General features: G+C 38.8%; 10 protein-coding genes across 14 annotated transcripts; 7 read left to right on the top strand and 3 right to left on the bottom strand.

Annotated features, from left to right (window-relative positions):
• Nucleotides 1-10,395: 10,395 nt before the first annotated feature.
• Nucleotides 10,396-16,317, bottom strand: syn1 (synapsin I). 2 transcript variants are annotated; one of them, XM_072434022.1, is made up of 14 exons: nt 16,067-16,317; nt 15,456-15,869; nt 15,228-15,285; nt 14,835-14,926; nt 14,553-14,709; nt 13,850-13,939; nt 13,645-13,707; nt 13,411-13,553; nt 13,241-13,315; nt 13,059-13,161; nt 12,687-12,800; nt 12,526-12,586; nt 12,025-12,445; nt 10,396-11,445 (listed from the first exon to the last, which is right to left on the bottom strand). In XM_072434022.1, the coding sequence occupies exons 2-14, from the start codon at nt 15,773-15,775 to the stop codon at nt 11,307-11,309; spliced, it is 1,836 nt and encodes a 611-aa protein (XP_072290123.1). In that variant the 5' UTR covers nt 15,776-15,869; nt 16,067-16,317; the 3' UTR covers nt 10,396-11,306. The 2 variants fall into 2 exon arrangements, with proteins under 2 accessions (XP_072290123.1, XP_072290124.1); XM_072434023.1 differs by having other exon boundaries at nt 10,396-11,407; nt 16,067-16,316.
• A 4,490-nt stretch (nt 16,318-20,807) lies between these two features.
• Nucleotides 20,808-23,798, top strand: vgll4l (vestigial like 4 like). 2 transcript variants are annotated; one of them, XM_072433653.1, is made up of 5 exons: nt 20,808-20,968; nt 22,326-22,449; nt 22,533-22,776; nt 23,128-23,209; nt 23,341-23,798. In XM_072433653.1, exons 1-5 carry the CDS (start codon nt 20,902-20,904, stop codon nt 23,628-23,630), a joined length of 807 nt encoding a protein of 268 aa, XP_072289754.1. In that variant the 5' UTR covers nt 20,808-20,901; the 3' UTR covers nt 23,631-23,798. The 2 variants fall into 2 exon arrangements, with proteins under 2 accessions (XP_072289754.1, XP_072289753.1); XM_072433652.1 differs by having other exon boundaries at nt 23,338-23,798.
• Nucleotides 23,799-26,965: 3,167 nt separating this feature from the next.
• slc20a1a (solute carrier family 20 member 1a) lies at nt 26,966-34,599 on the top strand. Its single transcript, XM_072434021.1, has 11 exons — nt 26,966-27,059; nt 27,663-28,247; nt 28,315-28,455; nt 28,543-28,628; nt 28,708-28,804; nt 29,310-29,429; nt 29,909-30,100; nt 32,511-32,982; nt 33,496-33,681; nt 33,851-33,935; nt 34,142-34,599. Exons 2-11 carry the CDS (start codon nt 27,902-27,904, stop codon nt 34,295-34,297), a joined length of 1,881 nt encoding a protein of 626 aa, XP_072290122.1. The 5' UTR covers nt 26,966-27,059; nt 27,663-27,901; the 3' UTR covers nt 34,298-34,599.
• A 605-nt stretch (nt 34,600-35,204) lies between these two features.
• On the top strand, nt 35,205-72,456 carry dtx1 (deltex 1, E3 ubiquitin ligase). 2 transcript variants are annotated; one of them, XM_072434020.1, is made up of 11 exons: nt 35,205-35,487; nt 35,580-35,643; nt 35,931-36,440; nt 58,184-58,931; nt 66,116-66,177; nt 66,625-66,756; nt 68,890-68,951; nt 69,087-69,245; nt 69,953-70,114; nt 71,047-71,136; nt 71,339-72,456. In XM_072434020.1, the coding sequence occupies exons 3-11, from the start codon at nt 36,194-36,196 to the stop codon at nt 71,561-71,563; spliced, it is 1,887 nt and encodes a 628-aa protein (XP_072290121.1). In that variant the 5' UTR covers nt 35,205-35,487; nt 35,580-35,643; nt 35,931-36,193; the 3' UTR covers nt 71,564-72,456. The 2 variants fall into 2 exon arrangements, with proteins under 2 accessions (XP_072290121.1, XP_072290120.1); XM_072434019.1 differs by having other exon boundaries at nt 66,595-66,756.
• A 4,358-nt stretch (nt 72,457-76,814) lies between these two features.
• Nucleotides 76,815-94,219, bottom strand: LOC140346624 (rasGAP-activating-like protein 1). Its single transcript, XM_072432776.1, has 22 exons — nt 94,120-94,219; nt 93,715-94,042; nt 93,470-93,526; nt 91,815-91,928; nt 91,462-91,523; nt 90,465-90,594; nt 89,762-89,843; nt 89,481-89,621; nt 89,290-89,381; nt 88,699-88,816; nt 88,428-88,581; nt 85,430-85,494; nt 85,236-85,348; nt 84,274-84,466; nt 83,447-83,584; nt 82,183-82,327; nt 81,409-81,581; nt 80,182-80,319; nt 79,508-79,643; nt 78,719-78,839; nt 78,495-78,562; nt 76,815-78,203 (listed from the first exon to the last, which is right to left on the bottom strand). Exons 2-22 carry the CDS (start codon nt 93,777-93,779, stop codon nt 78,058-78,060), a joined length of 2,451 nt encoding a protein of 816 aa, XP_072288877.1. The 5' UTR covers nt 93,780-94,042; nt 94,120-94,219; the 3' UTR covers nt 76,815-78,057.
• A 265-nt stretch (nt 94,220-94,484) lies between these two features.
• On the top strand, nt 94,485-95,606 carry dgcr6 (DiGeorge syndrome critical region gene 6). Its single transcript, XM_072433027.1, has 5 exons — nt 94,485-94,706; nt 94,769-94,929; nt 95,015-95,115; nt 95,183-95,323; nt 95,494-95,606. Exons 1-5 carry the CDS (start codon nt 94,600-94,602, stop codon nt 95,560-95,562), a joined length of 579 nt encoding a protein of 192 aa, XP_072289128.1. The 5' UTR covers nt 94,485-94,599; the 3' UTR covers nt 95,563-95,606.
• A 2,126-nt stretch (nt 95,607-97,732) lies between these two features.
• On the top strand, nt 97,733-104,479 carry slc7a4 (solute carrier family 7 member 4). The gene is made up of 5 exons (XM_072432851.1): nt 97,733-97,871; nt 98,727-99,786; nt 100,306-101,006; nt 102,232-102,340; nt 104,226-104,479. The coding sequence occupies exons 2-5, from the start codon at nt 98,802-98,804 to the stop codon at nt 104,435-104,437; spliced, it is 2,007 nt and encodes a 668-aa protein (XP_072288952.1). The 5' UTR covers nt 97,733-97,871; nt 98,727-98,801; the 3' UTR covers nt 104,438-104,479.
• Nucleotides 104,480-107,295: 2,816 nt separating this feature from the next.
• On the bottom strand, nt 107,296-111,751 carry ccdc157 (coiled-coil domain containing 157). Of its 2 annotated transcripts, XM_072432487.1 has the most exons (10): nt 111,471-111,751; nt 111,259-111,400; nt 109,727-110,381; nt 109,574-109,651; nt 109,319-109,491; nt 109,056-109,232; nt 108,057-108,225; nt 107,826-107,959; nt 107,673-107,746; nt 107,296-107,550 (listed from the first exon to the last, which is right to left on the bottom strand). In XM_072432487.1, the coding sequence occupies exons 1-10, from the start codon at nt 111,716-111,718 to the stop codon at nt 107,337-107,339; spliced, it is 2,064 nt and encodes a 687-aa protein (XP_072288588.1). In that variant the 5' UTR covers nt 111,719-111,751; the 3' UTR covers nt 107,296-107,336. The 2 variants fall into 2 exon arrangements, 1 of the variants encoding a protein (XP_072288588.1); XR_011924319.1 differs by lacking the exons at nt 107,296-107,550; nt 107,673-107,746; nt 107,826-107,959; ... (3 more) ...; nt 109,574-109,651; nt 111,259-111,400 and having other exon boundaries at nt 110,306-110,381; nt 111,471-111,549.
• Nucleotides 111,752-111,845: 94 nt separating this feature from the next.
• sf3a1 (splicing factor 3a, subunit 1) lies at nt 111,846-117,732 on the top strand. Its single transcript, XM_072432486.1, has 16 exons — nt 111,846-111,907; nt 112,012-112,084; nt 112,253-112,362; nt 112,454-112,643; nt 112,727-112,978; nt 113,052-113,126; nt 113,298-113,448; nt 113,526-113,722; nt 114,206-114,323; nt 114,414-114,721; nt 116,302-116,529; nt 116,614-116,821; nt 116,986-117,134; nt 117,228-117,329; nt 117,417-117,488; nt 117,557-117,732. Exons 2-16 carry the CDS (start codon nt 112,040-112,042, stop codon nt 117,656-117,658), a joined length of 2,307 nt encoding a protein of 768 aa, XP_072288587.1. The 5' UTR covers nt 111,846-111,907; nt 112,012-112,039; the 3' UTR covers nt 117,659-117,732.
• Nucleotides 117,733-118,473: 741 nt separating this feature from the next.
• LOC140346657 (TBC1 domain family member 10A-like) lies at nt 118,474-128,885 on the top strand. Its single transcript, XM_072432822.1, has 9 exons — nt 118,474-119,141; nt 120,906-121,005; nt 122,207-122,314; nt 122,894-123,000; nt 123,092-123,206; nt 123,645-123,710; nt 124,005-124,194; nt 124,466-124,620; nt 126,172-128,885. Exons 1-9 carry the CDS (start codon nt 118,960-118,962, stop codon nt 126,859-126,861), a joined length of 1,713 nt encoding a protein of 570 aa, XP_072288923.1. The 5' UTR covers nt 118,474-118,959; the 3' UTR covers nt 126,862-128,885.
• The last annotated feature ends 5,947 nt before the right edge of the window (nt 128,886-134,832 follow it).

Genomic DNA, 134,832 nt, shown 5'->3' with positions numbered 1-134,832 from the left:
ATCAACTTTATAATTGTTTCTCGTTGTGACTGCAGCATCTTCATGCCTCAGTTGTGTCACTTGGCCACAGTGACATCTTTGTGGGTTGTTTGAATTTATGATAGAGACAGCTGGCTGTGAGCCCCAGACCTGAACATGTGACTGCGGGAAAAGTGCTTAAAGCAGCACTCCGAGCACAGTTAGAAATAACCATTGTCTGAGTGTGCTGACTCAACTCGACCCCAAGATGAGACTTACCTCCATGACCAAGACCATTACGAAGCAGAAGAGACTCTCCACTGACTTAACTTCATTAAAACGATGATGAGTTTAGGGCTTGAACTTCCGTTTTGAAGAATTATTCTACAACATTTCTCACCAACAGCTCTTGCAGGAAAGCTTCCCTGTTCCCTTATGGCCTATAACGCAAACTGATTCAGAAATACCATAACACTGGATCTGACATGGCGCTGTATGTAGATGTAAGCGTGTGCATGTGTGACTCAGCCCTCTCTTTCAGCTTTGGCATCACTTCATGTCAGCTGTTGGGTTGGAGGCTGCACAAGTGTGTGTCAGCTGGCTGCTAGCAGGTGTCTCAAGCATCTCGCAGACCCTACCAAGGGAAGATCAATGGCTCTGTGTTGATTAAAGGCCTCTCTGACAGGGATCAATCAGTCTTACCACACCACAGAGATTACATCACTAATTTCTTCAACAGCCGAGCAGGGTTCCAGGTTGCTCAAATGTAGACTCCAGTGTCATAAGGATCAAACACTTACCGGTAAATGGTGGAATATTTCAGCTGTAAAAAGCTGCCTGTATTATTACTGCTTACACCAATTATCCATACATACATATACATATTGCCATACTCCTCATAAGGCCACTTGCTCTACTCTCAGAACCATTGTTGTGTCTATATTATTATAAAATCCCCACAGCAAACAAGAAAACAACATATTTTACTGTTTACATTATTTGAAGAAGAATATACATGGTCTGGTGTTACAAATGCAGTTACTGGCCATAAATCAAAGGAATACATTATATTTTATCACACAATTTAGGCTTTTATGAGAAGAATGGAAACCACTGATATTGTAGAGCAGCATGCATGCAATTTTTAAATCTCTACTTAGTGAGAACTAAATGCAGATCAAACAGAGCAACAAACATGTTTTTAATCCTATATCATGTTTTTTACAGCATGTAATGCAGAAATGTGAAACAAGTATTCTGAATACAGTACTCTGATTGGAACATCAAAATACATTTTAATGTAGATTTTTAGTATTGTATATGTAACTAAATACACAACAACAATATGTTAGTGTCTAGTAATTACCCAAGAGTCCAATATGAAGCAAAAGTCACATAATTGAAAAAGCACTGGACTTTAAATAAAATTCATACTTTTTTTTTTTAATTTCATAATCATTAAAAACAATAAAAAAGACAATGTTCCTTCACTAAAGCAATCTCCAATTAAGTTGATGAAGCTTCTCTCACCTCAGCCAACTTTCCTTTTGATTTATGTGATATACGTGTTTCTGTTGGAGCATGTTACATAAGGGAAGTGAAAAGGGCACACTGCCAGACCCAGGCACTGACAAACCCAAGATAGCCATTGTAACAGATTAGTTCAAAGCATCTCTTTGCCTCAACCATTTTGGATTGTAAAAGCATTCAACAAGAAAAACAAATTAACTACAGGCAGGCATAAAACCTCTCTAGAGAAAAGGCTGTGAACACAATTAAATTTGCACTTACCAGAAATGTAGTGGAGGGTTAGATAAGTTTTCCACACAAGATGTTTTTTACTCCTCGTGATTTTCAAACAATCTAGAAATGCAAAGGATTTTTGGGTGATTCAATGTCAATTCAAATTGAAGGGAGATTAGTCAACTCCTCGTTACTCTCTCCTCCAAAGGGGGAATTGGATTTTGAAAGGATTTAGCCAAACTTAAGGGAAGCATTTGGATAATCAACAAGACACTAAAGACTGCATTGCAGCACTTGTGATCCGCAGAAGGGTCAGACTACAGCAAACCTGCCCTTTAGAAGATACAATAATTCATACACCCCTGCAGTTATAAATGTTAAAGATTTTATGAAGCAGTGGTAACACTACACCCCAAAGAGCATTTCTGAACCTCAGGGACTAGACCACATTATGAAAAGCAACACATCTTGTTGATATTGGCAATTATAGGTCAGTGTAGGTTTAAGTTGTATTGCTCCTGTTTCAAAGTGAGATGTTTCTTTAAAGTTATCTTTTATTGTTAAATATAGATTCTTTCTCAACATTCTCAACTCTTCGTGTATTCGGTTATGTTCCGTTGTGTTACTATTGTATTTTGTAATTGTTTATAGTTGCTGTGGTAAATTCACCCAGTACTCCGTCTTGTTTACATTTGGGTCCATAGTTCCTACCACAAATCCTTCACAAAATATTTACATGCGATTTGCAGCGTTGAGTAGCAATTATGTAATTTCTGCCTAAGCCTGATTCTGCCTAATTAGCCATTTGTGATTATTTTGGCTGCACAACAAAAAGAACATTCCCATCCACTCCAAGAATCACGAATAAACAAATTCACAGGCAAGCTGAAACCATTTGGGAACTGTAACCACGGCAACGGATGGTGAGTAGAAGCAAAAAGAGAGAGAGCTGATGATTTCAAAGGAAACTGTGAAAATAAAAGCGATGCAAGGCGAACTCTGATGTGGTTAAAATATACGTCACAATTCGCAAGACAGCAAAAGGTACAAAATTGTTCGTCATGCCACAATAATTCCCAAAAGGACCGATTCAGCAGCACGCAACAGTAGTACATCATTTGAACTGTATTCAGCAGGATTGTGGAGGTGGAGGATGTCTTTTAGTGCCTCACAGTTATTCTCCGTTAAGTACAGACTGACAATTTACTGTCTTCTATATGGGGAGCACTCTGACAGCACAGCTATAAAAATAAAACATGATGATGCCTAAAAACCTCAGAAAACACAAGAGTTACAGTAGTTTAGCAATGCATTAGGATCACCTGCCTACAATACGTCAAAAATGTATAGATCACAGTTACATCTTCAGTTTGATATTTTCTTAAATAAAATAAAATAAATCCATATGAGCACAGACCTGATATTTAAGATCTGGGAAAGAAAAAGGCCAAACAGGTTTTTGGCGGAAAAGTTTTGTGTACTATAAAAGAATCGTTTGACTTGGAGAAATATGACTTTTCTTGGTACTTACAAATAATTATTGTAACTAGGAAATTAAACAAAGCAACACCAGTCTGCTGATTAAAAGTTTTATTAAAGCATGTAAATAAGAACTCTCCAAGAGACTCACCCCACAACTATATATGTGAATTCCACTAGGTTTATCAAAGATATATTGTGTTATAACAGATGAAGAATGGGAACATACAAACATATGCCAATAGAGAAGCACAAAATCTTACTTTTGGAAAAAAATCAGTTTGATAACAGTAGTTGTTGGAGAATAAGTGGCTGTCAGGTGGCTCCTCACTATCATGTGTATTAGGACTATATTATTAATAAATTCTGAGAGACTTTTTACTTTAAAACAATGTGTCTCGGACGTAAAACTCCAACAATGGAAGCGATAGATGGATACATATATCAAGGAGATGGATGATAGCGATGAAGCCGACTGTTAAAATATAAAATGGAAAGACTATTGCTTCCACTGAATTTGAAAATGGACAAATTTACTGGACGCTGGTACTAATGGGACGGATACAAAAGGGGATGTATGCCAGACTGACTTTATATAGACTACTCTTTTTCTTTTTCTCTCTATGCGTCCTGTTCTGTTTCTTTTTGTTTTGTAATGTTTTAAAGCAATAAAAATACAATAAATAATAAAGGCTCAAGATCAAAAACAACATACAAAAAATGTATTTCCTTAAATCTGGACTCTTCTCCAAACCACCCGCTTTCCCTATTAATTAAAATTCCCCAAGTTGAGTCAAATGATCGCCTGCTCCATTCTCTCTGATAGCAGATTCTATGAACATACAATACAAATCTCCAGTGTACCAGCTGTGATAAGAGTGTTATAAGTTGGTAAAATTATATGAAATAAGAGGCACACAAGATGGGACACACCAAAACAAGGTGCAGAGTATTCACAGCTGCACGCGGAAACACAAACTCCTCTGTCTTGAGTCTGAATCGGCGTGAGACATCCCATGGTGCAGCTTAATTAAAGCACTCTCTTCCCCCATCCTTCATCATCTGCCATTTTGGCTCAGAAATCACTCACTCAGGCATACACACTTTTTAAAGAGACACACATTCAGAGCTCGAGCTGGACCTGTTTCCCAGTGGTGAGTTGTTTTCTAGTGTACAGTAGTCACTCTGATATTGTTATGTAACCAGCCCCTTAACATGCAGAAGAAATGGGTTTTGAAACAGATGTTAGAGAGGAGATTTTATCAAATTAAACTGGGTGAAGACCATTTTATTATGACATATGTATTAAGGCATATATACATCAAAGCTTTGAGGGAATCATATCTCATTTACATAAATGCAATACAAAAACAATATGGACAAACATTTTAGCAAATATATTCAAAATACATGGGAGAGATGGTAATTGGTAAATAGATGGTAAATAGAATTTTGCAATATATGCACATCTCAATGGAGGGCCACAAAACACCTGTCTAAATGCCCACTATTCATAAGATAATAATACTTTGCTGGAGAAACTGGCTGCCAAGTAGCTCACCATTACCATGTGTTTTGGGACGGTCCTATTGCTCAGAGATATTGGACTGAGATCAATATCAAATCAAATCAAATCAATTTATTTTTGTAAGGCCCAAAATCAAAACAACAATTGCCTCTGAGGGCCACAGGGAGAAATGAATCAACAATGTCTGTGGTGGCGATGAAGTCAGACAATGTCTGTGGTGGCGAGGGACGATGTCCCAGGGTCCTCTGTCCTTAGACTCTCCTTCTCGGCCAGGAAAAACTACAAAAAAAACCTCTTTGGGAAAAAAGCGTAGAAACCTGGAGGAGTTCCAGTGAAGGAGAGATCCGACTCTCACAGACGGACAGACGGACACGAGGGAGACTGGAGCTGGACCCACTCTTCAGGCAGATGAGGGACCGTCTGAGTCGAGCTGGACCCACTCTTCAGGCAGATGAGGGACCGACTGAGGCGAACTGGACCCACTCTTCAGGCAGATGAGGGACCGACTGAGGCGAACTGGAGCCACTCTTCAGGCAGATGAGGGACCGACTGAGGCGAACTGGAGCCACTCTTCAGGCAGATGAGGGACCGACTGAGGCGAACTGGAGCCACTCTTCAGGCAGATGAGGGACCGACTGAGGCGAACTGGACCCACTCTTCAGGCAGATGAGGGACCGTCTGAGTCGAGCTGGAGCCACTCTTCAGGCAGATGAGGGACCGTCTGAGTCGAGCTGGACCCACTCTTCAGGCAGATGAGGGACCGTCGGAGTCGAGCTGGACCCACTCCTCAGGCAGATGAGGGACCGTCCACACAGGGCAGGGACCACTTCACCAGGAGAGGGACATCTGGGTCCACAGGTCCTCAGGAGTGAGAGAAAGAAAAAGAAGGCGGTGAACAGTTTGCAAGTGGAATTAGAAAATAAATATTGTTTGATAGCATAAGTAGTCAGAAGAAGAGGATGTGCTCAAGCTGTCATACTTCCCCCAGCATAGTTACTCCTAGGGCAGCGTAGCTAAAGCTGTGGGTTTATGTTTCTGTTCCTAACTAGTCTGACCATAAGCGATTTCGAAGAGGAACGTTTTAAACCTGGACTTAAATGAAGAGACTGTGTCAGCATATTTAACATGGGTCGGGAGCTGATTCCATAACACAGGAGCTTGGTAGCTAAACGCTCTACCTCCTACAGTACTTTTAGAGACTCTTGGCACCACCAGAAGGCCGGCATTCTGAGAGCGAAGAGCTCTGTTTGGATGATATGGTTCTATAGCATCTTTGAGGTAGGATGGGGCCATGTCATTTATGGCTTTGTAGGTCAGGAGTAGAATTTTGAATTTGATTCTAAACTCGACGGGGAGCCAGTGAAGAGACTTCAGCACTGGCGTAATGTGCTCTCTTCTTTTTGTTCCTGTTAGTAATCTTGCTGCTGCATTTTGAACCAGTTGAAAGCTTTTTATGGAGCTTTTAGGACACGCTGCAAGCAGGGAGTTACAGTAGTCTAATCTAGTCGTTACAAATGCATGGATAAGTTTTTCGGCATCAATTTTAGGCAGGATTCTTCTGATTTTGGCTATGTTGCGCAAATGGAAATAGGCTGTTTTACAAGCTTGATTTATATGAGCTTTAAATGAGAGCTCCTGGTCAAATAAGACTCCAAGATTTCTTACAGTAGAACTAGAGGCTACACTAACATTGTCCAGTGTGGCTATCTGCTCAGATAGACCGTCTCGTAGATGCTTAGGGCCAAGCACAATGACCTCGGTTTTTTCAGGGTTAAGAAGCAGGTAGTTAAGTGTCATCCAGGTTTTTATCTCCTTCACACAAGCACTAAGTCTGTCTACTTGATCGCTCTGATCAGGTTTCATTGATAAATACAGCTGAGTGTCATCTGCATAACAGTGGAAGTTAATGCCATGCTTTCTGATAATGTTGCCTAATGGCAGCATATAAAGAGTAAACAGAAGGATAGAATGGAGGATCATCTTTGACATTATACATCTGGAACAATTTTCTGGCGACAGGGAAAAGCCATTACAAAGAAATGGATGACACAAACTCAACCAACAATCAAGGACTGGACCGACATAATGATTGACATTGGAAAAATGGAGATGGAGAATTTAAAACTGCGCTGGACTGCGGTACATGTTCAGGACTATACAAAATGTATTCATACTTTCTCTCTGTATCGTTCCGTGGGTTCCATTTGTTTTGTTTCTGTGAAATTAAAAAAAGAAAAGAGAATATAAAATAAAAGATAAATGTCGATGTTTGGGTTGACAGTGAACCTTCTGTGCCACAATTCTGTAAGAATCAAAGCTGCCCTTCTATAAATGATGCCCCAGTCTTGAACAGTACAATGGAAAGCAGCAGTGAGTAGCTCTCATTGTCTGATGCTCTGAGGCTTGTATAATGAGAGACCAATCACTCTATTACATTTCAAACATTTTGTACATGACAGTTAAAACGTTTGTTTTGTCCACAGTGCATCACTGAGATATGCACATGCTTAAGCACCTTTATGTTTCTATAGGAGGCTTGAAAAAAAATAAAAAAAAACAAATCCACTATGACACATCATTTAGGTTCTATACAATCATAGAGCATATTGCTGCCAGATGCACCTGCTCGCTGTGTGGTTAAATGGGTCAGTTCCAGAAATATCCCTGCGAAGTGTAGACCTCCTCATCTTGTGTATTCCCATGGCTCTAACAACATCACTATTACTGGCTCTACATCCTTGAATCCTTTATTTCCAGCGTACAAAGTCATAAAAAATGTATTCCAATGCTTGCATAACATTTTGGCTGGGCTTTAGCACTACACAATGCTTTTCAGTTGAGTGGTTAAGCATGTTTCATACCATTGATTTTGGATAATGATGCAGGACATGACGCCGCCTCCTGCTGCTTTGTGTTATCATACCAGCCTACAGTAGGATCACAATATCAAGTGCTCCATTGTACAAACATTACAGGAGAGTAATATCCTTCCAGTGTGCCCCCTGGTGAGTGGAAGCCTAGGATTTGTTGGAAAAAGAAGGTGAAGGAGAAAATGAATGAGGTGTTGACACTGTAGCAGTGGAGGACACCTGGGGCTGCAACAAATCAAACTGACCTTTAGTGAAGAAGAGACTTCATACCATTGCCATCAATGGGGTTTTCAACAGAGGAGTTATGTGTAGCAACAAAATGAAGAAAAGAAGAGCTTATTGTTGATTTAATGGTTTTATATGAATAAACACATGAGCATACTACAATGTAGTGCTTGTATCATTATTCAGTACATCTGTTTAATTAAAACTTATATATTGAGATAGTGTTGGGACAGATTATCCTTACCAAAGATTTTTAAATATATTAATCTGTCCCACAATGGAGAATGTCAGTTTGAAATATTATATGATGATAAAATACACAATATTAAACCAGACAGTGCTTTAAGTTAAATCAACTCACATTTGTCTGTTTGGTGCAAGATCATCAGGGTCAATGCAATTAAGTCAATAAAATGTATTCCAACCATGCTAATTTCATTTTAACTTCACATTCACTTTCAATGGAATGTGTATTTTTTCTTCCACACATACCATATTTTGTTAACATTGACTGATGTCTCTGTTTTATAATATCACACTTAGACTCAGAGACTTGATTAAGAGACAGCACTCTTCTGTGAGGCAGCTGTGCATCCCATAGTGATACAGCGTTAAAAGCCTCCTTTTATCAATTCAAATTAGACCCTCATTGAAAAGACTGAACTATGATGAGTGTCACTGTAGGAGGCGAGCCCTTTCTATTGTTCAGTTGTATTTAGTAAAGGGATTATGCACACGATGGTACGAGGCTGTTTAATTAAAATGGATGTCTCAGAAGGCACTCACAATGCGGCCTTGTATCTCGCCCCCATAACGTTTGTTTGTCTTTAAATAGTGACTATAGAATAGATTAAGTACATGTATGGCTTCAACACAACAGAGATTTGCATGTGCTACAGTCAAAGTGTTCAATGTAAATTATATCAAAAATAGTTAATTCAAATATTTCATCTTAACTTTAAGCAAATTGTTCCAACTATGTAGGCAATAGAAGAATCTAGATGCAAAGCTATAAAATCAGTAAAAGATCAATAAAATGTGACCCTGATTCACCCTTAACTTAACAGTGTACACACACACCCTGCTGGTCAAAGGATATAATTACTCTCTGAAAAACCCCATGGAAATTCATTTGCAATGGTACATTTAGGTGCTTCATTGGAGTTTCTATTGACTCCAGTTGTTCAAAAATTGTGCATATGTGGAGGGTCCACTACCTGTCTGTCACCATGCACCATGTGTGGAGAAATGACCCTGCTCAAAGTAAGAATGTAATGTATACAGTATCTATTTGACTCTGTATACAGAGTCAGATATTTCACAAAATTATAAAAACGTTTCTAAGTCTTTATGTTGTGATGAATGATAGCCTGTCTATAGTAAGAGTATTAGGTGCATTATATCTCGGGAGGGCATCTGACAAGCAAACAATCTGCTGATAAATACATTTTCCATCACACACTACATTATAGACTTTATTAGACATGTGCATGTTTTGTACATTATAGTAGAGCTACATTGCATATAACATCAATAGGTCTTTAAATTACAGTCAGAAATCTACCATAACTTGATTTATGATTAACACAATCCTCAACTTTGCAATTCTTGCACACACTGTGTAGGTTCACAATAACTTTGTCCTTTAATCTTCGAACTGGCAAGCACTTGATTAAGCTCAACTAATTCCAATGTTGAAAATAGTTTATAAATGAAAAGGCATAGAATATATATTATATATATATATATATTATATATTCTATGCCTTTTCATTTATAAACTATTTTCAACATTGGATATATATACATCCATATATATATATATATATATATATATATATATATATATATATATATATATATATAATTTAAATCAGCTAAAACAATGCAAAAAAATATGATACAAAGTCAAGAACAATTGATTTAAATTCACAGTTTGCACATCATAGGCATCATGGACAACCATATTTACTGGTGTTTCTCTTAAATAACCTTGCAACATTAACAATACATTCAATTAAAACCATATAAAGTAAAAAAAAGAAACAATGCATGATTTACTAAACATCGCAGATAGCAGTAAGCGATGGTCTGTATAACTTTAAGGTACAATTATTAACACATTTTATTTAACCAGTTACACAACATTCACACTATTGAGCACTAGGGGTCACTGTGGCTACACAACCTGTACTGAGAAACACAGGCAGCATGAGAACTCTACTATAACCTAAAGGCTATTGGGTCTTCACTTTAAAAGCATGATATTGCGATCAACTCTCAAACAGAAAGCACTTCTGGAAGACATTTTTGGTGCTTGGAAAGAGAAGTAAATGTGTTCAGTGCAAAAAGTTATAAGGAATGTCAATGTCATATGCTAAAAGTACTACTGATGCATCCATAAAGCTGACTTCTCTTCTTCGTCTTATTATTACAGCATACCTATAGATGAGAGATTTATTACATTCCTTGGCTGTGTGCATTTTGTAATATGGTCTCTATGTATTGATAAAGCCTTTTTTAGAAGTGACACTACGGAAGTTGAATTTAGCTTGTTTCACAATATAAACAACACGCCTTTTGCTAAAAAAAAACAACCTTACAAGACATCAAGTGCATCCATTATGTAGACTTACTGTCTTTTGAATTATTACTACATTGCATTGAAGTTCAGAGACTTATTATCTGCTCATTGTAATGGTACCAAGATCAACCCTGCATATATGCCGCCTTTGTCACAATAACAGCAGCAGCATCGATTGATTTCAAGTATCAACTTCATTTACTGTGCAAAAATGTGTCTTTGTAATAATACAATTACAGACACAAAACCAGGCTGCATTATTAAGTACGTCTTACATCAACCATTGTACTGGAAGACCCTCACCTATACACAAGTATCATAATCTAGTTGACATCCCTGAGACAACTCCAACTGACTTCTTTGTCCGTGTAAGGCATGCTTTTGGAAGGATAAGGACCGTGTGATACAAAAAACAGCCAGAACAACACTCTAATAACACCTATTACTAAGCTACCACTGATTCAACTACATATAACAACACAGTTACAAGCAGCCATGTTGGAAAGTTTGGTAATTTGCCTCTGATCGACATGCAGTTACAACATCACTGCTCAAAAGCGGAAACATATCTAGCACTGGCTAACACTGAACAATTAAAAATGCACTGTGTACACACATTTGTAAAATGGGAAATTATAAAAAGTCACAATTATGTTACAGAACCAACAAACAATTGGGGGCAGTAGACAAGTCATGCATACATGGGTGTGTGTGTGTTTGTTTGTTTGTTTGTGTGGACCTTGTGGTGAGTAACTTTCTTAAAGTGATGCAAGGAATGTTAGATAAGTGCCCACATTTGCTGTGTATTTAATTTAAGTTGGGATAAAATTAAAATATGTTTTTAGGCAGTACGTTGAAAGCCGGACCAGGTTTTTGTTTGAATCTACCATTGTGTATTTTGAAGTTGGGCTCATGAAGCTTCAGTCTGAGAATAGACTGATGAAGGACTTGCGTGGATTGCGAATGGTCTCAGCCTTCTCTTCTTCCTGGTTAAGACTGACTGCTGGTGGCACTGGGGTTTCTGAAATGTTGAAGGTATAGGTAAGAGACTTGGACTTGCTACAGAAAGAGAACGAGAATAGAGAAGGAACAGGCATTAAAGTCATGCAACAAACCTATGAAATGGCAACTCTCCAAATGTATAAAAAGTATATTGTTAGTAACTTACTGAACCACAAGGACTTTTATATCATTTAGTTTAGCGTGGATTAGACGTGGATGCTTGATTTCTCAGCGTTCAAAGCCACTGTAAGAAAGCTGACTGGGGTTACATATGGCACGGATAATCTGTAGATATACTGTACATGCACAAGTCCATGAGACGTTCTTGTACAGTAAACATACAGAGAACATTAGATATCTGTTGTCTTTTAAAAGAAAAGTACATTAAAATGTGAAACGGGTCAGGAACATTAACAATTTATTATGTTTAACTCCTATGTGGTCCTACTTTTAAGTTTTTTTCTCTGGAAATTTGATCTGATGGAGTGAAATGCCTTAAAGCGTCGGTAATGGCTCATGTGTCGTGATGCATGGCTTATTTTAAGAGGCATGCTTGTCCCAATGCAGACAAAAGGAACGCCCTCCCAAGCTGTAGGGGTCACTTTGTGAGAAACTGATACCTTTGATGGTACTTACTTTATTTGTGTAGCGCTGCCTGTCGCAGGAATGTCCTGGTTTGGCTTCTGAGGTGGCTGAGGCTTTTGTTGTACCGGGGGGCGTCCTCCCTGACCTTGAGTGGCAGGTCGTGGCTGCTGGGTCGTGGCTGGTCCAGGACGGGCTGACTGCTGCTGCCCGGGGCCTTTTTGAGGCCTACCACCCTGTGACTGCTGCCTGGGGGGCTGTGCAGGCCTTTGAGCAGGACCTGGAGTAGGTTTCTGCGGCTGGGACACAGAGCCCTGTCTCTGAGCTCCCCCCTGACCTACAGGCCTCTGCTGGCCTGGGCTGGTTTTGGGAGGAGTGGGTTCAGTGGCAGCAGGTGGCTGAGCTGGAGGGTGAGCTGGCGGCTGGCCTTGAGGCGATGGGCGTTGCTGAGAGGGTGGGCTCTGCTGAGGGCCACCTGAAGAAGGATATTTCATTTTTGAGATTTTGATTTATGGAGTTGCAAACACAAACTCTAACATAAATAGATGAGATTACCCTGAGGTGATGGACGCTGTGGTTCTCTGGTCTGTGAGACTGGCTGGGGTGAAGTTGCTTTCTACAAATAAAGAGGTAGTGTGAGCTACAATATGATGATGCAGGTAGAGGAACGTTCCTTTTGTTTAGTACTTAATAAAAAACAGTTATGGACCACGCACTGTAGAGGAGCTTCGTGGGACACACTGATTCATCTTTGAAATCACAAGGTCTGTAATCTGAACCCGATCTTCATCCTGCTGATCCCCAATCAGTGGCATTGAACAGTCATCTACCTAAGAAGACAATATAGAATATAAAAGATTCTGCAATCACAACTGACACCGTGTTGCCAATGCTTCAACCTGCAATTGCATTACATTGCAATTGTAATGCTGACTAAATAATCAGCATTACAATTGGAATGAGTAAAAGAAACATCTGATATTAACAATTTTTTCTCATATCTGGGGACACAGCTACAGTTCATGACATTTTAAATCAAAATCTTACATAGTTCTTTAGGTACAATGGCCTGTGTACAATTTTGTCACCTCAATGATGTAGTCTTTTCCATCTTTCCCGTGTAGAGCTTCAACTGCACAAATATCCAAGCCTCCAAAAATATCTGCACACGAGTCAACCCACATTTTGTACCTGAAAAATTACATTTAAGAACACAATTAATAACACACATTGCTGGTGTACCACGTAAAATAACTCTGTAAGCACGTACTTGTCTGACATTGCCACCTGCTCCAGCATTGAAGAGCCAGTGTTGGTTTTCCAGTTTCCAGAAATGGATGTCCTCCTGCCCCAAAAATGCCATAAAGGTTTTAATAACTGGTCGGTTGAAAAAATTGACAATCTTACATAATAATTATTGTAGATGTAATTTTTACTGACATGTATGCCTTGTAATTGTCACCAATCTTTTGAATTCTGACATCATATTTTGCATCAATGAAGGGTTCAGATGTGGCATAGGTCTTGGTCAGTGCTACAATGCTGGCAATGTCTTGAAAATCGTATTGATTATCAACTTTGACCTGGTTAAAAAAAAAGTACAAACAAAAAAGAAACACCGTGACCTCTTAATGTGTGAAAATGACACGAATGCAGTAGGTTACATAAGTATACCTTTCCCATTCCTGAGTGAGCATGACCCATCTTCACCACAACAGGGAAATGTGGGGAAGAGATCTGTAACAAAGCATGCCATTTATCAATCAAGGTCTATATATCTTTATTTACAAAGCTGGTAAAAAACAAGCTAGGGAGAAACCACGACCTGGAGCCAACCTAATGTTAATTAACTTGACCGCAGCTGTTACATAGGACTCACCATTTCCTTGTGGTTGGGATAATAAACCTGCTCGATCAATGGAAACTCCTCTGGTCCCAACTGCTTATGTAGTTTTACCATCTGAGCAAACTGGGGGAAAAAAGACATTACGTACTGTAAAACCTTAGTAATAGTAAATATCACATGTTATAATATATATAAGTTATGACGAAAGTTGAAATATCTGTCATTATTTAGTATGCATGTCTGTGAGGGCGCTACGCATCTTCTACCAGATGACCTCACTGTAGCAGAGAGTAGGATAAATGTGTGATTGTGTGTGAAGGACATCACAGCCGTAAGCAATGAGCAAACTGCACAACTTTTCAATAGTGAAAACTCTTAACTGTGTTTATTCATCCAGAAAGCTGGCACAAAGAATAAACTGGCCTTTCCATTATACCGTATTTTCCGGACTATAATTTGCACCAAAGTATAAGTCGCAGAAGCCAAAAAATGCATAATAGAGAAGAAAAAAACATATATAAGTCGCACTGGAGTATGAAATGCGGTTGCAAGTGTGAAAATAACAAATAATATCACATATAAGTCGCTCCGGAGTATAAGTATAAGTATAAATATAAGTCACTGTGTCAAACTGTGAAAAAAGGTGCGACTTATAGTCCGGAAAATTTCCATTGCATATCGGTGTGGGTGCTATTCTTACATGTCACAATATTTTGAATGTAAAGCAGATACTTACAATCCACGGCTTGTCACAGAAATTATAAACAGAGTGTACGGAGTTGACACTTGGCAGCCCGGCGTATTGTAGGCCAATTACTATATTGCGATGATCCCCGTTTTTGTCCATGCTGAAGGCATGTTGTCGAATCAACACAAAATCTGGCTTAATAGTCCTGGGACAAGGGTGTAAGAAAATATTAACACATAGGAGGAACGCTTTGGGATCAAGTGCTAAAATGAACAGAAACTGGAACCACAGCAACACACAAGATCATCATGTACTTGTCTGGGTACCTACTTATTAACTGTATGTCCACCCCTAATGGCCTCTATGGTGACACTGTATAGACCCGCTGTATTCGCGACCAGGTTGATTTCAGAAAATTCTGCCTAAAAGACAATAAAATAGTCAATAAAGATCAATAATCTGAGGTGCCAAACAGGAGTGTCACTTTAAATTGAAAAAGTCTCTGGGGAGATGTTGGAAAAAGAATTTCAATAAAGACAAAGCAAAGAACCAAAGCAGTGATCAATGTAAAGCTGTAAAGCTAAAGCAATAGTTTGAGAGGAATAAAAAATAGCTTTAACTCCTTTTGTAATATAGTTTGGATGCATAACTAAACTGAAATAAACACACATAGCTAATTTTACATTTGTTGGAATACAAAATTACAAAGTGAGAAATACAAACCTGTTCTACTTTGATGTCTGATTCGCCATGGACTTTTCTTCCCTTGAAAGCTTTCACCCTGCAAAAGGAGAATAAATAAGCTAATACTCGGGACAAATAGTGTGTGGGAATGTGTAGCTCCTGGAAGCTGCCTGCAGGCCTATTGCACTGGATGAATCATATGACCTCTAATGACCAGGTCATTGCCTCAGAGGGACGCCTCTTTCACCTGAGTGAATGTGAACTCACCAGTCAGTCTGCTGGTCATCGATGACCAGGAGGATCTTGGCGTGGCTGGAGACACCAGCCCGGTCTGCGGCCTCTGACAGAGTCGCAGCTGCGGCCGCAGTAGTTTGTTTGACTGCGTTGGATATGGATGAGAAGAAGCCGGTAGGTCCTGCTGTCGCCGGCCCGGTCTGCGGCTGACTGTCGAGCTGGCGCCGCTCTGAGCCCGGGGACACTGTGGGGCTCTGCTGCGGAGGCTCGGCCCGCTGGAGGTCCGTCATGTAGCCATTGGGCAGGTTCGAAATAAAATTACTATCAGAGAGTCGGCGACGGAGGTAATTCATGGTGGCGACTTGTTTCTGATAGAATGACGAGGGGTCTGTGAGTGGTCAGGCAGTAACAAACCCCAAACCCAATCCTGTGAAGGTTATTGATCACCTAAAGAGAAAACATATTTTAAACATGAGCTCAACATTATTGCCAAACTAATGTCGTGACTACTTGAGAAACAGGCGCTTTAGCAGGCAATGCATGAGGGAAAGAACATGCACTGCAGACTTCAGATAACTCTGTTGGCTAATGTGGAAATAAATGAAAGGCAAAGCCGCAGCTTTAGTAGTAATGATCACACAAACCTTGGGATCGAATCCAAAGTGAACCGCCCCGAAAATCTGCACTCGGCGTCAGGAGACAGAATGACGCCTGCAGCCACGCGGTGACAGTAGTGGCAGTGTGAGGACAGGACTAGTGTCAGGCCTGGACTATTTCAACTAAAACTACAGCGTGTTTCAGGGGATCGTCCTCTCCAGTCTTTCATTCACGGAGCAGCCCCAGTTTTCTCCGTCTGCCCTGCGTCACTCCGGCATCCTGAGGGAGCCTGGACCGCGTCAAATCACAAACACGCATGGTGGAACTTCCTAGTTGTGATGTTACAAAATAAAGGTATTATTTTCACATTGTACATGTAGAGTAGACTGATGATTATTTTTTAGCATTTAGCTTTCTGACATAAGCCCAAACATGTAGGCTATTATTTATAACAACCATGCGAAATCGCTAAGCAGCAGCACTTACGCCAACACGACAATGAAAATGTGATCATAAAAACTGCATACTACCAAGGTCAAACTATAAGTATTTACAACAATTTGGCATAATTTTACTATAAGAATAATACATCCAATAAAGCAAGAGGCATGAAGTGGTTGTACAAAAGCCATAATGCCATGCGTAAATAAAAGACTGCATTCTGTGCACTTCCTGCTCGGGGCGTTGTCTACTCTGACTTGACCAGTCTGGGCATTGATGAGGGTGATGCTGAGGAGAGGTAAGGCCAGGGCTTCTCCATCACGTGCTGGCTGAGGATGCGGGCGAGGTTTTCTCATTTACAGTCATTACAGCAAGTTACAGTCGCGTTTAGGAAAGACCTGACTCAAGCCGTAACTTTGATTGATATTATACAACCCTCATGGCACACACCTGCAGATATACCATGAAAAAGAGCCTCTGCTGTGGAAACTGTGCCGTGTCAGCACTAACCAGAAGAGGAAGTAACATACAGTTGATAGTAGAAAAAAGCTTCAGTTGTAGTCATCTGGACTCAGTTAGAAAAAAATAGACGTTTCGACTCTCATCCAAGAGTCATTGTCAATGACTCTTGAATTTTGGGCCTAAACCCTTGGATTTAGCTCGGGAACTCGTAACATACAGTTGATTTAAAATGTGTGTGTAATGTAGAATATATTCATTTAGATTGGCATATGCTGTTTATCAGCACTTGATATGATATGTAAACTATTTTTAAATTATCTTGTATGTAATGTAATGTAAATCAAATTTCTAATGAACTGAAGTATTGTAATATAAAATTATAGGATTGGAATTTACAAAGGAATTCAATTTATGTTTATTTTTGTATAACACATTTAAAACAACATATACATACAATGTTCAAATGCTATTACTATTTCTCTCTCTTTTGGCAAAAACTATTTGATATTTACAATAATTATTGTCCAATCAAGACAATAATTTGTAAAAGCAAGATGCTGAAACCTTGTTTTACCAAAGAAGCAATTAAAGCTTGCAGAAATAAATATCAACTATATAGGACATTTCTAAAATCCAGAATGCAAGTTTCTGAAACTAAAAACAATCTTTTAAAACAGGAATTTTCCCAAACCAAATGAAAATAGCAAAAGTTATTCCCTTGCACAAAGGCGATGACAAAAATCAGACTTGAAATTATTTACCCATTTCTTAACTTAACTCAAAATGTTTGTTAAAAGATTAGATAATTATGTTGGAAAAAACAATATATCAAATGAGCATCAGTTTGGTTTTAGAGCACATAGGTACCCAAGAATGGCAGTAGTTAATCGAGTTGTAAATATTTCCCAATCACTAGATCAACCACTCAATTTTATTACAAAAATTGTGGGGGAAATTGCTTTATGGGAAAAGTTAATTATTTGGTTAAAAAGTTATCAGGTCCAATACATTCATCTAAAGGGACTAGAGTTGGCAGAGAATTAGTTGTGGGGTGCCACAAAGCACTGTTTTGGGCCCAACATTGTTTTTATTTTATATAAATGATATTCATAAAGTATCTGATGTTCTTAATTTAATTCTGTTTGCAGACGATACCACAGTTTACGGCTCTGGTCAAAAACTTAGTGAGCTGGTGATGGGTGTGGAGAGAGAACTGTATAAACTAAACAAGCATTGGTTTGCTTTTGAACAAATTATCATTGAACTTGAACAAAACAAAATTGATGGTATTCAGTAACAAACATATAGATAATTATATCAAGAGTCAATTATACAGAAGAGAGGAGTGCTGATGATTTACTGCATGTCCTCCCTTCTCTCTCGCCCCCTATGTAACTCTGTCCTTTCCTGTCTAATAAAGCCTACAGGCAGCAAAACCTTAAAAAGTACAGAAGAAAACATAAAACATCATTGCAATTCTATACAAATAGCAGTATATTTTTAACAAAAATGCTTTATATTTACTTTATTGGTCTCTCATCACACCATACTTGATATTTGATATGGTATTGAAATTTGGAGAAATACATACACAACTAGATCTAAACCAATTTTCATACCACAAAAAAAGGTTATTAGACTGATCAGTTTACCCAGCGAGAAAGTAAATATGACTTAAAGCCAAGGTAGCGGCGATGATGGCTCTTGCCGCCCGCGCAACCGCCTTCTTCAATTCAAATTCTCTATAGAGTGTGGTAATAATGTAATGGATTGAAGTAGAAACTCTTAGAATTAGCACTCTATACTCTCTATGTCGGGCAAGACCAGAATCTGTAATGAGCCTCTGTTTGTAAATCATGCTCCTGGAAGTCAGGTATGGTGCAATACAACAGACATTGTTTGACTTCATCGCCACCACAGACATTGTTGATTCATTTCTCCCTGTGGCCCTCAGAGGCGACTGTTGTTGTGATTTTGGGCCTTACAAAAATAAATTGATTTGATTTGAACAGGTAACTCTATGCATACAGTGGATACAGTGCATACATTACATACATTACATACATTACATACATTACATTTAGTACCATGTAGAAGGGGAACAGATTATATTGCTGTTGATGCTTTAACGGTATGCAAAATTAGAACAATAAGTAGACTTAATTTTCTACAGGAAAAGTGTTTTTAAAGGTTGCAAAAAGAGCAGTTTAAAAAAACAAACTTGCAGTGTGTGCACTGAATCTCAACCATGTTTTTTTAGCACATTTCTAATGCCATACTATAGTCATTGATAATCTAAATAAATATAGACATGTTAATTTGTGTCATAAATAAGAAAACCAAACATAAAAATCTGAGAACAAAAACAACAACACAAAATTGCAAGGAAATCTATCACAAAGAGGTATAAAGTTTTACCATTGGATTATTGTTATGGGAGTCAGAAATATGCTTTTAAAAAATAACAGACTAAATATGTTTTGAGTCCTATAAATGTGCTTTAAACAGCTTTAAAAAGATACTAAAGTACTGAACAGTAGTAAAAGGTCTCTGCAGATCCAAGAAATCAAACAAGTGGTCATTTATTTATTATTTTCCTTTATTTAGCATAGCAAGATAGAAATAAAAACTAGAAAAAACTTGATCTAAGTAAGTAAGTAAGTACATTTTATTTGTATAGCACCTTTCACAGACAGGAGTCACAAAGTGCTTCACAAAAACACAGAATAAAACAAAAAAAACACAAAAAAACTTACAGTGAGCAATACATATACAACAATATACAGTCAAATCAGTCCCTAAAGCAAATGCAATTAAAAGGCCTGACTAAATAAAAAGGTTTTAAGCTGACCCTTAAAAGCAACAACAGAGTCCAGTGACCGTAGAGAGAGCGGAAGATTATCTGTTTTTGAATTCCTAGAATGTTATGTCAGATATTTCAAATTGTTCAAATGTTTTACAAAAAGAAACAAACAATGCAAAACTGGACAAGCAAGCTGATACGTGTACACAAAACAATGTGCAGAATGCACCTATATGTTGTATTACTCTGTGCTTTGGATATTTAGTTATTTTTGAATGTTTTTGCAATATATGCCTTCAGGGGGCACACTTGAGTTGAATTTGTGTTTATTAAATTAACTTCAAACATGTTTTATGTGAACATAATTTAAATTATGTTTATCAAGATCATATGACGTCTCAAGAACTTTCTGAAAATAATTACATGTTTTAAGCCCAAAACTGCTCAAATGGCGGTCTATGTGGCACAGTAATAAAGAAAGAATATAGTGCTTTAATTTATTTTTTATATTTCACAAGCTGTTTTACACTTCACTTACTTCCTGTGACCATGTGTTCTGTGTTTTCAAATATCTCAAAATGTCCAAACTAGATTGTTCTCACGGCGGCAGCATAAACATGACTTATGTGTCTTTGTCTGGTCATCAACAAAAGCTTGTGGATTACTGGTGAGGCGGGCTCACGCTGCAGTTGCCTACATGTATGGGCAGGCCAGTGGAATGACTGGAGCTCTGGTGGGCTAAGCACTCGAAAAAATGCAGTTTGGGGAGTTTGCAGATGAGGGGTGGGGGGTCAAATGGTGATGTGGGGGTAGAGCATGGACTTCAATTTGTTCAGCTTAAGTCATTGCATTATTATTATTATTATCATGGTAATTTCCCTGTATTCAATTAAAACCTCAAAATCTTGTCCATTATTACCGTGTCTAAATGTAGTCAACTTTGAATCTGCCTTTGAATGTGGCTTACGTGGGAGCACATTCTACCTGCAAGGAATAAAACAACATTGAGCTTCAGGTGATTGGTCAACCATCAGCCAATCAGAAGGCAGCAAGAAAGCTCCTACCTGCACTCACCTGATACATTTGGCTGACTGCAGTGAAGGCGGACCATTACCTTCCCATTACAGACTCAGACTAAAGCCCTTTGTGTACTGTGAGATCCGGCAGTCAGGAGCAATGGCCGTGGCAAACTTTCAGTATATAACTCGAATGAGCAGTGGATTCAAGGTCTACATTTTAGAGGGTAAGTTATTTTTATCATTCATTCTACTGTGTGTATTTGAAAGTACCAACACTGTTTGTATGGGTAACATTGTTCTAAAGTTGGTTGTATTTAGATTTTTTTGTTCAAATATGCTCATATATTTAAAAGACGATCCTTTGAACTATTATATTCCTTAGCTGTAGTCTTCAAGTTCATATCTGAAATGCCAAAACTATTATGTACTGATAATATGTATTTGTGATATATTTATAATTTGTTTCCATGTCATATTATTAACTGAGAGCATATGTTATTGTGAGTCTAAATTTATTTGTGGCAGAAATCTGATAAGCAACATGGTAGAAGGTCAGGTAGTGTATTACTTGCTGCTAATAAGGAAGAAATAACTATGCCTGGGGCAGTAGAAAATCAGCATAGGTGTGGTTATAGTACCTGCCCCCTCCCTCTGCCACAATGGCACTCTCTCTGAAGCGCTCAGACACAGGTGTCGGACTGTGAAGCTGAATAGGAATGTGTATTGTGTGTTTATTTGAGAATAGTGGCTCTTTTGAATAAAAAAGGACATGCCTCATTCAAACACAAATGTGTTTCACCGGTGTGTGTATGTTAATGACAAGAGGCACATTTGTAGAGCAATTTGAATATAGTAAGTTTTGTGAGAAACCCTTTGAATGGCAACATTTCATGTTTCCATGTAAATTATTCACTGTTTCAAGGCACTAAACTGTTAATTGTTATTGTTTAATGCATGTGGGTGATTCATGTGAGTGATTACATGTATTTACACTGCCACAGAGAAAAGGAAATGCTTGAAAAATATATTTAGAAGCTGAATTACTAAATCTAAAAATAATTAATAGATTAACATATTAAAATATATGATGGATATTATTACAGTATTTTGTGTGTATTTCTATCACGCGTGTCTTTCCACAGATTACAGTTGGCTGTAATGCTCCTTGCCATTTGATTACAATTTAGGTGATAAAATGGCTGATAAAATGACGCAAATAATCGATTGCTTCATTGTCTAGGTTTGGTGTGAACATCAGCCACAAAAACAACTCTTACCGTTAACACTGAATCAGCTGTCCCATTTTGCAACCCTCACTGATCTGGTAAATCAAGTTCCACAGCTTAACGAAGTTCATAATTAACGGTGACAAATGTGATTCCCATGAAAACTAGTCAAGCACAATAGTTTTCACAGATCAAAACAAGCAGTTAGCTGTCAGTACATGTCAGTCAATATTATGGCCATATCAATTGATCATTCAAAACAGCACAGCTTTGGATATAATAGTGTATTTTCCTGGCATGTTTCAACTGTGCCATATGAGCAAAATTAAAAGTTCTATTTTTACTTGTTTTACAGGCCAGCCACATCATAGAAGCGAAGACCGATTCAGGCACATCCAAACTGAACCACAAAGAGCTCCAAGTGGGACTCCTCTGAAACGCAAGCGCAGTTTTGAGCGAGGGCTGACCCTAGAGGAAAGGTAGGCACACTTTATTTTGTAGTGTGTTTTGTGATGGGTAATAATTATTTCTGACCAACTGTTTATTTGTTATCTGTTAATAGAAGAGAGCTGGCCCTGAGCAGAAGTATTGCCAAAGCAGCGGAACGAGAGGCACAAGTAGCATCTGCATCAAACAGTCCACAAAGTCCAACGTCCTTTTGGAGTCCAGCTTCCAGCCCCATCAGCCCTGTACCTCCCCATGTCTACTATGCACCCATCATGGACGAACCACTTGCACTGATCAAAAAACCCAGAAAAGATCCAGAAATTACACAGGAGAAGCCCAAAAGTACCAATCAAATCCAGGTACTTTGAACACTCATAGTATAACTGTCCCATCTGTACAAAGAGAGCAAGTGCAGGCCTAAGCTTGTCCTAGCAATGCAATCCAGCCGGATTCAGGTAGAAAATGTGAGCAATGGAGGGAGGAATGCGATCAACAAGACCAAACATACAACTCTGCCTTTGACCTGTGTCTGTGTAGGGGGCAACAAAACCAGTTTAATCACTTTACCATGCACACAACTATAGCCATTTAAATGTATAGCATGTCTCAGAACTGAAGATTAATTGGACTTTTCAGTCAGTGTCCTACAGAATGCAATGTTTTATTCAAATAAATGTGATGTTAACAAGAACCTTTGTTTGAATACCTAGATGCGGCCCTCTGTGATAACCTGTGCGTCCTCTTTAAGAAGCCCAACCTGCAGGCCTGACATCCACAAGCCAATGTTGTCAGGTCAGTGTGTATTTACTAGACAGCCTCTCCCTTTGAGGGATATGTACACAGACATACGCTCACTTCTACTGACTCATCAATGACAGTAAAGTGTGTAACTCACATTTGTCATACAAACCTTTCTCCAGCAGCTTCCCAGAGCCCGTGTGATCGTGTGGTGGACGAGCATTTCCAGAGAAGCTTGGGGAAACGGTATCAGAAAGTGTCCCAATCCCAGCAGCAGCAGCTCTCCATCAGCATTTCCGTGGACGACCATTTCGCCAAAGCCCTTGGAGACAAGTGGCAGCAGATCAAATGCAAATCTTCGTCCTGTTCCTCCACACCTCCCAGCAGCCCCAGCGTCACCCACTCACCCACATACAGCAGCCCGTACCAGAGTCACAGAGAGCCCACAAGCTCCAACCGCTGGTCCATTCACTAAAGCAGACAAGGACAAAATACTTTGTGACTCTTAACATTTCAATGCAACTCTAATTGTCAAGTAATGGCATTCTCTCCGATAACGTTCAGTGAAGTACCATCACCTGGATAAATGGTGGTGTCATGAGGTACATTATTATCTGGGGAGCCAAAAGAAAAGTCAAGAAAACATCAGAAGTGGTACATTTCAGTTTTGTTATTTTTATATTTTCACAATACTGGTACTCACTGAATGCACCAGAAATTTCAATGTTACAATTTTGCCATTTAATGTGTGTGTGAATTCCTCAGTTTGTGCGGTTGAGTCTGGCAAAATCCTTTACACTTATTGTATATTTTTTTACATTTCTACTGTGGGAGTGACACAGATTTGTTGTACTGTTCATTATTTATAAACTGGGGAATCTTCCTAAACATGTGCAGTGTAAAAAGGGTACTGTAAACACAATGTAGTAGGCTACATACAAAATAAAAAAAAAATCTTACTAGTTTGTTGATGGTTTTTCAATCCAAACCTAAATAAAGCTGCCAAAAGTGCTGAAACAAAAAACAAAAACATTATAAACCTTTTGAAGGTCATACACTCTTGTACCACACATAAAAATATGACCACGTTTCACTGGTGAGTCTTTTGGTGTCTGGGATTTGTCCGGTGCATCTGAAGTTAAGAAAATATTGTGCATGAGCAACACTTTTCACTTCCCGGTAATTTGTGGGAATGTGGGCTACAGGTTTGAGCAGGCACCAGGCCCTGTGTTCTGACATTCCTGTCTCCTGAGAAAATGACTGTAAGATCCTACAGATCCTGTTTGGCAAGGGATTGGAGGGAGGGAAGAGGGAAAGCAAGGGTTGGGCTAATATGGGCCCGAGCATGAGAACTAGTCAAGCATTTCAGTTACTTATTTGCATGCCCTATCATGTCTAACTTTAAATATAAAAGAACACACAAAAATCCCACACTTTAAATTATGACAATAGAAAATATAGAACATATTTATTGACATTGTGGAGGTTTTTTAACATATATATGTGTGTGTATATATATATATATATATATATATATATATATATTAAACAAAACTAAAAATTATAATTAAGATAATTACATCAGGGTCTACACTACAACAAAATTGTAAACTGCTGTAAGCAGGTTTACCGTAGAACAACTTTATATTGACTTATTGATGTAGGTGAACACATTTACAGTCAAGTCAATATGAGTAATACCATTATAAAGAGACAAGATCGCCTTGTGTTGACATCAAACAAATGTTTCAACAAGCCCGTGCATACAGCATAACCGATTAAACTGCTGAATCAAATTTTCCCTCCGTGAAACTGGTATTTCCACATGTATGAAGTGTATTCATCATCCACTCACACAGTGCAACCTGAACAGGGGCACCAATGCCACCTAGAGGCCCTTGGGTGAGCCTTGTAAATAGCAGCCATTGTCAAAAACAGTCTCAGGTTGCGCTCCGAACACCGGCAGGTAAAATCACAGATCCAGAGGCGATGTGAGTGCTCATACTTGGCATACCAAAGGACACAGGACAAAGTGTTTCTTAAGTTTACAGGGAAAAGGTTACCTCAGTCCACAGATATTGGACATTTCTCACCAACGTAGAAATTGTGGGTTTATCAGAAAAAACAAGATACAATCAAACTAGGAAACAATTCTATGACAGGAAAAGCAATAATAATTCAGGACAAAAATGGGATTAAACCATCTGTAAATATCTGGATTTTATCAGCAAAATACATCTCAGAAACGGAACCACCCCAGTTTGAGAACCACTGACTTTTGCTCTGACATAGTATTATAACAGTTGTGATACTGGGAATACTATGGCGGTGTATTCCCACATGGTAACTTAACAAATGGCCTTTGTTATACAAGTATAGCAGATAATAATGACAACAAGCTCGGAGAGTAAACAACATTTAACTTGCTGCGCAGTGGCAGTTATAATTAAGTGCATCAGAAGGTGCAACGTTCTGGGAAAGTGTTTCCAGTTGGTCTGATTCTTCAAAAGATAAATCCCCATAAATAAACAAAGAAGCGCTTTGTAAATGATTACTCTACTCCTTTAATCTCCTGAGAACGGGATTGCACTAAACAAGTATCTTGTATTGAAAAAAATGTGCAACAACCGTTCTTAAGTTAAACAATAGAAAGCAGTTCAAAGTGAGTAAATTGTAATTACTTTGCCAAACCAAAGTGTATTGTGTCTTGTGTTAAGAGATCTGGTTTAAATGAAGAGAATCTTGGCTAAGATTTTAACTGTGCCATAACTGCCTTGGATAAGTCGTAGGAGAAATAAATCAATTTATGCTCCAAGTTCTTCATCGTTGCCTTAGTTTGGAGTAATTATAGAGTCAAAATGTTCCACAAAGGTTGCATTTAATAGACAACTAAATACTGTGCCGTGTGTAAGACTGAAGGACTAGAGGCAAGAACTAATTAATGAGTACACAGGAGGAAGTGATCAGCACATTTGGGAGCACTGTAGCATTTAGGAAAGAGGACAATTGTGCTGACTTTGACTGCAGCACCAGTTTCTCAGTAAAATCACAACTAATGGGTTGATAAGTAACATCACCTGTTGCTTCACTTTCCGCAGAGCAATGCATTGTCTGAGAAATGTGTTAGGACAAACACTTTAAATTAGGTGAAACAGTTTCTGTGCAAAGACTAGTGCATAGACAAATAAATAACTATTTGTAAAAACATGTTTAAACTTTAATTCAAGCAATGATCTAATAGGCTGAATCTTCCAAGCAGTGGGTTTGGAAATGTAAATCCAGTGTATTTTTGTTTTTTGCTGTTGTTTTAAGTGAATAAGCTACATTTTCAGGTAGATATAGGCCCAAATGTGTCATGCGCATTTACATTTGATCTGTTTGGGGCAAATGGAAAGAAGCGCGTTTATAAATATGGCCACTAGATGGTGCCAACGTGATGACCATTGATTCGCGGTCAGATCCTGGTCTAATTAAGGTCCTTTACATTAGCATAAGATAAAAGTACAAATAACAAATTTGTATGTTTAATGTTGGTTGGTACATGAAGGCTATTGTTAGCCTTGTTGTCAGTTTTTGCAATCTTTAAAAATAGACAACCAATCATTGTTTCACTGTGGGCCCAATTTAGTGAATTTGGGGGATTTTCCTTCCAGCCATAATAACATAGGCTACTATAATTACCCATGTGTCAACAAACAAGCTAAACATTAGCCTTAGCAGCAGCAGCAGTCTCATGACCGAAGTGGAAAGGCGTGTACCAAAGCGGCCTGATATATAAAGCGTGGACTCACCAAAGCCTCCAAAGTCACAGTCTGGCCTGTGTCCGCTGCGGCAGAACGTTTCATTTGCACAGATCTGGACAAGTGCAGCTTCTCTACAAACTCGGACCTCTGCTGTGACCCACGTGAGTACAAACTACCTCTTATAGTCTGTTTTGTCTCCTGTCCCTTTGGTTCAGCTATTGTTATCAGACATCAAATGTTAATTATGCAAGACTTTAAGAAGATTAACATACCGCTATTTTCTATACTGAGTGAGTTATTATTTTCAGCTCTGAGACTGCTTTGAAGTTTAAGTGGATTTATTTCTGATTTGGAAGAATTAGGTCAACTAGAGGTAGAGTTTGTGTCGGCAATTATGTAACATGTTTTAACCAAAACACAAACACTGGTTTAACATAGTAGGTTACACAAACTATACTGAGAGGACAAAGATGTGTGGATAATATATTAACTAAAGAAGGGATCTATTATCTGTTCATTTGGACAATGTCCCTGTCTACTGACTTTGACATCTTACACAAGTTAAACCTTTTTATAAATGATATCATATCTGTGGCATTACCTAAACAGTGCGACTCTTAAATGCACTTCCCTGCACTAAATCATATGTAACTGCAGTGCCTGTCACTTTGTGTTAGGAAATATGACTTTATCTACATAGTTGTAATAAATCTTGACGTGACATTTCTAATCACAATTACGGTTTCTCCTTTTTTTTTTAACAGCATTCATCAATAAAGCCATTGAACCATGGATACCGTTCCAGCCATTATACTTTGTAAAGTTATGATGAAGTCCACACATGAACTATGTTTATCCACGTAGCATCACACCTACATTAAGCAGTTGCACTTTCATTTTTAATTATTTTTTCATATATTCTTTTGCTATTTATTCATACATACGAAATACCTCATAGTATTTAAAACATTTCCTGGATTCTAAATTAAACTACTGTATAAAGATGGATATGACTACATTAGCAGCCTTTGCCACCGCCACAACTGTAGCACTGGCCACACAGGACATGTCCGGCTACATGTGGCTGTTGATACTGGGCTTCATCATTGCGTTTGTCCTGGCCTTTTCTGTTGGAGCCAACGATGTGGCAAACTCCTTTGGGACGGCAGTGGGCTCTGGTGTGGTCACGCTGAGGCAGGCCTGTATCCTGGCCACCATCTTTGAGACTGTGGGCTCAGTGCTGCTGGGGGCCAAAGTCAGCGAGACCATCCGCAAAGGCATTATAGATGTCCAAATGTACAACGGCTCTGAACATGTGTTGATGGCAGGATCTGTCAGTGCGATGTTTGGTAAGTGTATTTGTACTGTTCAAAAGGACAGTTACGTAGTGGTCTTGCTCATGTTTTTGCCCCACAGGCTCGGCTGTGTGGCAGCTGACGGCATCTTTCCTGAAGCTCCCCATCTCTGGAACACACTGCATTGTTGGAGCCACAATTGGTTTCTCCATGGTGGCCAGAGGTCATCAAGGGGTCAAATGGATGGAGCTGCTCCGGATTGGTAAATATACTAATAACACTAACATAAATATTTGGCTTTTTCAGAGTAACTTTAGAAAATCCTTTTTGTTGTTCACTTTCTTCCCAGTGGCCTCCTGGTTCCTGTCGCCTGTACTTTCAGGCATTATGTCAGCCATACTCTTCTATTTTGTTCGTAAATTTATTCTGAATAAAGTAAGGCCCTAGATTTGTTTGTTTTTATCTGAATAAGATATGATAGTGTTTCTGACTGAACACACGCTCGTGTTGTCAGGAGGATCCTGTTCCCAATGGCCTCAGAGCCCTGCCTATCTTCTACGCTATCACTATGGGCGTCAACCTCTTCTCCATCATGTTTACAGGCGCACCACGTGAGTATCACCAGATACTCTTTCTGTTTCTGTTGTCAACGCCTAACTTAAAGAAGTCAAGAAATGTTAGACTTCGTCTGGTGTATCTAAAACAGTCATAGGAGCAGGTTTGTTAAATCAACAGTAAAATGTTTAAGTCAACAGTAACATGTTTATTCAAACCGCGTAAGACGACCGCGTCGTCAGAGTTGTGTAAAAGGCAGACAAAGTTGCATAGGTAAAGTGTGTTTTAAGTAACAGACTGTTCCTCTTGTGGAATTTATCACTGCTCCACAAGCTTGATCTGTTGGTCACTATCAGAGAGGAGCAATGTGTACTTGCACTGATACTGATGAACCAACTGAACCGAAAGCACATTTTGATATGATTTTGGTCACATGAGGTTATCTTAAACGACAGCTACCAAATGAATTTATGTCATCACTTTTCCTCTTTAACAACACAACATTATAGTTAATTGTATAACCAGTCGCATATTTGTATTTACTTCTCTTTTTATGTTCAGTGCTGGGTTTTGACAGATTCCCTTGGTGGGGAACCCCTTGTATTTCACTGGGCTTTGCCGTTGTTACTGCTCTCATAGTCTGGTTTGTGGTGTGTCCACGGCTCAAGAAGAAAATAAGACGTAAGTGCTGTATTGTTTTTGTTAAAATGAATATTTAAATAGCAAAACTGTTTTTTAACTCTTTTTTTAAAGGATTTTTTGGCCCTTAAACTTTATCAGACAGGATAGTTTTAGCGTGAAAGGGGGTTGAGAGAAGGAGGACATGTAGTAAATTGTCAGACACTGGGACCGGCTAAATGGAGCCTGGCATGTGTGCTTCCGCCTCAACCACTCCACCACCAGGCAACACTTATTGAACACATCTAAACATACAACTTTCGCATTAGTTTGCTTCCCCTATTGACAAACTCAACTGGCACTTTTAACTGTTTACTTACTATTTACCTAAATGATTATTGTGTAACATCAAGTTAAATAGCATTTTTGTATTTTAAAGCGATTTACTGCATAACTGAAAGTGGTATTAATCATTTTGAGAGGAGTCGGATGAATGGTAGTTTTTGCTGGTGGTATAGATGTCTAATGTGAGTATTTTTTAGGAGAGACAGCGGCTGCTCCCTGTGAGACTCCGCTGATGGAGAAGAGTCCCGGTGATACGGTGGAACTTCCCGTACCTCCTCCTAAAACACCACCGGCTGAAAGTGAGAAAGTCGCATTCAAACTGGGCGGTTCTGAAGAGACAGATTTGGACCATACTGACATGGAGACTAAGGATTCAGATCTCAGCAATGGTGAGTATCAATCACACTTTCAATGATGGAAAATAACATTACACTTTTACAAAGACAGGCCTTTTTCATTCCTTGTTTACATATACCTGTATATATTGTCAATGATTTATGTAAAAATAACAATTTCTAAGGCACAACTATTTGTATCTATAACTTTTATTGTAGTATCAGTTTTAATTGTCTGATTTATTGTTGTAGAAAATAACACTACAAAATACTAAGTTACTGTTATTAAGTAGATTTATTTAGTAATTTTAGTTTTTTGAGTAGATTCTTAAACCTGTACTTGTGTACTGTACCTGTAAGTATAATCTTATTTACTTTTAAAATCATAGTCCATCGAGTCCCAATCGTCTTTATCCAGAGGTGTCTCACTGCGGTATTTACTCCTCTACAAACACAACACTGCGTCGCCTGCTCTGATTTCCTTTAGCTCTGAACAATTTGTTAAATCGATCAAGTTTTGTAACAAAGGCTGATCCATAATTCCGCTAAAATTGCACTTTAGTAAAGGTAAAAGGTAAGAATGAAAAATATTACTCAAAGTAGCATTTTGGCAGCAGTACTTGTAGTTGAGTATGTTTTTAGCCATGCAGCTGTATTTTAACAGCCCATGATTCTTTCCCCTATAGACCATAAACATTTCAAGAAACTCAAATTTAGTCATCAACCCTGGTCGTTTTAAGAGGGCCTGTGCCAGGTCCCCTCGAATGGACAATCCAATTTTCACTAAAATGGTCAACTTTCAACAGTCAACTTTTCAATAGTGTTCAAAATGAGGCAACAATGAAACAAGAACCAGCACATCTGTGTTTATAATCACTGCAGGGTGTTATACTGAATATAAGTCTGTTCAGAACAACAAAGTAAACAGTAATGGTAGTGGCGGGCACAGCGTTGTTAAAGGACTTAAATACCATGTGAGCACCCCCTTAGACTCCCCCCAAAGCGAGTCTGGAGCTGCCACTCTTATTTTGGATTTAATACTCTATGACAAGTTTACATTTGAGTAATTGAACTCATCAGTATTTCTTTTTTGATATCTCATTCGTATAATTTTTATCACAGTTTTTCTGATATCTTACATTCTGCGTACATGAGGGATAAGGCACAGGACTTGCTGTGCGAGCACAGTATAATATTTGTGAAACTGATAAAAAATTAACTGGAGATCAAACGATGGAGGAGATGATTTGTGTTTATTTTTGACCATGGTGTTTTTTATGTTTTGATACTGTGGTATTATTGGACATTGGTGATGTTTTGAGTAGCTCCCCCTGTTTTTCCTATGGGAGTAACCAACTAACTAACCAACCAACCAACCAACCACATAACTAACCAACTACATAACAAACAAACAAAGAAATTAATCAACCAACCAACTTACTTACTAACAAACTAACTAACCAACCAACCAACCAACCAACCACATAACTAAATAACCAACAAACTAACCAACTACATAACAAACCAATTAACCAACCAACTTACTAACTAATCAACCAACTTACTAACCAACCAACCAACCAACCAACCAACCATCTAACTAATTATAACTTACTAGCAAATTAACCAACTAACCAACCAACTTACTAATTAACCAGCCAAGTAATTAACTACACAACCAACTAACAAACCAACTACATAAGTAGCTAACCAATTAACCAACATACTAACCAACTAACCAATAAATTAACTAACCTAGAAACCAACCCACTAACTAATTAACAAACTAACCAACCAACCAACCAACCAACCAACCAATTAACTAACTAACTAACTAACTAAACAAATACATAAATAATAAACAAGAGAAAGTGTTTATTATTATGGCAGATGATACTTTTTTAATACAGTTCTGAGGCTGGAGAGAAGTCTTTTTTTATTATCATTTGTAGAATCAAAGAAAAAAGAAGAATACATTCTAAAATGTTGCATATATTTGTTATAAAGACTTGAAATGATTTGTTATTACTCTGATGAATAATGGAGAGTGCATTATGGTCTACTTCATTTTGGCTCCATCCAGTCATTTTGAACATTTTAAAGGGTCGACAGGAGCAGTAGTAATAGTTATTGTTATTGTGTACTATTGCAGTACTGTTAGTAGGATCCTGGTAGTCTGCTACTCTAATGTGCATATAACTGATGAGAATAGAGTGTTTATTATTATTATTATTACTAGCTGTTTTTTTATTTTTATATTATTTATTTATTTTTATTTTTATAGGAGTTTTTGTTTATAAGAGTTTTTGTTTATAAGAGTTCTTCTATTGAGAGTGTTTTTTAAACTTCCTATAAGTTATCTGTTCTTTTCCTCTGTATCTACCTGCGTTGCAACAATGAAATTTTCCCCATGTGTGGACAATAAAGGAATATCTTATCTTATCTTAATGTATGTCATCTTTAGGGCTGAATGGCTCGCTTGGCTCCATGGTGCTCACTGACCCTCACAGCGGCCGCTCTCACTCCATCCACAAAGACTCCGGACTCTACAAAGACCTGCTCCACAAACTGCACAAGGCCAAAGTGGGCGAGTGCATCGGGGACAGCGACACGGAGGAGCGGCCCATGCGACGCAACAACAGCTACACCTCCTACACGATGGCCCTTTACGGCATCCAGGGGGACCCCAAGAGCAAGGACGCAGTGGACGGAACGTTACAGAGGAGATCCAGGGTGGACAGTTACAGCAGCTACTCCTCATCAGTGACCACAGGCAGCGTCGCCGGGGATGTGGCTGTGGAGACGGGGAAAGAGCCCGCGGAGGAGGACGAGGACGAGCTGGAGATAGACCAACCTGCCGTTTCTCAGCTTTTTCGGTTTCTACAAGTGCTGACGGCTTGCTTTGGGTCCTTTGCCCACGGAGGGAATGATGTCAGGTCAGTCAGTCTCTTATGGTCGGCATCCAGAATTTTGAAGGAAGCGTATGTTGTCACAACAACAATCACAAGTGAGCCTGTTTTGCCAGTGCTTTAACCTGCAGAACACACACACAAGCGCTGATTCGTGATTGGTGCAGGTGCCGGGGTTTAGGTAGTGACACATAGGTTTAAACCAACTGGATTTCAGGTTTTGGAACTGGAAACACAAATGAGAGGCTGACAAATGAGGCTCATTCTGTTTTTTGATTGGATAATGGTCTTGAGAACCAACATAACATAAAGACTTGGCCAGTATTCCCAATGTTCTTGCAATTGAGAATAAATCAGCATTGCATCTGGTTATCTGTAAAAGCTATATTTGATTTGAACATGTTTACTTCATATTCGGAGATACAGATAAGTCAAAATCTTACATACAGTTCCTTCAACTGATATGGTGTTTGGTATGAGTACTGTGAAAATCCTTAATCCAAAGAGACTTACCCTGTCTGTCTGTTATCTTATGTTTAGTAATGCAATCGGACCACTGGTAGCTCTGTGGCTTCTCTATGAGAGTGGTTCTGTGGTGTCCAATAGCCCCACACCCATCTGGCTGCTCTTATATGGAGCAGTGGGAATCTGCACAGGGCTGTGGCTTTTGGGGCGACGAGTGATTCAGACCCTGGGAAAGGACCTGACCCCAATCACACCTTCAAGGTTTGTTTTCTTGATTGTGGTTTATGCTTATGCTTACGGCTAATAAAAGTAATTCTGATTCTAATTCTGATGGTTGAATTTTACACATGTTTTTGATTAATCTGATTAAATTATTCTGAATATTAGGTGTGACTTCTCTGTTAACATAGTGTTATTTGTCTTCTTTCAGTGGTTTCAGCATTGAACTTGCTTCAGCTTTAACTGTTGTTTTGGCATCAAACATTGGTCTTCCTGTGAGCACAACGCATTGCAAGGTAAACTTAAGGTTAAGGTTAAATGAGTTCTTCTAACATAAGCTTATTAAGTTCTTCTAAAATAAGATTATTAAGTTCTTCTTTTGGTTCTGCATATAACTGTGTCTTTCATTGTATAGTGTATGGTTAAATATGTCTTTAAATGTGTAATTGCCGGACTAAATAAAGCAGTTGCCTGGCAGTTAATCACAGGCGTGTGTTTACAGGTGGGATCCGTGGTGGCTGTGGGATGGCTGCGCTCCAGGAAGTCAGTGGACTGGCATCTTTTCAGGAATATTTTTATTGCGTGGTTTGTCACTGTTCCCATATCAGGACTTATCAGTGCCGCCATCATGGCTCTCTTCATATACATTATCCTGTGAAAAATAGTCTTTTTGTTACTACACTAAAAAATATATGTATATTGACTGATTCTTTCAATCTTGTGTTTGGACGTTTATTTTAGTTTTCACATTATAAAACAATTTGCCATTTAAAGTATTATAATTGATATTTTTTTGTGATTTTGTACATATTTTCTAATGAAAATGAATGATTTCACTGTATTTCACTGTATTTCAATTTGAAATTGTTTTATATTTTAAACTTAATCCGCTCTAAGGCAGCAATTAGCAACTGGGCTGCGATACCTGGATTTGAATAATAAACAGTTTGGGATCAAAGAGCATCTTGCTATTGATTATGATACACCAGTAGAGGGCGCTGCAGTCCAAGTTATAACTACCTCACTGACTCATTATAAAGATTGTATCATTTGCCAGTTTTGCCCTTGAACTTATTGCCATAAAATACTTCTTTTAAAAATCAATATAGAAAATCTGGCTTGAAGCCTTGTGAATAAAACATTTTACTGATTATATTTTCAATGTTTATGCTTAGAAAAAAAATCTTTTGTTATTGCCAAACATTTGTCTGTGACGTATGGATACACAGTAAATGTAGCCAATACAGAAAGTAAATACAAGTTTTCATCTTATCCTTTACTTAGACAAGTGTAATGAGTAGTGCTGGACAGCAGGTGGTGCTGGTGTTCGGTTGATAGGTACTTTTATGGATTGATCACACAAACGTCAGTCTTTGTTTGAATTTGTCAAGGACACCTCTGTTATGTGTTACTAATTGTGAACATTTTCAACATAAAACATTTGCTTCAAACGTGAACGTGACCCATTAACCATGACAGGAAGCCGTACCTCTTTTTTTTTATTTGAGCTTTAACTTGAAAATCTACCGGGAAAGTGCCTTTCCTTCGTCACATTGACGGTGTGGGGGACGTCCCTATCATAGGATCCTTACAGGTGCGCTTGGACGTCCGTGCGTAATTGTGAGCAACAAGAAATGCGCATTTACTCCACAAATGCATGATGTAAGCATCACAGAGAAAAGTGCGCAACTACAACTGGTCATCTATGCATCCTGTTCAGTTGAACCGTGAAACTAGGGCATGCATTCACTTTAACCGCGGACCAACAAGCTGATGTGGTCGCAGCACCACACACGGGAATAAAAACGACGTTTCGGCGCCAACATCGGACCACTCGAGCTACAAGAGGTGTGTATGAAAATACTTCATGTGTTAAACTTAAACCAAAGGCTGGTAAACATCGCACATGTGTCTTTAAAGACGTGCGCCGTGTTTTTCAGCCTTTGAGTCTGAAAATGCAGCGTTTACCTGGCAGATGTGTACGACCACCGCTGCAGCCCACAGGTCTGTGCCGCCAGCTCCGCTCTCAACCATCAATACTGATGAAAATAGTGGCAGAGAAAACACAATGCTAAATATTGTTTTCTCTTAATATTAGTTGAATCTTTCCAGATTTCTGATGTATTTTCATAATGTTTTGATTAAATCTCTAGTAGTCAATTCAACGTCAACTTGTGCATGTATAACCCACTAAGATTAAACTAAAAGGCCTAGGGAGAATTAGGAAGACTATCTTCTGTCACTTGTGGATTGTCTTTTATGACACTTGTTTTTGTCATTGTTGTGTCTAGGTCCTACAGCTCTAGTTTAATTTGATCTTCAGCAGAGGAGAAGAAAGCCCCTTCCATCTTCACTGTGCTTTGACCCAGCCTGTCAAAATGCCCTTTTACAACAGTATGAGATAACTGAGGACTCCAACCGTAAGAAGCTGACAGAAGCTTTTTGTTTGCCGTTACAACATGTATCAGAGTGAGAGCTGATTGAAGTTGCGGTGGTGTAGTAGGCCAGGACTAAGCCAGCAGCTGAAGCATAAACACCACTCACAACAGTGAAGATGGCTCGTCCCGGATCAGGGCTCAACGGACTGGGCTACCCCCCTCAAAACCTGGCCCGTGTGGTGGTCTGGGAGTGGCTGAATGAACACGGGCGCTGGAGACCCTACAGTGCCGCCGTGTGCCACCACATCGAGAACGTTTTGAAGGGGGACGCCAGGGGGACGGTGGTGCTGGGACAGGTGGATGCGCAGCTCTCCCCGTACATCATTGACCTGCAGTCCATGCACCAGTTTCGACAAGACACGGGTAAGAATGGCCTGAGATGAAAATGTACATGAAAGTGCACAAGAGGACAAGCGTGCTCGGCAAAAGTGAAGGATCAAACGGCAATGATCAGTAATGTTTCTCTTTATTAATCTACTCTCATCTCCATTATCTTACATTGGTAATAGTATTAGCATAGAAACAACATTGAGACATTCATTTACATCTCTACGCAGATTATTTTTAATGAACGATACGTTTTTAATCAAGCTTCACAAGTGACACCAAATCTGTCAGAAATTTGGACTAGCTTTTATTTTGGCCGCTTGTCAAGTCCTGGGCTATATTTTGACTTTCCTCTTTCAGTAACGATGTAGAACTGGCGCACATGATTAACAGGGTTGCGGGGCCGTGCAAATGATTCATCGTTTATTCATACAGTAGTGCGTTGCTGCAGACGCTGGTGAGCCGTGACCTTGCCAAAGGTCACTCTGTTTAAGAGGACGCGCATTCATCACACCAGCGACCGCCCACTTTAGCAGTGATTTTAGCGTATATTACATTGCTTCTTGTTTGGCAGCATTACTTCAGTTGTTGTCCCACAAAGTAACAAGTGATGTGTTTGATGACTACAGTTTTATAAATGATGTGTTGTTTGTCTCTCCCCTTTTCCAGCACCATCATTAGTCCTTATGGCTTGGCTTTGTATTTAATTATAACGTAATCTGATACAGCCTCGTTTAAAGCTTCAATAAGTCTGAGATTATATTTGAAAATTGTCTTCTATTTGCTATTCCAGGTTGTGGCTGTGCTTTTGTATAATTTCTCACATCTGTGTTGAACTCACCTGCTGCCCTCCTGTTTGAGGCAGACATGTGTGGGAGGTTTAAACATCTGCCGGTCCAAATTCTCCATCTGAAATGGAGCTGGAGGAACTCTTTGAATACGAAGATGCTTTGATCGTGAGAGTACAATTTAGTCGTTATTATGTCAGAGATTACATGTAGAGAGCACTTGCGTTTGACCCCGCCCTGCTTTGCTTGGAGTCGTGTTCTTCGCATCATCTTTTGTTGTCGACAGGTTTATTGCTTTTATTGCTCATAATTGAATTGTGTGTAATGATATTGGTGGTGTGTGGTTTCTTGATTCTGGACCGGCACTTGACTGGGCGACAGGTGCGGAGGAGGAGACGACTTCAGAAAGACTCCCGCACACTGTCTCGCTCTTGATTCATTTGTTCGTCTCAAGACGACATTTCGGGCCTAATTGTGAATTAGTCTTGTTTTAATTCTGAAATTCGTTTTGCATCATGTTTTTGTTAATATAGCTACAAAAAATGTATAGTAACATGGAATTAAAAGAAGACTTGATCCAAAGCAACTTAATAATGGAAACGATACACAATAACAGGACAATAACAAGTCAAAATACAACTCTTGAGTAACACAATGACGAGAGAACACTGTTATAAAAAGGGAATGGTCAAGTAAGTATAGCTTGCAAAACTCCTTTTAACCTTAAAGATATACGAAAAAATGCTTCTTACGACAGAATATTACCATTTTGCTGTCCTCCATTTTGTAACAGTTATTGTGGGACAAATCTACCTCAGAATTGGTTTTGATATGTGGTACACTGAAGCGGCAAAACAATACAGTTGTGCTTGGCTGAGTTTCTGCTGTTTTGAGTTTCCTCTGAGCGCCACATGTGTCTGGATGTGTCTGACTGAGATGAGCCACTGAGCTGTGTGTCCTGTCTTGTGTGGCTCTTGTGTGGCTCTTGTGTGGCTCTTGTGTGGCTCCAGTGTGGCTCCAGTGTGGCTCCAGTGTGGCTCCAGTGTGGCTCCAGTGTGGCTCCTGTGTGGCTCCTGTGTGGCTCCTGTGTGGCTCCTGTGTGGCTCCTGTGTGGCTCCTGTGTGGCTCGGGTGTCCTGTCCTGTCCTGTCTGGTCCATCCTGTCCTGTCTGTCGTGTGTGTGTCCTGTGTGTCCTGTCCTGTGTGTGTGTGTGTCCTGTCCTGTGTGTCCTGTCCGTCCTGTCCTGTCCGTCCTGTCTTGTGTGTCCTGTCTTGTGTGTCCTGTCTTGTGTGGCCCTTGTGTGGCCCTTGTGTGGCCCTTGTGTGGCCCTTGTGTGGCCCTTGTGTGGCCCTTGTGTGGCCCTTGTGTGGCCCTTGTGTGGCCCTTGTGTCTCTGGATAAACTCCCCATACTGTACATTCAATATTCAATTACTTTGCCGCCCACTTCTCAGTTTGGCCAAATCAGGTAAGTGTCAGGCTGATATTTTGGGAAAGGCGGATGCTTTATTAACGGTTTTATCAATGTTGCTGTTCATTTTAGAGATGGGTAAATCAGGCGATAGATTGAGGCTAATATTGGTAAAATGTCCGGTAAATATTTTTCAACAGATTTCTTTCTGTCTAATGGAAAGTGAAGAGCAATGAAGCTAAAGAGCTGTTTGTTTCCACAGTAATACAAATTCTAACTATTTATATTGCATGGGATAAAGTAATCACAACTTTATGTCAATGTGAATTTAAAAATATAGACATAAATATTGGCTAATGTTTTATTGGTATAGTCTGAAATAATCCATATTGAATTAGATATTTGTTTAAATATTGTGCAGCTGTAGTTTAGGCTGTTCGTTGTATCTTTTTATTTTAAGTTTTGACATTTTTGTTTCTAACAAGTAGTAACTGATGTTTGTCATTTGGAAAAAGATTTCCTTTGGAGTTGAAAATAAACTCCAGTGACTTGTCCACTGTGGTGCAGTTCAGTATGTGTTTACTGTAGTATCTTGTTTATCCTGTTGTTTAGGAGAACCCTCCTTTTCTACGTGTGGCTTTGGGAGGGGCCCCAGTGGGACTTGAGCCATGCACAACTATATGACAGCATCTTAACGGCTCCCTCTAATCATTGTAGAATGACGACAGCAAACGCACCACAGACACTGCACCAAAGCTCTTTCAGCCCAACACATGTGCATTTAGTTACTTGGCGTTCATAAACTTCAAATACATCTTCTGCTAAGGCGTGTATTGTGGAAACGGCCTAGGAGCTTATGTAATGTGCCTTCCATTATAACGGGCACACTTGGAAAATATGAGCGATGAAGACTTTTTAAAAAATCATGATTTTTGCATCTTTGCATAGAATATTAACAAAACATAATGATTGTATGTGATATTTGATGTTGTGTTAACTCTGTGCAGCACTTTGAAGACCTTATATTGGTAAACATGTGCTATAGTAATAAAGTTGGTTGGATAAAACACAACACAGCTTAATAAAACAGAAAAAGTCAAACCTACTCTTAATTTATTCCACTGTCATACATTTTGTTTTTGTTTTTAGTAAACCAGAATTTAACCTAAAGATGTCAGACAGAAGTCCTCTGGGCTCCAAGAGGCTTTGTCCATTCTGAATGTGTCATTACTGGGTGGAACTGGAAACATTCCTATTAAGATTTATTTCCTTTTTTAAAGGGATAGACTGGGAAAAAATATTATTAGTAATATGTTGTCAATAAAATACAAGTCTGTTTTCAAATGTTCATTTGACACTAAAACAAGACCATAATATCTCCTAAAATGCCATCCAATGTTGCCTTTGTACATGTTAGTGTAAATGGAGGTCACTCTATGGCCACAGGCCGGCTGTGGTGTGGGACTGGCCCACGTCCAACAGCATCGATCTGCTCTTCCCCAGAGAGGTGTTGGTGCCTCTGAACACTGCTGCGCACTGATCCCCTTTCACTACACCCACAGACAGCACGAACACACAGGCTTAACTGCCACTTTGATCCTATACCAACACTTGTTAGATGGCATATTACACACTGCACTTATTTCTGCTGCCATCTTAAACTCTTTTTGAACCTTGATTTGCAGCTTTTATGAACAAGAGATTTAATGAGGTATACACTATAGGACAAATTGATTCAGTTTTGCATCAAGAGCTCAACTTTGGTTCATATGACGATGTTCTTACTCATCTTACTCTAACAACATGGTGGCCTGACATAAAATGGTATATTTGTTAGTTATATCTTGTCAACTCTTAATCAGTGGTTAAACATTTCTTATAAAGACTAGACATTGTTTTGATTTAGCCTTGAATTGATTAAGATTAAACCTTGAATTGGACTTGTGCTTTTTATATTTGGCTTGTTATTTTGTGCGTCTTGCTCTCAGACTCCCACTAGAGCCAGTGTGACTCAACTTGGACCAGTCCCCAGTGATTCAGCTGCATCTCTGATAATATGTACCACTGTCATTAACTGGATCCGACTAATGAACTGTCTGAAAATGTATTATAGCTTATCTGATTTTAATGGTGCAGTTTTTCCACTATCTTGTCTGATTGGCAAAGTATTTGTGTGGGAGTGATGTGTGGACTAAGAATAGTTTGTAATGGCAGATTTAATTGTCTCCATGCGTGCAGAGACTGTTGCTGTAGCTTGCTTTCTCGATCCTTTCATGTGAAGAGTAATAGGTTTGTCACAGTCGTACCTAATCGGAAAGAACAAATCTATGACAACATACAAATTTCCAATGTGATGTTGAATTTGACAAAATAACCTGACTGAGGCATTATTCAGTGAGATATGAGAGCTTGTGATGGCACAATACCACATATTAAAATCCATAAAGAGTACTTTTCCAATATCGATATGATACTCGAGGCGTGTCTAACCTTTATGGGTGAAAGCGTTTCAATTGTTTTACAACTCTAAATAAAAATGGCATTAACCTGTTATTCTTTACAGAAGGGATAAGTACTGGCAAAGTAGTTACTTTTAAAAACAAACGGAAAACCTAACACGAAGAATCGGTACAAATGTGTTTGTTTTTTTAATCAAAACTATGAATAAATAGTTCTAATGTCTAAAATTGATGCATAGCCTTAAAATGTGTATACGATAATTGGTAATGATGGTATAGTCTAGAGCTGTGGGTTTCAACCCATTGCTATTATATTTTAATTGTTTTATGTTGCACCTAACGCTGAAAAAAGTTCCTATGTTTGTGAACTGAGTTCAATGATAATGGCAATGCCTTTTTCTGATACTGATTCTGATGATGCCGCCAGTACCGTAATGTACCGTAATAATTTGCATCTTACCATAGCCCTGGGTTATGCCTGGTTAAAATGTACTGGTGGTTAAGACCTGGCTTAGTCCATATTTAATTGGAATGTCAAGATGATGGTGATAATTCCAAATAGTTCACGCATAAATGTTACATTTTTAGTTGAGGCGTTTTATGTCACTTTAGTTTGACTTCATCTTAAAGGGTTTAATTTCATAAAGCTGTTCACAAGCTGTTGGGTTAGATTTATCATTTTTTTTTTAAATAGTCCTCTTTTTTGATTGCATGTTTCTATTTTGCTGTTCTTGTGTTGCAACACACAATAACATAATGGAACATAATTTGAAGATAAAACTTTTTATTATCTCAATAAAGCCTGTTTTACCCTTGAAGCTCGTAACCGTCTGGTATCGACCAATTTTATCTCTTTATTGGATTTTGGCTATGCGCTGTACATAAATGCAGCTGTAAAATTTTTGTATACTGTATATCACTGTCAAAACTGAGTCAAAACAGGTTGTGGCAGACTCACTCAGCACTGTGACCCCTGTGCCAAGCATATGATGCTCTGAATGAGAGAAAATTAAGGATTTCACTGTTTGGTTATTGTGTCAACAATTGGGAATGATCTTAAAATGGTGGTATTTAATTTCACAATAATCATAACTCAAAGATTTTACAATGTGACATTTAGGAATGAGCTGTGTTCACCATTTCATACATTTGATGTTTAAATCAGTTTCAAACTCATTTCATGATAATTCTATTGGATTTCATTAGGTACTTGGTGGGAAAAGTTTGTAAAGCGCTGTTGCAGTGATTTACAGTGTGCCTGTGTGGCTATTGATAGTGGGACCATTAGCTCCAGTGCTGTGAGAGTGGCCCCATGTGCGACTGTAGAGATAACCCTATCAGAGCTGCTGGGATGCTACTGGGCCATTGTTTGTTTTGGTAGTATGCGTGTGAGAAACCACCTATTCTCCAGAGCTCATGCTCCAAACCCTATTTGTGGTGAATGAAATGAGGACAGCGCCTCTCAAGGCATGATCTCATGACGGTTTTATACGCAGCAGCTAAATGGGACTTGTGGTCTGTCTGAGCTTGTTGAGCAGATGTTGAAAACTGTAGTGCGATCTTTATTTGTTTGACATGTGCATAAGTATAAACTAGCTTGCGTGGGATAGGTTTTGGTGGTCTGTAGGAGGAGGCTGTATAAAAGATTCCCGCCAGTGTAAAAAGGTCAGGTTCTCTGACTGTGAAATCCCTGTTGCGTCAGATTTCTCTGTGATAAGTGTTACAGAGATGGGAGGCTAAACATGAAAATGTTAAAGCTGCTGTGTATTTTTAAAAGAAGCGCTAGGTGCCGTTTAATTATCCCTCTGTGGTGTTAGAGGAAAGTTGCAAAACTACTGCAGTTTTAAGATGTGTGTAACTGGTATAAATAAATGTATTTTCTTTTGATCCCTGTGCACGGACACAACACTGTACGGTTAATGTGGCAGTTGCCATGTGAATTATTGATTAAAATATACTCTTTAACTTGCAACTTACTCATTACAAATTGTCTTAACTCTTCAAATTCACATGTAAAATCAATTAAGACAGTGGACTTAAATTTGAAAGACAAATATATCACTGCACATTGTTTTAATTTCGCATAACTTCATGCATAGTCATAGAACCTAAACAGTGCTTCAATATCAACGCACGCAGGTGTCTATGTTGGCCCTGAGCAGCTGGCTGCCTTCCACATGAATGGTGTCAGGAAAGGCTCTGGTTTAACACAGGAGCTGTGTGCGAGGAACAGAGGCAGAACAGAGGCAGAACAGAGGGAGAGCTGGAGCGTTTCTCTGATGGAAAGTGACAGTTTGCTGACTGGGGATAATAACATTGGAAAAACCTCGCACATGGGCTGCTCTTTCCCTCTCACACGCCACAGTCGTGTTAAGATGAAATGCACCATGTAAACCACCTCTGCACGGATTTTAATCCATCCATTAACATCATTCACTATTCATGTTAAACAATTGTTTGAGTGTGTATCATGTTTTTTATTGACCGGCAAGAAACCTATTCTATATGAGAATGTTGATAATATCTTGTATAAGAGGTAGATATGGTAGATTGTTTTTGTAGTTATGATTTATGAGTTAGGTGTGTTTTGGCAGAGGTCTTATACTATTCTATTCTAGCATCAAAGAATAATTGAATCCATCTGACACATATTATAAATACATCTACATTACATGATCTATGCCTTTTTACAGGAAAAACAGACATTTAAGTTGGTTGTATTCTGTGACTACTGCCATTCATCATAGTTTGGTTTGTATCACACGTATACCATAAAGGCCTCTCACTATCTGCTGCTCTGACCCTGTTCACGTTTCCTCTGTATCAGTCCTGGAAATCCCTTGGCATTTGAACAGGGACACAAACCTCCACATCTGATCCAGCGCGCAGCTTTCATCTTCTTAAGTGGATATCTTACTACTCTATCAGGGAAGGAGCTCTAAATCTACGCCGCTCTCCGCTGTGGGTCTGGAAGGTCAGCCACTCCGGAGAGCTGGAGTCTGTTAGTCCTCAGCTGGTCCTGGAGGAGTTACACTGCACTTTATGGTCAGTTTAACTCATCTTTCCATAGATACTACAGAGGGATGTCTAAACCAATTTTGCTCCAGGTAAATGCCAAAGCGCGTGAACATTTTATATGAAGTTATGAACTGAATCAAATGCGTCTTGGTACAAAACCCCTCCAGGGTTTTAATATCAAAGTGTGTTTGATCTGGATTATCTTATCAAAAACTGATTCATGATAGATAAAAAGTCAGCATATCTGAATTAGTTTTATCAACATTGAAGCTTTTAAATCTCAACATTATATAATTCATTAAAAACATTTAACAAAGAAGTCGACACGACTACACTGAATCAAGTCATCAACTGTAACTTTATTTTTATTTTTTTACGACTGAGGCCGTCTTAGCAAGATAAATTCTGGGTATTTTTGCAGTTCACAAACACTCATGTTGAACTTTGGTACAAATCTACTGGTCCTTTGAGCCCAGAAGGCCAATCACATTGCACTATTAAGGTTTCAAGGTGAAGCACAAATGAATAACAGAACATGGCAGAAATGAGGACAATTTTGTTTTGGGAGGGAAAAAAGAGCAGAGGAATTTCTGGATGGGGAAAGGTCATTGTTTTCTTAACTATAATGTATGTCTGGTTTGGCCAGTATTTATTTTGTGATAAAAGAATTGTTGGATCTATTACATTTGCAAAGATTAACACATGGTCACAGGGAGAGAAAGACCAGGAGTGCATGGTTGTGAACACGGAGTTTAGTGATGGGTTTTTCCTTTTCTTCTGTGCATTGTCTCCTAAGAAAAACAGTCTCTTAGCCAACTTTAGCTCAGCCGCAGCATGACAAATCTCTAAAGCTCAAAGCAGAGTGCTCCCTCAAAGGCAGACAGTCATCGTTCTGGTCTATGCTATCTATAGGACAAAGGAAAGCGTTTGAGTGCTCTGCTATATCTCTGCTCACACATGTTTTCCATATTGAGAGGTTTATATATGCCACATTTGTGGATGGACAGTGCATTTAGAGTTACTGTATTGCCTGTCCCAAGAGCAGTATTTTAATTATTTATTGTTTGTATTTAAGGGGATCCAGCAAGTCACTGTTTATTTATTACAGTGTTTGTAGATGTAAATGTCACTCCGCCATTCGCATGCAGCTGAAAAATGAAGCAGTTTGAAAATATCCACCCGCAAAATGACTGTTTTAGATTTTGAATTAGCTCTGCACATTTTGCTTCAAAGTTTAAAACCGTAACTTTGCAAGTGGAGGAGCCTTGCCTTGTCTCTATTTTATAAATGAGAAGTTGCATAATCTGTCCTCAACAGGTCCACGCTCCTCTGCATGCTTTCTGGTCCATCACTTACTCTGATTGTTCTTAGGCGAGGCCCGCTGTAGAATATTAATGTGGGTGTTCCTCTGCCTCTGTGTCACCTGTAAGTGCTTCTAAATCACAGTTCCTGGGGAAAGTCCAAGTCCGGCGAGTGCTCGGCGCGTGGACTGTCCCGCTGCAGCATGTGTCCTGAATACCACCAATCAGACACACTACTGCGCCTGTAAAAATGGCCACACTACACTTGCCTTTCCCTACAAGATTCATTATTAATGGCAGCTTTGAATAGAAGTAGAGATTTATATCACAAACACCTTGAGTTTAATTTTTTTTTTAGATTGCGGCCGCTAATGGGTAACACAGACCCAGCCCATAATAAAAATCAGAATACATTATTGCTGTAAATTATTGATCAAATTTGAGAACAATTGTATTACTATTGATATTTTTTCAACGGCATTTCAACTTTATTTAAAAAAAAAAAAGTATTAGTTGATGTATGTAAAAAAAACACTGATCTAGAAATTGTGTGTGGTCTATATATATATATATATATATATATATATATATATATATATATATATATATATATATATATATATATATATATATATATATATATATATATATATATATATATATATATATATATATATATATATATATATATATATATATATATATATATATATATATATATATATATATATTTTTATTATATTCAGATGTGACTCAGCTGAAATGTATTTAAAGGTATTGGTTGAGGTTCAATTATCAATCAAATGTGAAATGTTTGTAAAAATGAATCACAAAAGTGCAGAAATATCACCTTATACACTTATTTGAAACATAATTTTGGTCATTTTTTTTCTTGTAGCATTTTGACTAAAAGCAATGTGCTCCATATTCAGAGTTTGCATATCTTCAAAAGAACATTCACAATATTATCTGAGATTCAATATATTGCCGGACTCTTGTAGAAATGATCAAATATTGTTCTGCTGATTTCTTACAACACTTTAGTTCCATGTAGGGTCACAGTACAGGACAGTCCACTCGGTGTACTTTAGTCAAAACCTGACCGATAACACTCTTCCTAAAGGACACATTCCCACGATGAAGCAGCCTATAATTCAGCACTTTCCACTTCCTCGGATCTACAGTCCAACTGATGACCCAGGACACAAGTGCTTTTGTGACATTTTCACTCTGGAGAGATACTGTTATGTCTTTCTTGTTCCATTGCTACACGACCCTCATTTTATAGCAGCCTGTGACATTTACCTGCTGCGAGGACGTGTTTCTATGACGACTAATGCATACTCACACTCGAAGATATGAAAAGTACTGTTTTTTTGTTTTGTTTTTTAAATACGAAGTTCAAAAACCTTTTTGGAAATGGTGAAATAGAAAACTGAATAAAATGGTGAAATAGAAAACTGAATAAAATTAAAAGGGAAATAATATATTTTAATAGACATGCTGAACTTATATGCTGAAACATTGGCTACTGTGTTGATTTTCTATACCCTTAATTGAGGTTTAGACAAATTAACTGCAACTTGCTTCAGTCTAATTAGGAACGGGACAAAATGAAAAAAATGTAGATTAAAAAAAAAAAAAGCCTTCTCTCATCTCTGCTTGTAGGAATTGTCTTATCCCGTCCCTAAGTCCAATGCAATGGTGTCATTCACTCTTATCGCCAGCTCCAGCATAATAACACTGATGAAAACCTTTTATGTAAGCTACAGTGACACTGTCCTGCCCAACAGTATTGTTTTATAATTGAATAAGGTCAAACAGTAGGAGGATGAGTGATTCAGACTTGACCTCACAATTGCTTTTTCTTTCTGTCACCGTTTCTGGTAACCTTTTTGTTTCTTCCGTGCAGTGGTTAAGATGGAACTTGTGAGGGACAATTATTCCAAAACTAAATATGTTGCAGGCTTCTCTTTTATCAACTTTTGATTTTTGTTTTTCATTTTCGTTTCCATTCAATCATGCATCTCCTCAAACAATGTAATTCTAGTTTTATGTCCACTATTTAAAAAAAAGCTTCCCAAAAACACAGGCACATTTTTGCAATGCTTAGACTTAAGTTATGACATGTATTTGTTGAAAATGTTGTGCCCTACTTCAAAGTCTGAGCTGTTTATCAGATCTGTGTCTCTGCAGAGACCAGAGCCCTCGCTGTACAGTCTCTGTAATGTAGTAGAAAAAGCTTCAGTTGTAGTCATCTGGACTCGGGTAGAAAAAATAGACGTTTCGACTCTCATCCAAGAGTCATTGTCAATAAAAGAATTTAGATCGAGAACTCCGATATTAATACTGTTCTGTGGTAAGACCCGCCCATTGGGCGTAGCCTTCCTGAAGTAGAAAGAGTTGTTTGTTTCAACAGAAACTCCCCCCTTGTATCTACCGAGCTAGCCTATTCAGAATTTTAATGGGCTATTAGAATCCTCTTTGTCTTTGTGAGACCCTGGCTCAACCACCCTGAGTACCTGATTAGCATTTGAATGTCCTTGTCCTGGTCCTCTACCTTTCCAGGGGTTCAGTATATGTCAGTCTCTGTAATGGCTGACATAAAATATGGTGTTTGTCACATATAAATGGTGCACTGCATCAGCGCTGTGGGATTGGACACGTGTGTCACACCAGAGCATTCTGCACTGCCACGTGGATGTTATTTAAACTTATTAACCGTTGTCCGAGCATACAAGCCTTACAGTGACGGAATAATCAAGGCTGTACATTGGAGCTCAGTATATTTGAATCCGAATTACTTTTATTTAACCCAAAGGACAATTCTTTTCATTACAGACAAGCAACTGACGAGCAGAGGAAATGGTTATCATTTATGATAACCATCATTAACACTCATCAACTCATCGACTCAACAATCATTAACGTCATTGAAACTTCTGTCTGTATTCAAAATATTTAAGCTTTGAATATAGCCTTAAAGTCCAGCTAAACAATAGTAATTATGTATATAATGCTCCAATTAGTATCACAATATATTATTGCTTGCCAGTCCTGTGCCAAAGATTGTGATGCCAAGTTAAAAAGCTCAGACGCATGCGGCCGTGAGAAGTTGGCAGTTGTCAAGGATGTTTCAGTAATGAGCCTCTGCACCTCACTAAGAAACTGCAACAAGAAGCCCACATGATTAACTGTAATGTCAGAATATTGTTGAGGGAAAAGTTCAACAGAAATCTGGCTCTAGTTGCTACAGAGGAGTGAAACTGTCTAAAGGCGAGTATAGTTTTGTGCACAGGTGCTGGACTGAGGCACGAGGCTTTGTTTGCAGAGATGAAGTGACGTGAAGCCAGCCGTGCAGCAACAAAGCACACGAGAATGCACTTCTTCTGTCTGGAGCGTCAATGGAGTCACTACAGGGCACACGGAGCTCAAGAGCAATAAACATGACCATAGTCTGTGCTTTTCTCCTAAATTATTCAAGTGCACACTCTTAATAATGTTATAACGATGTTTCCTCGACGACCATTTCATTGCACTGGTGCCCTTTAAGTCGATGGCTCTAAATGATTCGAAGCAACACAGTGTGAGCCAAGTTTGCCATGCTAATGCACAGATTATTGTATGGCTTTATAGGATTTGTTTTGTTGCAGTTATCTTTTTGTCCCAGGCTTAGTACTGATTTTGTATTTATTTTTTACTTTACAAAACCACTTTTTAGAATATAGGGCTCAAAACTTTGTGAGAGATCTTTTTTTTTTTGCGTAATCTATTGAAAGTATTAAAGTAATTAATTAAAACATTTGCAGAGATGTTTTCTAAAAAGTCTATATACATTTAGAATAAGGTTCCGTTTCATTTTTATTTTCAACAAAAAGCTCTCAAATCTCTTGCTGTGACTTTAACACTAGAAAGAGTTATTTGTGTCAGAGACTGTTAGAGTTGGCATAAAGATTATGTATTTTACCCGGTTATGTTAACTTTAAATGTAAATAAGATGTGAAGTTTAATGCTCGTCCTAAGGGTGTCTCTGTTGTGACATTTAAAATCCATCACACATTTAAAAAGAAACCAGAAGTAACTCCTCATTTATGCCTCAGGACGAACTCAGGGCTTCTTATTTTTTGTAAATGATTTGCTTTGACTGACCAGTGGTGTGACGGCTGTCAGAAAAATACACTTCTAGTTGTTCAGATAATGTGCTCTATAAGGCGATAGTTGCATAATTATTTAACCAACCATATGGACAAAGGTGAAGTCACACTGCAGCACATGTTAAAATACCTAATATCTAACATTAAATAGTTACGCACAAAATTATTGTTACAATGTTTACTTTTTATTTTTGTATGTTGCTACAAAAGCGTGTTCACCTCAGGACAGAAAAAGGTGTTGCACTCCCAAACGTCAGGTACCCTTTTGTAGTATATAGTGTTCCACAATATTTGTATTATTTATTTACTATTGTACACTGCAGCTCAGCGTTCGTTTGGTGGTTGTGTTTTTCCTCATGTTGTATCCGCTCTTGATCCACAGAGTAAGGTTATTTCAGGGTCTGTTGCTCCACTGCAGTGTTACGGGCTTTTGGCCGGTGGACAACATTGTAACTTCATTTTTGTCTTCTCTTTGTTTCTCTAGTAAACGCTGCATCACGACTTGCCCCCGTATTGTTTCGAGACGTGTGGAGTGTTGTGGGGGGGGAAAGAGTAGGGATAGGTGCCATAGGCTGCAGTTTCACCACTTTTCCTTAGCGCTTTGCCTTAACGCTGGCAGGAAAATTGTATTAGCAGACTAAATTTTTTTTTACTGCAATGCTAACTTTTGAAGATTGAAGCATATTTTTACTGTCTGTTGGCAGAAAGTCTCCTCAACCAACTTCCTAGCATCCTTGTGACCTTCCTTCCTTGTTCGCAGCACTTTCGTTGCGTCCTTTTTTTCCCCCTCTCACTCTCCTCCCGAGCAGCCCATTTGCTCTTTTGCATTTATCACCATTGCTGACAAAGAGACAAGGACACGTTGGGTAATCCAAGTTGCTTCTCACTACCGTAGCTCATTACGAAAAAGTGCATTCGGGGAAAAATTAAGTGTCATCTCGCGTCTTCTATAAATGTGTGTGATTTCTTGAACACGGTGGCTGATCTTACATTGTTGTCTTTATGTTTTTGTTAAATGGCTAAGGACAGCTGCGTAAATTTAAAAAAAGACACCATAAAATAAGCTAATTTGATAACTCGTAACAGGCACTGGCTTCATAGTTCATTCGTGCCCTCTAAGATCTTTTTGTAAAGTGGTAAATGTTCTTTACCTAATAATGAGTGACTGAAGTACTGGATCCTGCTTTGATATAAGAAGACAAAGCTGAAGGCGATTAGCTGTAGATACTCGCGAGAGTACATTTTGGAAAATCAAAGCGGAATGTTATTAAATATGCTTTAATCCAGGCTATCGTCCACGTTGCTATGCTTTTGATCTCATGGTTTTCGATAATGAACTACTTCACATCTTGCATACTTGGATGTTAAGGTATGACATCCTTTTAAACAATTACTTTAGGTTGAAAGCTTTTGAACTCAAATTTTGCAGTTCTCGTTTCTGATTTGAGCTTAGTTTGAAGTCTGTCCAGCCTGCAGCCATTGTTTGTGGTGTTCTTTTTGTGGCTATAAAAGATTTTTTCAAGCGTAGTTCTTGGTTTTATGAGAACATCAAACATGCTTCAATTATCTTATTCATGTCCCATATATTAGAATTTATTAGCATATTCATTCACTGTTTGTGAAGACATTATGAATGCTATGTAGCGATAACGCCCTGATCGTTTTTGCAAACAATTGTTTGTTCACTTATGCAAAAAAATCTTGACAGGAAATTTAGAAAAGTAGAAACACTCAATGTTGCATGCGGGATTTAATTAGTTCATTTTGGTTTGTATACAAATAACGACCTTTTGCTGCACCACTGCATTGGTTACAACCCAAAAAATGATTGGGCTGAAGCAACTTGCTTATGTAAGTCTTTAATTTGCAACATTTGCTGTTTTTCAATCATGAATCCAAATGTACTTTGTAAAAGTACCAAAAGTTTGTTTTATTTTATGTTGACAAATGTTGAAACTGTCACTGCAGTTTGGATCAGGATATAAGTGGAAGCAACAAAATGGTATGTTTTTATTATTTAAAGTAATCAACTTAAGTCTGTTGATTTCTATGGGTCATTGTAACTTCAAATGCAGTTTTCCCCCACATAAACATAAAGTTCAGCCCTTAATGTGGCACCTACACTCGCCAAACTTGTTTCATGTTTTTTTTCCAACAGAATTAAACCTGGCAATTTTGGCCACACATAAAGACTAACATTTTCTTGACGTTTAGATATCATTTTTTTCCTATCCACTTGTGTTTGGCCGATCTTGTGTACTGTATGCTGATATTGGGTGGCAAAAGGTAAAAGCCATTAGTTTGACTTTTGTAGAAGTTTTCATTGAGCCAGTTTCCTAGTTGTTTTTTGACCGTAGGCTCCTCTTTTACCCACATCTTTCATCAGCGCTTTCATTAGACTCCATATTGTAGCCAACTTTAAACACTTTTCAGGCAACATTATGCTCTATGATGCTAAACTGGGTACAGACTGTCCTCTCCCTCTGTAGTTAACAGGAAAAATGCAGTGCTATGTTTTAATGGGCTCGCCGCTGTCGCCCCTGGGGAAATTGGAGAAGCTTGTCAATTACAGGGATGTATTATGAAGCGAGATGTGCCCCCCCCCCCCCCAACTGCCTCTCTCCTCCCCCAGCACCAGCACTGTAGCGTTAAGTACAAGGTGAGGCGGACTGTGATGCAATGACACGTTTCTGCTCTCTGTCCAAGAAGCAGTGCGTGAGTGCGGGCTGTGGTCCCACGAGTGACAGGGTGGAAAATGTGAAGGATGGCTCAGGGCCGGAGTTGGTAAGAAGCCAGGAGAGAAGAGAGGGGGATGAAGGGGAAGGAGGAGAGATGGAAGCAAAAAGATGAGGGGTACGGAAAGATTGAGTGCGGTGGGAAATATGCCACACACAAAAAAAAATTGATTTGATCACAGTTAGGGATGTCACAATATTAAATTTTAGTGTTTTGTGAGAAAAAAAAAATGATTTAACAACTATTGAGACCTTAACCAAACAACAGTTAAATCTTAAACTTTCTTTCAGTCACTTAGTCCATCACATTACTATTTCTAGTAAAGTAAATGTGTATACTTTACATTTAGATGCATTTGTTTGGAATAAAAATAGAATTAAAAGACATCTAAATTGTTTTAGTTCTTACGATTGTATTCTTACCTGAATCATCACACTTGTCAATTTACATATAATAATTTTGAGATCCCTAGTCACAATTCATGCTTTTAGTAACATTTTATCCTCTATTAAAGAGGGAGTAAAGCAGTCCGCTGCTTTGGATAATTCACACTTCACTCACTATGTTTAGATGCAGGCCAGGAAAAGTGCAATTGAAAACTATTTTTCTAAATTATACATTCAACTGCACGAGGAAAGAAACAGCCACAAAAATATTAGACATATGTTTGAACACCGACTCACTTGTTTTAGATCAGCCGAGCTGGAAAAACTACGATCTCTCCACCGCGGACTCGCTCGTGTTGTTTTTGTTTTGGACCGTTGTGTTAAAATGTGCTTCCATGTGTCTGCTTTTGGAGAGCTAATTATAACTGGTGATCAACGCCGTTCCGAGCTAAAAATCAAATGTAAAATGAATTGTTGCTTGTGCTAAGTGTGGTCATATCTGAATGATAAATTACTAGACGCCTCTGAATGTCCCTCAGCCGCCACTCGCACCCAGTTGATTCTTTTGGCTGCATGTGGATGGGACAAGAGTGGTCTGACTATTTGAGTTTGGTCATTTAGCGCACTCAGGGCTCTCTGCATGTAAACGTAATGACTGCCATTGCTTGAACCAGAGAACAGAGGCTCCGTTTGAGCAAAAAGCTGCATTAAACAGAAGCGTTGAATCACGATGACGATATCAATAAAAACGCTTATCAGTTCACAATGAGATCTTTCTTTTTTCATTGCAATATGCTACCGTCCCAGGAGAGGAAGAGAAGGGACCGAGAGAGGGGAAGAGGGCAGAAACTCTTGGAGGAATGGAGCGCTAGTGTTTGTGCTCAGTAGTGGGAATCCTCCTCCCCTGAGCCACCGGGACAGCCTCCCTAACGACGTTTCACTTGTTATGACAAAAAAGCAGCTATTGTGCAGTTACAGCATTTTAATCCATAGTCATTAGTCTTTTCATTCACCTTATACGTTTATGTTCAGGTCATAATGCAATTTAGACAACATTAAAAGCAGAGACGTAATGTCACTTCAAAATAATATTACTCACTATACAAGTAACTATAATTTGAAGTTGATGCAAATTGACCGACAAGACATTGAATACAGCATAAAATCAGTTTTCTTTTTACAGGAAAGACACAAAAAGTGCAAATGCAAAAAGTGCAAATGCAAAAAAACCACAACTGTTCAAATTTCACATTGTCAACATATTTACTCTAAGAAGAGAAGAGGAAACACTTAAAGAGCACTGTTACTTAAATAAAACTATTACTCAAGCAGCAGTAAAAGTATTGTGAGAATGTTACTCCAAGAAGTACAAATGCTCAAGTGAATGTGCGCCAAGTACTAATCGCCTCTAATCCTTCAAAGAAAAGACAATATAGATTTTATTTAAACTCTTTTTACTACAATGTTTGCCTAGTTCTGCCTCAAAGTTGGAGTAGTAATCTTGCATACAATAATATGATAGGTATGATATAAATTTAGCCCCCAATGTTGATGTATTTGGTTTCAGTTCATTTTGGATATACATAAGAGGCTTGGATTCACTGAAGCTCAATCAGACCTGATCCTTAAATACACCTGGGATATATTTGGGAATTATTGTACATTGTTTGCTCATATTTGTCATAACAAAAGGACTTAACACTTATTTTAACTTGTAACACAAATGTTCCAAAGCCATTAAAATCTGTGCATGCTGTTACACTGACCTCTCAGCAGTTTTCAGATAATAAGACAAGTACTTCTGTGTTTTCAGGTAATAAGACTTCTCTGTGCGTGTTGTTCTAATATGCACCGCAGTACACCGTAGTTAATGTAACGGGCGGTCTACAAGCAGCCAGCTCAAAATACGTGCTCCAAATTGAGTGAGAATGAGGCTTAAACGTTACAATGGCTGCACATACATAGTTTTGTGGTCTAATTTAAGAGGGTTAATGTGCCCTTTACTCAGTCTGACTATTTAAAACACCCCCTCTGTTAAACGAACATCTGCAGGATGCCTCCCTGAACTCACCTGGCCCCAGACGTCATGTGGGTCGGTGTCCCATGGAGATGCCTGATGTATCTAATGCATCACAGGAGAGAAACTCACCAAAAGGGAAACCACTGCAGTGTCGGCCAAGGACAACTGGAGGACATGACGCCAGGGTGGGCAGGATAGATGGCTGCCAAACATGCTCTGGGTCAAACAGGAAGTGCTAACTCGGTTTCCTGTTGGAATGAGCGCAAAAGGTCATGGGGCACATGCCAGGCAGGTCAAATTGACACATCATGAATTGCAGTTAATGGACTGCATTACTTTAGCTTGGTCAACAAACAATACTGCATTTTACTCCCAATTATTTTTCCCTTCTCTTTTTCAATTTGAGCTTGATTTCCCCGGGGTGCACAAGTAACTGGATCCAGATGAAATCAATCAGGAACCACCAACTATTACTGACATTTCCAAAATAAACTAAGAATTCAAAACATTTTTAGACATTTTATAATATTGGAAACACAAACCAGGGACATTTTGGATTGTAAAAAAAAGAAATGCATGATCGAGGCGTTCTCAGAGTGTAGGAAAAAAAGAACTAAAATGGAGTAACAATATTGAAAACCATGAGAGTTTGTGATGATGTCAAAAAAGTAACTGTGTTTTGACTTGATGTCTCAATGTTACCACTTGTAATATTCATGAAGCGCGTGTAAAAATTTTGACTGGAAAGATGCCACTATTGATTGCACTCGGAGCAAAGTGTTCAACCTAAAGCATCCCTCAGGAAATGGTGAAACGAGTTTGGCATCTGCCTCGTGCGTTTTCAGCTTTAACAGAAGTATAAGATTAAAACTTAATTAAAGCAATGTCTATTTGGATTTTCAATTATGTGTATATGTACATGTACACATCACCCTTTTAGATAAACTGTGTTCAAAACAGACAATAATACACAGAATTATATATAGAGAAGAAACAAAAAAGGAAGAAGGATTTAATGGCAGCAATAGAGATACGAAAATGAAAAGTAAGATTAGAACTATAGTAAAACAAAATGATCTGCACCATAATAACGGCTGAAGAGTGATTACATTAATGTTGCCATTAACATCACCGTCATCACCCTTGGATAGTAAAAAATACATCAAGATATATTTGCAGATATTATTAACCTAAATTAGTCTTATCTTGTGACTTTATAGATTCCAATTTAAGATATCTGTTCCACTACCAAATTGTATACTCAACTGTTCATCTTTACATACCGGTAATTAAAATGTATTTAATCTGACCTGATTGTTGACATTGTATCATGAAACATTTGTAATGTATTTAAATTTATCCCACTTTAAGTGTCTTTCCAATGTCTCACAATCACACATTTTGTTAGCACATGCTTAGTTCTAGAAGTTTTTTTTTTTCTTTTTTAATTCCAGTTTTTCTGTGATTCCCTGTCTAAAATAAACTATTTAGGGTCCAGTTCTATTGTCAAAAATTCCTGACCGTATTTTGTGTAATGCTAAAAGTTGTATTGTGACAGTGATCTGATGCATACAATTTCCTGTCTTCATTGGAATTACATCCTTTAGGTTTTTACTCTTGGCCTCCAGATTTTTTATGAAAGAGATTGGTCTGCAAATAAGCAATACAGTTTAGAAAGTAGTTTTTTTCCAACAATTCATTAGGAATGCAATGTTGCATTCCTAATGAATTGTGAGGCTGAAAGAATGGCACCTTCAGTACAGGATTTCCATAGAAAACTACAATACAATAATGCATACAGGATATCTTGATTGAATGGTGCTTTTATGATATTGTGTGATGTAATCTTTTTCATGTATTGTTCAGCCTTTTAACGACTCCTAATCAGAGTTTAAGGCGAGGGGGGTTGAACATTACACTAGTGACTAAGGTCATGTGACAGAAGGAACCGGTCGACTGAACACGCAGCAAAGGAAATTAGCTAGGTCCTGTAGCTGCATACACTCAAGGTCACTGATTCTGCTGATACATTTTCTTCTCCAGAGCAGCACCACAGAGAGATGAGGGGTTCACTCTGCACCCCTCCCTCCATTATCATTGTGGTCCTTCCTACAAGGGGAACTGTGCATTTGCCCGTTAAATTGGGCATTGAAGGGGCTGAGGCTGATTCCGCCCTCAATGTAGTGCCAGAACTCTGCGGCTGACGTGTGCCGCAGAGATGGATTGGCAAAGGTGTCCTGATTTCCCATGTGACTGTGTAATTGTGTTATAATGGAGGAAGGAGCCGAAGAGCCATCAACCAGAGGCACAATGTTACTGACAGCATGCCATTCTTCCTCCCACTGCAGTTTAATGTAGTGAAAGAACAGCCTTCAAAACGATATTATTGAAGAAATATATTTGAATATGGCCTCTGGCACGTGTTTAAAACAGAGCTGTAAAAAAAAACAAAAAAAAAAACAACCTTAAGCAGTAATATTAACCCAAAGAAAATAAAAGGTGAAAAAACATTCCGTACATAGTTTACAAGATTACAAGTCAAATGTAGCAAATAGTATTTTCACAAGCTATACAAACACCTAAATTAACCGGAAATAACAGTGCTACATGAAAAACTGTAATAAGTTTACAACATCTGCTAATCCACTGCTACTTTTATCATACAACTTACTGAAGATTTGCCATTTCTTATTCTTTTTCGAAACAAGTAATTTTAGTGAAAGTTTCTTTGAGCATTGTCTAAATCAGAGTGCAGTTTGAGAGCCTCTTTCCCACAGAGTAGTGGTGCAGTTGTAATGCGGTGCTCGTGAGTGTGTCCCGGGGCAGATGGCGGGTGTTGCCTCCTGCTGTCGGTCAAGTTGCTGTGTCAACCCTCTTCTTAATGATCCTGACTAAAGTAGCACTTTGTGGCTCCTCGCTGTCACTGGTGATGCATCTGTTGAAGGAGACTCTTAATCATTTGTTACGCATTTATTAATTAGTGCCACAAATGTCAGGTAATGATACATCTCTTGGCTAATGTGCAGGTATGGGATGCACAGTTGTATATTTTACCATAGATCTGGATTCATTGTGGCATTCTTTATAATAACATGTTGAAAAATGTTTGTTGGTTTGATGAACTGATGGATTTGCTCTGACCATCATGGCTTTTTAGTGAAAATAATCTAGGAGTCAAAAGCCATTTACCGTTCACCTGATTCTCTGAAAAGAAGATTCCTGAAAATCAGACGGTTTGCTCTAGGTGTGGGAAATAAATTTAAATTTTGATTATTGTGATTGATGTTTTGAAGAATAAGATAAGATAAGGGTAGACAGTGATATTTCTGCACTTAAGTGATTGAAGTCTGATAATTAAACCTAATTTTTCAACATATTTCTGTTTCATATTGCTGGAATACCGTTATCAGGACACTTAAGAGATTTCTTCTTTTTTTTTTTTTAAATTTTGCCAATACGCCTACACATTGTGGCTAAACTAATATTTGCCTCGTCTTTCTATTCTTAGGCACCATGAGGCCAGTGCAGAGGAACTTCTACGAGCCCTCGTCAGCTCCAGGGAAAGGTGTAGTGTGGGAATGGGAGAATGACAACGGTTCATGGACACCATACGACATGGAGATCTGCGTCACCATCCAAAATGCCTACGAGAAGCAGCACCCCTGGCTGGACCTCACCTCTCTGGGCTTCTGCTACCTCATCGACTTCAACAGCATGGCTCAGACCAACCGCCAGAGCCAGCGCAAACGGCGACTTCGCAGACGCATGGACTTGGCATACCCTCTCATCATGGGATCTATACCTAAATCGCAATCCTGGCCCGTGGGTGCGAGCTCCGGACAGCCTTGTTCATGTCAGCAATGTATTCTGGTCAACAGTACACGGGCAGCTTCAAATGCCATCCTCGCTTCTCAAAGACGAAAACTGTACGGCCAAGGAGGGAATGCCGGCGCTGCGGGGACGCTAACAACAGTGCGGCAAAGCAACACATTCGCTGGAACTTCTCTCTGGTCGCCAGCATCCAACTCCTCAGGCACAAATGACAATAACATTAGTGTAGGAGGAGGTCAAGCCAAAGCTGAACAGGTGCAGGTGCAGGTGCCGCTGTCCAAAGCCAACTTCCCCTGCTCCCCCGTGATGCCCTCGCTCTCCTCACACGGCCACCACGCACTCACCATCAACGGACAGAACAACCTGAACCGGCCCGGCACCCAGCGGATTTCCATGGGTACTGCCAGAGGATCCATCCCACCGGGGTAAGGATAATATCTGGTTACATAAAGCAGTATAGTGCTTCAATACAGTGTGTTGACACTGAAGGGGTTTGAAGATTATGTTCTGATTAATTAATTGATATTGTTGTCCAACAAATTTGAATACAGTGTGATCTCATCTTCTTTACTTTGAAGTTCAGTCCTTTTGGCAATGTTAATAATGGTTTTAAATGCCAATGTTGGCATGCTGTTTTGGTGTCACCATATTGTGATCTAGTGATTCTGTTTACTGCAGCTGTGCTCGAACACTTTTCCCTGTATTACAGAAAGACGTTTAGTCTAGGACCTGGTCCTCTCTTCCAGAATTCTGATGGCTTTATTGACCGGCAAATTACCCTCAGAGAGGTGCATGGTCTGTCCGTATGTTCTTATTAGGGGAGGGCGACATGGCGAAGAAATGTAATCATGATATTTCAGTTTTATATATCGTCACTCAAAATCTTTGCCCAGCCCTAGTCCTTACAAATAAAAAGGAAAACCATAAAACACAAGACTGAAAAACGTTGAAGACCTGCAGAATCAGTAAGTAAAGCATCAAAGAGCAGCTTGTCAGTTTCCCGTGTGTCAACAATTGCACGCTTCTGTTTGACCTTCTCTCCACCCTTTTGTCCTATTAGTCACATGCGCTTGAGTGATTGACAGGTGTGTACACAAATCATGATAAAATTCAAATTTTGTTTTGGGTTTTCAGATTTTTTTTTCCTTTTAAATCTTATGTAAAAATAAAATTCTCTTCAAATATTTGGCCAAATACATCTAGTCAAATATTGTTTTGTTCCAAACCTCTTTTTAAGTCTTTTGAAAGTAAAAGCTTTTTGAAAAAACTAATCCCAAAGCAACCTCAAGCTTTGACTCTTTAAAACTTTTAATTTATTTGTAATTGCTCTTTGTATGACAATTATTGGGAACAGCCATTTATTTCTTGTGTTGACATTTCAGATGAGGTGTGTGTGTGTGTGTGTGTGTGCTTCGTGTGTGTGTGTGTGTGTGTGTGTGCTTCGTGTGTGTGTGCTTCGTGTGTGTGTGTGTGTGTGTGTGTGCGCGCGCGCCATCGTTACAGCTACATAATGAGCTTAAGTTGGCCCCAATAGGCGTGAAATGCTGCAACTCCACTGGCTCATTCACTCGGCTCCTGCTTTGAACTAATTTGTTACCATCACACTATGTGCTTCAGCTGCTGTGTCATGGGATGTGCAGGAGTCTTGCATGTACTATGTGGAGTGCATATTTGTTTCATGATGTGTGCATGGTCATTGGGAAGGCAGCTCTTGTGTAGCGGTGGAAACCATTTACCACAGAGGCGCAGCTCCACTGGGGAAGGATGAATAATGGATCAAGGAAAAATGGAGGCTTCAGCAGAGCGCGCTGACCTCACAGCAATTCACCAAAAGGATCCAAGTATTAAAAAAATATTGAACAAGTCTTTATAACCAATGCTCCTGTCCCTATTCTGCTTTCTTGACTAAATTAAACCTCTACTGATCCAATTCTATTTAGTTCTGTCACTCATGGGGGACGGCACACTTATTGCATGTTTGAATAATTGTCGTAGCCGTGGCCCATTTCAGATCGACTCATTGTGGCTAGACTTGACCTTATTTTACTTTCTGATAATATCTGAGCCGATATATAGACCCTCAACCCATGACCTTCCTGTTTAGGGAGAGCAGGGGGGCTGCCAAAGTGCTCTTGCAGAAACTGACCCTGGCTGCATGGTTAACGATTTTTAAAACTATTAAGTACAGAAATGGAATATGTTCTTTTATTAACGCATTTTCACTCATAGCCTCTTCAGCTTTCTATGATAGATGGGTAGAAGTAGAAATATTGTGAATGTTCTATAAAAGAATTACAACATTTGAATATCAATTGTATAATTTATAGTAAAATATTATTCTCAAAGTTATTTTGTAAACTTTTAAATATGGCTGTAGACTAATATGCTTAAAGACATGTTTTAACACATTTCTGTTGGATTTGCACAATATGGTCTGAATATTGTGAACGGGATACTCCCAAAAAATTGAGATATTAGTTTATGTCAATATCACCCACCTGGGTAGGTTAAAGGAGATGAAACTCCCAATTTTTCCAATTCTAGAGCTTAATATGTAGGTGCAGGTGCAGTGGTTTGAGTGTGTGAGAGTTTGAGCTGCCAAGAGGTAGAGGAAGGGCACAGCGTAGGTTCTCAGGCGGGTGGCTCGATCTACAGGATGATTGTGGTTACCATACACTCTGTGGGAAACACACGCACACACACACTCAGCTGTAGCATGCACATTTCCACAAACTGTGCAAGTGACAGATTACAGGGGAACCCACACACCACTTCAAACTTCAGAGCTGCTTTTCACACGCCCACGTGTAAATACTCAGTTAAGGATAGGGAGGGTGTTGGCCAGGGTATTGTTTGTTTACATTTGATTTAAAATGGGAATGTAAGATGCTTCACTGATCTAGCTTCGTAAAGGGATTTTCTAGGGAGGGCAAAGGTGTTAATGCTTCTATATTGATCTTCTGATTGTGAAGAATAATTGGATTTTGTTTGTAATGGGGAAGGTTGTGTTCTGCTCATTAAATCATTTATTATGTTGATGAAAATTATGAGCCTAAGCACGCTGAGCCATGGTTGCCATCAGCTCTGACCCTTTTGAGGTTTTGTCAACCTCATACGGTCATTAATGCTGATTTTTGACTCCCCGATATTTTATATAGATGTTGTAAAGTGTTGAATAGAGAAATACCCAAATATATTTAAATTGTACATTTAAAAGCAGTTTTACATCATTTAGATTTCTGGTTCTGTAGGTGTGAATGTTCAGACAACTATTTTCAAATTGATGTCAGGAAAAGCAAACTAATTTCACATGATGGTTTTTCATGCTTGTGCTAACCACTTCCCCTCTGTCTGCACGTCTGTATCTAATCTAGTCACTTGTGCAATAGTTCCTCACGCTCATAAATCCTTTGGCACATCACTTACAGTCACATGCATGCATTTTCTGGCCTCATCCTAAAGTGTCATAGTGATGCGCTTGGCTCTTTCTTACACACTTGAGGATTAAACGCACAGTGTTGCGTTTAATTGTATTATTATTACTTATTACTACACCACTTTGCATATTTGATTCAAACTATTTTAAATGTTCTAATCATACACTACATTAAAGTTTTCACATTCATGTTTTAAATGGTAATTCATCTTTTGACTTCATATTGAAATTTGACTTAATATTTTTAATAATTTCCTGCTGTTCTTGTACTTTATGTTGAAATACAGAAATTGAGGGACAAAAAGGTTCTCTTATTTAAAATAAGAGCTCAATAAGGACTAGACTCTAGATTATTTGGGCATTTCTTGGTGTTATTGATGCATGATCTTCGAGTAGTGGTACAGTGTTTGTGTTTCTGTGGGCTGACCCTACCTCCCACTACTCTCGTCAATACGTAATTAAACACTTGCAATGGACTCTTCCCTCCATCCTCCCCCCGCCATCTTCATGCTGCATAATCAACACATGATTACATATTATTTGGCATCAGCATTTTTTGTTTGTTTTTTGACTTGAAGAAATGCTCTAGAAACTCAATTTGGGAGTGATTAGGTTGAGTAAGACTTGGGAATAGCAGGAAATGAGTCTTGCGTTCATCAGTTTTGTGTTTATGAACTAAATAAATTAAGTTTACTGCACTATAAAAAAACATACATCTAACATTAAGTACATTGTTAGGAATACTAAACACTGTTAAACTAACTCTAAATGGGGGATATTTGTATAAAACTATTGTTACAGAATCATTTGCTCTAACCTTTTGCACTTTTACATCATCTAACCTTTTGCACTTTTACATCAATGATATAATACATAATAAATCAAACTGCTAATGCTGTTTGATTCATTATATATTATGTTATTTATTGAAGATTGATTTTATGTCATATCATTGATTTCAATATATTGAAGTGATTTTTATGCTTTCGTTTTTGCTAATACGTTTAAAAGAAGTTTTCCCGTGTTTATGTTGACCGGACTTGTCAAGTTACATTGTAGTTTGTTGTCTGCCCATTTCCCTAAATCGGTCTGACAGGGGACTTAAACTAGTCAGACTATACTCCGTCCAACAGAAATGTGTTAAACCCTGTCTTTAAACATATTCGTGGAGGTTTAATTATCAGACAAATGGGAAATATCTGTAAAAATGAATCGGGAATGTTCAGAAATATCACATTTTACCCTTTGTTGAAAGTTCACAATATAACTTTTTTATTTTTGTTTTTAATCAGCTCTTTTTGTAGCATTTTCTTTTTTACAATAAAGTATGTACGTGATACTCAAACAACATATCATCTATATATTGCCCACCACTTGTATTTATCTGCAATGCATTCTGGGATGTTTGCCTTTCAGTAAAGCCCTTTTTAAAGATGCACTTGCACTGTGTAACTTTTCTGTTGACTGTCCGATGCGTGTGACTCCACAAAGACATGTTCTTTGGTGTGAAGGTGTATTTTTAATTTCATTATTTTTGACTTGACCTTGCTGTGCGAGCAGGATCACCTTTCCACCGTTCTGACACGTATCTTGGCCTGGTGGCAACACTTACTTAGTTTGATGATTCTGTTGTACATTCAAGCAATAACCTCTAGAGCCAAGGACAAAACTACTCTTACATTAAACCAGTACTAAGCAGAGCAAATGGCAAGGCAAAAAAATAAAAAATCCTACTTCTAGGCTTATGACTTATGGATAGGTTCAGTCATTCATTTGAAGTGTTTCCTGGCAGATGAAGTACAGAGAAATCAAGTGGTATTGCCCTATTATGTAGTAATAATAATGATGATGAAACATAATTATTCAGTAGTCTTGTTAATGTTTATTAATTTGTGCTGCTGGCTCTCGCTGTTTTTTTTGTACTTGTGTGCAGCTGTTTCATTAACCTTGCATATTTATCGTGCAATGCAGTTGAACCAATAACAGAATCCATATCCGCTGGTCATAACCATGAAGAGACATTTCTAATTAGTTTCTTTACACGTACTCATTAGATCCTCAGTACTTTATGCTTTTGTTAATGAGGTTAATGTTATGCTACTGCAAGTCCCACACACCATGAAAAAGATGTATCCCAAAGACCAGAACTCTTATGGCACATTGCCTGATTTTTGTCTGATTTTCTTAAGAGAAAGTTTATTTTTAGTCATCACTGTAGTCTGTCCTTTCTATTTTGGAGTTTGAGAACTGCATATGTTGCTCAATTTTGACTCTCAATGACATTCAGTGCTTTCAACTATTGATTTAGGGCCTGTTTTTGTTTTTTTTTCTTTCTCGTTATATCCTCTGACTGCAAGTATGAAATCAACAGCTCTAATCTTCACTTGAATCAAAGATGAGCCTTTTATTGTGCTGTAAACATGACTTAATTTCATGTAAAAGCTGTTTCTTGTTTGTGATTTATTGTGGGCCATGCACAGAATAGGGGTGATCTTCTTTCCCTGTATTCGGACCACTAGTGTGCGAAACGGCGCGTGTTCACTCCCCAGCGCAGAGATGAAATTGGACAGCCTTGCTCGGTTCTCGCATCCTTTTTGTTATTGCTCTCTGGCACAGGAACAGAGCTCTGCTAATATCAAAGCACTCTCTTGATGCAGATTTGTGAAATGCTGCAGGCAAATGATCTCAGCCACTGCACAGTTCAACATCTCATTTATGTCCTGTAGTTATTAAATAGTAAATCAGTAAATAGGGACCAAGAAGTACATTATTATGCTGTGGCCAACATCATGGAATTTGCTGAAACAAACCTTAAAACTGAATAAAACCTCTCATAAACTCTATATATACATGAATATTTGTCCAATACTAGTTTGATCATTATTTGTGCTGGCTCTTCCCATAACCTTCTTTATTGTGCTGTCTCAAGATCACCCAGGCATTCAAGAAAACTATTTTGTACCAGTATTTGTAATAAAAAATAACTAATTGATGACCATAAAGAAACAAGTTAATGCCATATTTTATTTAATAATATAATATTAAATATTTGGCCAAATATGAGCACTCAAGGCGGCAGAGATTAGCAATTTTAAAGCTCTTAGCCTCCAAATATGACTTGAGAGTGCAATTCACAAAATTATATGAAATGCAACATCCAGCTAAAATGGCCACATGGTTGTGGTTATATTAAATGATCACTGTCTCTACCAGGACTATCTCAGTTTTCGGACTATGTATTATCATCTATTTGGACTATCATGTATTTGATCCAATCTGCACAAGATTGCATGGGAGATTAAATAAAAAAAATGTACATTGATAAGATAACCTTAATTGTCCCACAATGGGGAAATTAGTGTTGCAACACAGATTAGGAACAGAAACAGATTATTAAATTGAATAATAAAGGCTTTCTTAAAAATAAAATTTGTATGAATATATTTAAATCTAGTATTGAGACTATTGCAATGTATTATCAACGAAATAAAGGTTGAAATATGGTGAATGAAGCCTTACAAATGTGCATTATTGATGATTGAAAATCATTTTATTTTTTTATTTAATAGACTGTTATAAAATAAATATGTATATGTTTTATAGTCTATATACCGGTAGTCCAGATAACCATTACGATGATCAAAATACAACAACAGTTCTTTTTTCATTGTCGACTATATGATAGATTGTTGCTGCCCAAGGCAAAATAAACTCCATGATTTAGTCCCAAATTTTCTCCGTGCCTTCTCCTTTCTACTGTTGTCTCATAGAAATCCTTTTAATCTACGGTACATAAAATGATTACCATTGACAATAAAATTAATTCTGAAACATGCATTGAAAGCCCACGTCTGTCTATACATGTGTGTGCAGGAGCTCCACCCTCCCCAAATGTCAGCCTAAATCAGTTTTAGTTTCTCTGCTTTGAGTCAGACTGTCTCATCCCATCATGAACGTCTATGTCTCCGCCAAGCACATGTGACATTTTAACTTCACAGTTTTATATCAAGTAGAGGGAACAACGTGCTCCTCGGTCACTCGCCTTAATGGAAATCACACCCCCAAGACCTTTGTGCTTTTTACAAAGTGTGAAGAATGCATTAGCTCTCTCTAGATTAATCGTTTTGTGTATTTGCTAATGGAAGATGTGTGTTTGTGTTTGTGTTTTTCTAGTGTTCCTGCTCTCCCGGTGAAGAATCTCACTGGGTCCGGACCAGTCCATCCAGCACTTGCAGGTACATTTTGTCTTGTAGCATCCCAACAATAATGTGACACTGCATGAGCTGGTATGGGTCAAACAGAGAGAATGTTAACACATTTATCGGGGTTTCAGTTTTGGGTCTAGACAAATTGCAAAATAAGAAGATATTTACTGCACTGTTAAGCATGTAAAGCATTCATTTACTAAAATATGTATATTAAGGTTAACATGGTGGATAATCTTAATCGCTCAAGTATTGCATGCCAAGGATAGATTTTGGGGAATTGAGGTTTAGTGTTTAGACCCATACCTGCCCCATGGCAAACAGTAACTTTTCTTACTCTAATATTGACCTGCTTTGATGAGCATGTTGTATTTATTGCTCTTTCCACTCTCCTGTGTGTTGTTCGTTTGTTGGTGTGATGTGGCTGCTGCTGTTCACATGCATCAGGTATGACAGGTATCCTGATGTGCGCTGCAGGTTTACCCGTTTGTCTGACGAGAGCCCCAAAACCCATCTTGCACCCGCCTCCCATCAACAAGAGCGACCTAAAGCCTGTCCCGGGGATCAATGGCATGCGCCGCAAAACCAAGAAGAAGCACCTGAGGAGAGGTAGGAAAGACAGAGGGGCAATGAAGCGCAAAGGCAGACACAGTATTTTTAGAGTGCAAAGTGAAAAATATGAAATTCACTGGGGCGAAGAATGGGCCAAACACTGACAGTTGGCAGACTTTGTCCTGCAATGCAAAATAAATATTTTATTAAAGATTATTTATCTTTAATGGTATCTGACAGTCTAGACTTCATTTTCTGTAAAAAAAGGAAATCGCTTACTTTCTCATCTATTTTTATTTTATACAACTTTAAATTTAAAAAGAATAATCTTAATTATATTTTTTCTTCTCATAACACAAAACCAAAACCCCTAATGTGTTATTACTTTCAGTTTATTTTGCACAATCATAAACCATAAAACAAATTCATCAAATTGCTTTTAGCTCAAATTTACTTTTATTTTGTATGGCCATAAATGAAAACCTTTTTGCACAACCTTATGTTACTTTCTTTAAGCTGCACAACCATAAATGATTGTAGCAGACTCGTGTATTTGTAAAGTGTCTGCCTGTACTCGGAGGTACTACAGCAACCGCTTATGAAGACCCTAACCCTTTTTTGCACCACTGTATTCTTTCTTTTTTTGTATTCTATACATGTTTTCTATTCACTACTGTCTGGAGACCACCACTAACTTAACTTGTGATATGAGTTTCTGCCGATAATGTAATCAATTTGCCTATTGTAATACTGTATACTATTTGACAGACTAAACGGATTGTGGTGTTCGTATATTCACGGTTACATTTTAATCCTCTCCATTTAGTGAATACTGTAATGGCTATAGATTTCAGACTCTCATAAAAATTGGTGTTACTCTTTAGTCTGATTGATGGGGGCATTTCCAGGCACAGTAATTAACAAGGGATAGTTGTACCAGTGCCTCCGAGTGGATCTAGAGTGCAGTCGGACGTCCGTCTGCTTGAATACGTGCTGGTCAGTGCAAGCCATGTAAAACCTGGGCTTCCCCTGGGAGCCTTAGACCTAATTGATTGCACAAAGGTTGTTTTTCTCATCGGCCGTGCAGCAGTTTGCGCTACTACGCAAGCGTTATCAACAATAGCAGTGTTTTTAGCTTTTTAGCTTTAACCCTAGTTTACTATGCTTGCCCATTTTCTAATTCTGAATAAATTGTCCTTTAACTTAACATTTCAACCAGCATCGGCTTTAAATTTCCTCTAATAATCCCTTTTTGTCTGTTTGATTTCATTACAATGGATGGATGGATTTCATGCATTGCATTTATTTTAGGGCTCAAAAAAATGACACCCTAGAGATGAAACTGTCAATTTATTAATGAATTACAAAAACAGTCATGCCTGACTGGAGATGTGCTATTCTCCTGTGCAGTGAACTTGACTCTTGACTAATTTAAAAGGTCAAAGCTGTGATCTGACTAATGAAGACATCAAGTAGTACTGGCAGTTCACACATGACTCTCTTGTCTTCCTCTCTTTTGCACCTGACAATTTTCTGCATCGGTCCACCTCCCTTTTGCCTCTGGCAGTTGCCCAAATGAACAAACAAAGGGGTAATGGTGGTGGTGTGTAAGCGTATTAGCAGAGTGAGCCAGGAGTGCCCTCGGCTGCGCTCACTGCTGCACTGGGGATTAACATGGAGTGCTTGGACCGCTGCTTGGGGTGTGTCAGTTTGAAGGTGACCTCTTTGAAGTGACAGAAATCCATACTGTGTTTGTGTTCAAAAGCAAGATCAAGCCACTCACTTGTCACCATAACTGCCTAAAACTTGGTCATCCGTCAAAAATATATTGGACAAACTACAGGCAAATTCATAGTCTGTCTGACTATAGGACCTTTGGCCCTACTTGGATCAGACATAGCCCAAACAATCACCAATATTGGGACACATTTGTTTTTTATTCTTGATATTGTTCCAGCAACAAGGAATTGTAATATCAGGTCTTTGTGTTTATTTGAGATTATAATCTAAATAAAATGATGATGGGTTGACTTACTGTAAGAAAATCCACAATTTAGTTGTTATCTGACAAATCTTTGCTTGCAGTTTGACATTTCATTACATTGTCAACCTGACATGAATGTGTTTTCGCCCCTCCTTCTTTAAACTATTGGTCTCTGATGATAATATTTTGTCTTAACCATCTTGTAGGAAAAAATCCAGAGGACGTTGTGAGAAGATACACAGACAAGATTAAAGTCGCACCAGATGAAGTAAGTACCAGAGAAAAATGTGCTTATCGAAGGGACAGTCTGTCACGGTTTGACGTCCTAACGAAGTGTGAAAGTTTCACAAATGCACACTGTCAGTCTCAACGGCAGCTGAAGTATTTTGGTTGGTTATTCCAGGACTGTACCATCTGTATGGAGAGGCTGTCCATGGCGTCGGGATATGAAGGCGTCCTGCAGCACAGAGGCATCAAGCCAGAGCTGGTGGGCAAACTTGGCAAATGTGGTCACATGTACCATCTGCTGTGCCTGGTGGCCATGTACAACAATGGCAATAAGGTGGGTATTGGCCCAAGAGCCAGATGCTGGTGTGATGTCACTGCAAGCAACAGGACTTTGTATACAAGCTCTGATCCCACTAATAATGACTAAAGTAAAATGTTTAAAATGAATCTTCTCATCTTCTACTACATTAACATCTACTGTTAGGAGCTTTTAACCATACTATAATTGCTTCTCGTTAAAGCACTCTTAAGTTGTATTTAGAGTCCTCTTTATTCTCCTGTGGACAAGTCGCCACTGCTCCAGCACTGCTCCAGCACTTTCCCTCTTCTTCTTTACTTACTTTGTTCTGCAATTTTATTTTCTTAAACTGCAACTGCATCGCTTTGCTATTTTGGCACAAATGAAAAAAATCTGATGCTAACACGGAAGTAAGCTTGTCGTTTTAGATCAATATAACAATTTAAAATAGCCAAAATATAACATAATGATCCACGGGTTACAAAAGTACATAACTAACTAACATAACTAATCTAAATGAGGACTATTGCGTTGAAATCGGATGAACATGCGTGTGTTTATACCAAACTGACATTCCATTGTATGCAGTCTGCCCTTACAGCACATGTCCTATGAATATTTACAGTCTAATAGACAGGATTTGCTTATTTAAGATGGGTGCATAGATTGTTCCTACACTACTATTGCACCAAGGAACATTAACCTACAGTATTGAAAACAGACTGTCTTTGTCTTTAACTCAGGATGGCAGTCTTCAGTGCCCCACATGTAAAACCATCTATGGGGAAAAAACAGGAACACAGCCTCCTGGGAAGATGGAGTACCATGTGATCCCCCACTGCCTCCCTGGATATCCCGACTCCAAAACCATCCGCATCGTCTACGACATTCCTGCCGGCATCCAGGTCAGAGATGTACTCTAGCTATGGCTTCAGCTTCTCAATGTTATTCTGCGCAGATATTTTTCAGAGACTTGAGTAAATCATTTACACCGCACTATTTGACAGGAAGAGTTTGGGTAGAGTTTCAGTCAAGTTTATCCCAAAATCAAGCTGGTTTCAAGTAAACAAGAAAAAATAATCAAAAACGGGTCAGACGAGATGAAATTGCATGAAATCAAAGGTATTTTTATATCCATGTAAAATTTGAACAGCCTCAAACAATATTAAAAATAAATTCTACTATTGCAATATGTCAGTGGTCATAACTTGCCAAATCTTGTGATGATATGGTAGAAAATTGGTAGAACATTTGTAGAAAAAGCTTCAGTAAAATGATGACGAGTAACATTGGTTTCCACAGTCAAAGAAATTGAAAGGTCCCATCATAAATCGCAGCAGAGCAACATACATTTGATAAATTATGAGATGAATGCAGTTATGGCTTGTCTATGAAGGTCGTTAGCTTCTTTAGTGTTGGTGGGTTGATTTGCAGGAGAAGTGGGCGGCATATTTCATCCCGACTGCAGAGAACAGCTTTAATGGAGTCAATAAACTGACCTTTTCCCACCAAAGCAGCAGGATTAGTGTCCCCTGGGAAAACGATAATCATGTGGGAAATCGAAAATCATGTATGTTTATAGTTTGATATCAATGCTGCGTTCCAGTCGTCCTCGAAGGTCGGACCTCGAAGTGACGTTTACGCCCTAGATTCTGTGTTCCAGGCGTCATGTTTGCCTGGCATGTGTCGTTCGGCATAACTGTCCAATTTATTCCAGTGATCAGTGAATATGTTCATTTTCAGATGACTGTTATTTTGTCCATTTTTCTGGCTCGGGTTAATTATTTGTCCTTTTGTGGCTGGACATTATCCTTGACACATGTTGTATATTTTTCAGACCAATGAGCATCCCAGCCCTGGAAAGAAGTTCAGCGCAAGAGGCTTTCCACGACATTGCTACCTCCCTGACAACGACAAAGGCCGCAAGGTGAGTTTTCAGTTTGAACCTAAAGTATAAATTGCATCTGATAGCTGTAATGGGCCCAAACGCATTTTCTGTTGCACATCCAATAACTTCTTCCACCAGTTAAACTGCACCAGATTAGTTCTATAATTTCAGTTTTTACATTTAAATGTGTTAGATGGTGTTATACTTGCATGCCTATCCACTAATACTTTTTTAAATGTAGGTTCTGAAGCTGCTGATCATGGCCTGGGACCGCCGCCTCATCTTCACCATCGGGACGTCCAGCACCACGGGGGAGTCGGACACTGTGGTGTGGAACGAGATTCACCACAAAACAGAATTTGGCTCCAACCTGACCGGCCACGGCTACCCGGACCCCAACTATCTGGACAATGTTCTCACTGAGCTGGCAGCGCAAGGAGTCGGCGAAGACAACCTAAAGGACTGACGAGCGGCTACAACTGCTTCTGCTGATTCACTGTTCTTGCCAGGGAGCATTGCATGATGGTCCAACAAGCCGCCTCCACAAACTCAAACTGTGGAAGTGGAAAAAGAGCAACTACATGATATATGAGTAATATTTTGATTCAGGTAACCAGAGTTTTCCCCTGTGAGCATGTAGTTCACACCATATTTAAAGGTGTTAGAATGTACTGACGCGGTCCAATGGTGGCAGCTGGAGGTCAGTGGATGTTAATTGCTTGTCGCGTTGCTTTTGTACCGATGATGACGAGTCCGACTTTTAAGTGGAACGAGTGGAAAGATGTCAGACGCCTCAAAATGAATGTTATTCATGTCAACATTCAAAGTGATGTCGAAAGATCTGTTGTTTTAATATATAGCACTGAGTTTCATGTTAAATTAATGATTTTGCCAATTAACTTCCAGTAACTATTGTTGAAATGTTGTTTGTTCATTGCAATGGATTTTGGCTTTAAAAATGCTCTGGGCGTCGATGCCATTTTACAAGCAGTCCTCTCTAGTAATCCTATGGCGTGCATGAAATGGATACACAAAGGATATTTGTCTGTTGCGTTTGTATATTGTGCTTAACCTTTACGGAGTTGTGCGTTTTGGGAGGGAATTGCAAGAGTTGCTAATGCGCCTGCTCACTTGGCAGTTTGTGGCTTGTTGAAAGATGGGGCTAGTGAACGAAGATTTGTTGCGATCCAAGGTTGAACTGGTTTGTTTTGGTCTGCACCATGTTGACCCTTGCAAATAATACTGCCCACATTATGGTTCTCACTGTTAGAGCAGCCGCTGGCATGATACATCACGGCCCGCTGCGACGTCATGTGGCACAGGAGATATCGGCACACTGGAGGAGAGAAGATCAGCACATGTGCAGCAAGGTTTTTGCAGGAAGGATTTTTTAAAGTTAAACTTACTATTTTTTTCTGAACAGTATGACATTAAACATCTATCACGCATCATATATTCATTGGGTGTTTTTATTGCTCAAAAACACTTGAAAAACATGCATTCTTACTGTGAGAGCGTGGTCACCTCTCCACAGATCTGACCTGTAACTTGGCCTTGGCTGGAGTCCACGAGGACAGATGTGTTTAATGCCATACTGTGGAATATTCCTGGTTAAGCATTAACGTCTCCACCAGGAAAGCTGCATGGCGCACCATTAAAGAAAAAAGTACAGTTTTATGATTGACTTGATGTGTTTGAATCGGGTTTTAAACTGGATCTCACTGAAAACAAAGGGACTACAGCTGGTCTAGAAGAAACAATAAATTACCAAGAATCACTCAGAATCTCATTCAAATTAGGTTTAGGAAACAGCAGAGTCAATACCAAGTCCAGGCAGTGGTTTGCCATACATTTAAATCAGCAGAGGTGGGTAGAGTAGCCAAAAAAGAGTAACGTTACTTCAAATTAAAGTAAAGGTACAAGAGGTCCAAGAAACTACTCAAGTAAGGGTAACTGTCTGGACGTAACACCTGATTTATAAGTCATTATAATTGAAAGGACACAATATTAAAAAGTGCACAAAATCTGCTGTTTACAAAGCACAGAAACTAAATTATATCTGAAGGAGCAGTTAATGTGATGTTGTCCACATAAAGCGTTTGTCACATAGACTTACCGACAGTCTGAAGAGGAACCAAAACTTAAACGTCAAACAAAATGTTACTCAAATAGGTGTCTGAAAACTACACTTCAAGTAAATGTAACTTGAGTACTGCCCACCTTTTGTAAGTCTGTGTAGGACTTGTGATGGCTGCATTTACTTTGAGAACCACAGCTTTTTGTGTGTCATTGGATTCAGGTCTAGAGCTTTGTTTGCTTTCATTGGCTAAAGTGACTCTTGAGTGTTGTTATTGGGGCCTCTTGTAATCTCTAGCCTCCTCCTCTCCACCAGCATCCACTGCTAGTCTTTGATACCATTTCCTTTTGATTTGATACGGCGACGATGTCACAATCACACACGTGCACCACCGGCGAGCACAAGCTGACACCATTTCTTACCGTTTTCTCTTTAGATTTTATGCCCTTAAGGACGTCCTGGAGGTCCAAGAGAAAGATTGCTTTTCTTCACTCCGAGATAAAAGCTTAAGTTGTATAATTCTGCATACATTCATCCAATACATTTTAGTTTGAGTTACCGTGTGGGCAACAAACCGCTGTGAGCTACATTTCTCGGTGAATCACAGTCTTCCATAGCACTTTGAGGCAACTGTTTTATTTCATGTTTCAATTGTATTTACAACAGTTTTTACGTTTATAACTAGCTTGCAATGCTTTGAAAACGATATATATTATACATTTCCAGCACTGTACATACCTTTAAACTGAAGCTCTATTTGAGTCGATGGTGTAAGTTTATTTATTTTTATATACTCTTCTATATAAATGTCATGAGAGGACTTTAGGGGCCCACGCATACAATAGACAGGCACATATTAACATGAATACAAACAAATCTGGCAAAGATCCATTTGCCAGGGTCAGGGAAATGTTGAAATATGTATGACATGTTATGAGCGTCTAGTTGTACAAGAAGGTGAGCGTTGTAGGGCTGTCCTCGTGTGGACTTGTGGGTTTTCGTAATCAGATCTGCTGACAAGGAGCTTTAGACGCGCGTCGACATGGCTATTATTCCAAATGGCCGCTTAATTTTTCATTTGGCCTGCATGGGAATAGTCCGTGTTTTTGTGTACTTGATGAGGCGCTGTTAAATGATACTGGGATCATGAAGAGAGATATATTTCTAGGCGCATTTTGATAAATTAGGATATTGTAGAAGGTTAAAGTGCTCACAATAAGACGGTCTTCCTTGGTCATTATTTGTAATTTGTTGTATGTGGTAATTTGGTATATTCCTTTGCAAGTGGGTCAATTTTGGCGTTTAAGGTCGTTCAAAATAATCAGACTCCTCCTGTGCTACCACTTAATTGCTATCATTTCCATTTATCTGTTTGGTAATGGGCACACTGAATTGTGTGTTAACTTTAAGCAATACTCATAATCAATTATAACATATTTCAAAATTACCAAGTGTGTTCTATTTCTTATACTTTGTAAAGCTTTTCACTTTGAATTAGAAATCAAATTTCTTGATATGCGCCTGCCTCTAAACTCCACAACTTTAGCTCCCTTTACAAAAACATGACTGCTTGAGTAAATGCTTCCAATGTTTCAGGGAATCTCGCTGTCATTGAGCATCTTTGCGTTCCCAACTGTCTGTTTTAACAAACGCGAGCGATGCTGGCCCTTTAGACCTTTCAGGTGTGTACAGATTATGTGAAATTTTCTGTTTGTCTGTAAGTCAGAGAGATGATGGTGTTTATGCAATTTACTCTTTTGTCAAAATATACATTCTACATTACTTTTGTGTAGCAACATGGCAGATTTTTGTTTTATCAATGACAATGGATGTTTTCCTTATGGGGTGCCTACTTCTGTTTTTAAACTAAAGGTTGAGATCTGAGGATGTCCATGCAATGTATTAGAAAACATATATTTTAATGTCTTTGACTGATTGTGCTTAAAAGAACTATAACATATGACATTGTTTCTCAGTATGTGTTACTTATCGTATGTGTTTTATATTGCATTACAAGTGAGACACAGATATTATTTGTCCAGGCATAATATCATTACCCACCGATCAATAGCATTATGACCATATATGCATACTAATAGCAGGATTTATTTTTTTCTTTTAAATTTAATATAATTGAGCAAGTTTAAACTAAATTTAAGGCCGTAGGATTGTTCAAAATTTCAGTAGATCTGGGATTTTTCCTAAAGTCATTGGTCTTTATTCACAGTGGTGAACAGCTGCGTTTTGGGGTTGAATCGACCAACGCACCTCCTGTCGCTCAAACCACTAGAAGTTAACGCAGCTGGTCCTTGGAAGGTATTCGATGATGGTCATAGTTATGCCTGATCGGTGTAGATCTTCTGTGTCCACTGCAAACTGTGCTACTTGCTCCTAAATACTGTTTTTCTACATTTGTGTCAGAAAGCAAATTTAATTTAGGTTCATGTCCTTTAAAGATACAGTAATGTTCTCCTAGAGGTGCATGTTAACCTGTGAGCAAGTTGAACAAAGGCCTTTTCTGTATTCAAAAAAATAAAGAAAGAAAATGTCATAGCTTCAGTAGGAGGCATCACCAGAATAGAGTGGTGACTTAGTACTGTGCATCTTTAGCCGAGGGAGGGGTCCCGGGGCGGCGTTTGGCTGCTCCCCTCGCTCCTCTGACCTGTAAACCACATGATTGTTTTAGCATTTTCAAGTGCCCATTTCACACCCTCTCTTGTAAACGGTGTCTTCATATTAACACATATATAGTCATTGGTTCAACTATAAAGGGCTTCTTATTCCTAATCAGTCTTTATTGGATGGTGATGACATTGTTGCATGTATGTGTCTTTCTTGTGGAAAATAAACATACCCACAGCAGGGGAATTGGTTTGACCTTTGTCACTTTCTCTTGACTATTTTTTTTTTACCCATGATTCCCTTGTCCTTGCGAGCAGCTCTGCACCTCATTAGATGGATAGAAATGAGCAAAGCTAGAGTTTCTTTTTTTTTGCTTTTACTTTTCACCTTGCTGTCAAAAAATTTAATTTCTCTATGTGCAATGTTCACCCTTCTAATGAGAATTTGCTATTACACAACAAGGTCTATTACTGCTGCATTACTACTCGATAATATCAGCATGGTTTAGCATAGGTTATATATAACAAACACATACATTACATATATGTTCCTCCCAATTTAACTATCGACCTTGGGCTGGCACCAAGAATACTTGTGACTTCATTCTAATTAGTAATGATGCCAAACCCGAACCCAGAAACCTCTATTACCACCACTACCATCACTAAAACCACTCTGGAACCAATGTGAGACAATAAATAATAACCCTGTAGATTTTGAGAATGTAAATGAAGGCATAATTGTGTTTTGAGTCCCACCCACATGACTATATTCTACCAAGTCTTGTTCTGCAACTTGAGTGAAGAAGCTAATGATCAGCACGACCTCCAAAGTAAGTGGTTCCTGTTCAATCATTAACTCTTTGCATTTATTTGAAGAAAGAACTGTTACCACAGCACTGCTCTAGGTATTGTAATGCCATTTACTGTAACATGGATCAACATCTCCCCTGACAAACTTGTTAATCAGCAGAATAATTTTCAAAATGTAAAAATCAAGATTGAGCAATGATTTAATATTTGTATTTGAAGATTTTACTGAATAATACATTTGGTTTTGTTTCACAGTTAACAACCAACAATTGTGTGTTGCAAAATAAAATGTTGAACTGGACATACATCTTTTAGGCAACTTTACAAAGTGAAATAATACAAAATAATACACTCTTAATGCGTTATATTCATTGTAGCCTTTTGATTGTCACTTCTGGCATGTTAATTTTGACCAAAGGCAATTAATGTATTTACAATCTTACCTCTAAAGGAAAAGAACATCAACAGACAGTGCAAACATTACATTCATCTGTGCCCACAAGCCTTTTATGATTGCTTTACAATTCGTGTCAGGACCTTACCTTTTGAATACATAAACATGTACTGGTAGTAGAAAGTTACATTGCTTCAGAAGTTCAATTCAAAACAGAGATTTGGACTCCAGGTGCAATGTTTCATTGTAAATGTAATTCTTGTTATGGCTTAAAATGTCAAAGTTTTCAGTAAAGGTTTTTCCACATTAGTGTAATTAATTGACATGTACAGTGAATATATTCAACTTTTCAAAACTTTACCTTCTTGAAATTGGCATATCAAACATGATGACATGAGCCTCTACAGTGGCACGTATACGTTCAGTTATATAATGATTATACATTCTAAATTTAAGGTAAATGTTACCCATAAAACATTTACTATGGCTTCTGCAATTTATCTTAAACGAGAAACACACCAAACAAGCAGATGTGAATTGAACTACACTTGAAAAGCACTGGCGTAAGTAATAGCACCAAACAAAAGCATTACAGTGAACGTTATGACCTGGTGGTCTCACTCTGAACTAAAATGCTACATCCATGTGATCAATTTAAACTATTTACAAAATAAGAACAATCATAAAAAGCAATATTCAAAAGATGCTTTACAAACTGTACATTACAACAAAAAGCTCTGCTTTGCATAAAAACTGACTTGATTTCTGTACAATATGTCCATATACAGTATAAAAGCTTGTTTGCACATATAACAAGTTGACCGAGGCATGCAACAGATTGCTTGTTATCTACATAAAAGGATCAAGTTAGATCTTACTTCAAAGTCCCCTTCATCATCGTGTGGCAGTTGGTGGCACTGGGAATATGAAAATCTGCATCCATTTAGGAAGTACACGGAAATGTTGGGTCTAGAGATACTTAGATTTTATCTTCATAAGTCCAGATATGGGCTGTTAGCCCTGCAGTGGTACGGCGACAGGGGGCACAGTGGGGTTTAGTGATTCACTATGACACAGTTGGGGTCCTCTTTCTCTCTCCGCTGGAAAGCGTTATGAGCCTTTTCCAAATCTGTGACCACCACCAACAGACGAACCGGGATACTCACAACTGCTTTTGTCTTAACGTTGCACTGTGCACCTTCTACAACACAAGTATGTATGTCAAAATAATGATATTAATAATAATGTTGATCTTATTCTACTTTACATAAACTACTACTGTGCTAAAACTGCTTTACCACTTCATGACTGAATTATTAACATTATTAAAATGTGTGTAATTAAATTGGGCCATGTCAATATGCTTCTACTATCACATTATATGAAGGTACTGGCAAAGGCAAACATATCTGGACACAGAGAAGTAATAATAACAAACATTTAGGCCATCTTTTGCCATTGTGCAGGGTTATTTTTAGTGTCACTGCCTCACCTGAGTTGATCTTCTTTTCTTTATTGCTAGACTTCGGATCAGCTTCTGACATTTCCAGGTACTTCTTCCTGCAGCAGAGCAATAATCACAGCATTACCACACATTAGGTTTTCTTTCATCCCTGCAATAATAACGCCCAACAGTGACATCAGACTGTTGCAACATTGCCCTCTAGTGTTCTGACTGTAAAATGCTAGTGCTTTAGATGAGTTTTCTTCACAGACCTGAATTTGTCCTTTCCCTGGAGAAGCTGCTTGTAAATCGTTTGGGTTTCTACATCGGGGTCAAGGGGGTCACTCCAGTCTCCGAGGGTAACAGCAGAGTGCGTCCGACTGCATCCCAGAACTGAGAAAATACATTTAAAAAAATTACTGTGTTGTAATGTAGATAGTATATTGCGCAAATATAATGACCTTTTAAAAGTCTCTAAACGAATAAAGACTGAATTTCAGAATGGAGCCAAAGGTAAAGTAGAACATAATGTGAATTCAATGGACAAACTAACCTCAGACAATCACAAAATATAAATAATAAAGGTAGTTTTAGCAAATAAAAAATGCTCAGATACAAGAGAATAATATCAAAGCCTGGTTTAAACACATTTAGAATTGCATTGTAATTTTTTTATGTAATTGCTTATTTAACATTGTATAATGAGAGCACTTTTGATGACAAATGTTTTCTGCCTTGGTGATTCAAAAGTGTTGCTTGATTTTGTAATAAAGACTTGAAACCGCTCTGAAATAGCTCTGATGGCTGTTCATTTTATGCATATTATTAACATATTAATAATGGTTAACATATTATGGTCGACAACATTTTGCCTCTTTTATGGAATTTGTGAGCATTCTAATGATGGGTTTAAAAGAGTCTAGATGTGAAATATATATATACCAGTGTTGTTATTTAAGGCATCTTGTCAGTATCAAGACAAAATACACAATTGTTTGCCTCTTTTGTTGTTTTGTAATGACCAAGTTCAATTTGAGGAGCTTTGAAGGTCAATAAAGTACCATTTCGGTCGGCCTGCAGGCAGCACGTCCACTTTCCGCTGCGATGAGCTCCCGGGTGGAAAGAGGGCAGCATGCGCTCGTTGTAGATACAGACTTTTCTGATCGCTGAGAGCCACTGGTTCAACTCATTAACATTCTGGAAGGAGAAAGAACGTAATTAAACACACACACTTCAAGGTACACAAATACCAAGCTATTTTATGATTCTGGATCTGAATGTATTTTATGATTCTGGATCTGAATGTGAGGGTAGTCGCAAGTTTTATTTCAAATCATATGTTATGCAGTGATTCATGTTCAATCTAATATTTAGCTGAATGCCCTTCCAGACAATCCGCTCTTACGTGTAACATACTTTATTCTATCAAGGGTTGGGACTGAAAAAGACTATTATAGGTTATTGATTTACTGATAGTTAAGTCAAGTGTAACAGTAGTAGTAGTAGTAGTAGTAGTAGTAGTAGTAGTAGTAGTAGTAGTAGTAGTAGTAGTAGTAGTAGTAGTAGTAGTAGTAGTAGTAGTAGTAGTAGTTGTAGTAGTAGTTGTAGTTGTAGTTGTAGTTGTAGTTGTAGTTGTAGTTGTAGTTGTAGTTGTTGTTGTTGTTGTTGTTGTTGTTGTTGTTGTTGTTGTTGTTGTTGTTGTTGTTGCACATGTGAAGACTGTTGACTGGTCAACCTTGCACTGGATGTATATGGTGTGCAGCTGTCCATCGTTGTCCTGGGTGATGACCTGCATCACGTTTTGCTGTTGAAAGGCATTTTCATCCACTCTCTCCACAGCACATACACACTGAATGGGAATTGAAGAGCGCACCTGCAACAATTCAGCCCACACAACAACTCCAATTAAGACAAGTGTACACACAGTGGTAATCACGACGCATACTAACTATGTCAGGGATGTAAATTGAATGTAACTTGATTAGGAGGCTAATTACCAGCACAGTATGTTATGGTGAAATATTTCATGTGCATAAGATTACCAGGAGCTATGAGACAAGAAGGGAGACCTAATGAGATCAGCGTGGCAGAAAAAGACACTTTAAAGTGTAAATCAGCCACTTCCAATGGGAGCCTGTCTGACTGAGGCTACAATGCTCCAATATGGAAGAAAGGGGCCAGGACATTGTCTGAAATCTGATTTGCAATGTAAGCATGAATATCCGGAGCCTTCAATTAACCCTTGTCCTTTATTCCAATAACACAAAGCAGATAGTGGCTCAAAGACGGAGCTTTTTCTAGACCCATAGAGAGCGGCTGTCCCCACTCACTATCGCTCAGTTTGAGTCTGGTGAATGAGACATCATTATCACAAGGTTAGGCAGCACACAGTAATAACTAATGATCTCCACACAAACGCATTAAGATGCAGATGACTAAAATGTTTGTCTTCATGAGACTGCTTCATAAGTGTCCTTCAAAGGACATTGATATATCACTGTAGCTTATAAGCAGCTAGTAATCAGGGAGTAACTTTAGTATGACTTTGATTTCAAACTTAACTCATCTATTTTTGGCTCTAAACAGCGCGTTATGCAAGGATTCTTGTAAACGTTATAGGTACCTACAGTACAAGTATAGCATCAAGTAACATTACAATGACTCACTGCATTAGTATTAACAAATTTCCTTACTTGTCTAATAATACTCACTGTTAAATAATGAAGATGTGTAATAAGATCAATCTAATATTCTATATATATTATTCATTGAGTTTCCAATATAATAATCCAAATATTGTTAGGCCTATTGCCTATTATTTTATAAGCTTCTTTGTACAACACCTCAATCTATTTTTGTTTATAAAATGTGCCATATTAAAGTGGTGTAGATTGTTTGGATGAGTTGTTCTATAGTTTAACCAAACATTTATCTATCAAATAATCCTGGTCACAGTACTCACCTGCCAGTCCGATGTCTTGGCGTAAGACAGAGTCTCGCTGGTCAACCAGAAATAGCGCTTCTTAAAGGCAAACCTGGACAGCAGCTGTGGTCCTTCAGTTTTATATTTCTGCAGGTAGCCCTCTTTCACTGTGACCGATGGCATGAAAACAGCTCTCTGTGGGACCTCCAACACTGTGAAACATGCATATGTGTAACTGAATAATTTGATAAATACACCAGTGCCTTGACCATCAAGATCTAAGAGCTTCTCATAAAGCACAGTTCAGGCTTTTATACATGACTGTATACTGCCATATCACGTGCAGAAGCACAGAAACAAATATTAAATTTTTCTTACATTACAGTAGAAATATTTGTGGCCAACATGCACAATAGTGGGGAAAACCTATGACATAACGAGAGCCTTCTTATGTCGATCAATCCCTCTTGAACTGCGCTAAATGTCAAACTGGCCTTTCAGGGTAAACAGTGGGTGTGAAACCTTATCTGCAGAGGGGGGATGGTGCTTTGCAACCGCAACCTCTGACATAAGATGACAAGAAAGCAGCTATGACATGGAGGCTAACCAGTGTAGCGTGTGTGAGCACTTGCAGTTTCTCACCCCGACGCTCAGCCAGCTCATCAACCATGTCTTCTCTGTCCCAGCTAGTTATGAATATTTCACACATGCAGCAGCAGTAGCTTTCTATCTACCACCTGTCTAGCTGCAGATAAGCTCAACAGCGTGATCCCTGAACCTTAGCAGGTTAGTGCACGCGGTTAACAAGCTTACCTGTGTCGTGGTCTATATCAATTAACTTGTCCAGAAAGTCTTTGACTGAGGCCACACTGCGGAGTATAATGGGGTGCAAAGGTGCCATCCACTGCTCCTTTCCATGGCCGAGCTGAAGACCCAAGTTTCCTACACTTTGTAAAGCCTGGATGTGAAAAAAATATGGTTATTCTAATTCAATGTCCCATTTTATTAAGATAAGATAAGATAAGATATTCCTTTATTGTCCCACATGGGGAAATTTCATTGGTGCAACGCAGGTAGATACAGAGGCTCGAAACAGTGGTTAGTTTAACACTAAAAGAAATAACAAAAGTTTAAATTTACAAGCATAAATTACAATTTTAACTATCCACCATGAAATAAAAGTGTTCTATTCATTAATTTGTAATTGACACAGCAATTGGACGAAACAGATGCATTGTTTCAACACCTATGAGGCTTTTAGGGAAGTCCAAAACAGTTCAAAATTATCTAATTTGATACTGTTTTTCTTTTTTAAACAAGAAAATGTGCATTTTTAAAGGACTTAAAATAAGAAACTGACTCTATTTATCTAAGGTGTCCCGTTCCAGCAGGAGAACAATGTTAATTTTCCTCTTTTCCTTTTGTTTTAGAGAAGTACAAGTACAGATTGACCTGAGGGAACATGCAGCATTTTAGGGTTGCAGGAGGTCAAACTAATTTGTATAGGACGTGGTCCCAGGATGAGACATTTTTTAGCATCTTTTAGCTTTTAGTTAAAATATTCAAAATTAAATAATTGTCTACAAAATACAATCTCCTAAAAGTAGGTCTCACACAGACTAAGAACTGCAGGTTTAGACGGTACAGACACCCTGTCCATACATAAGAGTGTGACATCAAATGGGTTCCTGAGGCCACTCCTGTGGCGTGGCCCTTTGTGGGACCCACACCTGCCTGTGTAGGAAAGGAAGTCCCCTCACAACCACCTCTCTGAAGCTCCCCTTTGAACCAGGCTCAGGCCGCACTCACAGGGGTAAAAATAGCAACTCCCCCTTTCTCTGGTCAAGACCATGGCAACAGCACTTCAGCACCACGGACAGCAGCCACCAACATTAACTAACTTTAGGTCAAACTAGGGATAATTCTTGGATCACATAGGGCTGTAAGGCAGCTTACCCTTGGCTTATTGTTGTTTGTTTTTGCCTGCTCTTTCTAAAAGTATAATGTCTAGACACAGCTAAATTATTCATGCGGTGTTTATTTCTGGATAGATTTAAATGGATGTTTTGAGTGGTACCTTGGCCAGTAGTAACAGTGTTCGGCTCGTGCGGGTGTCAGCATGCTGGTCTCTCAGCTGAAACAGTTTGGGCGTCAGGATTGCAGGAGCAAAAAAACGGAGGAAGAAGAATCCACTGATGGCCAAATATTTCACATCCTGAAAATTCATCACATACAGGAACATAGATGTTAGCCACACTATTGCCTTGCATGGTAAAATTGTTAAAAGCAGTTATAATTCCTTGTTTTTTATGCATTTTTGAGAGTCCATCAAAACTCTTCACCAATCTTTGGGGGCAACTTCATTGCTTTCTTGCTCTTGTATAAGAGTAAATGTTTTTCCCCATACAGAATATTGTGAACACAGCGCTTTCAGTCAAAATCAGCAGTGCATCCAATTTAAAAACTTTATCAATTGTTAATCTGGAAGAAAGAGTCATGCATGACACCATGTTACATTTTAGGATGATGGTGGATTGTGCAACGGTGGGTCACTCAAATTTGCTTTGCTTTGTAAAAAGTGCTTCTTAAACAATGCTCATGTCCCAAAAATGCACACATGCGCTCACTATCAATAATCCAGTTTGTGAAAGCTAGAAACAAGTTAGAGTGGCACAGTTTGAAAATCAGGTAGCCAAGTACATACTAAGTACAGCATTATTATTACATTATTATGAAATACTCAATGTAAAACGGTTAACACAAGCTTAATCAAAAATAACAAAAACAAAAACAATATTCATTTAGGTCAAGAGCTGTAGAATATTTAACATAAAGCCTAATGTAAAATCAATAGGCTTTCTATCTAACTTCCATCCACTCTAGTGTGTTGTGACCCACACTGACCTCATTCTCAGGTTCAGTAAATTGCTCCTCTACCCTCTTGTGTAGTTGCTTGAAGGCCACTCTCATGACCGGCGGACACTGATCGACTGAGTTCACAATGGATTCGGTGATGCTCGTTAAATAAATCTGCAGCATCTCCACACTGCTGTCTCGCACCTCGGCCTCGGACATGCCACCCTTGAAAGATATCCGCCTTATGTAGGAAGAAAGAACAAGCAACCACATTATGACATTGTTCAATTATCTCAAAATGTGTTCTATACTTTCTCTGACCCTTTCAACCACACCAAAGAAATGGGCATTTGTTTTGTTTTTTTACACTGGATGCTTTATGGCTGGTTTGCATTTGGGAAATACGGTATCTACAAAAGTCAGCCAAAAAGGAAACTAAAACATTTAAAATGATTGTGCCCCTCCAGACAGAACCTTACATTAGGAAATTGCACAAAAAGTCCATTGGTGAGGCCATCTGAGATTGCACACATGATTATAATCCATAACAATGTTTGAGTTCATAATTAAATTATATTTATCTGGCAGCTTTGATTATTGATTTTCCCAATCGCTGGTGAATGCCAAGCACACCAGAATGTACAGAGCAAAATAAATAGACTCTGTGGCGGCTGCAGTCATGGCTGGTCCTGGATCTGCCTCTCCCTCTCTGATGGATATCTCAGGGGGTTCAGAGCAGTTGCCAGGCAACAGCCTTCTCTCCTTTTACTTTTTTTTTATTTTTCTTTTGCACCAGTGTCTTTCTCTTAGGGGCAAAATATAACAGGAAGCAGATTGTCTCCTGTGGCAGCTTTCCATTTGACCATTTTAACGCCAACGTCATGAACTGCACACATCAAACTCCCATGTGTAATATGTGTCACGCAGCACATTTGAAGTGCTACAATGATTTTAGGTTTGAAAAAGAAACAGATTGAGATTTTAGGCCAGAACATGTCCATAATCTTTACCTTAGTCGGTTTAAGTCGATCTTGCAGGGATCCAGTTCAATGTACTTCTTCTCCTCAAAGATCCGGTTGATGATTGGTTTCAGGACTTCATGGAGATAGAGCATGCCAACAGCCTGACAACGAAAACATGCACCAAAGTCATTCATCATAACGTATATATAACATTACATAGACATAAGTCATGACAAGCGTACCTTCATGAACTGTTCCATTGCTTTGGAGGCAAGTGAGTTGGACCGAAATAATGTGTTAGGATCAGCTGTAAAACAGGTCAAATATATCAATATTATAATTATTATTAACAGGTTACAAGCTGTATGAAAAAACCTCTGTTTAGGGCTGGGCAAAATAGCAATAAAATCTAATTGTGATCTCATTCCTGTGACTTATTGCAGCTCTATGTTCAAACACAGAGACCTCCCACTCCCTCTGTTTGTCAGCCTCCTTCATACTTCTGTCAAATTAGTGACAAGTGGATTCAACCCATCAGAACGCCTGAAGAAGATATTGTTGTTTTATTTAACTCTTAAAGATGATTGTGATATACATTTTTCAGATCGCCCACCGCTAACGCTGATCAAGTTTGGAGATTCATTATGTATCGAGATTCCTCAATTTAAAATATCTTTTTATTTAAAAGATAATCTGAACTCATTATTATTTCTAATTTCATTGACACTTCTTTTGACTTTTAACTCCTTCCCCTTTACAGCCCCAGACAACTGGAAATAAAGCAAAAAATATCCTCTAAATTGAATATCTATTTGTATTGTCTAAAGTATCAAATGCACATCCAAAACACATTTCAAATACAACAATTTTCAAGGGAAATAGACCTGACAAATTCTGAACACCGGTACTATTTCAGTTCCAATGAATGAATGAAATAAAATTTAAAAAAATTGCTCGAGGGGAATTTGTTTTGGACAAGTCCATAGCACATACACAAAGCCAAGGGAAAACACAGGCTACTGAAGAATACCGATAGGCTACATTAACAGAGGATGTGTCAGAACATAGTAATACAGATTCTTGAACAGCCGAATGCTGCGTGGGACAAAGGATGCAGTGCCTCTTGGGCTTCATTTGAGGCGTCACATACCTTTGTGCAGATGGTAGGAAACTGTATTCAGAGTGACCACAATGAAATGTAGCCGGAAATGTAGCTTGCCTGATCTGAGATCTATATAATGTAATGCCAAACTCCTTCTATTGTTTAGACCATTCAGCTGAAACCCATCATTTTGATCAGAATCACAAAGGCATGTAGTGTAACATACTGCACATAGTTAAACAAAATCACAAAATAATTTGTTCTGTTCTAGACTTAATATAAAATGGTAAATGGTCACATTTATATGGCACTCAGAGCCTCATTCAGAGTGGCTATACCAACTCGACAATGATCTTAGAAGATAAACAGAGATGGGCCTGGTTAGTATTTGGATGGGAGAGAACTGGAATGTCAGGTGCCACTGGGGGCAACTGCCGTTGTGTCCTTAGGAAAGACACTTCACCCACCTCGCCTCCAGTGTCCATTTATGCTGGTGTGTTTGTGAGAGGGAATGTGGAAGAACAGTACTTAAGCTAGAAAGCCGGCTTGTTCACAGAATGTGTAACATGTATGTTCATTAACATTGCTTTGTTCTGACCAAATAAATAAATGATAATAAACAACAACAAAAAGCAAAACACAGCGCTTTACATCAAGAAACCACTCGTCCATTCACATACGCACAACCACAGTATTCACCTGAGGCAGCTGCAATCCAACCTGTGGATCAGTGGATCTAAAGCTGTTTACATCAAGAGCGGGATTCGAAGTGCTGACTTTCGGATCAGAGACCAATGCGCTGCTACTGAGATTCCGCTACTTTAAATAGCATTTATTTGATTCTACACATTGGTATATTTAGCTCGACTGACTCAGAAATGTTGTCCACAGGGGACACACATAGCTTTGTGCTGCATTACATACATTCTTCAAGGTGACAATGCTGATATAGCCATGGCAACAGGACTTCATTTTCTGCAGATATTTTCTTTAAGGTTGTGTACAGGCCATTGGGTGGGTTAAACTTGGTGCCCTGGGAGTGTTTTCCACACATTTTGCAACGGTTGTAAAATTGTCAAAGAGAAAAGGTTTTTGGGTTTCTTTGTGAATTGGTTATACCCCTATACAACCTACAGTCATTTCAAATAAAATGTATTACTATAATCAGTGTGACTTCTATATTTTCTTCTCTGACTATCATCTGTGTGAGTAGTCAAGCAGTGTGGATTGATATGGTACATTTTGTTTTTGTGTGAAGCCAGTTTGTTGCGTTGAGCCCCATAGACTTCCATCATGAATGCCAGTTTTGAGCTTCCCCCTTTATTAACAGGCCAAAAAGCTTTTTGCCTTTTATTCTAACTTGTCCGCTTATGACCACTAACTAACAAACAAATAAACATAGTTGTAGTAAAAGCTGTGCGCCAGTACCTCTAAAGCATCCATCCCTTAAACAAGCACGGTTTGAATAGCGAGTTGTTGCTATAGAAACTCCCTGCTTATTATCTCAAAGTAACTGAGAAAACCCATCGACGGAGCAAAACTGAGTGTGAATTACAACAAGGGGACGTGTTGTGGAGGCTTCACATGACTAACACACAAACCATGGAGAACAAACGATTGTCATTAGGGCCATAAATACAACGCTGGTAGGTTTGGGCCCACGCAAAACATGAGTAGCAGCACATTTCAACGGGTCAGTGCGGAAGGGGACAAACACTATGTCCGTGCCGCTCGGTGCACGAGAAGATGTGTGTGAGCGACCCACAATGTTACAATACGACTCTCAACAATTTGCTGCAATGTCCTTCCCTCTTTCTTTAATAAAGCCTACAGGCTAAAAAAACCTAAAAAACAAAACAAAAACATAAATCAATTTTTATTTTAGACGTTAACTTTGGCCTTTAATGTTAGATGTAAGGTACCATAAAACATAAGCTAGTGTTTCTTCTATTATTACCTCATTATATCTTACAAGTTAAAACAGGGTTACACACACACACACACAGTTTAGGTGGGGGGAGTGACTAGGGCTCAGACTGTAATCAATATGTCTGGCCAAAGGTGATTTCCCTGTGTATAAATAAAAAGAGGAATTTATAGGCCCTTCATTGTGTTATCCATTAAAACTCTGAGCTCACTTGTGTGGTTGACCTCGCGGGTGTTGAGGTAATCCAAGAACGGCACCACGAGGCCTTGGCCCAGGTAAATCTTCACCAGCGTCATGGCCACATCCTGTCTGCTCTCAACTGTGGTCACTTCCTCCAACATGGTCAGAGCGCTGGTCTCCTCCACCTGGTGACACAACAACCGGCTCAATTACAAACCTCAACACACAGAAGGATACATTACTAATTCAGTCATTAGTCACTGAGAAAACCACACATTATTACACATAATACCAGGACGTACGTCTGTGGGAGAGATGACCGACTCCACCAAAAGGTCGATAAGAGGCTGATAATACACGGAGGGTAAAATACGGTCCTCCACCAAACGCACCTTCAGACGCAGCGCCCCGAGTTTACCACTGCGAGCCACATAAAATGAAACAAACACAAAAATAGGTTATTGCGATGGGTACGTGTTTAGACAGGGCAAGGACCAGTATTCCTACATTATCCTCATCATCAACAGAAGTGACAAGGTTAATAAACTTGCTGCATTTACCAAACTGCAACTCAAAAGGTAGTTAACAATAGAACTTCTGGCTGAACACAACTATAAAATGCTGTTATGTCATTCTAAAACCACCAATTATCAAGCTTGATTTAGCAACACATACATTTATATATATATATTTCACATTGTCTAGCTAAGGCAGACACACAGCTACATATACTGTACCTGTAAGGTCAATCCAAAGTTATATAAGTTATATTATAAGCATTACTGATTGGTTTCAAATAACAAACTAATTGCTCCATCAGGTTCCCAGCTCAGAAATAATAAGAAACAAAAAACAAAACAGTACAAATCAAAAACAGCCACACGTGTTCTCACCCAGCATCAACCTCATTGTTTCCCAAGGGCAGCAGGCGAAACCAGCCCTCCAGATGAGGCGACTTGTGCCAACACGCTGAAGGGATTTCCACCTGTTGAAAAATGGTATACTGATTGGTCACACATTTGAGAAAAACAAAAAAGACACTGAACACACTGAATGATTTTAATATTCATTAATAATAACTTACTTTCCCCAAAAAGTCATTCTTGCCAACCATATCCCAGTCCCACACTTCCACGGTGATTGGACCCTCTTCACACAGCTCCTCGGGGTCCAGCTCCAGCTCAAGAGTCTCCCCCCAGTGAGGAAATCGTGTCTTTTTAATAATCTGAACCCAAACACATGGCACAAATAAATCTTCTTTATGCCATGTGTCGTACATAGTGTCTCCTCAGTGGATGACATCAGAGGGACAAGACGTTGTGACCTTAGCACAGACAGAACATGGAGAGCATGAACAAAGCTTACTGAGGTCTCTGCACTGTGGTTGTTAAAGATGACTCTTGCAAAAGGATCAGAGGTGCCAGAAGTGTCTCTAGGGGCAAGATCTCTGAAAAACAAAAAGATCACATTCAATATAAGATTTCTTAACAATATAAATTGTTTTCCATGGCAACAAAAAATATTTGTTTGTTAGTGTCTCTCATCCAAGAGCTCATTCTCAATCTGCAAATCGAGTCTGAGAAGATTGAGAGTGACTCTTTGATAAGAGTCAAAACGTTTGTTTTTTCTAAAAACAGAGTCCAGATGATACAACTGAATTTTTTCGACAATAGAACACTCCTGGACTAACGAGGGATTACACTGATTTGTTTGTTAGTGTTTTAAAGTTGAGAGTCCTTCAGTTGAAAATGTTCTGCTCAAGGCTTATTGATATGTTCCTTAGCGACGTGTCAGAAAAATGGATCTTGCAGCCCGGGATACACAGATGGGACATTGACTAAATGGTGTGATAGCAGCCGAATGACTCTGTAGAGGAGCGAAGAGGCCTGGGACTCCGCTGATAAGATTCATACACACAACAGTTAAAACAATATCAGGTCATACTAACCTCACATTCTGTGTACTGCATACAGTACCATGGAAACAAGGAGAATTTAATACAATATGAATGAGAAAAAATGCCTTAAAGCATACTCAGAAGGAGCTTTACCTCTTGTGTTTGTGTTACCTGGCTTCAATGACTTGACATCTCAGGCTGATCTTCTCTGAGTGTTTGAGCAGGACCAGGCTGAAGCGGATCTCTCCTTGGACTTCTTCATTTGGGTCGACCCTTGTCAAGTTGAGCCAGCTGTCCAAACCTGCACATCCAGTAGTAGTAGTTTAGAAACCTTGTATTTCTATGGACTACTACTATATACTTCAATATAATGCTTTCAATATTTCATAAACTCAAAACATAAGGATGGCCACAGTGTGACAGTGAGGATATTTTTTGCGAAGGAGGAACTGACTCAGTAGCGACATGTAGCAATGAATCATAGATTTGAAGGCCATGCCAGGTGGTGCTTAAGAGTGGCATCAACAAGCTGCTGATCATTTCAAATGTTTTTTAACCCTTTTTAAGTTTTGTGGAACAAACATATAGCCTGCAAAAGAAGCATAAGCGCTGCATACTAAGAGCAGCGTGACCACTGACAGGTTGGGTTGAATAACACAGATAAAGTCTTTATCGAGGCACCTGTTTGTGGGTGGATTATATTAAAGAGCACGGAGTGTGATTTTGTCAAAGGCGAATTGCTACATGTAGGAGATAAACATTTAGATTGTGATTGCTATGTGAATATAGACAACGTTTCCCAAACTGAATCTTCTGTTGTTTATTTCTTATGTGCACTGGTCAGAGTCTATTTAAACTGGTTCAAAGAAGATGCAGTGGTAAAGTGGCTGTATGTGCAAGTCCAAGGTCCAAGGGCATAACATTATGCCTGATCAGTGCATATGTGCAAATATTAGATTTATGATGTACAATAATACTGAAGTGAAATATAATGTCTCGTAAGCTACAGTTCAGACATTCACATAAACTAAAAGACAGACTGGCCCCTCAGCGGCTCTGACTTTGGTCCTATGTTGTGTTAGGAGTCTCTGCATGTTTATCCTCAAAGCAACAGTCACGTACTCCAGACGTTATTAATGACTACGTGTGCCCCTTCCCACAACTTTACCTTTAGCTTGAGATCCAATAGCTTCCTTGGTCAAAGTAATCTTTCCAATAACATCATCATGGCTGCGGTGAAAGAGGACAAATTGATTGACAAATTAAAAAAACTGGTATGATCTAGTTAGAATTGAATTCTAAATGCTCTCATTTCAAGGAAAAAACAAGCTACCATCTGCCCAATACTGTTTACCTATTCAAAGATTTGAGTCTTTCCATTACCTAATTTGATCATTTTACGCAACACATAAATTAATCAGCCCTGAAATAGCTTGGTGGAAAATCACAAATTAGTAATTTCCACTATCCCAGGACTTGAATGTAAATATGAAATTATATAGGGAAAGATGTGAATATTACCCAATTGTGTCTTCATCCATGACATGAAAAGACAGCGAGTGAAATCCCATCGGGAGGTGGAGCGTGTATTCCTCACCCCAGAAAGGATTAAGGTTCTTCCACACAGTGGCTGTCCTGGAACAAGCAGACCACTCACATTACACACCACATGTCAAGATAATACTGCCTCTATAGGCATAGTTTAAGACAGACACATGTGATTCATATTCCTGCTCTGCAAATTTCTTTTGAATTAAGCACCTATACCTAGTATGACAAGTACTAACAACGGGTCAATGATTTCGATCCCAATATATTTTAAATGTGAGACACTATAAAACCTGTTGGACTGGAATTCACGGCCATAAGAAAGACACATTAATGACAAGCAGTAAATACATTTGCACTATAAAACGTCTTGTTTGTTGCCTAATTAAAAGGGAGTGTCTACAGAGCCGCGGCGCGCGGCCGAAACTGCTAGGCTATTTTGTGCCGCGGCTCCTGAAACTGATGGGCTATTTGACCGCGCCGGGTTAGACCGCGCCGGGTTAGGGTTAGGGTCAGGGTTAGGGTTAGGGTTAGGGTTAGGGTTAGGGTTAGGGTTAGGGTTAGCCATGAGGCTATATGGCCTTGCCATGGCTCCTGAAACTGCTGGGCCATTTGACAGCGCCACGGCTTTGTAGCCACGGCCTAATTAAAAACTATATCTTTAGTAAAACACACTGTACTATTTATCCAGTCTTTTTTTTAAATATATTGACTGCACAGGATTATACCCTATAATTGTTACCTGATCTAAGAAGTACAACAATATCATTTTACAAAACGCCTGTTCATCTTGTTAGTTTAGAAAGCAAACAGTATCTGCACAAAAGTCAACAGTCACATTCTTGAGCTCGGCAAATCCAGACCAAACTGACCATGAGTGCCTTTCAAAGGGGTGCAAACATAATGCGGTACTCTTCAATAAAGTGTAATTACTAAAAATAAAACAAATAAAACAAATGAACAAACATTTTTAAAAGAGGTGCATAAACCAGGCCTGACTTTTGTAGTAAGTTCAGTAGTTATACAGCTCAAAGCATACTGTGTGTAAGGTCTGAGCGTTAACTAATAGTCACTGTGTTTTAGTGAGTGGGCTGAGCTATTTCCCACTGTTTTTTTCTGTCACATTATCTGTGAACATCATACAGTCATTTAGGCAGAAACTCCACAAGTACTAGATAATTAGTGAGAGTGTCATGTAGTGAGTCATTGTGCTGTTTCCCTCACTATACCAGATGGATCAGGAGCTACTGTACTCGCCTCCTGTTCTTGTTAATGGCCACAACTTCTGAGCATTGGTTATACATATGATGATTATTGTGAAAGGGGGCAAAAGGGGTCAGTAGGAAACAAATAATAATCTGAATAACATGCACATCTTGTACCTCAGAGTGGTTCCTGCGTATAATGAACCTAAAATCATTGATGCAGCCTCTCCATGGTTACATACATGCTGTTTTTGATCCAAACCAGTATCAGGTTCTCTGTGTTGGAGGACCCATGCTGTTGGCACCACTATCACACAACTCCACCTTGTTTAAATAAATTTACCTCTAAACGATAGCCTGATACAGGGATCTCAAGATAGTATAAAAAAGCATTTAGGCAAGACGGCAGTGCTGTACACTCACCTGGCCACAACCTCATTGTCAACTTTAACAATGCAGTAAGGGTCACTTGTTCCAGACCTAGTCAGCAAAACATATAAAAATTAAAAAATTTAAAAAAGACACAAAGTGAGGTTTAGGCTAAGGTTTAAAAGCAGACTCACAAAAGGTGCACCATCCATACTAAGCTCATGTATGTGGATGAGCCTTAATGAATTAAATGCATTCTCACGTATCCAGCAATGCCAGTGGCAAAAAGGTTTACTTACACGTCTTTTGCTGGGAGATTCCTGCCCTCTACGATCCGAAAATAAAGAGAAGTATTTCTAGACATTTTGACGGTTTATCAGATCAAGCGATATGTCCTGTTTCCATGTGCGTCCTTTTAAATAGCGCTCTTCTCCTCAGCAACTGAGTTATCTTCATTTCATAGCACCTCTGAGTGCGTGACGGCGCACAGCCCACTAGTAGCGCGCCAGAGAGATGCGCACGGAGTCATTCAGTCTCAGTCCAGAAGGTTACACAGCGAGGCTCTGTGTGGGCAACTGGGTTTGATTTGGCGATGTCCTGGTGACCCCCAGCGTTCCCACCTCAAACCTAAAGACAGATCAATGACACGCAGAAAAATATACCATTACCATTTGAGGGGTCACTCGCAGATGAAGTCGACGCACCTTCCCCATTCACAAAATGACGTGAAATGTCACGCCATCTTTTTAGGGTGCGATGTATGTTCTGTAAATGCTTCTGGTGTGTGTGTTGTAAAGCTCGTCAGGTATGAGCATCAGGTTCTTTCAATGTGACACGCACCGCCATCTGGTGGGGAATTTGCGCTACTACTGCTGTCTCGGCTTCAAATAAATCTAGACAGGCTTTTTATGGGACAGCTAAAGGGTCCTCGTGGCTTCAAACGAGTCAAAACAAAGCAACACAAGTCGCTTCGAGCTCTTCAGTTTGCTGTATATGCTATTGGATATATATATATATATATATATATATATATATATATATATATATATACATTACAAGCAGATTTACGGGTTGTTACTTTATATAAAGCACTGTCACGATTTGTCTGAAATTAACTGGTTTAGCTCATAGTAGCTTACAAATGTAAACGTTGAATGATGTAAAACAAATTAGCGGCTAAAGATATGATGAACGCTTATCCTGGAGTATCCTGCAGTGATACTACTAAACAACAAGAGCGACACTATTACCTGCTGTCAGAGCTGCAAACTTTAGTCAAAGATCTACCCAGGTATTCTTCTATACATCACAGTTTTATTAATAGATGAATTAAACTCTTCTGTTGTTGTACAGTTCCTTCCAGCAGCGTTTGTCCTATAACACCCTGAGTGACCTGGCTTTGGCTCTGATCGATGGGACCGTCTTTGAAATAGTGCAGGGGCTCTTGGATATTCAACATCTGACAGAGAAAAATCTGTACAACCAAAGGCAGAAGCTGCACTGTGAACACCAAGGTAACGTTTAAATGTAATACCCACGTGTACAATCCGTATGTTTGCTCATTTTATTTATATATATCTAAATGTTGACTTTGTGCAGCACTGAAACAAGAGCTTGTAAGGAAACATAAAGATGCTTTGCAGACATGCAAGTCTCACAACCTGACTCTTTTAAAGTCTAACCAACAAGCAGAGCTAGAGGTCAGCTGTGCTTGAATGTTATGTATCTAGAACTGTAAACATTTGGTAAAATGTGCATTGGTTTTAGGCTTTGGAAGCTCGTGTTCGAGAAGAACAAAGGATGATGGATAAAAAAATTGTTGCAGAAATGGATCAGAAAGTAATTGACCAACAGAACACTCTTGAAAAGGCTGGAGTGCCTGGGTTTTATGTCACTGTTAATCCTCAGGTAAATATCACTGTTTTTATTCAAATTACTGCAATGCTTAGTTGGCTGTCTTATTTTCCGCATACTTGTAATGACTATGAAACTCATTCAGCAGTTGTGTGTGGGCTGTGGTTATAGCAGATGTCCAGCAGATGGCGATGTTCTACTCAAATTAACGTTCTGATTTCCAGGAGCTGACAATGCAGATGCATCTTCTTGAACTTATTCTGAAATTACAACAAAAGGACACTCAATCATGAGTCATTTGAATCCCACATCGAATTGGAAAAGACTGGCACAAAAGCCTAACCCAGAGAAGGCAGTGTCTGTCCAAAGCTTGTGTTGAGACCTAAGAGACGGTGGTGAAATGCATATGTGCTTGTGACGTCTGTAAATAAATGATGATACACATGTTTGAAGTGACACAAAAATATCTCTGATTATCTGAAGTGAGAGAGGTAAAGCTACAAAGATGTATTCATTATTAAACATTACATACATAAATACATATATATATATTAGTCAGGAAATTCATCCTGAATCCTAAAATGATTTAATCCTAACATTCAATTCTGATCACTGATTCTTATTCCTTATACGTCTTTATAATTACATAATGCTGTTGCTAATGGCTCAATAGCTATTGCAAATAAAAATGGTGAAGGGTTTTGATGTAATACCACTTGTTCCTATCATAGCTACCGGTACTCTCGATATATCTTTATCCATTTAAGAAAGGAGTCTCCAAAATGTATAGCATATAGTGTTGTAAAGATGAAATTCCTTTCATCCTTTCAAGAACAGTTCACTCATAGTTGGTTCTGCTTCAGTTGTATTCAGATTTGTATAATAGTTTTAAAACCGTATAAAATGTTTAAAGATATTTAAACATTTTATTTATGTTCAACCATCACCGCACCCTCCTCATTCTTGATACTTCTTATGGTTTTCTCTCTTCTTTTTTTTTCTTTTTTTTAATAAGCCAACCAAGCATCTTTTCTGCTTTGGCTGTCAAGAGATTGTTAAATTCCATGCGTTTCAGGGTCAGCTTATGTGTTATTCTTTGGTCCTCAATTTCAATTTATGTTTTTTCCAGCTTGAGAATCTCCCCCTTATTTTGCATAAGACTTTTTATGTTCTTTGTTTTAATCAGCAGTATGTGAGATAATCTGCCCTTGAGTATAAGCAAGCAAAGACTCTCAGACTGCTACAACTGAGGCTGTGTTGTTAGAAATTCACACAGTGATGCAGTGACTAGAAGATGTGTTTGGAGTTTCCACCTTTTGTGTACAAATTAACTTTTTATGTTGAAATTAATTTTCAAGGAGCTATGATCAGGGATATTATTCTGGGCAAATATTCACATTCTAACACGTCTGGCTGCATAGAGCTATTATAATATTAATATATATTAATATTCTTCCATCTTAATTTTTTGTCACTTGAGATATTTTTATGAGATATTTTTATATTCATTTTTTTGTTAAAGACGCAATGGACAATTTTTCGGCGATTTGAGAACGCAGGCGGAAGTGCGCATGCACGGATCATATCGCATCTCTCGTCTCCCGTAGATTTCCGTCCACTTCTGCGTCAGCTCGAACTGTCTTTCTCGTCTTCATTTTGCCCCGTATACTGAGGGAACTATATTATGATAGATCCATGCGCTTAGGCACGCGGAAACGTGGGGACGAACCACACGCGGCTGCAGGTGAGCGGTAGGTGCGTTTTATGATTGATACTTGGCAGGACTAATGATAAAAAAATCGTCCATTCCACCTTTAGATAAAACTGCTACACCTTTAGATTTGGAGTTATACGAATTAAACAACTTTTAACCTACCCAAACTCTTCTCTTATCATGCTCCTTATTTGTTAAATGTGTTTCTTGTAAGAGAGCAACATCACACTATTCTCTTTTAAAGGATTCCATTTATTTTAACTTTTTCATATAATAGGGTTATTTATTTATTAATGTGTTATTCATGAAGAGGAAAACATTGAATATCTGGACTTTTGTTGGTGAATACCTTTGCTTCATTGAGCTCAGTGGAAAACTGGGACCACGTCTCCCCAGGATTATACTGTACATCTGGTTATTGAATAATCAAGGTATTTTTTTCTTATAATGTTAGACTTCGTGTGGCAGCCTTGGCCACCTACATTTTATGAAATATTGTCAAAACGTGTGATCTTGGCAAGTAGCAGCAGAGAGTGCTCTTTCTGAACTCATAGGTACCATAGTTATGTTTTGCCAGATAGCTTATAAAATAACGATATTATTAAAATGTTACAGATTTGCCTATACTAATTGACCAATGAAATATAAATGCATAGTGTCCTGTAAAGTATCCCCGCCCCCGGCCCCGCCCCCTCCTGTAACAGTTCAGAGGGCGGGGCTCCTGGTGGGGGGTGGAGGCGACTGTCTCTTTAAGAACCCGTGGAACAGGCGCTGCATGTTGGTTTATCCCGCTGTGCACCTTTCAGTCCATCTTTACCATCCTGGCAACATCCCGGCAACATCCCGCCCCGGCCTGGTGTCATACATGAGAGAGCCACTGCTAAACAGGTCAGAATATCAGTCCTGTGTCGTAACTTCAGCTGTTCCCGCTTGTGTCCATGTGAACGCGCCTGCTGCTGCTGGAGGACCACAATGGTGTCTGAGATGACCTCACCTGCTCAAACACTGATGTGGCTCTGCGCGAGCGCACACTTCATTTTGTTTTCAAAGATTCATTTTAAAGCTTAACGCGTTTCCCTATTGTGTCTCAAAATGAAAATATTAAATGTATGACTGTGGTGGTGTAGTAATCTTTTACTGTTCAGCTTTGTGTGCCTGCAGTTTTATTAGTGCGGAATAAAACGTTACGTAATAGCGCCCTGCTGTCGCCTTCTGCCGCTCAGGGCAGGATGCTGCGCCCTCAGCTTCTGCACACGAAATGTAAAAAGAGATGCGTTTTTTATTCTTCAAATACTATAAACTTGGTGCAATATGTGTACAGGTAGACACGTCTGCGCACAGATGCTTTAGCTTTTTAAATATAGCACACTGAAAGGGAGGCTAAAATCCTTCCACATGTTTGAAAACGTACTTATACAGATGAATGTGGTCTGGGTAGGTAAAAAGTCGAATAAAAATGAGTGTGTGAGTAGGCCAAGTCCAGGAATAATAGTTTTTATTGTTGTTATTTCAAGATCATCCCTGGCCAACAAAGACTAGTCTGTTCTTATTGCCCACTTCATAAGACATAGACTGTTAAACCTACAAAACACGGGATGTTCTGCTGTTCTTCAGCCAGTGGGATGTCGGTATTTGTGTATGTTGGCTACATTGACATATAAGTGAGCCTATTACATTTCTTATGTTGGGCACATGTGTATATTAAAGATAATCTAACACCTCTTTTCCTTTGTTCTGTTACAGATCCCCCTCAACTTGATGAATTCGCTTTGAGTGATACCACATCTTTCTGTCTTTTAAGCCCCTCTATCTGCCACCATGGCGTCCTGTCAAAGAGGCTGTACCTCAGCAGTGCGCCTCTGTCAAAAACTGAACCGTCTCAAGACTTTAGAGGAGGACATGATGGCCACCTCCCTGAAGCGCTGTCTCAACACCCTGGATTTAACCCTCATGGGAGTCGGTGGCATGGTTGGCTCTGGTCTCTATGTCCTGACTGGCACAGTGGCCAGAAACATGGTGGGACCTGCGGTCATTGTGTCATTTATCTTTGCCGGACTTGCCTGTCTGCTGTCTGCTCTTTGTTATGCTGAGTTTGGAGCGCGTATACCCAAGACGGGATCAGCCTACATGTTCACCTATGTGTCTGTGGGAGAGGTCTGGGCTTTCCTCATCGGTTGGAATGTGATTTTGGAGAACATGATCGGTGGAGCAGCTACGGCCCGTGCATGGAGTGGTTATCTGGACTCAGTTTTTAACCATGCTATCCAAAACTTTACTGAGTCACACATTATGCGCCCCTGGAACGTACCGTTTCTTGCCCATTACCCTGACTTACTAGCGGCAGGAATTCTTATTGTTGCGTCGTTTTTTATTTCATTCGGGGTCCAGGTGTCATCGTACCTCAACCACATCTTCTCTGCCATAAGTATGTGTGTCATTGTTTTTATCATGGTTTTTGGCTTTATCCTTGCCGAGCCCGTCAACTGGAGTGAAAAGGAAGGAGGCTTTGCACCGTTTGGGATGTCTGGGATACTGGCAGGGTCAGCTACTTGCTTCTATGCGTTTGTGGGGTTTGATGTGATCGCATCTTCCAGTGAGGAGGCCAAGAACCCTCAGAAGGCTGTACCAATCGCCACCGCTGTGTCTCTGGGATTGGCAGCGGTGGCGTACATCCTAGTTTCCGCCGTGCTTACATTGATTGTGCCCTGGAATACCCTGGACCCGGATTCAGCTCTGTCGGACGCCTTCTTCCGTCGTGGTTACAGTTGGGCTGGGATCATTGTAGTCATAGGCTCCATTTGTGGTAAGTGTTGTTTCAGTGTGTAACAGTAAATAATCCAAAATTACCTCCATCCACGCGGGAAAACCTGATCACAATATGACGGATCACAGAGATTAAATTGCAATATGGCTGATGTAATTCAAGATGTATGTCTAATGACTAAAATGAAAATGTAAATTGACCTTACAGTATCCATTATTGCTCACTCATCTGTCTTTGCATATAATGTTTTTAAGCGTGTAGCTCTTTATGATCAGCAGAAGTTTTCTCCTATCATTCTCACTTCACGTCTGTGGTTAATGCGTGTGGCTAATACTCATTTATCCATAGTGACCAATCTCGCAGACACATGCACACTCTACTGTTAGGTCTATTTCAGTGTATTATCAATAATATTTACAGTAGTAATATCTATTTTATTTATATAGAAAATTCCACAATACCGAACACGAGTCTTTTTGTTCCTTTGTCCCTACCTGTACTGGTCTATGGTTTGAATTTAATTTTGATTATGTTTGTTCTTTCTTGTTCTTTTTCCAGCAATGAACACTGTGCTGCTGTGTAACCTCTACTCGCTCCCTCGGATTGTGTACGCCATGGCCGAAGATGGCTTATTCTTCTCTTTTTTTGCAAGAGTCAATCCGGTCACCAAAGTCCCTGTCAATGCCATTTTAGTTTTTGGCTTTATTATGTCTATTATTGCTCTCATTTTTGACCTGCAGGCCTTAGTTCAGTTCCTATCCATTGGCACACTCTTGGCTTATACTTTTGTAGCTGCAAGTATTATTGTGCTACGCTTCCAGCCTGAAAAAGCAACAATAAAAAATAGCACGTCTCCTCCTGCAAACGCAGAGCCCTCCCCAGCACCTTCAGAATCCCAGACTTTCAAAGAGGACAGTGGTGAACTTAAACAGTATGAATCATTCTCAGACAAACTCCAGTTGGTGGAAAGGACCAAGGCGAAGGAGACACGTGCAGTAGGGCAGCTGAAGGCACGTTGGGAACCGTATCTCGGGCGTTTGCTTGGAGATTTTGAACCAGGTGAAGTTGTGGCCTTCTGTGTGCTTCTCCTCCTGATTAGCGCCGTCTCCCTTTGTGCTGTGCTGATTTTCGGAAATGGCCCACTTGAATTACCGCTGTGGAGCTTCTCAATACTTATTGTGATTTTTAGTTTGGCTTTTGTCACCAGTTTGGCTCTCATATGGCTTTACGAACCACAGAAAAACACCAAAACATTTCAGGTAAGGGAAAAGTACTGTCTACTTTTAATATATATGAAATATCCACTAATCAGACAAAGCTTTTGACCACCATTGAAGGTACCTTTTTAAAGTAGTGGTTCCCAAAGTGTGGGTCGAGGGACCCTGAAACTGGGATCGTGAGATGATATAATTATATCATTTTGACATTATTACTGTTATCTTTTAATTCAACAGTATATTTTTAGTGAAATTGGTACCACAGTACCACAACAAACTGTTCAAATAAACAACATGAAACATGATTCAATATTTTGACACTCACAATGACACTTTCAATTTTCTTCTGCAATGGTGGTCGCGAGTCCGTTGCATGGTCATTTTAGGTGGTCCATGTATTAGGCACAAAAGGTATACATATATGATATATGTTAGAACCTACATATAACGAATGTGCTTATTATGGTGTTATAAATAAGTTATAAATCTGGATGATAGAGAATAAGTAGGCTAGGTATACAGAAGGCCAGAAACACACTCTAACACTGATGAAACAGTTTGACTTTGGCTAACCAAAAAAAACGTTTGCTAGAATGAGGTAACGCACCACACAATTGTCCTTTTTGAGTTATTGTTCAGGGTGAATGATCGTAAGTGCAAGTAGTAGTAAACAGCCTTCTCCCAGACCATGGTAATGTAGACCGATTAATGAACTTTGTTAGCTCCAGGGACAATCCAGGAACAATTCTTGCTCGGCATCAAACAGAAACCCAACATAAACTTGGCCAGTTTAGATGGTTTCTACAGCACATCTGACAGGACAAGTTCAGTAAATAAGATGCTGCTGTCCCCTGACAGTCTCTCACACAATTCAATTTAGAGAAGTCAGGGCAGTTTAAAAAACCCTTCCAAAGTGGGTGATGGGGTAATTGGGAACATGAAACAAGTCATGTGGCATATTACTGAGATGGTGAAACAGCCAGAACTGTGATAAATGGACTGAATATGACCCTGGGTTACAATTATTGGAGGTGAATACAAATGCAGTTATTCAGTGGACGTGAACCAGCAACAAGTGGCATGTGCTGAGTCAAGGCTGGTCCATGTGGTCGAGCTACTCTAGACCAAAGTTTATAGTTGTTCAGAAAACACTGATTATAATAATTAGCAGCATTAGGCATGTGGCCATAATGTTATGCCTGATCAGTACAAAACGTCTGAACTTTTTTTCCTTAAATGACTAAAAGCGTTTTTTTTTTTTGCATAGGTACCTCTTGTTCCACTGACCCCAGGGGCTAGTATCCTCGTCAATGTTTTCCTAATGATGAAGCTCAGTGCAATGACCTGGATCAGGTTTGCTGTCTGGATTGGTGTAGGTAAGAATACTCACTATATACATTTTTTTTTTGTTCTAAAAATATAAAATGTGTTATGAAAATTGGAAAGAAACGAGTGGATTCTGAGGTGGATTCTGATCACTATTTACATTTAATGTTTATTATAGTCTGTTTTGAAAGATTTAATGAAATTCCATCTGGTCCACGCCGAGCTAAAACTGTCTCTCAATAGAGTACAGCCTTTCAACGACTATTACCTTAAACTGTTACATAAACTGACACACGCACCCTCCAGTGGGGTGTCATTCACATAGTTTCCCTCTAGGTCAAAAGTATACATGGATTTGTGTTTAGATTTGCACTTCCAAAGTAATACAAAATGTAATATTTGATTTAGCGTTTCTGCAGGTTATAAAGGCCTGCTGAGATTCCACATGCAGTTTAATAAATTAGGCCTAATTAGGCCTAATTTATTACGCCATAGAACCTAATATTTGATCATATTGAACGGCTTCACTTGTACTTCACTATCTATTTGAAACAATAATGGTTATTAAAGTATATTGTAATATTGTATTTGCATTGTTATGGAAGTAATAATGAATGAATGGGAGCACCTTCCTCTTTGGGAAATACTTCAACTGGTAATCAGTGTTTGCCTGGGCACTAAGGGGATCACCCTGGAAACAGATTATGTTCATTAGCTCAGGGCTTTTCTCCATCACTAAACCATTTAAACACAACTGTCAGCCCTGCAGCAAGTTAACAGGATGCACATTACACCTGACAGCACATTAAGGCCTGTCACAGGACCTACTTTCCCTGGGGAAAATGGGGGTTGGTAAAGGGTTTCTGTTCTAGCAGTATTAGATAACAGATACACCGCTAACGACCCTACTTTTGTTGAATAGGAACTTCACAAATCAATATTTCAGTGTTCATATCCACCTTATTCCAGAAGCCCGCCGGGGCGTCGCCATACAACGTAATCCTTCTTCCGGTGGTATTAGTTAACGTAGTGCTACCGACATTCAGAGGAAATAAGTTCTGCACAGACTAAAAAGCCATTTTTTAGTGAATTGGAGCATTGTTGACTTGTTGGTCACATGAACATTGGATTGCATGTATTAGGGGCGAGACTTTTCCCTCGTTCTTCATTTAAACCATGGATCTATTATATTATGAGCGGTTTCCGCTGAACCGGAAGTGCAGTTACAACGAAAGTGCCGATCGTGTGGGAAAAGAGGGGAAAGTGGGAGGGACGGAATAAGGTCAAAATAGACCCAAACAAAAACATTCCAAATTCCAGAATGGAGGCAAAATCAAAGGGGTTTTGGCAAATGAAACCAACATGTAAGTGACGTCTGAGTCTGGTTTAAAGACATTTACTATTGTACATTATTAATTTATGTTATTGGAGATTATGATGGATGACAAAAGTCTGATTTTTAAATTGTACCTGATTTACATGTTTCATTTTACTTACATAAAATTATACTTTTTGTGAAGCTCATTCAATTGTTTATTTGGTCAGGACGGTGCATGTTGAACCTACATGAAATACACCCTGTAAACATGCCGGATTGTAGCCATGGGTTAATATTCTAGACGTTCACTCTTTCAAACACACTCTGTCATATACCAGCAAACAATTGTACACATTTTTAGCGGTAGGGGAATCCACACAGACACGGAGGGAACATGCAAACTCCGGAAATCGACCCAAGGACCTTCTTGCTGTGAAGTGAGAGCGCTAACCGCTGTGCTACCTGCTGCTTAGTAATTAGACCAGATGTCTGTAAATCATTGAAATTGTATCATGGTCAACTTCATTTTGCGTAATTTTTGCCATTTTGATGACAGCATTTTGAAGGGTCTATTGTGGTCACATTGTGGATTTACTGGATTTTGTTTCTGTTTCTAGGTATTGTGGTGTACTTTGGCTATGGGATCTGGCACAGTAAGGAGGGGAAGCGCGAGCTGCAGAGCCCAGACATGGCGGCCCGTTACGTGGTGCTTCCCAGTGGCAGTTTAGTGGAAACAGTCCAGTCAGTGCAGCCCGACGGACAGGTGGAGCCCTCCGCACCCCACATTAACACTGGATTTACAGCAGACAAGTTTGGAGAGAAGAGATGATGTGTGAGCACTAATGATTAAAACACTGCCTGGTTTAATCGGTCCTATTCCTTGGCATTATAACTAGAGGTGGGTAGAATAGACAAAGGGCAACTTTATTTTATCACAAACAAAATTTAACAAAATTTGTATTGGTACATTTTATTTTCATGAGGAAATCTACTAAAGTACTTTTGAGTACAGCAAATGCTTACTGTTTCATAACAGACAAATATGTTGGCAAAAATATTGATATGTATTTCTAATTTTTTGTCACATCTTTAGTTAACAAAAAGTGTAAACATTACTACGAAATAGAATCAAGGGTAGATTTAACCCTACACCCACCTCTGGTTTTAACTGCCCAGTTTCTCCCTTTAGTGTGAAGCCTGCCACAATTTGTACTCGTCGCTTTAGGCCTGTGTCAGCACGGCCGGGTGAGATGCTCGCTCTGTTACTTTGTGATATCTGTAAAACTTGTAATACTCGAATGTACAGTAGAGCTTTATTAACTGCCCTGTAAAACCTAGCATTGCAAATATGTTCTATCTTTAATTTATTATTATGTCGTACACATTTTTTTTTATGTTTACCAAGCACCAAAACAAATGCTCTTCATTCACAGTGAAATTTAACTTTATTCTTCAGCCAACGTTTGCCATGAATCTCAGTAGAAAAATGCACATTATGTAGCTGCACAATAATCACGCGTGCACATTTACACTTTGCTTTTATTCCAGTCAAAAGCTTACACTCCCATGTCCTCAATATAAGCCCCATTCACACATGCAGCTTGACCTGGGAATTGACCTGCATTTTGCCAGGACATCTGTGAATAAAGCCAAAACGGATTTCCCTGCATTTTTGATCTAGCAATTCCCCTGGAAAAGATCCGGGAGTAATGCAAGGAACAGTTATGTGTGAACAAAGCCAGATAATTGCCAGTACCACTGCTCGTTTCTTTGGTTACGTGTTTGGATTCCCAGATTACACTGTGCAGTTAAGTTTGATTTCCATTTATTTTAAATGATAACATTGTTTTAGTGACAGAATACAGAGATGCATTGCTAAGTTAAGTGTGAACAGAGACCCAGCTCTGGGACTGAAGTGCAGTGTGAATGGAGCTTATATAGACCGTCTACAAATATCAGTATTTATTCAGGAACACATGACAATTTTGAAATGTTATTACATTACCTTTGCCATTGTACTAACCATTTGTCTACATTCGATTTGCCTTGCGGGCAAAATATGCTGCAAAGACTTTTCTGTTTTAATTTGTTTTTGACAAATATTCAAATCACCTGTATATTGGTTTCTTTTTGTACAATGTTAGATACTAACATAGTGCTGCCGGTGAATACAACGACATTCAACTATCGGCACATTGTTAAATCCCCTTTCAAGTTACTGATTTAAATGTTTCATATCTTCCACGTATATATATCATGTTTGTTTCTCTTCATTTTAACAATTCTTCTTTTATTATGTGTGTTATAGTCTTTCTAAATGTATTTTTGATCTTGGTACTCAGTTCTATTACTATATTATTATAATATGTTGGCTATATATCATCACAATCCAAGCACATACACACAGAAGTAAGGCTGATGCTGTTTACTACATAAACTCAGTCATGTCTATGGGACTCTTAATCCCATCAGATTTGCAGCTGTCCCCTCACCAGCCAGTTTGACCCAGATTAGACAAAAGCACAAATGATGTGACAATTCTGACAACATTCCCACACCCTCGCCTTCTATTACCCATTCATGTCAAAACATAAAAAAAAATTTGGTTTGTACCGGCAGTTGCACTTTGTCATTTTATTTCATCTAGTTTGCATGTGACCAACCCGATGGCCTTAAATATTTAAGATTTCTAAATCTCACATCTTGCTGAAATGGTTGTTATAAGTTATATTTTATTCAAAATCTATATGGCAAAGAATGTACAGTGAACATCTCTTATTGTTCAAATGGCTTTTAGAAGTATATGGACATTATGTGTTCTGCTTTTGTTGTCAGGGCCAGTGATATATTCTGTGGTCATGGTCTTTTTGTGCACAGTTCGACCCAGTTCCTCTCTCACTCAGGAACTGTTTAATTCTGTAATGCACAGGTCCCCCATGTTTTAATGTCTGTATAAACTTATATAATAGACACAAATAAATGTTTTGAAGCAGCATTAACATGTGTGTATTGTTCGAGCAACTTGCTTTGTCAAAAGAGGAATACTTTCTTTGTTTTCTTTCTTACTTTTGTACTATGTCGGTGTAATCCCTCATTCGTCCAGGCGTGTTCCATAGTAGAAAAAGCTTCAGTTGTAGTAAAATAGACGTTTCGACTCTCATCCAAGAGTCATTGTCAAAGACAATGATTCTTGGATGAGAGTCGAAACGTCTATTTTTTTCTAACTGAGTCCAGATGACTACAACTGAAGCTTTTTCTATTACTTTTGTACTATTTGCACAGGACACAGACTAGTAATTTTACAGGTTTTGGAGCCAAAAAACCAAAACAAACAACAAATCTTTCAAACAGTTACTCAAGAATCAAACACATAAATGTGTCCAAATGTATTATTAACATTTAAAGCACATATTAAATATGGTAATGGCTATATAATATTTAATGTTTTTTTACTCAATATTTTTACTAAATTATTATAACTGTATTGTACAAACAAACAAACAAACACAAGAACAGAGGAAAATGTTAATGATGTGGAGATCTTCTAGTTCAAGTCTCAAATTCATTATATTGCAGTAATAAGTCTCAGTCTCCAAGATCTCTAAACAGTAATCTGATTTTACAGGAAACTAATCAAATAAAGAGAATTGAAAAAGAATACAAGGAAACACCAGTCCGGCACACAAATACCCAAACTGCTTAGATGCATAGTTTGTGTTTAAACGCTGTCACATTCTTCTTTGTTTGAGCACCCTGATCTTTCTAGTTTTCACAGAAGAGGAGTGGAGCTGTAGAGTCTGAAAGTGGAGTTGCACAGAGGAGAGAGAGGAGGCAGAGGCAGACATTCGATCCTCTGATGCAGCTGATTTCAGGCCACTTTCCCCTTCAGCTTCCTTCCTGTCGTTACTGTATTGCTGAAGCCGCTCGGCACTGCCTCTAGGCCTGCACCAGAGGGGAAAAACAAGGCCGACTTTAGTAGTGGGTTTAGTAGTAACCGTGGCTTCTGCAGAGAGTGGACATTGCGTATAATTTTACCACCTAAGTTATCTAACACAATAACTCACAATAGAGTTCCTTGTACGTCACTGGTTGGATATTCTTCAATTCTCTGCCAGTCATTCCATATTTTTTGAGGCTCCTGTGAATGTTTATGTATGATTGTTTGTCAAATTATGACAAATATTGGCAACATTGGCAGTTGGTATATTATTACTCACATCACTGGATTGAGCTCTTTCTTTCAGCTTCAAAAGGCTACAATACAGAGTACTGTTCTCTTGCTCCAAAACATGAATGCGGATGCAGTTTGCCTTGAACTGTTGCTCCATATCCAAAGTAACATTGCCCGTACCTTTAAGTAGAGAAAATATCATTACCCCCTATATGTTTATTGTTTTCATCTTGCTAGTTTGCATATTTTCCTGTAGTAAAGGTAACCAGAGACTCACTTTGTGGGTGAGCCTGAGGCAGTGGGTTCAGGTCTGGAAAAGCCACCAGAAGTCGCTCTCTCTCTGTACAGGCTTTTATGTGCTGCTTCAGCTCAGCCACAGTGTTTGTCAGATCACTAATCTTTGTGCGGAGTTTCTCTTTGTCCTTTTCGAGTTTTACACACAAGTCCTAATTGTAAAGAGATGTCAAGTGGTATGGTTCACATGAATAGATATGTAATGACCAAAAAAAAAACAGGATCAATATAATAAATTGTATTAAATGGCCTTTAATATGGATGTTGGAACAGTACAGTAAAATGCTGTGACCTAAAGCCCCACTGGCCTTCCTTGCACCCATTTCCAATTCAACCACTCCCACTAGAGCTGCAGTATAGGTTTCAAAATAAGATATCTTGATTATTTGACTTCCTTTTTTATACTATGTCATGTTTATTTTATTTTTTACAGGTTACAGGGATCACATACTTTTCCTTATATAGAAATAAAGGAATGGTGTTTTGTGCCACTTCAGGGAGGGGTGTGGAGAGACGGAGCTGTCTTGAACTGTGGGTGTGCTGCCTTAGCTGTTTTCTTTTCCTTCGTTTAATGTTTATTTAGATTTAGATTTGCACTGGCAGCATACTGTGTCAGCTACTCTTCCTGGCGTTTCATTTTCAAATATTACGTTTCACAAATGCTCACGACAAACATCATAAAAACATTTACTGTTGCTTGCTGCTAGCTAAACTTGCTTCAGATTAACTACAGTTTTAGGAAATGCTATTTAACAGTAATGTACTACTTTCACATATTGATAACAGGTACAAACCAATATGAGTTCATGCAGGTTCACACATACCATATTCATATCAATTCATTAATTTGTGTTTGGAGTATGTTGGTTCTGACTATTTTTATATTTTCCATTAATAATTTGAGTAAACTAATTGGTGGGTCTACCGTTTATATAAGCTGTGCTGTGTATAACTCGCCATTACAATATTTTGTGTGGTTTACCTGTTGTTGGTTGAGCTTGGCTTGTAGTTGCTCACTGTCTTCTGACATTTGCTGTATTTGACCATGAAGCTCAATCTGTTTTTCTTCACTTTCTGCCACTTGCCTTTGTAACTCCTCACACTCTTCATCCAAGCCATCCACTCGCTCCACAAGATTTTTCTGTTTGGCCTGCATCGACTAGACAGACGTGAAATATTTTTATATAATCATTACAAAATTAAGCATATCTGAATAAGAGATATTCTCTAGTGCTGGAGACTTGCCTCTTGTTGGCGACATGCACTGTGGTATTTAGCTTTCTCTTTTTGCAAACAGAGCTGGAGTTCAGAGATATCGCCCTGGAATTGTTCCATCTCTTTTTGCAGTTGATGGCTGCAGCTTTCTTTTTCTTCTTGCAACTGTCTGATCTTCTCTTGGAGAGAATCATTTTCTGTTTCTGCAACAAGATTAAGATATATGTATGAATTGTTGCAGTGTGAACTTACCAGATACTGCATTATAATTACTGCATTTATTACCAAAGGCTTTAATTGTATCTTGTTGTACAGCTACTTTCTCCATCAAACTTGAGTTTCTTTCCTCCATGGACATGATTTCTGTTACAAGTAACATCAGATTTACTGAAAATACAATATTATGTTATGATCATGAAATCTAATGTTATACTGCACCTCTTTGGCATTTTTGTTGCCCTTCTTGTTGCCTCTGCTGTGTTTCTTTTGCAGATCTCTGAGCTTTTCGCAATGAAAACTCCAGTTGCACATTGATGGCCTGGTAGTTCTCCACCTTTTCCTTAAGTTCCTTTTGTAGTCTTTTCACATCAGACTTTAACCCATCTTTCTCTGTTTCAACTGTAACTATTTTGGCTTTGAGTGGCTCCACTGTCCCTCGCACATCTTGTAAATGTTTGGTCAGGCGCCGCATGTCCCTTAACTCCTCAGCTCCCCATTGGGTGACATCCGTGGCAGTCAATTGGCCCAACGCCACAGTATCCTGCACTGCGACTGACAGGGGCTGCAGTGAAGATGGCAATCCCTCGCTTTGAAACAGCTCGATGAGTGCTCCTCCAGTCTTTCTCAACACAGACTGGGTTTGATAACAAGCATCACAAGGGACAAGACATGATTCAAATGTCTGAGAGCCGACATTTTGAGTGTCCACTTTAGGAGTGTATTTAATAGAGCTGTGTACACTGTGATTCTGTGGCAAAGATGATAGCGAGCTGGTGGAGGACTTTGCAGATGAACAGTGGTCACTCCTTAAATTTTGACTTGGTTCCAGAGATGACAATAGATCATCACAAAGTGTCTGTTTTTTACTGGACACCTGAAATGAAAATGAAAGTAGATGTAGACTTATACAAGAATAGGTTGGTTCAAGTCCTAGGATTTGATGATGTCACAATCTCAGGTGGTGGGCAGGTCTATGTAACTACATGGGCGATATTTCTATGGGAGTTTTTGGAAAATATATCATAAATAGAGATCCACAAATGTTGAGTCTTCTCACTGTTTGTTTTGAATTGGCTCCACACATTTGTAATATTAATCTCATGGCTTAAAGCAAGTTGGAGTTGAATTGTGGCACCACTTTCAGAGGCTATTGTGAACAAATGATTTTGTTTATTTATACTAACAAACAGTTTTTTTCATATGGATAGGCCCAGCAATTACAGAGATACAGTATGAACCATAAACCAGGTCAACCAATCCTCAATCCACAGTTAGACAACTAGTATATTAATTATAAAATAGGTTGCGTTGTAAAATGTTATGATGTCATAGTATCAAATAGTGTAAATAACTCAGTGGTTGTTTTCAAAGGAAACATCCAAAATAGAATCCCAATGATGAGCATTCTCATTATTCGTTTGGAATTGGGTTCACAAACCTACAATATTAATCGGATGGTTTAAAGTCTATTTCATCAGACAACAATAATGTCTTTGGAGTTGAATAATGCACCACTTTTTTAGGCTAGTGTAAAAAAAACAAAAAACATTTTTGCTTATTTTTTACTGACAGAAAGGACATTGAACTTTGTGCCAGTTTTTGTTTCATGTGAATGGGTCCAGTAATTACCGAGATATGAACATGAACCAGGTCAACAAATCTAGTGTTCTAGACAGTTAAACAGGAACTGTATACGACTGTAATGTTGTGCTGCCACATGAACACAACCTATTTAGGGCTTCTCAATGTACCTGATATGTAACCAAATTACTCCAGTAGTTTCTGACCACAAGGCCGAGCGGCACATATCCTTTCTCCTGTGTTTGATTTCTTTTGAATGAGTTTGCCGGGTTTGCCACAAAAACATTGAAACTTTGCAGAAGAAGCAGAAGTCTGGGGGGAAGAAAACTGTTAAGTTAATCACAATACTTCAACTCAACATGAGAACAAACAACATTACTACCTGTCAATCACAAGCTCCAGTAAAACCATGTGGGAGTATTGATTGAATTTGTCCTCTCCCTCTATGAAGTGATACTGGTCCAACAGGGCAACCATGTCCAGATTACAGGACAGTTTGTCGGGGAACTTCCAGGAGGAAACGCGCACCGGGCCAGTTCGGGAAAACACGTCTAAAATGGCTCCTTGTAAATCCACCAAATCTTTTCGCAGGCTTTGAATACAGTCCTCACGGCCCAAGAAGTCAGTCATGACGGACTAAGCTGTTTCTGTCGGCGGAAGATTTGGAAAACTCACATTAGGTGCCATGGGTGTTGCGTGTATCATGTTGTTTCCTTGGCAACACGTTAGAATGACTTCAGCCCCCAGAATGCCTTTTCCCAACACCGGAAGTAATCGTCCGCCATTGTAGGAGCAAACGAAGAAAGCACGACGCGCAGAGTAAGTCTCGTAAAATAGCTACATTTCAGTTTTTACATATAAGTTAGTTATAAAGCGTCAGTGGAAAGAGTACCAGATGTATATTAATCGCTTCTGACTTACAGGAATCGTCCACCTGCGATAAAAGCAGCTATGCCGCCTGGGCCTGTTCAAATTGTTACCCCGGAGCCTAACAAGGTAATGTTAGCTAAGTTATGATGCTCTACTAGCATGAAAATGTTGATACCTCGTAACTTTTTTTCTTGTATGAACATGCTGAACTGCTTAAACTACTTATAAATGCCATGGGCCCCACATTATTTTGACCATTTTATTAAGTTGTTGTTTTTTATGTGTTTGTTGTAGCCGAATGAAACGGCAGAGGAAACTCCAGCCACTAAACCCATTGTAGGCATCATTTACCCGCCTCCAGAGGTTCGAAACATTGTTGACAAGACAGCCAGCTTTGTTGCCAGGTTTGATTGTTTTTTTGTATATAGTGTTTTCTTTGCAAGTTTTTTGGTCACTATGTGATTACGTAACAGTTATTTATCTGTCATTTTACAGAAATGGACCTGAATTTGAAGCTCGAATCCGTCAAAATGAGATCAACAATCCTAAATTTAATTTCCTCAACCCTAATGACCCCTATCATGCCTATTATCGCCACAAAGTCAATGAATTTAAGGAAGGCAAGGCACAGGAGCCATCAGCTGCCATTCCTAAAGTTATGCAGCAGCAACAGCTTCCACAAAAAGTAAGTTACTGTATATTATTTGAATGGTTTAAGTTGGGTCCATTTAATTGATCTTAGTATTTTAATGTATTTTTTAATCAAAGGTGCAGGTGATCCAGGAAACTGTGATCCCAAAGGAACCACCTCTCGAATTTGAGTTCATTGCAGATCCACCATCCATCGCAGCGTTTGATCTTGATGTGGTCAAACTCACTGCCCAGTTTGTGGCCCGTAATGGCCGACAGTTTCTCACTCAGCTCATGCAGAAAGAACAAAGGAATTATCAATTTGATTTTCTGCGGCCCCAGCACAGTCTTTTCAACTACTTTACCAAACTGGTGGAACAGTATACAAAGGTGGGATGTGGTTGTTGAAATTTTATTCTGAAAATTAGAAGGCATTTTATTAACCTATCCTTTCCTCTTACAGATTCTCATACCTCCAAAGGGCCTTCTCAACAAGCTCAAGAAAGAGGCTGAGAATGCAAAAGACGTTATGGACCAGGTAAGTCTTTAAGTACATCGTATAAGATGGATATTAGCTCATGGCTACAGTCAGGTGTGTTTACATGCATGTGACCATGTTCTGACCAAATGAAGCAGCAACAATATTTCCTGTACAATAGTATGGCATTGGCTGGTTACTATTAACAAAAACTATTGATGAAACGTTTAGGTGAAGTACCGTGTTGAATGGGCAAAGTATCAGGAGCGTGAAAGGAAAAAGGAGGAGGAAGAAAGAGAGAAGGAGCGTGTTGCATATGCACAAATTGACTGGCATGACTTTGTAGTGGTGGAGACCGTGGACTTCCAACCCAATGAACAAGGTAATATCTAATAATTATATATAACATGATTTAGATGTAGCCTCAAAATGTCAATGTTTCCAATGTTTTGTTCACAGGTCACTTTCCTCCGCCAACAACACCAGAAGAGCTTGGAGCACGTATTCTCATCCAAGAACGGTATGAGAAGTTTGGGGAGAGTGAGGAAGTGGAGATGGAGGTTGAGAGTGAGGATGAAGATGACGTAAGAGAAGACCGGCGTGAAGGCCATCCATCTCAGCCTGATCAGGACACACAAGTGCAAGACATGGATGAGGTATGAAATGGAGCATTCTTTTAGCATAAAAAGTGTCCTATATAATTATACATTCATACGTAACTTAATCATCATATCTCTGACTGTGGAGCTCTTTTATTTTAAAAACTCAAAAATATAACTTTTTTTTAATGGCTAGATTTTGATTCAAAGGGTGGTCCATGAATTTTTCAGCCAATAACAATTCACAATATTTGTTATTGTTGAGGCCAGTAACCAATATTCACTGATATTTATATTGATATAAAAAAAATAATAAGTTGACAGCTTTGACAGAAGTTTTTTAATTTCCCTATAATGTATTAAAACCTTTTTCCCTTCTGGGAGCAGACTTGCCTGTCGATAAAATTGACACCTATTGCCTTTTTTGTTTCCATATAAAAGTGAATTTATCTCACAACATGAAGACCAGCATCAGGCAGCTCCCATATTTTCCTAATTATACCTACCGGTAAATTATACTTTGCATTGGTCCATGTTTAGGGATCTGATGAAGATGAGGATGGGATGAAGATACCTTTACCTCCTGAGACTCCTATGCCGCCTCCTCTTCCTCCAACTCCAGACCAAGTTATTATTCGCAGAGATTATGATCCCAAAGGTATTACTTGTTTACTGTTATATTGTATGAGGCATGGTGCTCGTGTTATTTTTGTGTCCTGACCTAATTTGTATGTTTTTTTTTTTGTAGCTTCTAGGCCCCAGCCTTCAGTGTCTGTTCCAGATGAGTACCTCATCTCACCCATTACTGGAGAGAAGATCCCGGCCAGTAAAATGCAAGAGCACATGCGTATTGGCCTGCTAGATCCACGCTGGAGGGAACAGAGGGACCGCAGCATCCGAGACAGACAGACAGAAGATGAAGTGTACGCTCCTGGCTTAGATATTGAGAGCAGTCTCAAACAACTGGCTGAAAGGCGTACTGATATCTTTGGTGTTGAAGAAACGGCTATTGGTAAAAAGATTGGTGAAGAGGAAATTCAGAAACCAGAGGAAAAGGTGAGCATCTATAACATAAAATTATTTCATGTCGAGTTGGGACGGGACAATTCTCGAGATGGTATCAAATCATTCGATACTGGTGGTTCAATCTCAGTTGCATGTTGAGGGTTTTATCTTTGTCACTTTCTGTCACTCAGGAATGACTAAAACATGAACTAGACTTTTGGTTTACGTGTCAGTAATTAATTAATATGCGTCGTGACCCACGGCAAAAATGCAATCTTTTTTTGAGACATTATCTTCCGAGTTTTCCATTGGAAAAAGACCAGTTTAGACGCTTTTACTTACTATGATTTGTTTAGTTGTAAAATGGAGACGAGAGCGATGTGCAGACATGGAAGAGTCAAGAGGAGTACAGACTTGGTCAAATAAATTATCAAAACAAATATAATATATAAAAGTAAATGCACAAAATAGATTTCTGATGGTGATTGTACAATATGTCTAACTAGATAATTTGCAATGGCTGAAGCCATTGCTGGAGTGTCTGCGTCTCTCTCCCTCTCTCTCCTCCCTCTACTCCTCTCCCTCCCACTCCCTCCTCCCGCTCTCTTCCTCTCCCCCTCCTCTCTCCTCCTCCCTCTCTCTCTCGCTCTCTCGCTCTCACGTGCTCAACTGGCTCTGTCACAAAAGCCTAAAGAATAAAGCCTAAAGAATTCCGCAGACACTCATGCCCCATTTAATTTCACTGGGGAAAAAGTACTAATACCTTTTGCAAATTCTGCAAAAAGTACAAGTTGTTCAAATGTCAAAAGTAATAGCACACGTACTACTGCGAAAGCGATCGTAATGAGGTATAACTCGTTGAAATCGGTTGAAGCGTTAAGAAGTTGAAACTGTAAATGGAAAATCATGGAAAATATAATACAAAATTCGTGACATCACTCACAATACAAGAACATGGTGTCTGCGTGACATCACGCAGACGCTCAACTCAATTACCTATATCATAAACACGCATGCCCCTATGAGACACAATTCAAATTTTTTTCCTCAATGGCCATAGCCAAATCAATTAAACCAAACAAAACACAAAGTTGCCTGTAGACTACATTGTGATTTATTGTATTGTATTTATTTTATTTAGCAAATGAACAGATTAATTTATTTTTGGCCAACAAAGTAAAAATAATATCGAAATCGTGACCCGTCTATCAAGACGAGAACCGAATCGTGACAAAGTGGTATCATCCCATCCCTAATGTTGAGGTGTGGTTTGTTTCATGTGCAATTACTGTGAAATTCACCTGCAATCCATGTGCTGTCGTGAAACATATTCATGTGCAATTACTGTTGTGATCACATGCAATGGTATTTTTTTTTATTTATTTTTTTTTATCTTTATTTTTTCCCCTCCAACCCTTGTTGGGTTTTGTCTATGGGAGTTTTTGTTTATAGGAGATCTTCTACGGAAAGTGTTTTTTCAGACTTCCTATAGGTGATCTGTTCTTTTCCACTGTATCTACCTGCGTTGCATCAATGAAATTTCCCCATGTGGGACAATAAAGAAATATCTTATCTTTAAGTAAAAAGTTCCTTTTGAATATGTTCTTAATTTTCTGTATTTAAAAAAATAGGTTACCTGGGATGGCCACTCTGGAAGCATGGCACGTACACAGCAAGCGGCACAGGCCAACATCACTCTCCAAGAGCAGATCGAAGCGATTCATAAAGCTAAAGGACTGGTTGGAGAAGACGACACTAGGGAGAAAATTGGCCCCAGCAAGCCTAGTGACCATCATCATCAACCTCCCATGCCCTCTCTACCCAAACCCTCAATGTCAATGCCACGCCCACCTTCTGGTGTAAGTTATTCTGAATGCAACTATAAAATGTTATATTACTTTTTATTTGGCTGACCATCAGTATTTGTGACACTTTCTTTATAGATGCCCCCTCAAGTCCGTACCACATTGCTTTCTGCTATGCCTGTTATGCCAAGGCAACCTGTATCCTCAGTTGTTCGCTTGGGTCCAGGGCAGGTTATCACCCCAATGCCACCTATGATTCCTACTTCTCGTCTCAATATGGTCCCCATGCCACCATCAGCTCCTCATCTTATGGCCCCAAGGCCACCTCCAATGGTAGTTCCAACAGGTAAATAGAAACAAATCATATGAAACTTTTAGTTTTATATAAGTAAATATCAGAATCAGAAAAGGGTTTATTGCCATTCATGTGGATAAAAATAATGAATTCTAAACCTAAATTTAAACTCAAATCCATACCCTCAATCTTAACCCAACCCCTTCCTTTTCCAGCATTCGTTCCCGCTCCGCCTGTACCACAGCCTCCTGCTCCTGCACCTCCTATCCACCCCCCTCCACCTCACGAGGATGAACCTGTCAACAAGAAAATGAAGTCTGAGGACAACCTGATTCCAGAGGAGGAGTTTCTGCGCAGAAGCAAGGTACCTTTTTTAAACATTTTGAAATTCACAAGCTATTACATTTCTATAAAAAGTATTAGATTTATCATACTGATGATTTTTTTTTTCTTTCAGGGTCCAGTGGGAGTCAAAGTGCAGGTTCCCAACATGCAGGATAAGACTGAATGGAAGTTGAACGGCCAAGTGCTGAATTTCACTGTTCATCTTACTGACCAGGTGTGTGCTGTCATATTTTAGAAGTATTAAAATGTATTACGTACATAAATACAGATGGTGTCTAATGCAATAACTTTACCCGCACAGGTATCGGTCATCAAAGTTAAGATCCATGAAGCTACTGGTATGCCTGCTGGAAAACAGAAGCTTCAATACGAGGTACTTATTGGATAATTTGGGTTTTAGTCACTGTTGATGTTACTAATACAATGACTTTCAATTTCTAGGGAATTTTCATCAAAGATTCCAACTCTCTTGCTTACTACAACATGGTCAATGGGTCCATCATTCACTTGGCTTTGAAAGAAAGAGGAGGAAGGAGGAAGTAAACCTTGCACTACACAAATGTCACATGTTGTAATCATTGTTGTGGTTTTAGTTTAATGAAACAATATATAAAATGTATTATTCCAACGTATACAACTTCTTAATGGCAACATGTACTATACCATTGATTTAAAAAATAAAGAAATTCCACCAACTCTCGTCTTGGATTAAGAACTTCTGGTTTATTTTGTGTTTGTATTTTGACAAAAAAATAGCTCTAATTTGTAATAAAAAAAATTAAAAAAAATCTAACGTTAAATCATCCATCCAAGATGACTGTAAACTGTTACTAGGCTGACCCTCTTTTGGTTGTCCTGCTCAGCATTATTGGCCCGTGTCCCTCGTTCTGCATATTAATGGGAACACTTTTCATTGATGCCAAATAACTGAAATAAAAAGTGTGATTCCCATAGAATACAAATATTTTTTGGATGTACTGACTTTCTGGCTTATAACAATGTGATTGCTATTGCTGTTACTATTTATCTGTAATTTTTGAGTGATTGAAAACTGATTACAACGGTTTTTTGCAGTTATTAGTGATCTTAACCACACTCAACAAAGGGTCCCTTTTCTCTAATTTGTGCTGGTCACTAACCGCAACCGTGAACTGAAAATCAAAACCATAGTGTGTGTATAAAATATATCTATTTATATATAAATATATTTATATTTATAAATATCTATTTTATATAAATAGATATATCAATATATATATATTTGTATAATATATAATTTAAATCATGTTCCTGTCTTACTTAATGCTGCCACTAGGGGTAAGTCAACATCAGCCCCGGACAACACGGGACAGCGGTTTGCTCCAGGCGAAATCAGTTCCATCGCACTCGGGAGAATGACAGCGATGACAGCCACTCTCACTATTGCTCCCTTCTGCTCACCCCGGTGCATGTAAATTATAATGTTAATAACGTTATTCGGGGTTTGTACAACTTGTTGAAGATTACCGTGGCGAGGGGAGGAGTTTTTGCTGTGCTGGCACGGGAGACTCAAGTTTAGCAGCTTTAGCATGCTAGCATTAGGCTATTTAGCAATGAAGAAAAAACTAGCCAGCTAGCAAAGAAACTACCTTTTAGATGCCAATTGCTAAACATTGACACATTTCCCGATTTAGAGCGTTTGTCTCCGTTTTTGAAAGTCGAAAGGGTCTGAAAAATATGGCTTTGCTTGCATTTGATCGGGGAACGAGTGGAGGGAAGTGTTTTTGACTTTGGATTTACTGTCAAACCGCTTGCTGACATTGCTAACTAAGGCTAAGTGTAAAGCTAGCTTGTCGGGATAAAAAATGGCAAATATAGAGAACGGCCGTGAGTCCGTGGACACGAGAAGTATCCGGACAGTCAGCAGCAGCCACATAGACGACGAAAGCTCGCTTGGATCCGACTCTGAAATCAATGGCTTTACCAGCGAGAGGCAGACGGACAAATATGGATTCATCGGCGGGGCTCAGCAGTTCTCGGAGACGTCGTAAGTCCATTTGAGTTTCGCACTGTCTCGTGTTTAAGCCGTGTTTTCCTTGTGTTGAGCATATGTTAGGTTATTCCCGTCTCTAACTAAACAACAGTGACATTACAAGGTTGTTATTCGTGTTCAATTGCGTGGTCAGTGTTGATGTTTTGGTGTGACTTCATAACAAAGCTCCCACACAGCTGCGTGGCACATTTATGGCGCGTGCTGTTCACTTTGCAAATTGCTTTACTGGATTTTTCTAATTTATGGCCCTATTTTTAAGTTCCTATGACTGGTTTGCAAATGTCACCTGAATGCAATCAGGATAATTGATATCTTGTTGCTGTTAATTTTTGAGGTTTATTACATTACATTCGGATTGGAAATTTGGACATCACGTGTAGGCAATTCCATAACCGTTTCCTAGCAACCATACAGTGCACTGGGACAAACCCTGTCCGATTTCCACAATATTTATTATTTGATAAATGTTTGGAAACAACTTTATTTAGTTAAATTAAGGTTTGAATGGTCAGAAAATATGCTACTTGTGCATAAATAGTGTCTGACATTTGAATTTCATCAATATTTTTGTCAGGTCTAGGTCAGGTCTACTTCCTGCAATTTTCCATTTATTTTCCCACTTTCCTGCCACTTGACTGATGTAAAACTATGATGTGTATTTGCCAAGGGTTCTATCCCACACCAAACTAAGTAATCATTAGAAGAACATAAAATCCGGGACTCATGCACTTTAATTTTCCAGCTTGAATTGTAAGAAGCAATGTCCCAGCTAACACCCATTTGTTTTAACACATGACTATCATTAATTTGTTGTACTCAAGTTGATAAAGCACGCCGTCATCTTTATGGGTGCTTTAATTCAATGACTGGCATGCTTTCCATTTATAGTGTTCTGTACATAAAAGGGGCTTTCATTGTGGCATTTCACTGGGGACCTACAGAAAAAGTAACTGCTGTGCCAAGTGCTGGCTTGAAGCTTTTCTGTTTTCTCTTCAGCTTTGGCAGACTATTTAACCACAGCGCTGGTGCCTCTTTACTTCAGGGCCTCTCTTGGCTCAAAGCTTTAGATAGTCGATGCTTGGTAAGAGTGATTTGGCAAATAGGGCTGATGCATGTTCTTATACTTTCTGTGCCTGCTATATTACAATGTTGTAGGGGGTTGTCTGGAGTTTGTGTGAGTTTCAAGTGCTCCTTGAAAGTGAATGAACCCTGCAATTACGGCCCTTGCTGATGAGATAATTACATAGCGTACTAGAGCACCAGGGCTCGTTCATATCGTAAAGTAGGGATTCAGGCAGAAACTCCCCGTTTGTGCTTGGTTGGATGTAAATGACAAATGACTCATTGCAACCCAGGAAAAAAAGGGTATTCATTTTTATAGGCCTGTTGTCAACTAAATGTATTCTTGGTGGACCAAAGACATGCCCTGTGCATTGATTAGTCAATTAAAAAGAGTTTTGTCCGCAAAAGTTCTCAAAATTATGAAATATCTTGATAATATGACCAAATATCTAAAGTGCACTGACAACAACACAAGATCACACAAGTATTCACACACAATTTTTAGACAGAAAATAACAGCAATAATAATTCGTCGAATCGACTAATGAAAATGTTGATCGACGTATTTGTTCACCTAAAGGATTACTGCCCTAAATGTGAAAGAAGTTTTGGTTTTGTTAACACCTAATCAGCACATGTTCTAATATTGAAAATGTTCCTTTGTTAAATAAAAAAGTGTTGCCTCTTTCTTTACAGAGCTCAGGATGTGCCTATACAAGTGATCAGGCAAAGGGAGGTTAAATGGATCGACATGCTCAGCCACTGGGACAAGTGGATGATCAAGAGATTCAATAAGGTCAGTCAGTGTCTGCTGTATCTAAACCTGTTTGCACCATTATGCTTTTGATAATCATGTAAAACTCGTCCTCTAGAAGCAGAATAAAGATTACAGCGACTTCCTAATTTAATCCAGCCAGTGCTATTTTCAATCTTGGATAACTATCTTAAATGTACCGAGTGGCTCTCATGTATTGAGAGCCACTCGGCTGCTGCTCAGTCGTCCAGCAGGTTTTGTCAGCAGCATATCAGCGCTGAGCTTCAACTTAACTTCTATGAATCAGCAGCGGCAGGACGGGACACAACCCACGGGTCATGTCTCACATTTAGGGTGGAGTCATGTTTACTTCATAAGAAAAAGCTCTGTAATAAAAGGTCATCAAAGTACAATTCATAGCTCTACTGCAGGCTGTGGTTAGGAACGTTTTATGAAGCATTTAAATGTATCTAATTGAAGATCGTATTCAAGTTAATTGTCTTATAACAATAAAATGTGGTAAGTTAGATGCAAAACTTCAATGCAGCGCAATACACAGTAATGCATAATATGTAAATCATAGATGTGTTATACATTTTTAACTCGGTTTTTAGTTTTATATAATCAAATTTTGTCACTTGATTTTAGATATTTGCTAAATAGTTAAACATTTTAAAACAAAAATCAATGTTATAATAAAATATAAATGTGTATATATATATATATATATATATATATATACATATACACACACACACACACACACACACACACACACACACACACACCCACCAGTTGAAAATTAAGTTTTAGAGTAGGCAGTAAATTATTTAGTTTGAATCTATCCTTTTATTTTTTGTTCTTCTTGAGTCTTTGTAATGGGTATTTTTCTATTTATTTTGGTCTCTGTTTAGTGTCACAGACAGACCCTCATTTGTGTGACGTTCTGCAGATAAGGCTTCCCAGTAAAGTTTATAAGGGATGTGTTGTCATAGAAACCAAAGTAGCTGTAAGGACTCTTATTTCTTCTAAATAAAGCTATGGACTTTTGTAGCCTGCCCCTTGTTCTAACTGTAGACAAATGTCATGAAGGGAATATGTGTAAAGCCCATGACAAATGCATGAGCTACTGAACAGTAGGAGGCAGAAAATGTGTGATGTAGAAGCCAGTTGAATAAAGCTGTCACTTTTCATCTGTAGTTTGCTTAACTTGACATTGTTTTTCTTCCCTTGTGTGGTTCAGGTGAGGCTGCGGTGCCAGAAGGGCATCCCCCCTGCGCTCAGAGGACGTGCGTGGCTTTATCTTTCAGGAGGCAAAGTGAAGAAGGAGCAGAACCAAGGAAAGTTTCAGGTCTGAAAGAAACCACTTCCACTTCCCTTTTCTTCTGTACATTTGACGTGTGTTGGTTTTGGATTTCAGGGAGTGAAACAAATGTTTTTGGGTTGAAACACATGAAATATGTAATAACTGCAATACATTAGTATTGTGCTTGTTCTTCAACCGATACCGATATCTAGATTTGTCTTGCTATTGTGGCCGATAGTCGATATTTGTCTATATTAATATATTAAAATCTAAGGCATCTAATCTAAGGCAAACCCCACTTGTTGAAGTCAAATTTACTACCTGTAATTCCTTATTATTTTTTATTAAATGCATTTAAAAATATATAATATATAATTTGCAACACAGATTTATATTGTCCCCTAATATCACCAGATATCACTAACATATTTCCAATCACTAGTGAAAAACCGTTGATGCCTGTTAAAACCAGATTGATCAACAGGTAAATTGTCCAAACGGTGGGAATGTGCTATAATGCAGTTTCTTACAATCTGGATTCTATTTACGTGGGTTGATCTTGCTTGCTTTGGGAGGCGTAGACTGAATTTGCTCAGCTCATGTCACTCTCACTGTGTCTTTCAGGAGCTGGATCGACAAGATGGTGATCCCAAATGGGTTGATGTGATTGAAAAAGATCTCCACCGTCAGTTCCCATTTCATGAGATGTTTGTGTCTCGAGGAGGACACGGGTGAGCGTCCTTTGCGTCTAATTCAATGTGACAGTTATCTCTGCTGACATTTTATTTATCGAAGTAACCTTTGTGTTTTGTGCGTCCGCAGGCAGCAGGACCTGTTCCGTGTTCTTAAAGCATACACCTTGTACAGACCAGAAGAAGGATACTGCCAGGCTCAGGCTCCCATTGCCGCTGTGTTGCTCATGCACATGCCAGCCGAGGTAACACAAACACACACCGCACATTTATGACTTCCTCTAAGCCCAAAACAACAGTCATTAGTTAAGTACTTTAACAATGATCCAAATCACTGAAAAATCTGGCTGCTTCAAGAGTATTACCTGATTTCAGAGTATGACAGGATCAATTGCTTTCTTCCAAAGGCTTGTTGAGGCTTGTCATTTCAGAGCATGTGATCCACATAGTTTCACATATTTTTGTTCTTGTTGAAACGATTTAATTAAATCACATTTATGTAATTTGCAATGGAGATAGTTGGCATTTATGATGCATTCTTGAGTTAGGTTTGTATTGCATTTAATCTTGCATTATTGTTTATCATCATGCATCTGAAGCTGTAATGTTTGTGGGTAAAAGTGTGTTGTAAAAGCTGAACTGCACAGTTAAAGTCCTGACATCATCTATACTTGCTTCCTCAGGATGCCTTCTGGGGACTGGTCCAAATCTGTGAAAAGTATCTTCCTGGATACTACAGCCCTTGCCTGGTAAGACAGCTTGAAATATTGTTTTGTGCGACTGAATCAGTTTAGCGTAAGTACATTTATTTAGTTCAAACTTTACGATGAGGCATTGTCATCATTATAATAATAAGCAGGTTAACGTATTAAAACATGACTTTGCAAGCATACCAACGATTAAAAACAAGTTGACACATGATTGGTGTAATCTTGCACAGTGGGAAACTCATTTGTACTGTATTTGTATTTGTTGCCATGCACTGGTGTATCTGGTTTCAGACCAGAGACTACAGTCTGAACACAATGGGTTTTGTTTTGCAGGAAGCTATTCAGTTAGATGGAGAGATACTGAATGCGTTGTTGCGTCGCGTTTCCCCAATCTCCTATCGTCATCTGGAGAAGCACAAGATTGACCCCATCCTCTACATGACCGAGTGGTTCATGTGTGCCTTCTCCAGGACGCTGCCCTGGGCCTCTGTGCTGCGCGTCTGGGACATGTTCCTCTGTGATGGTAATGCTGTTCATCACTCACATTGATGATTATTGCTACGTTTCAAGTGACAATCCCCTCTTGCAATGTTTCTTGAAATCAGGAGCAGGTGTGGTTCAAAACTGTAGCATGGAACACCTTATTTCAATTAGTCCTATATCCTGATTCAGTATTTGAATGTTTCTCTAGACATAATTGATTCGTGCTCTTTAGACGGTGATATTACTTGCACAAGCTGAAAACAACCAATAATGTATTTAGCTGCATAATTTGCCTACTCTTTGTTTCCCAGGTGTGAAGATTATATTTCGTGTTGGTTTGGTGCTGCTCAAGTGCATGCTGGGTACTCGAGAGAAACTGAAGAGCTGCCAAGGCCAGTATGAGACGATGGAGCTGCTCAGGACCATAGAGCCTCGCTACATGCAGGAGGGCTTCCTTGTCAGAGAGGTACATCAGATCATCCACAGTTTACACAAAATACATTTTATTTCCCTCAAAAGTCAAGTGATATGAGCTTTAATATTTGTAAACATAAGACGGTACATAATTTAATGCTCGAAACTGCATATCAGTGCGGCTGAAAAGAGTATATGTCTTCTGTGATAAGTGTGGGGATGTCTTTTGCAGATGGTTACGCTCAGTGATACAGAGTGGTGATGTTGTAGTACAGTCGTGGGAGAGTTCATCTGCAGTGTTTACAACAGTCTGAGAGAAACATAGTGCTCCTTGTGTCCTTGGATTGAGTTTGGCTCACACATGCGTCTGTGCGCTCTAATATGCATATCATTTACAAATTGTCAAAGCAAAGGTGATAGATTGGCAGACTAACATGCCATTTAGCAAAGTCAGAATAATTTTAATGTTGTATGCGTGTATATATATATTTTAAGTTTTTAAGTTTGCACTCCTAACTTTACAATTTACCATCTTAAACCTTAATTTTAGCCCTGCATGACTTTGCCTTGTCATTCATACACAACCTCACGTGTTTAAAATAGTCTTGCAACCCCTGTATTTGTCATTCAGATCAATAGAGTCAAAAGAACTGTTACTCTGGTGTAATGTCTCGTGAGCTTGCTTTCCTCGGAGCCTTAAAGATGTGGCATGTGACCTGCAGTGGGATAATTGGTGTTTTCAGTTATTTTTTGTTGACACTTCAGTCAGCCAGTCCTTAAAGCCAGTCCTCTTCCTGACAGTCTGTGTTTTCTTGGTGGTTTATTCACATACAAGTTGTTTTTACTGGTCTTCCTCAATAAAGATGTGGTTAATATTTCCCAAGCTGTATAAGTCACAAATGGTACATGTGACTGAACTGTCGCAACACTTATAATCCTTCGGTAATGCAATGCTCCTCTGTTGCTATGGAGCTGACCCTGACAATGACTGTTTACAACGGCAGCAGAGGAAGTTGGCAGTAGGGCTAAAGGCGCTGACAAACTGGTGGTCAGTGAGGGAGCCTCTGTCTGCGTTAACAATACTGGTCCTTATGTGCGCGGCAGCACTGGCAGTGGGTGACACACAGCGTGCACAGAACCAGAGGAAGCCCTTTTGGCATTTACTGACACAAGTTCACATTATGAGGGCAATGGAAAACAGGAGGACGCTGCATAGTTTCTGACTTATGCAGCCGCTCCTGACAGTTCTTACTGTATTTGTTGTTTGTTTTCTTCAAAAGCTCAATAACAGTTAAAATATACCATCAAAATATTGTGATAACTTTTTTTAAACTATTGTGACCCTTACCTGGAACAAGACATCGGATTGTCTTTCAAACTTGAAAATGTTCCCTGCGGTCCAGTAAAATAAAACATATGGGCCAAAAATCCTTATAAAAATAATAATAGAAAATTAAAAGTGTCCCTGGAGAACACATTTTTATGTTCAGGAAATATATAAATGTTTTGTTTTTGTTTTAAATTTTTATGTGATGTGCAAAAGTCTTGTGCTGTGTTCTTGTTCGTGGGTGTTTCATATACATTAATTTTGTTTATATGATAGATTCTGGAGGTGCCAATAACCGCCCGTGATGTGGAAAGGGAGCATCACAGCCAATTGAAGCGCTGGAAGAAGAAACACGGTGAGCTGAAATTCAAATCTCCTCCCAGAATGCACGGCGCGCGGCTCATAATGCTGGTCGAACCACCGCGGCGACAGGACCTGCAGCAGTACCCCACTATCGTCCTGGAGCAGCCCACGCCGAAGGTCAAGAAGGACAAGAAGAGCAAGGAGGACAAGAAGAGCATGAAGAAGAGCATGAAGAAGTCTGCGCCCGTCGAGGAAATACCCAATCCGTACCCACTGCTAACTGAGCTGTCGCCTCCGCCTTCCTCTGACCCTTCACCCCCTGAACCAGAGCCATCTCCACTTGCTCCACACACCAGCTGCCGAATGGAGACTGTGCTGAACAACGTACCAGAGACCGTGCCGGAATCTGTGCAGGAATTCGTGCCGGAATCTGTGCAGGAATCCGTGCCGGAATCTGTGCAGGAATCCGTGCCGGAGACTGAACCAGCAACCGTGCCAGAGACTGAACCAGCAACCGTGGCAGAGACTGAACCAGGACCACCTCTCCAGGCCCCTGCACCCTCAGAGCCTCCTGTTTTAGACCCTCCTCCACCTGCCAAAGAACCCCTTCTCCAGGCCTCCGACCAGAGCCTTAGTAGCGCAGAGCAAGACACTTACCTTTAGCTCCTTACACAATAGGATGTGTTCACGGCACAACATTCGACAGGGCCAAGTGTTAAAGTGCATATGACACGTTATGTTTTTCTAATTATTACTTAGTTTGGTCAAGCTGTCTCTCCAGTAAACATTTATCATTGTTTTATATCAGTCCTGTGATATTTGGTTGAGAAAAAGTTGAAAATAAAAGTTGAAAATTGCAGGGAGTCCCTCCCCCCTCTATGTCATCCATAAGCAACGTTTCATTTTTCTGACAGTTTATTCAATCATTTAACAAAATATGTGGTTGTTTGGTAACAGCTGTGGAATTACCTCTAAATGTCAGCAAAATTTATAGATTATAGAAATTTTTATTTATCTGATATATAACTTTCACTAGATTTGAGTGAAATGTGTCATCTAACCTGTCATATGCACTTCAAACACTGCTGTAGGGCTGGGCTATATTCACAAAAAGAAATGTCTCAATATCAGTATCCCAATAATAACGATAGTCAGAAGATATTATGACAAGCCAACAGAAATGTGTTAAACATATATTTTTAAACATGTTTATTGAGGTTTAATTATCAGACAAAAGTGCAGAAATATCACCTTATACCCTTTTATTTGAAAGTTTACAACCCATTTTTATTTATTTTTTCTTTATCACCTCTTTTTGTACCTTTTTTAAAAAAAATAAAAAATATGTACTTGATATTGAAAGTCATAATGTCTAAATTTCGTTATATCAGGTGAAATGTTATCTTATGTTGCTTAAATGATTCAAAACGTGAATATTGTCAGCGTACAAAAGCATGATCTGTTATTAGTTCGTCAACGTTCTTGTTTCCCTGGCACCCGCCCTCCATCATAATATTAAAACGTGAACACATCCTATTAGAAATGGAAAACCACACGACACCAGCAAAGCACCAGCAGGTCCCAACGTCTTCCACACAAGTATTTTCTATCAGCTTTTCCAGTGTAGACACCGCTCTGCCTGATTTACACTGAAGTGCCATTGTTGAACTGAAATGCCACTTCGTACAAATTATGCTGGTGTTTCTGCCTTTGTCACGCTCTTTTTACATGAACGCTTTTGTAAGGGAGACAAGTATCAGAGTCATTTATATTTCAGTTCAACACTAGTGAAGAGGGCCCAGGTCTTACCTTGGTAACAAGTAATTTCTTGGCCACTAGAGGGCAGCATTACTCCTTACATTTCCTGTTTGTTTTAACTGGGTTGTGGACCATTTGTATGTTGTGATTTTGGTTGGAGATAAATTGTTTAAATTGTCTAAATAGGTCTAAAACATTCCCATATCCTTACTACATCTTATTTATTAAGTAGTGAGAGGAGACGTTACTTAGTGAGTGCTACATTTGGACTTCTACATTTCATTTCTGACTCTGCCAAATTATTGTCATTTATGTGCACCTTTTGTGAGATATGTTTGCAGTTCACCTGATCGATGGCTTGGCCTATTTTAACCTCCCTTTAGTGCCAACCAAGATGATATTTTAAATGTTTTTGACATTTTTGCTAGATTTTCCAAAGTGATTCAATGTTGTAATTTCGACCGCAACCTGTGACAATATTTGTATTACCACACTAAAGGTGTGCATGTTTTAACAAGTGCTGACTTTTTTAAAGATCTCTTGAGAATAGACAATCTTTTTACTTCTCACTGTTTATCTTGGTTATGGGAGATTTAAAAATTATAAGCACATGTCGTGTTTATGATGTCGTTTAACTCATGTTAACATTGACTACATTTAACTTTTCCTCGCTGCTTGTTCTACAGACATTTTGCTTTTGTTATACCTAATTTAAAGTTTCCTATGTAAATTGTAAAATATGTCGTATTAAAATGTATTTTCAGTTGATATAATCCTGAACAGTGGTATAAACCAGGCAAGGATTCTCATATTTGCTGACTGACACTAGGCCAATGAACTTTACACTCCTCTGTTTGTCTTATCAGGGTCAGAGAGAACAACCACATTATATCTAAGTCAAGTTGTACAAATAAAATTGTGTAAATCCACTCTCATCTCTTGTTTGTTTTTATTTTAACATCAAAACTTAAAATGTAGAATAAATAATTAGAAAGTATCAATAGACGTCAGTGGGTCTGGTGCATCTATTTTGCTGTTGTTTTCTCCAGCAGGTAGAGCCAATGTTTCTTCAGGGTCATTAGATCAGTTGTGACCTTTCTTGGGTTGTAGACAACTGAAGACCAAAGACATCTCTTGTGCATTGATTAATCAACTAAAACGAGGTACAGCGTGGAACTGGAAAAATATCTCAATATTATTAGTCTGGATTTCTACTAACGATACTAAATACTTTTACTCTACTTAAAGGCGTCATGGACGATTTTTTTGAGTCTCATTTCCTCATTTCCTTAGTCCTGCCACGTATCAATCATAAAACGCACCTACTGCTCACCTGCAGCCGCGTCGGCTCGTCCCCTGGAGAGCAGCACGTTTCCCCGTGGCTGAGCGCATGATAATCTATATATCATAATATAGTTCCCTCAGTGTACGGGACAAAATTAAGACAGAGAAAGACAGTTCGAGCTGACTCAGAAGAGACGGAAATCTACGGAGACGAGAGATGCAATGCGATCCGTCGCGCTAATAAACAAACGCACGTGTGTTTTTTATGCATGGGGGGGAGTGCGCATGCGCACTTCCGCTTGAGTTCTCAAATCAGCGAAAAATCGTCCATTACACCTTTAACTGCTATATATGCAGATAAGTAAACAGCATCTTCATTTGGGAAAATGTATTTTCAATTGACCAGTCACTCCCAAATCTTCAGTAACTCAAAACCTTCTTTCACGTGGTTTGCATAAATCTTTAAAATGCTAATTTAAAAAAAAAAATGGTTACCGAAGACACCCTTGACTAATTAATTGACTAAACAATTAAAGGTGTGGGATCCAGCCTAAATCTGTCCTCTTAATATTATGTGTCTTTCAATCTTTTGGGCCCAAGTCGGGGTATGAACCCTGGATGGTGGCTTGTTGGTAATATTGTGTTTTGACAAACAACAAGTTTTGAATATGAGCATTTTCTACTTTGATCAGTGGCATTACTGCAAAGCATATTCAAATTGGAAAAAACTGCAAATTGTGTAAAATACTATTATTTTTAAACTAAAAAGGAGTAAGTGTTATGAATGTCAAGACAGCAGAGCCAGTAAACCTCATCCTTTACAGAAGGTCAGTCCTGGTCGAGCTCCTCGTTAGCACTAATGACAGGGTTTTTGTAATGTACTGTTTTAGAGTCAAATGTCCCCTGCCACCTCAAGGTGTGGATCATTGAAAACTTTGCCTCAAGCCTAAAGGAGTTAACTGTGAATAGTTACCTGCATGACCTCGGTGAGACCGCCAAGTCATTTCTAATGACCTGAAAGTCTGGAGGCAACTGTCGACTTCTTCCCTTGATTAAAGCAACCACTTAATGTTTATAATAAATCTTGCCAAATGAACCATTGACAATAGCCTGCAGTGCTGGTCTTTAGCAGGTTATAAAACGTGTAACCAAAAGGTGTGTGAAACTGAACACAAAAAGTATATACAACTATGAGAGCTTTTTAAAGCACAGATCAATCAATCCATCCATCCATCATGTTCTGGATTTAATTTAATTAAACTCAACAATAATTACCACAATACTTACAATAACTACTACAATATGCTTTAGCTAATAATAGTACAAAATGATCGTCACAAAAATGTGTTCTATATTCAGTCAAGCACTGCAATAAAGCCTTCCACAGTTGTGTTAAAAATGGCTGTACAATAAAACCTTTTGAACTTTAAGCATTTGAACTATGTCAACTAGGCCATTGAACTTAACATTACAGACTGTTGATGTTCGCCATCAAGAAGCACGTTAACGGTTAATGCTCTCGCTCCCAGAGGAATGCATGCACCGTCACGCTTTGCCTCTTTGCATGGGACACCTGGCGCTCATTCAGTGCCACCGTGCCATTTACATCTCAAAGAGCTGCGTCCAAGAAGGCTCTCTCTGTCCCTCTCTTCCTTACTCCAGCGATGATCTGATTTATCTCTGCGTCAACGGAAATATCTGCCCCTTTAGCGTGCCATCCCGTCTCTCCTAGCCCCCTTCAGCCGAACAGGGGTAGCAAAGATAGATACTTGTGATCCTTCGTATGAGTCCAGACCTAGCAGACCCCAGCGTCACAGTACTTGATTCATGTGATGTGGGTGACTTTCAGTGTGTTAGGGTAAAGGCAGTGTTGGGAAGTGACCAGCGGTTAAAAGTACAAAAATAAAAGTACTGAACTTAAGTAAAATGTGGAGGTATCATAATTTTAATTTTTCAATGGATACTTTGCTACATTCGCGAAAATAAAAAGTACTTTTCAGATGGTTTGAGGGATTAATTTCAACACGTTCACGGTGATATTCTGCATAAAGGCTTTGAGCAAGTAGATTATTTTACTTTTACTACAGTATTTTTGTTCTTGTATATGTACTTTCACTAAAGTAACACAATTGAGTACTTCTTTGACCACTGACAGTAACAGAATACGTGTACCGAAACAACGTATTCAGAATACTAATTTAAGGTAACCATATTCCGGTACAGTTACTCTTACAGTTACTTTCCTAAAATCACAAGAGTACTTTATGGCATTTGAGTACACAATTTGGGCTTCAAACTTGACATAATTTGTGAGAAAAAAACTTAAACGTAGCTCTTTTAGTGAGTGCATGTGCGATTCTATGTCACTCATTTATAATAAAGGTTACTTTTAAAATAAATGCAAAACAAATGATGAAACACAAACAAAAAGCTGTTTCAATCTTGTGTTGTGTTTTAACGTGAAAGTATTGTAAGTATTCAGAAGTAACAGAATACATTATAAAATACATTTTAAGGCAGGTGTTACGGATTCTGTAACTGAAGCCATTTTCAAAGTATTCGTCCCAACGCTGGTGCATAAGGGAAAGAGCGAGAAAAACGGGGGTATTTCATAGCACTAAAGCTAAAGGCCCTTGTGTTGCCATCTAAAGTATCCAGTTCCCAAGGTTGATGGAGCATGACAGGTTGGCTCAGGTCAAATTAAAAGGCAGCGGTAACAAACATGAGAGCGAGGCTTTGTGATGGCCGTCCGCGCAGGTGAACTCGCCATGGCAGCCGGAATAAAACAAATTTATCGCAGCAGGACGAACACGAGGAGGAGGATCCCGGGCCAAAGGGCAAGCCGGATAATTGAATCATGTGTGTTGTTCTTTCACTCAACACCCCACAGATAACCCCTTGCCCAAAGACCAAAATATTTATACCTGCTATTTCTAATGTTGCCACTCATTCGCACCTCTTATCTGATAACAAAAAAGGCTCTTTTTAAAATCTCTGTAAATGTTTTCTATTCTCGCTTGCCAGCTATTTAAAATCATAATAAGCAAAGACTACTGTTGAAGTCTTTAGTCTGCTTCTCTATTATGTCTTGGCACATATTTAACCACGTCTTTTTATATATTTTTTTCCATTTATGGGCTCCGAATTGAAAATATATATGGTTAATACTTTGAAGTAAATTTAACGTACAAAAACAAGCAAAAATTCCCCTGGGCGCATTTAGTAAAGTACTTTAAATGTCATCACCGTTCTCATTCCAGCAGCTATTCCCAGCGGACAAACGGCTTGGCAGATGTTAGCAAAGATGGAGAAGAGAAGTAACTTAGTCCTGCTCCAGTACCATCAGTGGTGGAAGAAGTACTGAATTTTGTTACTTAAGTAGAAGTACAGATACAGGAGCAACCTACACACATTTTGAGAACTATTAAAGCGTCAAATTGTGATATTTTTTATTTATACAAGGGAAATGGTAGAGTAAAATACAAAACACACATGAAACAAAGAATATCTAGCTACAATATCAATAAAACAATCCATAAAACATTAAATAATTTAACAAATACATAAATATCTGGATAAAGATTGTCTTGATCATCGGTCATCAGAAGCTTTTGCCTGGTCATTTTTAGCCCAATCTTATTTGGGGGACTTAAAAATGTGCACAAGATTATGCTATAAACTGCCAAAAAATATGAATAATAATTTCAGCAGGAGATTTTTCACTTTTTAGTCCAGTTAAAAAATATAGTGCAGTAGAAAGTTCAGATTACAGCTGTCAGGTGTAGTGAAGTAAAAGAAAATATTTTAAATAGTATCCACTGCAAAATGTACTATTTAAGTACCGTATTTGGTTCGAATAAATAAACATTTTACCTAAATACTTTGATACTTTCCACCTCTAATGTGCTGCCTGCTTATCAAGTAGCATTTAAACTCTATGAATGAATGTTAACGAGATAAAGGAAGCGCTATAATTTCTGCCCACTACTCGGCCTAAAGGGTATTTTAAATGTACGTTGGGGGTTTTAAGTGGTGCACACCTGTATAGCCTCTTCCAGGAGTTTAAGGCATTTCGTTTAATCTGTGTGTTCCCCCCAAAGCACCTTCCTTCTGCCCTTCTGACCCTGCTCATCTCCAGGCTCACAAAGGCTGGAGGCAACGCTATTAAGGTAAGACGAACCAGGCAGACTTCACTCTAACTTTGCTGCTAATTAAACCTGTCACTATCGGTATGTTTACGTTCACAAACGTGGCCTGAATAGATTGTGTTCACGTTGCTATATTTTAACTGCTAAACCATCTCAAAGGGTAAGGATTAATATAAATGTAGCAAATCTGAATATTTCCCAATTTGTGTTTCGTGTTTCCCGGGAATGTTATCCTATATCTACTGTATGTCATCAACACACATTTTCATGTACAAAATACAGGAAGAAACAAATCTTTTGGAGTGAGAGTTTAAACATTAATTTAAGTAATATTGTTTTAATTTGTCAAATAACAACTTTGATGATAAATTAAATGAGCTTCGGCCCTCTAAGTGTGACACATCGGCTGCACATGTCCAACCAGGGAGTAAAATGATATATCAGGCAAAACGTGGCGCAATATTTAGTAATATCTTAAGTAATATAATTGTGTCGGCTACATTTGAGTGAAATGGGCAGTATAACCTGTCAAATGCAATTTAATGTTGCAATGTCACATACATCAGCTTCAATAGGCCAAAACAACACAGCACTATCTATAGTTTTAAGTATGTAAGTGCCTTGTGATGATGAGCAACTCCTCTGAACAGATATCTGCAAGTGGAGGGAGTAAGACATAGTCAATCATTTCCTCTTGCTTATTTTGTTAAGGTTTACAAGAGGCCTGTGTCAGATGGGCAAAAAGCAGTACATTATTTGTATGTGGTTTTTCCCACTGCAAATCCCCCTCCTAAGTCCTGCAAGCAGTGAGTCATGAGTATGCTATTTATTTAATGTTGAAACATGGCATCAACATGTGATGTGCATTTAGAGTAGGGAGATATATCAAAACATTTATATTACAATTAGGAGAAATGCAACGGTAGAATATTGAGGCTATGATTAAAAGTATTCAAAAGAACTGATTAAATATAAAATATACAGAAACGTGGCATTTCTGAACATTTATGTTTCATGTTATGGTTAATTCACGTTTTGTCTTAATGCTTTTTATTTACAGGCACATTTTAGCACATTTATAAAATATTGTCTGAATATTATTAATGAGATAAAAAAAAAAATATATATATATATATATATGTATATATTAATTTACCTCACAGCAGTCTCCCCCTTTCACAGACTCTTCTGCTTATTGGGTGGTGCTGAATCCACTGATAATAAGTAATTAAGGGCGTCAGGTAGGGGATTAGCTGTAAACGGCTCTCCCTATGTGTTTGTTTACTCAGGTTAGGCCTGCGGAGGCTCCTTGCTGGCGGGTGATAAGTTACAGACACAGATGGTGGGCATCACTGGGTCGGTCGAGGGCAGATTAGCACACTCCCCTGTCTGGGCAGCGCTGTCCCACTCCCACCGAGCTCCAGTGGAGAGCTGTCTGTAACTC

The sequence above is a fragment of the Eucyclogobius newberryi genome, unplaced genomic scaffold (assembly GCF_026437365.1).
Source record: "Eucyclogobius newberryi isolate DKJ021-1_F unplaced genomic scaffold, fEucNew1.0.hap1 SCAF_6, whole genome shotgun sequence".
NCBI classification, from domain to species: domain Eukaryota; kingdom Metazoa; phylum Chordata; class Actinopteri; order Gobiiformes; family Gobiidae; genus Eucyclogobius; species Eucyclogobius newberryi.
Note: the sequence above shows the minus strand (reverse complement) of the source record. Positions and strands in the feature narration are given on the sequence as shown.

Bases quoted from the DNA above. Each gene is read 5' to 3' on its own strand.
- syn1 (XM_072434022.1), bottom strand. From the start codon at position 15,775: ATGAATTACCTCCGTCGCCGACTCTCTGATAGTAATTTTATTTCGAAC. The intron at 14,927-15,227 runs GTTTGTATTTCT...ATTGTCTTTTAG, and splicing joins CAGACATCAAAGTAGAACAG to GCAGAATTTTCTGAAATCAA. The intron at 13,708-13,849 runs GTGAGTCCTATG...GCTTTGTTACAG, and splicing joins ATCCCAACCACAAGGAAATG to ATCTCTTCCCCACATTTCCC.
- vgll4l (XM_072433652.1), top strand. From the start codon at position 20,902: ATGGCCGTGGCAAACTTTCAGTATATAACTCGAATGAGCAGTGGATTC. The intron at 22,450-22,532 runs GTAGGCACACTT...ATCTGTTAATAG, and splicing joins GGGCTGACCCTAGAGGAAAG to AAGAGAGCTGGCCCTGAGCA. The intron at 23,210-23,337 runs GTCAGTGTGTAT...ACCTTTCTCCAG, and splicing joins CCACAAGCCAATGTTGTCAG to CAGCTTCCCAGAGCCCGTGT.
- slc20a1a (XM_072434021.1), top strand. From the start codon at position 27,902: ATGGATATGACTACATTAGCAGCCTTTGCCACCGCCACAACTGTAGCA. The intron at 32,983-33,495 runs GTCAGTCAGTCT...TCTTATGTTTAG, and splicing joins CACGGAGGGAATGATGTCAG to TAATGCAATCGGACCACTGG. The intron at 33,682-33,850 runs GTTTGTTTTCTT...GTCTTCTTTCAG, and splicing joins ACCCCAATCACACCTTCAAG to TGGTTTCAGCATTGAACTTG.
- dtx1 (XM_072434019.1), top strand. From the start codon at position 36,194: ATGGCTCGTCCCGGATCAGGGCTCAACGGACTGGGCTACCCCCCTCAA. The intron at 66,757-68,889 runs GTAGGAAAGACA...ACCATCTTGTAG, and splicing joins GAAGAAGCACCTGAGGAGAG to GAAAAAATCCAGAGGACGTT. The intron at 70,115-71,046 runs GTCAGAGATGTA...TATATTTTTCAG, and splicing joins ACATTCCTGCCGGCATCCAG to ACCAATGAGCATCCCAGCCC.
- LOC140346624 (XM_072432776.1), bottom strand. From the start codon at position 93,779: ATGTCTAGAAATACTTCTCTTTATTTTCGGATCGTAGAGGGCAGGAAT. The intron at 89,382-89,480 runs GTAAGTTATTAT...ATTTTTCAACAG, and splicing joins AGAATGACTTTTTGGGGAAA to GTGGAAATCCCTTCAGCGTG. The intron at 88,582-88,698 runs GTACGTCCTGGT...TTGTGTCACCAG, and splicing joins CGGTCATCTCTCCCACAGAC to GTGGAGGAGACCAGCGCTCT.
- dgcr6 (XM_072433027.1), top strand. From the start codon at position 94,600: ATGATGAACGCTTATCCTGGAGTATCCTGCAGTGATACTACTAAACAA. The intron at 95,116-95,182 runs GTCAGCTGTGCT...CATTGGTTTTAG, and splicing joins ACCAACAAGCAGAGCTAGAG to GCTTTGGAAGCTCGTGTTCG. The intron at 95,324-95,493 runs GTAAATATCACT...TCTGATTTCCAG, and splicing joins ATGTCACTGTTAATCCTCAG to GAGCTGACAATGCAGATGCA.
- slc7a4 (XM_072432851.1), top strand. From the start codon at position 98,802: ATGGCGTCCTGTCAAAGAGGCTGTACCTCAGCAGTGCGCCTCTGTCAA. The intron at 101,007-102,231 runs GTAAGGGAAAAG...TTTTTTGCATAG, and splicing joins AAAACACCAAAACATTTCAG to GTACCTCTTGTTCCACTGAC. The intron at 102,341-104,225 runs GTAAGAATACTC...TTCTGTTTCTAG, and splicing joins TGCTGTCTGGATTGGTGTAG to GTATTGTGGTGTACTTTGGC.
- ccdc157 (XM_072432487.1), bottom strand. From the start codon at position 111,718: ATGACTGACTTCTTGGGCCGTGAGGACTGTATTCAAAGCCTGCGAAAA. The intron at 109,652-109,726 runs GTGCAGTATAAC...TACTTGTAACAG, and splicing joins GCAACAAAAATGCCAAAGAG to AAATCATGTCCATGGAGGAA. The intron at 109,233-109,318 runs GCAAGTCTCCAG...ACGTCTGTCTAG, and splicing joins GTGCATGTCGCCAACAAGAG to TCGATGCAGGCCAAACAGAA.
- sf3a1 (XM_072432486.1), top strand. From the start codon at position 112,040: ATGCCGCCTGGGCCTGTTCAAATTGTTACCCCGGAGCCTAACAAG. The intron at 112,979-113,051 runs GTGGGATGTGGT...TTCCTCTTACAG, and splicing joins TGGTGGAACAGTATACAAAG to ATTCTCATACCTCCAAAGGG. The intron at 116,530-116,613 runs GTAAGTTATTCT...CTTTCTTTATAG, and splicing joins TGCCACGCCCACCTTCTGGT to ATGCCCCCTCAAGTCCGTAC.
- LOC140346657 (XM_072432822.1), top strand. From the start codon at position 118,960: ATGGCAAATATAGAGAACGGCCGTGAGTCCGTGGACACGAGAAGTATC. The intron at 123,001-123,091 runs GTGAGCGTCCTT...GTGCGTCCGCAG, and splicing joins GTGTCTCGAGGAGGACACGG to GCAGCAGGACCTGTTCCGTG. The intron at 124,195-124,465 runs GTAATGCTGTTC...TTTGTTTCCCAG, and splicing joins GGACATGTTCCTCTGTGATG to GTGTGAAGATTATATTTCGT.